At 33.6% G+C, this 121,896-nt stretch overlaps 3 protein-coding genes across 3 annotated transcripts in view; all 3 read left to right on the top strand.

Annotated features, from left to right (window-relative positions):
• Window positions 1-702: 702 nt before the first annotated feature.
• Window positions 703-102,950, top strand: LOC147079908 (transmembrane channel-like protein). The gene is made up of 17 exons (XM_085945884.1): window positions 703-732; window positions 5,176-5,283; window positions 6,242-6,367; window positions 45,512-45,623; window positions 53,145-53,337; window positions 57,080-57,221; window positions 62,044-62,148; window positions 69,604-69,792; window positions 70,743-70,984; window positions 71,405-71,596; window positions 72,123-72,371; window positions 74,968-75,112; window positions 76,058-76,162; window positions 79,167-79,763; window positions 84,327-84,543; window positions 85,443-86,399; window positions 101,992-102,950. The coding sequence occupies exons 1-17, from the start codon at window positions 703-705 to the stop codon at window positions 102,948-102,950; spliced, it is 4,668 nt and encodes a 1,555-aa protein (XP_085802010.1).
• Window positions 102,951-108,031: 5,081 nt separating this feature from the next.
• LOC147079907 (uncharacterized) lies at window positions 108,032-113,858 on the top strand. The gene is made up of 3 exons (XM_085949248.1): window positions 108,032-108,299; window positions 109,845-109,997; window positions 112,253-113,858. The coding sequence occupies exons 1-3, from the start codon at window positions 108,237-108,239 to the stop codon at window positions 112,793-112,795; spliced, it is 759 nt and encodes a 252-aa protein (XP_085805374.1). The 5' UTR covers window positions 108,032-108,236; the 3' UTR covers window positions 112,796-113,858.
• A 3,943-nt stretch (window positions 113,859-117,801) lies between these two features.
• LOC147079906 (uncharacterized) overlaps window positions 117,802-121,896 on the top strand; it is a 4,761-nt gene continuing 666 nt past the window's right edge. Inside the window, exons 1-2 of the mRNA XM_085949149.1 lie at window positions 117,802-118,052; window positions 119,590-119,742. Of these exons, the coding sequence (XP_085805275.1) occupies window positions 117,990-118,052; window positions 119,590-119,742 (216 nt within the window). The 5' untranslated portion in view covers window positions 117,802-117,989. The remainder of the gene's footprint in view (window positions 118,053-119,589; window positions 119,743-121,896) is intronic.

The raw sequence follows: 121,896 nt of genomic DNA, 5'->3' as shown, positions 1-121,896 counted from the left end.
AACTTTTCATACAAAACAGAATTAACTGAAAATGAATTCAATTCTACTTAAAGATGGCTAAAAGTATTAAAAGAATGCATTGGCATCTTGTTCTGATATATTTTTAAATTTTCAAATGTCTAGCTAGTCGAGAAGTTAGTTAAAAATAGATTGTAATATTTGTACTGGATAAACAACCACCAGACAAATAAGAATACGAGCTAATAAAAACGTTGTAATATGGACAACTAAGCTATGTCGATTTAACATAGGAAATTACAATATCGGTTTGTTTGGATTAAAAAATAAATCTATAAACGTTGGCCTTTCGGTTTGTCTTTTTTGTTCACTTGTGGTAGCGATACACGCTAGCGTTAATTGCCTGATATTCGGGGAATCTTGTTGTCATCATTAAATCGCCTGCCCCTTCTCCCCCCATGAGTCGTCTGCCAGCACCTGTAAAGGGTTGCTTGATACCTTGCTCACATTCACATTTAGCCGACGTTGATGTATTGCTCATTAGCTAGTCCACGACAGTCACTCCTACGTAACGGTTGCAATGGGAAATTATTGTGACTGAAGGCAATATTCAAATAATTCATTTTCAAATGTGACAGTTGACGATATAAGATAATGACTTTGATTTATGATTGATATTTTATGTTATTTTTATAGTGATAAGTTATATTTCATATTGTGGCATAAAATTAATCATTGATAGAAATGGATTTTCCATCCGGAAGTGGAAGAATGGTAAGCAATGTTTACTATCACTTACTTTTATTATTTTTTTATTTCTTACATACAAACATACGTAGGTATATACATAGACAATATACGACGACCAATAATTATTTTATATACATACATAATAATATATTGTTTATCTAAATATAATTTACTGTGTAAGATTTTGTTAAAATATTATATTTTTGATTAAGTATTAAATACAATCATCTCAGAACTAATCTGCATTATATTTTTCTAAATCGGTGATATTATCATTAATTAAAATAATTAAGCTATGTCTGGTATGTACTAATAAAGTGAAAACGAAAAGGTAAGATGTCCATTTTCTCATAATTTCCGTATTCTCTTTTTGGTAAATTGCACGTTGATCAAAATATGCTACATAATTGAGGGCACATTACACAATCATATCATTTAAAAAAATATATAATTAATTTCATTCATATATTATTAAAGTAGCTGTTTTCTATTAGTTGATTTTAATTTGACAACTTAATATTACTAGTGAAGTTGTTAAATTAATCTACTTACCTTTGGGATAAGCCTAGCCATTAGTCGCGAAGGGTGGAGGTAAGCTGTTAAAATCAACCATACATTGTGCACACTGATCTTTATCAGTCATACGTATTTGTTTTTATTGAAATAAGACTACAATTTACATACTGTGTTGGTTAGTTTTTAAAATATTAAATTAAACCCTGCGAAACCAAGCCATAATACATAATAGTCAAAAATACTCGTCTACCTATATAATATAATATGTAAAATTATGCAACTAAATCATACATAACTTTGGATATTTTATAGATATAATAATATTTGTTAGGTATCTATTATTGGTTTAGGCAGGGCTTAATGAATTTGAAAAAAGAACCAACAATATGTGTAATATGTATTTTTATCCAACGAAAACAAATAAGCATGAACTAAAAAGTGTACACAATTTTTTCGTATCGCCCAAATTATACTAAAACTAGCATAGTTTGGTATAGGCATGGTTTAATTGAGTTTTAAAAACTAACCAACACCATATGTAACTTGTAGTCATAGTTCAATAAAAACAATTACGTATGACTAACAAAGTTTAATGTGCACTATTTATGGTGGATCTTAACAGCCAACCTCCACCCACCGGTACTGCTAGCCATAGATTATAATAGATGGAACTTGAGTAAGTATTAGATAAGTAAAATTAACTTGAGAAGTATTTGTCATTGTAAATTTGTCATCATATATATATTATGTACAATTTTCTACTTGTTACACCTATTATGCCATATTATTATCACCAGTATTTTATATCTATTAAATAAATTTGATTTGAAATAGATTCCATAATATAATTAGTGTTTATGTTTTCATTATAAATTATACTATAATTCTGTTAATAACATACTGTCGAGTACCTTTATATGAACCCGTGGGTTTGAATCTTATGCCTGGCAAAATGACGTGTATTTAATCAAAATTAAGGATCACTTGGGTTGGCGAATGGCGAAATACCATTCATAGTAAACAAAGTCTGTTAATATAACCTCCGTCTGTGGACTCTGTTCATTATTTATAAGTGCTCTCATTATGAACCAGAAAAAATAGATCATTCATCAAGGCTTCGGCCACATTGGTATGTGCTTCGCTAGTGCTGAGCTAGGTGCTATGCTTGTCTACTAAAAACACTACTGCCACATTGCACGCTACGTGCTTTAGTACAAATTCATTTGACATTTGGGAGCGCTCAAGTCAACAACAATATATCAAAAGTAACCAAAAAGCTATTTCTCACAGAGAATTTAAGTTTAAAATTTTGAATGTCTCAAATTCGAACTTGCGTGCATAATGTCAATTCATCCCATGCGTCATTATTCATAACCTCAAAATATACGGTGTTTGACGTTTGTCATACTGAAGAAACATCCGCCATCTTGCAAAATCACTAGGTGATACAATAAAAATAACCAACACGTTTGTTCGCCGGGCGACTCATTAGGTGACTAATAATCACGTAGAGAGGCGCGAAGCGTGCAGTGTGGCCATTGCGAGTATAGTGTACGTCCGTTCGGTAGGATATGACGTCACCTAGCACGTAGCCACCAAGCAAGGCACCTGCGTATGTGGCCTTAGCCTAAGGCAAGTGACATGCTATAAAATTTTACTTCTTGTAAGTACATAACCAGCGGCCCAAACAAGTTCTGTTTTCCGCTCTTATCCACTATAGCTAGTTTTAATTATGTCGTATTCCCAGATACGTAATATATCATTTATAGTATGATAAATATGTTTACAAATATTCAGGCATCACCATCTTCGATCCTGAGTGGATCTTTTATTATGGGCTCCACAACGTGATGGTAGTATTAAGAGATTTTTGTAAGATATAGGTAAGTTAAGTAATTTAGGTAAGTACAAGATATCAATTTTTCGCCAGTCCCGGGACTTAAACCCGAGATACATGACATTACGTTATGCATTCAGCCATCGTGGGCGTGGGGGTTATGTATTATAATATTACATATACACATAGAGATGGAGTTGGGTTTTGGGAATTTCCCGACGGGAATTTTTGCAATTTTTCAACATCAGGGAATTTTGTGTCTCAAAATCGTACGCAATTGTCAGACGCAGCTATTGACAGTCTGTGTTTTTTGAAATTATATTTTAATAAGTAATGTTTTGAATTATTTTTGTTTTCCTGCTTCTATTTTTTTTGGCATTTGGAATTAGTCTGTTTTTAGACTGATTTTAAGATTTTTAAAGGTTTTTTTTTAAATTCTCTCGATATCTCGAGAATTCTCGAGAATTTTTTCTGGAAATCCCGAATCTCGAGAATTCAAAGAATCATCATCCCGAAATCCCGAATCTCGAGATTGAGACTTTCTCGGGAAATACCCAACTCTACATATAGACATAATAATATACTTAATATATCAGTGGCCAAGAGTGCATGTTGAAGGTAGATAGGCTATGGTAGATCACTGAAAAAGTCATTGAACTGCCACAGTAAGTATATAGCACTTGAATTTGAATTTTGTTCATAATATTTAGTATTTTACTGAACAAAAAGTAATTTACCTTTTCATAATAGATATTTCACGAAAAAAGACAAGTACTAAGATAGATATTGAAAATGTAGCTAAAACTCTATTCGGGATTCGAACTAGAAAATTGTACTGTCATAATGGGTGAGCGTTTTTGGCATCGAGTTCAGCGCCTAAATGCACTAAATGATTTTTTTTATAAAAAATACAGCGCTGTAAACACCGAAGGCCCCGTTTTGCTTAAATACCTACAGACTTGGGTCACGTGATAGCAGAAAATTGGTTTTAACATTGTTTGTGTATTTTACAATAGATGTGTAATCTTATATATGTGTTTTATGCGTAAAATTACTTGGATTTGTATTAAATAATATAAAATATCTAATGATATTAACTTTTGACGATAAGTTGCCACCAACCTTTTCACTGGAAAACCTTCTAGTACGACTATTTTTAGTAAACTAAATATTGGTGAGTATTAATTTGAAAGACGAATTATGGATTGTTCCTGAGCAAGCTGAATTATGATCGACTGCTCCATTTAGGCAGTAGAGAAAACGTTAATTTGGGTGTCATGTTGTACTATCATTAAGTTTAATAAAAATTAATAGATTAAACATAAGTCCAGAGATGACCTTATCAATGTATATGTTAACCAGTTAACCTATTCAATGGTCCGCATTTAAATCCTAGAAATATATTATATACATAGGTATATATTATGCGAAATATATGCAGTTATTTGTGTATGGAAATGTCTCAGATGCTACTACCCAACCCAAGTATTAAGTTGAAGTTACTGAAGTGTGTTTAATGAATTTATTTTTGATTGTATTAATTAAACTAGAGTTTGTATTTAAATATTTTTATTTGTATTTATATATATAATAAATAATAATAATAAAAATAAATATTTAAATATGAACTACAGTTCAATTAATACAATATAAAAATAAATACATTTAAACACACTTCAGTGACGTCAACATAATACTTGAGTCTTATTATAGTTGCATGTGAGACATTTCCATACACAAATAACCGCATATTATATTTCGCATCATCTCTTGTGTCTTGAAATATTATTTATTGTGTACCGGTTTAAGACCAGTGGGCATAATATTTTAATCTACAATGTACATATTTAATCCAGTTTTGATGAAAATATATTTTTCGTTTCATGTAAATACCTAAGTATATGAGTTTGTTGTTGTCAGATTTTAAAGCGATATTTAATAAAAATGAAGTTGGTGAATTAACAAAATAATTCAATGAATTAATTTATTTTTAACCGGCGCATACACGTTAAAAAAGAATATGTACATATTTATATACGTACTTATATATTTCTAGTCCATACCTAAATATGTAAATTAATTATACTTACATTATTTGTTAAATCTTTCCATAGTTCGCAGAAGCAAAGCCAGGCGGTATACTTAGAGTGGACATCAACAAGCCCAGAAGGAGTTCAGGAAGCTCTGTAGAATTCCGCCATCAACCAGAACGACTCGGTCAGGTAAACTTTACAATTTTCTGGTATTAACACTTAGTTAAGGTGAGTACTTCATCGGTAACCGTTACGCGAATATTTTCAAGCCGCCGAACAACTTAGTTATTTCTAAAGTAATCAAAAAACGGGTAATTTTCCACGGATTACCGGCCGAATTCCAATTAGGTATTTGCACGAACAAAAAAAATGTTAAAAGACACATTTAGATAATATTATAAGGCGGCATGACAGCACCTAAAATAGTAGTACTAAATTGTTTATTATCCTGCAATAATCAGTTAACCCTTATTGTTATTACTCGGGAGCTGGTCAACTATAGTCTATGAGTAAAACTTTCGTAAATACAAATGGACCCAACTACTTAGCTAAGTTTGCATCCCACGTACAGCTGCTTACTTTTTATTTTAACTAAGATCTATAATATTATTATTGATCGAAATAAAATTTAAAGTATAATAAGTATAGGTACGTTATAACATAACGTGGCAAGGAAAGGTGCATGTTGGGCGTAACGCGTAAAGATCACGGATCTTGGATTTCAATGGATAAGGAAGCATACGAGAGTACGTGATGTGATGTGGACGCTAAGCAGATGAAATAGCAATGGGCCGGACATGTCGCTCGTTGAGTGGATAGCGAGTGATACAGCGGTAGTCAAGGGGCACTAAACGCCCACAGGTGCGCTCTAAAACCCGTTGGATAGACGAGTGCATGAAGTTTGGTGGATGTAGGTGGCAGCATAATAATTAGGGTCCGAGACGAGTGGAGAGAGCTAGGGGAGGCCTTCATCCAGCAGTGGATCAACCCCGGCTGATGATGTTGAATATAAGGTATTATAATATGCGTAGTATGATTTATCTTTCATAAGTTGTTTAGAAGGTATTCAAACTTCAGTCAATCATATTTTTGTAAACTGAGAATTCAGAGAGAATACAGTCTTACGATCGTGCTGATAATTTCGCAGATGGCATCCAATCCCAGTTATGAGGCTGCAACCGCAGTTCAACGCGTAACAGCTCAATTCGACCGGGGTGGAAAAAAACTCAGATTCAAGATGGAGGTGAAGAGTGGGATGGACAACGACTTTCTGGTATGGCACCATGACTCTTCGTGTATACTATAATCTCAACAAGATGAATCACAACAGAAAATTCGTCTCCTTTATTATGTATACGGATTCGATCACATCACCCGGTCTAGAAGCGCTTATTTTAAAACAGCCATTTTATTCCACCATTGTGACCTATTAGTATTAATTAGCATTTCCCGTTTACCCAACGCAAACATCCGATTGGCATCCGCGGTATTAGTACGCGGTTACACCAACATTTGATTGAGTTTTCCAGCCAGTATTTTCGTATTATTGTTTTTTAAGTATACGACTTTTAACCCTTAACTGCTTGAAAAACGCACTTATCCTCATTATTGTGTATTGTGCTAGTTTTTCAATGCGTAGGTATACAAAATTTTTTTTTCATCATCTAACTTTCAGTTTTAACATTAAACCACTTAAAAGTCTACTCTGCAAGGTTACATTTTTGTTTAAAAAAAACGATTTAATTAATACGCTGCGATACAATTTATCTATGGTAAATATTCGTTTGCTATGATTAACTAATGGGTAATTGCGAAGCATAAGAATCGTGGGCTAATAATTCAAAATATGTTCTGCAATTTGATATGGCAGTAAAAATACTATCATATATCACATTAGAAAGCTTTTTAGATTATCATATCACAAATCATTTCAAAATTTTTCATTACAACGTTTTTATTAGCTCGTATTCTTATTTGTCCGGTGGTTCATTGTCCGGTACAAATCTTGCAATCGATTTTTAACTAACTTCCAGACTAGCTATACATTTTAAACTTTTAGAATATATCAGAACACGATGCCAAAATTTTAGCCATCTTTAAGTAGAATTGAATTCATTTTCAGTTAAATCTGTTTTGCATGAAATAAGTTATTTCGACACCATTATTGGTTGGCAGGGGTCTGGGGTACTAAAACAAAATTATTAATATACCTATACGTGCGTTACTATGGAAATCAATATGACATGTCAAGTACAAATTTTTTTGATCGTTTAAGCTAGTCAAGTCAAGTTTATATGGTTCGACAGAAAATTTAAAAACGTTCTATATAAAAAGTTCTTTTTATCTTGTAATTATTTTTATTTACCTACACTTTTATAAAATATATTCAATTTTATTTAATAATTAATTACCCGTTAGTACCTACACTTACACTACTACAAATTACAAATTAAACCTAGAACATTTAAGCTTTGAAGTCACCATATATTTTGGTTTGTACATTATTATCAAGATGGCCCATACGAAATTATAAATCTTTTGAAAAATACTGTTCGACGGAGTAAAATCTGGCTAAGACGAGAATGCATAGAATTTAAAATTACGTTAAATTGAAATAACGTTAACGTTAACATTACATGCAGAAATGAAAATACGAGTGGAAGGACAATGCTCAAACTACTAGTTGGTGACGTCACGTCGCGTGACTCCCTTATGTTTAAATAAAAAATAAATAAAAAACCTAAATGTTCGTAGTGAAGTCATTCATCCATTTGGATGCATTGTTAAATGCTTAGCTTTATGGCACAAATAATACAGTGAATACAATTATAAGTATATACATTATTAGTATATAAAATATATTATTTAGAGAAAATTACTGATATATTATTGAATAATATGATGCTAAAACACTGAAAGAAACTAGTGAATGATAATAATGTATATACTTATAATTTTATTCACTGTATTATTTGTGCCATAAAGCTAAGCATTTAACAATGCATCCTGGTAACCGGACAAAACAGAACATGAATAAACAGAACACAAGTGACAAAACATACCAACCACGGGAAAAATAAAACATTCATTTTTGTCGTATCTATTTATCAGTGGCGAAGGGTGACTTTTTGAAAGATGTATGCTGTGGGGATCTAAGAAATAAGAAGACAATACGATATCACGGTACTGTACTGTACCTATTGTACACACTAATGACAACGACGCACTAATTTAATAAAAATTCAAAAACTCACTGACGACATTAAATTAAGCGATCAGTTTAAATTACGTATTTTTTCAAAACATTTATACACATCAAAAATGATTAGAATAGATAAGATAGAAGTTCTTTTTATTTTTACAAAACAGTCTATATTTATTATTATTCGATTAAACACCATAGATTTTTTTTATATTATCTAATTATTAATTATTTAGTTTTAGGCTCTGCGATCGGAGCTTACCTTAGTTCATACAATTTGATAGACTAAATGCTATCGTGAGAGTTATATGCGATAAATACAGTAACCACGGAATTCATTACCTTTGAGCAAACGTCTGTAATTGGCCTGTCCCTGCCGTCAAGAAGACATCTTAGATGAAAATTTATTATTCAAGTCTGTGAAACCCATCTGACGCATCCAGCGTTGTAGCCAAAGTTGATATAGTGGAAAGTGGCCACACCGTCTGCTTGCCGAAATGATTTAGAACTATATAATGGTACTAGGTAATGGTCAAAAATAGTTTTTAGCTGGTTCAATTGACATAAATAACCATACAAAAAATGCCTAGAAAAATAACAGTAGGTAGGTACTCACTGTCCTCGCGTGATTATTTAAAATTCTCAGATTTACGTTCACGTTGCGAAGAGCTCTCTCGTAAAAACAATTCGCCATAATATATTATTATAACTAATGTGGAAAGTTCCATACCAGCCGAACTTATGAAAATCTGGAACTACTTAAAAACTTTGAGTTCAGCAGTTTCAAGCACAGTTTGTCTGGATGGGAACACCACGTCATATCTCGTACTTTGGCTGACTCATTCTCCATATTTTTTCTAAAGTCTATAATAAATTATTTACTCAAATATGACAAAAATGTAGACCTCTCTCGTATATTATGTATCACCTTGGCTGATATAAAATCCAAGTTGTCATTCGATACAAGAAAAGGCCCGGAACCTGAAAATATTCCTCCATCGTTATAAAAATAGTGCTGGGAGCCTATTCAATACACCCTTATTATAATTTTTAACTTTTCACTTCAGGTGCATTCCCTTTTCTTTGGAAACTGTGCCATACACTTAACGCCTGTTTTCAACACAATGTTAAAAACTACAGATCGATATGACATTATTTCTATGAACGTTGCTCGAACTATTTGAGAGCATTGTATTAGATAAATATCTGCCCACATATAATTGGACCGAAAAATGTAATTTACCCTTCTTAATCGTACCCTCATGGCTGAGGATCGTGACGACTTTTTAATTTTTCAATCCTTTGAGCGACCGAGACTTTCCATCCTTCTCGATCTTCCGCTTCTCTCAGGGCAGATTGAATGCTGCCCCTCCAGTGAGCTTCTAATTAATTTATCTTGGCACTAAATATAATTATATACCTAAGTTATTTTAAAATCATGAATCATTATGAATGTCAAGATATAATATTATAGTCTCACTAAATATGTAAATAATTGACCTTTTCCTACTGTATCATTGGTAAATTAAAATTTTATTATCTGACAAACATGCATTAATTTTATACAGATGTAGATAATACTAATAAACTGACAAAATACCTTCGTAATAATATTTAGGTTATTACAAAATTCTATAACTTTAATAGTATTAATTAAAATAAATAATGGAAAATAGTGTGTACTCGTATATCTATATATATAAAAATTAATGTTTGTTTATCTGTCTGTCTGTCCCGTATACAATCCTATACCATTCATCCGATTGAGATGAAACTTTGGTGAGTTGTTGTGTGCACACCCGCAAAGGTTTCTGAATTAAAAATATCATCTTTTCTTATTCTTATTCATTCAATTTTCTTTTATTCGTATGCGTTCCTATGCCATTTATCTTATTGCAATGAAACTTTGGTGAGTTGTGCGCATGCCTGAGGTTTTTGAATTAGTACAACCATTTTACAATAGATGGCTTGCGAATAGTTTCAACTGTATTTCATATAGCTTAGCGGCAGTTCTTTTGTTTTCGGTGTCAGTGGCATTTCAGTTTGAATGTGACATAACAGTCGACATTAGATAATAAATATCACACGCATTTTCTTTTCTTCTTCCAAGTGAATTTGTAATAGTGTCAAAAAGCATTTTTTACCCTGTTAAATCAATTATGCCACCTAAACGACAAGCGGTTGGTCGATCTACACCTCAAGCACGAAAGAAAAGGGTGATACGAGCTTCAGAAATAAACGAGCAACGGGAAATAAAACTGGAAACCGATCGAGTAAGCACTGCTCAAGCCCGTTCATCTGAAACAGTGTCTGGACTACATTTGGAAAATCCTGATTTATTCGTGTACGCACCAGAGGGTAAAACAAAAAATATTGTGCTTTTGCACTTCAATAAATAGACAAACACTTTCTTTCTTTGAGTGGCATTGCAACGCATGCCGGGTCTCGCTAGTAGTGTATGAAAATAGTGCCACACCAGTTTGCTATAAGGTACCTACATCTAGCTAGATCCCGATAGCTCTAATAGGTGTTCGATATTAATTTGAAAATATTTGAATGTAGCAAACTATTGTTATAGCGTATCATTAAAAGAAAAAATAACAAACATTATTATCACATCCACATTTATTAACACACAACTTCATTATTGCCATGTTTTAAAATTTAAATATTTTTCTAGAATAGGTAACAATTTTTATTGTGATACATCGAGTATATTATAGCAAGTATTTAACGACATTACAGACGATTTGGGATAGGATATATAGAATATATAGATGGACGACAAAATATGAAAAGGTGCTGTGTTGGATAGAACACACCGCTTTGAAAATGAAAAATCTCAGAAAATGTTATGTTGAAATAGGAATTATTGGTGCGTTATCGAAGAGATTTTACAGTAATTATTATTATACGGGTTTACAATATTATTATACAATATTTACTCTTATATATTATTTAACTTTTGCGTCCACTTTTTGAATACAATTTTATACAATTTGGTCTCTCTATTATAAAGTTCTTGTAAAGTTTCAAAAACCGTTAAAAGATGTCAACGTAAATTTCTATCCTTTATTAACTTTAAGCTCGGTATTCCAACTGAAACTATTATCTATAGTAATAATTTGTTACGCGTACTAATCTTCCACATTATAATAATTATGTCTGACCTTTCGGTTATGTTTAAAATCGTAAATTCAATTTTCGACTGCCTTGAACTTTACTGTTGTCGATGAGCCAGTTTTGCATCCCTACTGGGCAGATAAAAAATTGCGACACTTTCTGTGTTTATTCTTCAATACCAAGGATTCATTCTCTTTCTAATAATAATAATTGTTCTTCTGTCAACATGTTCAACTAGGCAATTTCTAATAATAAGTAGGCAAATAAGCATTGCAATATTTTCTTTCTTGTGTCTATCTACTCAACTACTTTTCATAATTTGATATTATGCTTTTTATGTTATTGTATTTTTTATTCTATTTTATGTCAAATTAAACGATAAACTGTATTTTGTCGGTAGGTAAATAACTAATATTTTTTTATTATTCCGTGTTATATGTTTATAGATAAGACATATTTATTCTGAAAAAACAGAATATCGTTGCCACTTTGACACTATAATACCAATGATAGCAATCCGCCATTTTCTTTATAGTTTTTTCACCATTATGGCTTAAAAGGAGCTTACTTATAACGATTTGTGATGTCTCGAATCGGGCTCCTTCTAAATCCTTATAAACTATTTATCTACCGGTTGATTGGTTTAATACGGAAAGCCAGAAAACATTAATACATTATTGCCTACCCTGCGCGGAAAATAAGTGACCGAATGACAGCATTGTCGTCAAAAATGCAAAATAGTAGACATCATAAAAGTGACAGCCATAGGTTGGGATGTAGTGACCTTATTAAATTGTATATTTAATAACAAATTATTATGTACTAGCTCTAAGTGGTGAGCACACTGCAAGAAGCCGAGAGATAAAAGGCGAGAGGCATAGAAAGCACTTGCTTTGCGCACAGCGTAGAATTGTATAGCTACTCGCAGTGTACTTTACCCCACAAAACCTTGATCGTATATTACGAAAGGGGTACCTAAATTAAGGATTATGGAGGTTTCATACTTTATACATACATACATAATGCTCCAGAATTTTGACTGATATTTTAGAACGGTTCACTAGAGATTTCACAAAAAACGTAATATTTCGTATGGTACGATAAAGGTATAGGTACATATTGCCACAAAGTTAAAGCTTCTCTGAGATTGCCTCTATCACACAGCCATAGATCAAACCTTCCAGGAATGTCGCACCGATGTTGCATATGAAGACCGTGCACATAGTAGATATTATGTATGGGATGCAGCGACCGGCGAGCCGGTATAGGAATGACAAATTCTCAGGCAGCTTCGATTTGCAGCCCGAGACGCCTGCGATGTGTTGTTAGCAGCACTAGATATTTTTTTTAAACTAAAAAGTCGCATTCCACCAATGTGCGGAGCTCCATTAAATTTGGCAACGTGTGTTTTGTGAATAACGATGACATCACATCGACGTATTCGACACGTTGCAGACGAGACGAGCTTAGATGTGCGCGAGCCGGCTTACATCTACGGCCGTCATATCGAAAGAAAAGATAGGTATCGATATTGGTATTGTATTGGAAGACAATCATCGATACTTTTTAACGGCCAAATATTGTTCCGTTTGTATATCACCCATTTACATACAAAGCAAATATTTACTGGGAATACTTAATTCGTTATTCAAATGTATTCAATTAAAACACTGTCATAATTGTGGTAAATAAATAATTTAACGTTTATATTAATTAACTATTATTTGTAATTATTAATTTATATTTTACTGTTTGTACTTTTTCATTTTTTTTTAGTTAATTATAATGGAATCAAAATTTCAAAGTTGGTTATAATAATATTGACGTAATGCAATGTGACGTAGCAACTGTTTATTTTTGTTTATGCATGTACTATTGGCGTACCTAAAAAAAAATACTTAGTTGTCTTTCTTTCTAATTTAATGACATTCAAAGCGAGTATTCGTTTTTTAAACCTCCTAAATATATTTTAAATTTTCACGTATACATGCTCAAGTCATCCGTGCTGTATCAGGTCATCGGTCATTAAAGGGAGCGTCTGTGGAATTAGACACCTCACTCTAAAAAATATTCCCTGTCCCCTATCCCCAGTCTCCTGTCCCCTATCCCTTCTCAATTGTCCATTATTACTATAACTATAATATCCCGTTCAATAATATTTTTATCGTTTGATATTCTACTGATAGTTAGTGAAAATTATTTAAAAGTCAAATGTATTACCTAGGTACCTACCTATATTTACTCGAAATTCTATCATTATGAAATATGTGTATCTCGGGCCACTAGTTGAAATTTAAGTGTTGTTTTTTTTTAATTATATTTATATTCTATAGCAGGGGTGGCCACACTTTTTGTTTCTAGGACCGACTAGTTGAAAAAAAAATGATGGCGATCGACTGATATCACTTGTAATTATATCATGCGAGAACAATAAAAACCCATTTTTTTTATAATTCAAATATGTATTTTGAAAACAGATATTTTATAAGTATATATAAAAATAACGATACAAAAACATCGAATTAACGACAATAATATATTATTATGTCTTTCACTTCTAAAAAATTAAGTCGGTACACATTAACTATAATTTCGACATAGTTACACAATTTACCTGTATATCGAATATAGTAGCCAAAAAAGATGCAACCCTTCGGCAGGAAACATACTTAAAATAAATTCTATACATGAATTATCATTTAAATACATCAATAATCATACCACATCAAATAGCATCGCACATCCATTTATTTTAAGATGTAAATATTCCTAGAGGAAAATAGCGCCGAAGGCGACTTTTATTGCTATTCGACCAAATTTAAGGTTGTGTTTTTCTCGCTTAACTGGTTGACCCTCTACGCCGGGCTCCCCTCAGGCTAGAGCCTTGTCAGACCCCCCTTGTGGGAACCATGCCTGCTGGTGTATAATGCAATGATAATTGATAAAAGTAGGTACCTATTGCTTCCTCATTTTTACATAAAGTAATAAACCCAACATGATTTCCAACCCAGCACGAGCTCCATCAGTCGTTACCGATAATGGTTTATCAATAGGAAATCAAGTACGATTAATACACGACTTAAATGCATTAAATAGGTATATCTTTTCTTTTGGATCCTATTGCTTATATTATATTTTATTTGGATATTATTATGTCCGCGTATTTGGATATTATTATTATGTCCGCGATTGACCAAAAATACCTTCGCGATCGACGGACTGGCCATCCCTGTTCTATAGTCTATCTATACCAATATGTTGAGTAAATGGTTGACAACCATTTATTATAAAAACAACAGATAAGAATAATTAATATTCATGGATTATGATGTTGCCATCAGATTATAATATAGTCGATGAAAGGAAATCTATATTTGGTAAATATTACTCCTGATTTATTTTTTTCAAATTTTTTTATGTAATCCTCAAAAGATATTTTTTTCAATTTCCCAGCAATCAATGTTTTGCACTTAAAATATTTTAACAGTAATAAGTACATCGATTTGCAGGTATATTTTTATGGATTATTTAAAAAAAAATATCTTCCTATTCTAATAGTTAAAATATCAACGTTGTTAAAAGATATAATAACAAGATAGAAAGAACTTTTTATATACAACGTTTTTAAATTTTCTGTTGAATCATATAAACTTGACTTGACTAACTTAAACGGTCAAAAATTTTTTTACTAGATAGAAATAATACTGAAATGTCATTTTGATTTCCCTAGTAACGCACGTATATATTAATAATTTAGTTGTTAGGAATCCAGACCGCTAGCAACCAATAATGGTGTCGAACTAACTTTTCATATAAAACAGAAATAACTGAAAATGAATTTAGTTCTATTTAAAGATGGCTAAAAGTAATAAAAAAATGCATTGGCATCGTGTTCTGATATATTCTAAAAGTTTCAAATATCTAGCTAGTCGGGAAGTTAGTTAAAAATCGATTACAAGATTTGTACCGGACAAAGAACCACAGGATTAATAAGAATAGGAGCTAAGAAAAACTTTGTAAAATAGGAGCAAAGATATGCGAGATTCCCTTGTAGTTTAAAAATAAATCTATTGAATCATGCAACAAATCTAAAAACCAAGATTAAGTCCTTAAACATATTATTGTCACTCCGAGTAAGGGGTTTCTCAGATTTTCTCTAGCTGCATGATCTCGAGACATTATATATGTTTGGATCGAGTGAGTTGATCGATTGGCTCAAAACCAATCCTCTCTAAAAAAAAACCTATTGGAGAAACCAACACACTATGTATATGTCCGGCCATGAGTAAAGAGGTGATTTATATTTATTATTTGTATGGAAACACTGATAAAAATATAGTTACCTAGATCATTAATGTGAATGTACCGTGGTACCTCGTGACCTCTGGAACAATGACTCTAGAAAGAGCCAATGGCGAAGAAAAGTATATTTTGAAAACAGCTTTTAAAACATACCCACACTTTCTCAGAATGGCCACTATTCGTTTAAAACTGAATATTTAATTAAACTAATTGTAAATTATGTTCTGGACTATTGCATGTTAGGAATGAATTAGTGACTAACGAGTAAAAATGGATTTTTTTACCATTTTTAAAATGTTCAATCATAGTCGTTATTTAACAGGGACGGTGAGTGATTTACCATGCCATAGCATATTAATAAATTATTGTCATACTATGTTGATAATCTTCTATGTTAATGAGTAACTTTGAATAACATTGATTTGTGTTATAGTTTATATTATGTACCTATCTCTGTTTTGTCAGATACTACAATAATTATAGATATATACTACGATAAGTCGTTATGACTTATAAGAGTGTTATTTTTCCTTGACTCTACGACTACCTACTCAATGAATATGCAGTTTATTAACAGATATAGAATCGTATTTTTTTTCTTCTTTTCGTTACCAAAATTTTAGTAGATATGCAGGGCTCAAAATGGACCGGAACGCACTGGAGCGCCGTTCCGGTTCATAAAATCCACAAAATTATCGCTCCGTCTCGTGGAAATATTAATTTGACCATCTGAGCTAGATATTTCATATAATAAAAAAAATAACACACTTATTTTTATAAATCACATTTACAATTAATGTAGTATAGTATAATATAGTTGATATTTTCGTAAAATTATCGAGCGCTCCCGTTCGTAAAATTTTCTATTTCGAGCGCTGTAAGATATGGCAACACTGCTTGGCTGTTACTTTTCTAATATAGATTCAGTTGAAAACACACATCATTTTAAAACTTCTTTCATTCTTTTTTTCTATAACGTGCAACTAGATATTACTTAAACCATCGTAGATCTTACTTGATTACTTAACTTAATCTCCTCGCTAGTCTTACGTCTTCTCAGGTCACGCCAACACATGGGCTGGCTTCTTATCCACTCGTTACTTTTAAATTCACACCACCGCAAGCCCAGTAACTACCTATCCGACGTAAGCATTTGTTCTAAATTTAAGTAAGAATTATATATTATTCTTTATAACACTATATGAGGCCTAATGACATTAGTATAGTGAGATAGTAGTGTATTTAGTAATATACGTGAAACGATGACAAATACCAAATCTTTGAGAAAAATCACATACATAGGTATATTGTGTTGTGACCTCACCGGGATCTAACGCGTTCTACACTCAATATTATACGACTGCTATCAGCTGAGTCTTCGTAAGGTCAAAATCAACACTCATATTATTATAATATGCTACGGCCGCCATATTAGAACCTAGCGGACAATTAGCGGAGTCTTATTTAGGTTTACATTTACATATTATATATTATCATACACTGATATTATTACAATATTATTACAATGTTTTTATTAGAGTTGATCATGTAGTATTACAATTTAAATTTACAGAAGAAAAAGAAAAAAATACAATTTAACGTCGTACTCCCTCAGAAATACTTGGACACACTGGAACGCCTTGATATTTGGCCGAGCCAAAAACATCGCAATATCCAGTGACAATTATTGGTACTTTTTTCACTTAGATCCTCAATATACCTCTGTCTCTGTTTATCATACAGGGAACATTATCACACAACTATTATAACACTGGTAAATGGGAATTTTAATATACTGTATGTAACATTGTTCAAATAGCCGCCCCAGCCCCTCTGGCAGATGACCATACATAATATCGTCGATGAAGCACCGGATATTGTGTTTTAGACCAGGAATCATTTCCAACTTACCAGCGGAGACTAATTAAAAAGAAACGCTAAAGTAATAAGTCCAGTGTTTTGGAGGCCAGTTAAAGTCCCCACAACAGGAAATAACAAGACCAGGAAACATGATCTGCAATTTTGATACACTCTATATTATTATGAATGCTTTCATAGAAATTACATGTAACCCAGCGCTCGGAATAGAAAATTTTACGAATCGCTGTATATGTATGACGTATAACAATATCGCGAAATACATGAATGATCATCAGTGCTCTATATCAAGTAGACACGCTCATCGTTTTATAAACGAGCACCAGTGACGAGGGCTGGAGGTAGACTTTTAAGATTTGTCATACTTAGTGCGTACTAAACGTAGTTATAACTGGACAACATAACGTGACATTTTTGAAGTTCGGGTAGGTTCGCAAGTTGTCAGTCAGTTTCGATGACGGCAGCCCATATTACACGTATCAAATCGTCAAAATTACTTTCAATATGAATTATTAAATTAATTACAATATAAATCACGCATTACTATGACATCTCATCTGATTCATTATTCTGTTCTGAAAACAATAATCATCGCTGTCAACCGACCCGCACCAATATTTATTATCAAGTTTTTCATAATGTATGTATATTCCTAAATAATTTGCCCTACAAGAATCTTCGATTTTTGTATCGTGCTCACAGCATTTGTTTCTATTTATTCGGAGTTAAGGAATAACCGATCAAAAAAAATATGTCATGTCACATCCGCATTACTCTTTGAATGGTGCGCCAGTTGCTTCGTTTGCAGATTAAACAATATTATATTTCAAATTGTGCTGTTTTTTATCAATTTTAAATATTCGGTCACATTAAAAACAATTATTTCTCGTGCTTGTCTTAGAAAAGGTTTTTTGTAATACTGTAAATATATATTATTATTGTATCGTGTATAACAGACTTTGAACACACAGACGCATCGTTTACACATCTACTCTATTCGCACGAAGTAAGTAAGTGTGCTTCAGCTATAAGCATATTAAGTTTAGTGAAATTGCAGAAAGTTTTGGTTAATTTTTAAAATTCAATTAAACACTGCCTAAACCATCGCTCTACTAAATACGCCACTATAGGTTTTATTATTATCATAAACTGTTTGTAGGTACCTGTAAACTGTTCTCAATACTTTTTGGCACATTTCTTGGGAAAATATTGCATCATTCAATATTCTAGGAAGATTTTTTTATTTTTTAGACGTTTAACTGTTTACTAGCTAATCACATTATTTTCTTGATAACAAATCAATAAATATTTCTACATAATTATCACCTGCACCTTTATTCTTAGTCCACCGAACTTTATTTGTTCGCTTATCCGATGGGATTTATTGTGACCCTGTGGTCGTTGAAAACCCTTTGAATGCCACTGTATGACGGCATTTGTCTAGCAGTCATCCATTCACCGAGGAACATGTCCAACTAATTGTAATTTTATTTGCTTGGTGATTTCTATTACATTGCGTACTTTTGTCTGCCTTCTTATCCATATCTATTTATTTTGTTGTCTTATTATGCATAGCGACCACATTTCCATGTAACATTTTCTCATAAATTATTAGGACAGATTGGTCCACTTTACGCTTAAGACATAATGGGAGGTCACTTTTGAAGATTCCATTCAAGCACCTGAATTTTCTCTACGCCAGTGTAGATGTGTGAGTAAATTCTTTATACATACCGTCAGTTAAACGTAGTTATGCACAATGTAGCCAGTCGACAATAATGTCGACCTGCGATAATGGCACTTTAGCAACAACATGATATTAAAAATGTATGTAAAATTATAAATAGTATTTTATTTCAAGAATATTTTTTGCGGCTTGGCTATTTTCAGCATAACGTAGAGAAAACCTTCTCGCGTCTGATCTATATCATATCGCATTTTTTTATTTTTTGTGGACTGGCTACTTTATGGATAACTATTTGCAATTGATATTAGTTGTTGTCCAAGATAGACTTAGTTTTTGACCCGCTTGCTTTGACCTATAGGTTGACACGACGAGGATCGCTTCCGCATAGCAGTTTATTATTGCATATGTCTTCGATACATTTATTTTTAGCCCTACTTTGACGCTTTCATTAAATTTGTAAACTCCTGCATCCTGTTCTGAAGGTGTTTTAGATTGTTTGTAAAGACAGTAATTTTGCTTGCCAAGCACAAGTGATGGGTCTTTTATAAGTCATATCATAACAATATTGTTAAATGATCATGATTCATGACTTTAAAACTTGTGAGTATTCACTTCAAACAAACAAGTTTAGTAGATACCCACTTAAATCACTGTTTTCATTATCTGTAATATTTGTGAAATCAAAAACATAGATTTGTTAGAGAAATAGAAAAAATCTTTTAAATGCCAGTTAGTGTTCCACCAACAGGAACTACTTCTGTTTATTGAACTGCTTATACTTATTGAGAGACAGAATTAAGATAGTTCGGAGGTAGGAAAAAGTGGGAAATTAAACGACATCAGCCATGAATTATTTAGCTAAGTATATTTTGGAACGGTGTCACGTCATGGACCCTGAGGGCAAGGGAGCGAAAGGCAGTTGATTCCTTCGAAATGTGATATTGGGGCCGAATGTTTATTTCTTGGACAGAGTACAGGACGAACCAGTCAATCATCCAGAGACAGCAGATAAAAAAACGGCTCTTGACTATATGTCTGAGACGTAATCTGGACCGACGTGTACCGGATAACTTAGAAAGACTGGCTTCTTTAGGTAGCCTCCAGGGAAGGCGAAGCAAGGGAAGAGCACTGGCGCGCTGAAGCGATTATGTAAATAAGCTGTCTAAGGCAGCATTCACTCGGCCCAAGAGAAGCAGAGGATCAAGAGGGCTGGAAAGTCCTGGGCACTCAAAAGATGAAAAAATCTTTAGCCGTGAGGGAATAACTAAAAAAAGATCCGAATGAAAAATCTCCAAACTTACTTCACCTTATCATTTCAAAAATCGAAACATTTAGGCCAAGCGTAAGATCACACAATTTTCTTTAATCCGACGCCATGTCCAATGCCTCTACTCATGGCAAACCTGCTGCACTTAGATCACTTCTGTAGCAACTAGTACTGTGAAAACATCAGCCATGATGCGGGAATCTGTGGGACTATGTTTACGAGGACAGGAAGTCGCATTCTCCAGCGAAATCTGTAATAGGTACCTACACGTACTGAATACATAAATCGTCTTTTCCTGATCATATCGATTAATAAAATACTAAAAACTGGCATATGTGATTGTCGTATCAGTGTACCTAACTTTCTCTAAAATATGTCATAGATTCATTATTTTAATTTAGTACTCTGTCAAATAAAAATTTCAATACTTTGTAGGTACCTTGATTACTAACTTATACCAAATTTGAATATTCATCTTGTTTATATTGTATTATTTTTAAACTGACAATTCCAAGTTAAGTAAGTTTATTTCTTTTATTTTGTGCCGAGCAGAAGTAGTGATAAATAAAGTTGGGGTGGTAAAATTCCCACCCGACATAATTTGTCTTGTCTCTATCTTGACCGCTCCCTCAACGCGAGACAATACGTTTCTCTATACTCTAATCGTCTAATCTAATAAAAATGAATACAACTGCGCCCGTTTCATTACACGAACTCAGCGATGCTTCATAATACGTATCACAAGGTTTATTATATCAACATATTATTATCATTATCACCGTAATCATTTTTTTAATTCAGTGTGGGTCCCGGCTTCTGAAGAATTAGATTCCAAGGTCAATAGACCTCCACTGCAAAGCGCCGATCCTGAGTATCGACGCACTCACATTATATAAATTATTATTTTTAATACCATAATAAGCCATCCGGCTCAATGACAGTGCGTCGCTATAGATTGGTTTGCCGGATATCCGTTTTGTCGAAATCGACTTCTTAATGCAGAATGTTTTTTTGTATCTAATTGGACTTGAACCATCCCTTTCTTTAAATCACTTTGTAATGGCAATGAATACATCATTCATATGCTGTAGAAATAACAATTTAAATATCTCCTTGTATTTAAATATAGGATTATGAAATTTGTTTTTCGTCTCCTGAACATTTGGTCTATTCGGGAAACCAATCCTACAGCGACGAGTAGTGTAGTGAAACAGTAGTGTAATTAGTAATATAATACGAGAAACAATAAAAAACACCCAGATTTAAGAAAATCACATAAATATATTGTAACCTCACCGAATCGAACCCGGAACCCATGGGTAAAAGATCAACACCCATCGAATCAACTCGTATCCGCTCTTTCTTAGAGCTCTTGAAAAAACACTCACTTGCACGATTCGCTTTCATTCTTGTTCGATATATTATACTTAATAAGTACCCGAGAAGCATACGGATGCAAGTCCACAACATGAAATTTAATGTTCAGGATAGCCAAAAAACGATTTTATAATATGTTAAGCTCTTATAAAGTTTAGAGATATTTATACAGATTGATAAAAAAATAAGTTATGAAATTCAATTAATTTTGAATACGAATAATTGTGTTTTTTTTGTATATGTATAAGACACAGAAAAAACATATTAAAAAAGATAGTATGGACTTGAGTCCTTATGCTTCAAAATGAAATTGAAAATTTGACTGAATTGACTGGCAGCCCAGGACTGTTGTACCTAAGTAGTAGTTGTTTAACCATTTTATGATTTAATAAAAAGTTAGAAAGCAATCATTATAGGTTATTAAGAACTCCGATACACTTATAAAGTTTTTTTTAATAACATTAAAAAATCAAAAAAAAATACAGTGCTACATAAACAATTTAACTCTCAATGGCTTCATCATCCGATTGAGGATACTCCGGCATATTATTCTTGTGACATAAGTTTTTCTAAAAAAAAGTGCAGTGGTTCCGGGACCCACTGCAATATTTTTTTCAGATCTGCAAACTTAGCGGTACTTAAAGGTACTTAATGAATTGTTATTCACTTGGGGTATTACACTTAGAGTTGTCAAAACTCTCTTTTTTCTCCTTACGTCGAGTTGTTTGAAGCAATTTTGCTGAAAAGTGTTTTTATATAATAATACCCCCGGCATATTAGCATCAGCTCGCAGCCAGACCACCATAGGATAATAGGAAATCCTCACCATCAACATTCTTCTTTCATGCCACAAAAGGTGATTGGGAACCAGTGATCCCATATTCTTGAAATTTTCCAAGTTCATGGAATGAACAGAATATTGGTTATCCTTTTTACAGATCCTTATAAATTGTTCCCAGTCATGGGGTAGAAATATTTCGAACTGTTTTGATTTTTTTTTTCGCACTTTCAATCACTGAATGAACTGAATCTACCTCCAAATGAGTGTGGCCTCGCAGTAAAAACTTATGGTTAATTATTTTGAGTTTTTTTATCTTTTAAAGTGCCAACCACACATATGAAATGGCCACAATAATATTTCTGTTATGGCCTGCACAGTTATCAGACCAGATACTTATTTCTTCCACATCATCTCCCATGTCATCATATATCCATTTAATGATACAATACGCCACTTCATTTGCCCCCCTGGTACCAACTGTCTCATTCCACATACAGCAATATGCCTTTTTATTTGTACTGTCAAGAATGGTTTCGTTCAAAACCCACAATTTTCTTTAGTAAAATGATTGGACATTTGTCAAAAACAGACAGGAAAGACATTTTTGCATATCAACTTTAGAAGATGATGTCTTTACTCGAAACTTGTCCGATTTTTTCAAATCGTATCGTAATTTTGCTTCGTTGATATGTTTATTTTTTTCTTCCTCGAGCTTTTGTTTGTTCGTCTCATTTGCATTTTTTAATTTACGATAAAGTGGTCATAAACATCACAGGTATCGTTAGCTGGTGGATGAAAACTCAAGTTGAATTTTTCATTAAAAGTTCTGCGGTAGAGCCATTCTTTTGCATGATTTTCAGGATGCATTTCTGTGTACAGTTGGAACATCACGCTTACATTCGAATGAGTGCCCAGATATTTTCTGCTGCTTCTCTCACGAGAATAATGACACTCATAATTGGGAAATGATGCGATATGACTGACTATAGATTTGATGATATTATCTACCATCCTCCTACCATCTGGAGGCAGAATCGAGCACGTGAACTGTTTCTTTTTATTTATTGCGAGGGTGACTTATTTTTCACGTTGTATTAAAAGTGTTGTGACACATTATCTTGCATACTCTTATCTTATTTTGATTCATCCCTACAGCCAAAAAATAACACCTTGTGTATTTTCTGATAAACGGCTTTAAATTATTCTTTGGCCGTAATCGTTGAATGACTTCAATATCTATCAATGACACAATAAGTTGACGACGTAAATCCCAACTTTCCGTTTTCCGAAACCTCTCGTGTACTTCAATTCTTTGTTAGTTTGTTATCAAATTACAGTCTCTCTGACAACGCTGATTACATCTACTTTTCAATACTTTGTCCGATATCCACTTACTGCTAACAGCAGACTTGTATTGAACTCCTGTAAGGCGTTTGGTTTTTGCCTACTGTCTTTTCCATTCAGTCTGATTAATCACACGTTTTGTTCTAACTGATTTCTTTGAGCTGATGATTCTTCCAGAATAAGATTGTCAGTCTCTTCTAAATGGACCGGGGGAATAATAAAGTGTTCATTGTCTGACTAGGTAGAGCTATTGATGGTCCATTCAGGATCTTTGTCATAGTCGGAGTCGTATATTGTATCAACTAATGTAAGCTTTGCTGAATTTCGATCCGGGGATTTCTTCCACCTTGAAGGCAATTCAATTTCAGTCAAAATATTGCCATCGCATGCTGTTGAATATTCTGTAAATAAATAACAATATTTTTAGTATTATACGGATTGAAGATTGTACGTACTACGGATAAAACACTATAAAGATGTAAGTACATATGCCAATATCGTTTTTCAAAATTTATAAGTGAAAAATGTACTCACCCTAGGACATAATATTTTGTATTACGTTTCCTCTTTGAGAATCAATAATAATTATTGTATCTTCATCGGATAATAATATTGGCAGTGGTAATGAATTGTCAATTGTATTTCGAATTTCGTCATAATAAAAGGAATTATTGTATTCTGTAAGAAATAAAAAACATATTTATTCATTGCTATCCTTATTCGAAACAAGTAATACTATTATTGTGTTATTTTTTATCTATTTGAATAGCTTACGGGTAAGATATTCAATAATGATGTCATTTGTTGATAAAACGCCAATAATGTTTGCATCAATGTCATCAGGGCAATTGATTGTATCTTTTGAAAAGCATAACTCTACAATTAATTACTCATAAATAGCTTACGTGTTATTTAAATGCGGTAATTAAAAGGTCAGCAGTGATTATGTTTTCTTTCTATACAACGAAATTATTTATAAGTATGGATCTTACTTTAGTTGTAATAAATGAATTTTAAATGTATTTTATATTGTAACCGTTTATGTAACGCTTGTCTGAAAGACCAATGAATAAATAAGTTAGTTATTGTCGATGCAATGGATTATCACATTAAACAAATAGTCGACACGCCACTAACAACTGCTGTAATCGTAAAGTTCTCTCTACATCTTCAATTACTTTCCTTTTCACTATCTTGCAAAGAATTTATTTAAAACTTACACTGATAAATTTTAAATAAGTACGTAGTTCTTTTAAAAAATTTAATAAATAGATTTACTTTTATTATACATTTTATCGTACATAAAACTTGTAGAATCTCTGGTTTACTATATGGTCGATGCTGCTATTCAAAGAAGCTAACATCAACAACCTACACAAGTATTTTTCACTTTTCAGTGGCGCACGTACATATGTTTCAATGATACTAATAATTAATAATAGTCCAGGATTTCCCGAAATGTAAAAATTTCATTTCTCGGGATTCGGGATGGAAAATCTCGAAAATTTTTCCAGAATTCCCGAAACCCAACTCTACTAACGGGTAAGGCGATAACAGGTAACCGACTCGAGTAAGGAAGAATCCGGGTTAAACTTACACACGTGTCAAGAATACGTTGTACGTCGAATACTGAAAACTGCTTTCTGTTTATGCATTTACGCTCATTTAATGTTGGTGTATTACACACACTATTCCACGTGCATAATGCGTGCTTCATTTTCGTAGGACACTAAAACATTCAAAAACCCTGCATCAACATGCGGCGTATTGAATATTGCCTATCGGTATTCTATTTATTATCTGTTGTGTGGGCTTTAAGTTACCTATAGTGTTGGATATTTTGTGAGCTACCTACTGAAAACCTGTGGTAAGTACAGGACTGGTATGTACTGAAATGAATTTAATTTAGTTTTAATTTAATTTCAATTTCAATTTATATTTGAGAGGGCTAGGCGAGTGCTGTTTAGTATAAAGTTTCTGATAACGAGTTAGGGTTTTGCGAAATTATGCTGATGAAGCTCAATAATTTGTAGTACTGATTGCAATGGAATTATTTAAGTGGGATTTGAGCGAATTGGTAATAGAACAAATAGAGTAGAATTTAGCGTTTTCGTACGAATAATATTCTTACTGTGATAGCTATGTGAGGACGGTAGGTATGGTATTCTATCAAGGTAAATTATGGTATGGTATGCTATTGGTATTGAGTTGAATATGCTTTGATTTTAATTCATTTTTTGAAGTTAGGCCAATTAAGTGGTTTTACAGAGTAAGTTATTATAATTATTGTAATGAAATGATTTTAGTGAGATAAATAAAATTGAGACTGTAATTTATGAGCTTTAGGTATTAAATAGTGATTGATTTTGAGTGATAATGGTTCTGTGATGCAATTTACTGCTTGGTATATGACTCATGTCGATGAAGAGATGTCACGGAGACTTGAAGCTTTCGAGATGTGGCTGTATAGACGCATCCTCAAAATTCCTTGGACTGACCGGGTGACAAATGTTGAAGTTCTCAATCGAATGGGGAAGGACCGAGAAGTTCTACGTAGTATCAAAACCAAGAAACTACAGTACCTCGGCCACATTATGAGAGGACAAAAATACACCATTCTCCAACTTGTCATTCAAGGAAAGATCAATGGGAAGCGTAGCAGAGGACAGCGCCGCATTTAGTGGCTTAAGAATATCCGTGATTGGTACGAGTGCAGCTTTACTGAACTGTTCCGGGTAGCATACGACAAAGATAAGATCGCCTTGATGGTGGCCGACCTCCGCTAGGGGTCCACAATAAGAAGAAGAAGAAGATGACTTATATTTCGATCCCATGTATCCTGGGAGGCGATCTCTGGAAACTCTGCGAGAGCTGGGGCACTTTGCACGGGCAAGCCGGAAATTATAGAATGCTCTCTCGTATATTATTTACACGATGAGCGCATCTCCTTGTTTCAGACTTATCCGGGAGCCGCTCCTGGGCTCGCAGTGATTTCGTGAGAACGTTCGTCAGGATGCATGGTATTCGCGGCGATTTGACGTTGGATAAATGAAGCGAAAGCCGAACACAATAGTCGAATATTTTAAAACAAACTTTTCAACTCTGAGCGAAGCGGCTGGATTCAATAGGTTACCGGCTAGAGAGCGATCGGAGCGGTTTCTGGCACAATTTTATAGATGGGAATAAATTCACTATTATCTCTTCAACCTGCTATCCTCTAAACAGGAATAATAAATATTTCGATAGACATTTTGATGCCACCTTGACCGTCACTCATGGAGAGAATACTTCTCATCTACCCATTATATGACATTGTGTAAGTCAAACAACATTAAAAAAATACATTCAACATCTACTTATATAAAATGTTGTAAAAATAGTGCTAAATTACACGTTATAATATATTCAACAATTAAAATTATGTTGTAAAACGAAATAAAATGATTAAGTAAATGAAAAAAAAATATTTATAAACAATAATAATATGTTCATTGTTGATGATACAAGTAATTGTTTTCAAGAGAATAAAAATTGAAAAAAATATTGGTCCGTAATTAATTAATAAGTCATAATATGACTAAGACTATATTATATAATAATGTACAGTCCTATAAAATTATCTAAAGAACGGTCAAAAATGGAACTACGAACTACCCATATGGACGCCATTTTGAAAACGTCGTTCGAATGTCAGATTCTGTCCAGTTGCGAGTCTTGATTGGGTAGTTTTCGACTGTGGCTCCCCCATCCATTATTAAGATAAATGTGTGTAGATATTATGGAATTTGGCCCTTGCTTAAGGGGGAGACGCATGCTTGCAGAGAACCTAGCGGAAATATACGAAGCTTGCAATTTGAGATTTTTTTTTGATAATTTACAATTTCAACTGTATTATTTAATAAATATGTATCCGAAAACATTAAAAAGATTTTTTATTTTTTTTTAAACTTAAAGATAAACTTACAATTGTAAAAAAATGTAATAAAATGTGAATTCGTTGCAGGGTCAAATCTTATTATTGCATTATATTTTATGGTCATAATTATCATTAAAATTTAGTTTATTAAGTTTTAGATTTTATGTGGTGTAGATTTTTGACTAATTCATCGTTTTATTATTTTTTATATATATTTTAAAAAACATCGATTTTTATAAAAATATAAATGTGTATAACTTGAAATCCTTTTTATTTATATCAACTCGAGCTTCAATATTGTGACCATGCCTAAAATAAAATTTGGTATTAATTTTTAAACGCATTTATAAAACCATTAGTATAATTTATGATGAGATAATTTTAGTAAAATATTTACGATAAAAAATTATATTGATAATCTCTGTGATCCCAAATTTGACAAGAATTAGGGATTTTATTATTCAAAAAATGGGCAAGATTAACACATTTGAAGATAATTCTAAAGATACTAAGTATAAGCTATGTCTTTGACCATTCAAGTGTGATAAACATCCCATGAATAATGATTGCTTTATAATAATTATTGACCTAAGAATAAGGTAGTGTTTTTTTGAAATACGCCATTTCTTTTGTCATCCCCCAGTGGTTAAGCTACAACATACGGCCGTAGCCATAAATTGACAAACTAAAATCTACAACGTTTAATGTATGTCCAGGATCATGCTTTGAAAATAGAAAAAAGCTCCATTTTGACCCACGCTGAGCACGTCCGCCCTTAAGGGGGATGCTTATACTATCAGAGGCGAAAAGAGGCACCTAACGGAAAAATACGAAGCTTGCAATTTGAGATTTTTTTTGATAATTTACAATTTCAACTGTATTACTTAATAAATATATATTTGAAAACACTAAAAAGAACACCACTGCACAGTTATGTACCGAAATATGACTATATTCTAAAACATTAGAGCGATAGGTTTAAAAGAATACTATTTTATGTAATAAAAATACTTTATGCAGTCATCAAATGTTAAAAATAAATATAAAGGATAATAAGGCTTCAAAATTATATAAATAGATTATCTACAACGTTCAAGGTATGTCCAGGATCATGCTTTGAAAATAGAACAAAAGCTCCATTTTGACCTACGCTGAGCATGTCCCCCCTTAAATGTTGTCTATTATAATAATTAATTTAATGTTGTGACGTCCAAAAGGACAGCATCTTGATATCGAAGAAAATGATAGATTTAACACTGGTAGATGCATATTTTTAAGCTAGATTATTTTTTTCTTTATTACTCAATAATTATAGAACTGGCAAGAAAAAAGCTAAATCAAACGGAGTTCATAGGTTTTAGTAACTAATGTTATTACAGTTATAATTAATTTATTACGTCCACATAACTTTGTTTATATTTCGATGAAACATCCCAGAATCTGGGATTGTATCATAGAAGAAAAAAATCATGGCCAGCCGATATAGAGAACATGCACATAAAGCACATCAAAATTAGCATTATGTCTCATTTTATATGGCATGTCAAGCATTCAAATTGCAATAGCAGTACTCTCTCAGTAATCCGCCACCCCAAAAACCAGACAAGTGTCCAATTAGTGAAAAAGGCGGATTATTGCATACATACAAAATATGGTAAAAATTAAAACAGGTATTTCGTAAAAATTGTTAATTTTCTAGCAAATTACGGTTTTAATTATAATCTAAATCAAGTATTTACTAAATTATACATATTTATAAAATAGTTTATAAACTAAATATTAAACAGTAATCACTTGACACAACCAGTTCTTCAGTGAGGCAGATATTCTTGAATGGTTTCGGATTCCTGGCTTTCTCTATGACCAAAAGCTTCAGTTTGTGTGTCCCGGTTGCATTGGAGTACAGCATAATTGTGATGCGGTCCTTGGACACTTTCCTCCCTGGTATAATACATTACTTTCTTCGCGATGAACGTACGTTTTACGAAGGAGAAGTTTCCAAAATAAGCCCGTCTCATCTGCGTTTATACTTGTACGCGGCGGACAATCGAATACCGGCGAATTATAGAGCTTAATTTTGTGCTTTCAACTAGTAAAAATAACGGCGGATTATAGTAGTTTTCGGATAATCGAGTGGCGGATTACTGAGAGTGTAGGTACAGTGCTCCATAACATGATTTCGAGACTTACCAACTTTTGGCAGTAACCCCATAATGTATACCCATTGGCTGTGTGCCATCGATAAGTTGAACTGAGCATCAGGAGTTGCCCTGAATGCTGAATAATTTATATTAAAAAATGACACCCTTTTGTCATAGGTACTAACTAATTCTTCCACTATCGACGACATTTGATTTATTGAATCACTGTTAGGAACAAACATATTAAATTATGTGCTGATTGAATGGAAATGAATCGATTTAGGCGCGCCTTTGCACGAAAGTCCAAAGTGTCGGAGAACAAAGAGCAAATGTGTAGAAATGGGGTGGGATACACCTACTGATCAATAAGACGAATATTCTTTTGACACGGAAAGAAGTCATTATGCTTGTGGTCGCCTTATCATTCGCCAACGGCATTCACAGACCATCCGCGTTGTACTTATTAGTTCACCGATGTCTACAGGTGTTTCCAGTCGTATTCCAAACTCACAATATTCGATACATTAAAATACAGTGAAAGTCGACCGATGTGAATTAATACATATGCATAGGTTCATAAATTAAGTGATTTCAAAGCTATCAACGCTCGATAATACTAAAGAGTTTTCAAAATTTAAAACTGTCATTAAGAAATATTAAAAAATAACATTAGGTATATTATAAAAAGTCCTGACGCTATTTTTATTAAATACCTGGACAACTTTTGGAATTGAATATTCAAAAAAAAATTATATCAATTTTTAATAAATCCCTTGTATAAGGTAATTAAAACACCCTATGAAAAAGATTATTTAATATTCATAATGTATGTGATGAAGGTAACGTGACGGCTACACCTCTAAAATATGTTTTAACCAAATTAATAGCTGTGCTAATAAATGGTTTCCCATTTACAAAATTCCTTAAACTAAATAAAACTGTTCTTACTAACAACGTTTACATGTATAACAAACTTTAGTAATAATTACAAAGTAATGTTATATCGGCTACGATACAGAAAGCTCCTAATTAGCTTTACGCTTTAAATGGAAATAGTTAAATACTGTGATAATAGCGCAAATATCTAATCTATATAACATTGAAGGTATTATTTTTTTTATATTAAATTCAATATCTTCGATTTGGGTCTTTCATGACAATCATGACTAATATGGTCAGTATGAGTAAAAAAAAGTTTAAAATAAGTTTAGTTGGAAGAAAATATTATTACATTAACACCGCGTAGTTAAAATCTAATCTTTTATTCATATTAATATTATAATATTTTGTAGTTATTTTGTACCATTTTATAATATTTAACATTATAGGTAGCTACTGCGTTAGCACCCACGTTGTCCTATAATGTTGGCCGATTCATAAATACGAAGCCGCGACTGGTCAATAAAACTCATGTTGTTTTGTTCAATGTAGATTCTTTGAAGTTGCAAGTTTGCAAGTTTCTAGTAGTTTCTAGGGTTGAGCGAATAGATAATAACTAATTCTTGTATAAAATAGTCTGTTAATATAAATTCCATTGCACCCATATCCTTCAATTAGGAACCAACATGGAAAAAGTTAAATCGTTAAATGGAATATTTTATTCATTTTCTTTGTCGTTATTACAGTGTGGAGTACCAACAGACTAGAATTAAATTTGCACGTTATGTGACCGCATCGAATATTTTTATTAAATCCTTTTTTATTATGCTGTGTGACATCAAATTTTTCTTGATTTCATTATTTCACTTGCAATAAGGTTATAATATTAATACTATCGACTGAAGGTACTTGATGGAAATTGAATTTAAATTCTAATAGATTCAAAGCTATGTACTATTTCATTTAGTCAGTGTGTGTTTACCTTTGGTGAGTAAACACGGCGCCTGAAGATGCCTAAACGCGAAAACCGGGTCGCAAAAAACGACTTAAATGGAACAGTACAGAGCTTGAATCTATCAGAATAAGGTTATCTTTCAAAATAGAGCCTGTGATGATTTAAAATCAACGTGCTATAGCAGGTGATTGGTATATACTGTGATCGAATCTACATGAAAATAATATTATATGCGTCACGGAAGATACCCTAAAATGAGAAACTACACAGATTTAAACTACAATTTTATAACAAATTACATTTTCAAAAAGGTATATCGTAATACTGACAAGATTTATAATTAATTATTAACACTAAATGTCATAAAATGCGCAAATAGCGCAATTTAAATCGGTCAAGTGTAATTTCATTGTTCTTTAATGTATAATGAAAATAATATGTTTTTAGCAATCTCCATTCATTATAATCATGAAAAATATGCGATGGTAAAATGAATATTGAACTGTTGGCTGTATTTTGTCATCGAAAGTGACTAGAAAGGTGACAAAATATTTAATGTTTGTTTGAATATGAGTGATATTCCATCTGGTTAATAAGGTAAGATAATAATCCATTATTTTTATAACGTTTTTATTAGGTCGTATTCTTATTTGTCCGGTGGTTGTTTATCCAGTACAAATATTGCATTCGATTTTTAACTAAATTTTCGACTAGCTAGACATTTGAAACTTTTAGAATATATCAGAACACGATGCCAATGCATTCTTTTAATTTTTTTAGCCATCTTTATGTAGAATTGAATAGGTACATTTTCAGTTAATTCTGTTTTGTGTGAAAAGTTATTTCGGAAGAAATCCTTAATCCAATCCACTAGTATTGGTTGCTAGGGGTCTGGGGTCCTAGTAACTAAATTATTAATATATACGTGCGTTACTATGGAAATCAATGTGAAATGTCAAAATGAGACATTTCAGTATTATTTCTATCGCGTACAAATTTTTTTGATCGTTAAAGCTAGTCAAGTCAAGTTTATATGATTCAACAGAAAATTTAAAAACGTTATATATAAAAAGTTCTTTTTATCTTGTAATTATTTGATGTATTTCTAATATAAATAATGAGTTAAATTAGACGATTAAAATTAAATAAAATTCATTTTACTACTTACTATACTAATACATCTTTAATCAGGACAGGTAGATATCGTTCGTTTATTGAACAATAATTAATAAAAACTAAAGTGTGTACCTACTAAAACGTTTGGTTGTCATGTCTTTTTTTAAATTTTTAGTATAAAGTCTATCATAAACTATTTTTTTGTTCAACAAATAATTAAAAATATTTATATATTGAATGTACATTATTTTAAAATACATCAGATATAATTCACCTACTAAAAAAAATATTTTTGAAAAAAATCCTTGGTCAAAATCGTCGCCCCAAAGCAAAAGGGCACCTGTGACATTTTTATGATTTTTAGTTATGAAGTTTTGTTCGTAATTTGTTCACTACATAATAGGCAAAATGACATTTGTGGAAATAAATAAACATTTGGCGGGCCCCCCAACTTATCGCTAAGGTTAAGGGCAGTGTAATGTTCTATAGTAGTGTTTCTCAAATGATATTTCGTGGAACTCCAGAGTTCCGCGTAAAATAAAGGGTATTTTTTTGCGATTTTTCGAATTTTTAAATAAATCAGCTTGAATTGTCAGCACTCAGCATCATATTATGAAGCACTGAGAACGACCCTCTTGTGTGATAGCCAAGTTACATCTGACCCTTCGCCATGTTGGATAAATAGTCATTTTCATAAGTCAGGAGACACTAAAAATAATTATAAAATAAAATTCTACTCGTCCAATAGCGCATTTTTTACTATTAGAGCTTATAAATTTACGGTGTGTTTATCTCATTTAACTAGTTGATTTATCACGTCGTGCCCCTCCTGAGCCCGGGCCCCCAGGCTAGAGCCCTGTCAGTCCACCCTTTGTGGGGGCCATGTGTAGTGGTTACAAAAACAATTTAAGAAAAGGGTACATGTGTAATTATTTTTAAATGTGTATAAAAAAAAGATTTTGTTGCAGAAAAGGGTGTGAGGAGAATCTTCAGAAGATATGAAAAATAAAAATAATTATAAACTGCATTTAAATCTTTCAGTAATAATAAGTCACGTCGTGTTCTTTGAATTTCATTTCAAACCATTAAGAAATAACCTCTACCGGATTTTTTTACACTCAAAAGTGCTCTTTTGCTTTTGATGCGACGAAATAATGTATGCTCAATATACGAAGGTTACATTCTCAAATCTTCAGACTTCTTTCAAATCAATTGTTGAATAAAATCAATATTTATTAAATTATTAACAAGTGCATGTACATTATAACTAAAATTTAGAGAGATTCTAATAACAGATAATAAATAAGACATTACTTAAACCACAAAAGCTGACTGCCGCCAAAAATTAACGCAATTTATAAAAGGCTTCAAGATGTAGAAACGAATAGTTAATTTTGTCGTAATTTGATGGCTCAATAATTGGTAAACCACATTTACACGTATCCAGTGGATTTTTTAATAAAGATAATTTCTAGTAGGTATATTATAATATCTGACGTGTTTTCAAATTATGTATGTATGTATTTCCATCGAAAATTTACAGTAAATTTTGTAGTGAACAAAGGTTATATGCAATTAATGCATTATTAGATTACATTATTGATAAACAATAAAGACCCCGTAGAATTTAAAAGTAAATCCGGTATTTATAGATTACAGTTGCAACAATTCTCCACCATTTTACGTGGGGAAACTACAAGGAAATCAAAAAATATAATTTCAGACAACTTATATAGGATACATAAACATTTGTGAATCATTTATTAAATGAAAATCATACAATTGACATTGAAAAAGTTGCAAAATTACTTCATAGTAATATGGGTGATTATAAATTATTCTATCAAGAAATATTAGAGATAAATAGAGCACTGTTACAGAGCTTACCAGCTATCCTTAATGATCAGCTGACCTTTCCTAATAGCCCGTTGCTCTATCCAATTTGAATGTTTACATGCGTGACTGTAATTTTGTGTATATTATGGTATTGATAGAAAACATCTAAATGTATGTATGTGGATAGTTATGTTTGTATATTATGTGAATACGTGTATGTGTATTTAAATAATATAAAAATAGATAAAAAATAATAATAATTAATATTAAAAAAAACTTAGCTTGTAAGTATAAAAGTATAGGTTTAATAACTAGTGAAAGAAATTTTAAAAAATCCGGTAATAAGCCATTGTAATAAGAGTAGCCGATTGAAGATATTTCTTTTTCAGGTATCGGTATAATAATATTATAATATAATATAAGAATATATCTGTTACATATGCACCAATGTTCAGTAAGTTATATTAGAGTAGTTACCTACGTAGTTTGTTTTTGACCGGTAAATAACTAAGATGTATATTTTAGTGGGCTTTTTAATTTTGAAAATGAGGCAATAAAGAATTTGCGTAACATTTAAAAAAGACCACATTTTCAATGGAAACGTTCTGAAGAGCCAAGACCAAAAAAGCACGCTTGTTCATTTAACTGTGTTTTCTTTAGTGTTTTTTGTATACAAATTTTCATTATACGGTCGTACGGGCTATAAAAGGTAATACCTATTAGCTTTTTTTTCCATTTGTGCGAAGTAATCTGGGAAAAAAACAGCTTGCATGGATTCTTAAAGATGAAAAGCTAATGTTTTGCGATCATAGATTTCAGACGTGTTTTGAGGATTAGAAAAAATCCGGAATACGTGTTATATCTGATAGGAACGAGACTAGTTTGTATGAGTCTATACCAATATTGCTGAAACATAAATATTTTTTGAAATAAATAAAAATTACGGGAACTTTTTGATCGAATTGCGTATTATTATATTGAAATAGTTAGATAATTCGATCGACCTGTTGCTGAAGTAACATAATTTACATGATAAAGTTCCATTAGTTCATGTAAATTATGAGAAAGTTCCCTGGTAGTTGCTTGAGCGAAAGTCTTTAAAAATAAGAGGCCAAGACACACTGCCGAATGCACCCGCAATGTCCAGGAAAGCTTCAATAACGTATTTACTATTGGAATTTTCAGGGATGGCAATCACTTTCTTTATGGCGTCATCCGTTGGTTTGCATCTTCTGAAACCGAATTGATTGAATGTTGTGAGCGGGTTGGTGGGTGTATACAATGGCACCTGCCAATATTCGTGCTTTATCTCAAGGGTCAACGAAAGAGTCGTCGTTTCGTCCGTAATGACCATGTTAGATGCCTGACCTCCAAAGGGTCTTCATGACCATGGTCAATGAGATACAGGCAGCTTCGGGGATCGATTGATTCAATTTGACAAGGGAACTGGAAGATATACCTACAGTGTAAAAATAACATATAATAATCAATATTGTGTAAAATAGATTTTAATGCTTATTTCGAAAGCGTTTATAAGCATTTGAATGATATTATAATTATTCTACCTCTTTAGTTTCGAATAGCATAATTTTGTGTTACCTCACTTTGGCGGTTTACCCATGTGTTAGTTTGTAGACTTGTCCAAATTTGTGATTACGTGCGACATACGCGTCGGCTTATTATGTCGTGGATCCCAGGTTCGAATCCTGGGTTTGGCAAATAAACATATTGTTTTTCGATTTGTGTTTGGAGTCAGAATGTGGACCTAATAGGTTGGGTAAGTGGCTAACATCCATTTTTCGTAAGAAAAAAACTGTTAATACAAACCACCACTCTTTGGAGGCCCATATTATGATCAATCGTATTAGGATCGGACATCGCCAAAAGAAGAAGAAAACTTTTGAACATTAGAATGACCCGAAAAGGCTTTCATTTAAAACTTATACAAAGTCTTTTTAATAATAGTAAAAATACTGTTTGAGTTTATTATATCGATTAGCTAATTGCAGATAGATTTCATGGATAAATAATTTATGTAGATGAAATTGATTTTTAACAAATTTTGCTAATACCCACTTACCATTGTTTATTCATATAAACGCTGATTGCTCATAGCATTGTAATACATTGTCATTACCATGTCTGCTACAAAGTGGAGTATATGGGAGTCCAAGGAGTGAAGGTTATATTATGAGATAACCATTATTCTAACCCATTATTTTTTTGCATCTCACTAAACGGAGATTGAAAAAACAACTTACTTACATTCATGTTTCCACGAATTTGATCCCGTGGCCAATCGCTTCACAGGCTGCCGATCTATTAATTCGTCTACCATGGACGCAACATGGGCTTGACGAGTGGCTTATAACCATTCTTTAAAAAAATCCTGTCAATTTGACCTTCACCTTAATTATATTAACTATAATACCCACGTTTTGTTATCTACTACATACTTCTGATAATAGAATTACGTTTTAAAATAAATTGTAGAGTTAACTATTTTGAATAAGACCACCATCGAATGTTGATTAATGATTTTTTTTCATATTATTTATTTTGATATCGTAATTAAGTATTACAAATATATCAATAAACAGTTGTTTAGCCCCTGTATATGACTTGCGACTCGTATATTTCGATTTTGATTTAAAAAAATGGCTCAGTTGCAAATTAATAAATCGGACGCTAAAGACGCGCCTACCGCGTAACGATGAGGTAGACATTCGATATAATTAGCATGCTATTTAAATGTGGTAATTAAAAAGTAATTATCTAGTCAGCAGTCGATGTGTCAAATTAATATACTTCGTTAATCGTCTATTTCGGAAAAACATACAGTTTAAACTGACGTCATCTCACTTCAAATCGAGTGACACGTGTGACGTGACTAAATAACACAGTGAAAATAATATTGGTAACCGGATGAAACAGAACAGCCAGGGGAAAATCAAACATTCATTTTTACAGGATCTTAATATTTAATAATTAAATAATTATAAAACTAAAGTACTTATAAATATTTAATATCGACAAAAATTATTAAATGTTAGATATTAAATAAAAACAAATAATTACAAGATTAGGTATGCAACGTTTTTAAATTTTCTGTTGAATCATATAAACTTGACTTGACTAGCTTAAACGATCAAAAAAAAAATTGTACTTGATAGAAATACTGAATAAATATAGAATACCAAAATGTCATTTTGACATTTCAAATTGATTTCCATAGTAACGCACGTATATATTAATAATAGTGTTTTACTTTTAACGGATTTCTTGCGAAATAACTTTTCATACAAAACAGAATTAACTTAAAATGAATTCAATTGTACATAAAGATGGCTAAAATTATTAAAAAAATGCATTGGCATCGTGTTCTGATATATTCTAAAAGTTTCAAATGTCTAGCTAGTCGGGAAGTTAGTTAAAAATCGATTGCAAGATTTGTACTGGATAAACAACCACCGGACAAATAAGAATACGACCAAATAAAAACGTAGTAAAATAATTTAAGTGAGACATTTTTAATATAACTGTATTTTTGTTTTTACTTAATTTGATTAGCTGATTTTATTTAACATTTTAACACGCCCCTGTCAAAAATATTGAATGTCCGATACGAGGTGTCAATGTTAGAACATCGATATATATAATTACTGCATGTTGGCCATTCGGCGTAAAAACCTCAATTTATCAGCTTGATTTTGATAATCATGCACAACTATTGCCACTCGATTACTAAGGGTCTCAAACCTTTTTTTTTAACTTCAAGTTGACCTATGTAGGCATTGGCTAATAATAATCGCTGGGAAGCTATATCTCGTCTTAATCCATCTGATAGGTTCCAATAATGCTTGGTGACTACAATGAAACAATGCGTTTGCGTTGTGAAAACTTTCACAACAATTTATTTGTAGTCTTAGGACATCTTTCAGCAGCAGCCTCAAATGATTCCATGGTTTAATTTGAAAAAAAGGTGATCTTCCTTTTTTATATCTACAGAATTATAAAACTGATTATTTCGTTGTACCTAGTCAACGGCATTTTGAACATATTAGATTGATTAAGACGAAATATACCTGGCTTGCCGGCAACATCGAGTTGAGTTCGGTTTAAGTGAGGCTTTCCAGCGATTAGTAATGCAGAAATTATACAGGTAATTTGATTTTTTTCACGGCGTATTGAAAACCTATGATATTATAAATCTATGCAACATATTATAGAGATACGAAAATTTCAATATTAAATGTTATATTTTTCTTGAGAGGTCATAGTTATATTATTATTATCGCTGTTCTGTTTTGTCACGTTCTGTTTCTTCGTGTTTTGTTTATTCATTTTCTGTTTTTATCATATTTTGTTTATTCATGGAACCATAATATTGTATTTCAGTGGCGAGGGGTGGAGGTAGGCTGTTAAAATCCGACATAAACAGTGCACGGTAAACTTTGTCAGTCATACTTAGGTACTTGTTTTCATTTAATTAAAAATACTAATTTATTTATTTAAAAAATACACGTTGAGTACATAATAAATTATTAATTCAGGACGTTCACAACATGATATTTAGAATAAAAAGTACAAGTAATCAGTTAAAAAAAAACAAGGTAGAAAAAAAAAAAGAAAAAAATAGTTATATACCTACAATAGAAATAAAAAAAAAATCAAATTGTCTAGAATATCGGGATTGGAAACTATACCACGTGAGAGCAGGGAAAATGCTTTAAGAGCAGAAGTGACCTACGAGCTTCAAGAGAATGAAAGGCGAGTATACCTTGAAGAAAGTTAGTCGGAAAATACTCGTTCGAGAAGCTGTCAAAAGGAAAATAATTATAAACTTTAAAATAAAGATGACGAGGAATTTTTTTCTGAACACGCTCTAAAACAAGCTTATAGGAAACCTCATAAGGACTCCCGATAATGGACTCATACTCAAGAATACTCCGTACAAACGACACTTAGAGTGTACGTAAAACAGTTGGATTCTAGAATGGCTTGGCTTGTCTCATGACGAACCCTAGAAGCTTGCTCGCACGCAATGCCGTAGAAGTGATGTGTGAGCGAAATGATAAACGTGAGTCAAACAATATGCCAAGATCTTTAATTTCTGATTGACGCTTCAGTAATAATCTATTTGACGTATTATAGTTGAATATAATTGGACACACATTTGTCAGTATTAAATTCGAGTTTTTTTCGACCAAATTTCAATTGAATTGCGATTATTTTGTAATATGTGACAATTTAATTCACTGCGAATTGACGCATATAATTTTAAATCGTCTGCTAATAGTAAAAACTTTATTCCATTTATAACATTGACATTATAGAATATAAGGAACATAATTGGGCCATGATTTGATCCTCGGGGAACACTTGAATAAGTTTGAAAGACGTCAGATCTACACCCCGCACACTATACAATATATTGACAGTGATGCGAAAAGTAAGATTTGAAAAAGTTGATATAATTAATAGATCCACCTACTGCACTTAATTATTTAATGAGAGTATCATGATCTACCCGATCAAAAGCCTTTGACATATCTGTATAAATTGCGTCCACTTGACAATTTACGTTCACCGAATGAGATATGTACTCAGTATACGTCATAAGGTTTGTAACTGTTGACCGAGCTAATCGAAATCCATGCTGAGCGTCAGTCAGTTGACTGTCTACATGTTTATAAATATACCAATTCAAAATAGACTCAAATAATTTAGCTGGTGCAGATAGAACAGCAACCGGGCGAAAATGTATTATTTCAGAGCGCGAGCCTTTTTTGTGCACTGGACGAATATGGGTTAGGCTCCAACAATCTGGAAAGACAGAAGTACTTAGGCTGAGATTATATAAATATAGTAGGGGGTCAGTTAACAACTTATGACAGCTCTTTAAAATCCAAGGGGGAATACCATCAGGTGGTGGTGGTTAGTTTTTAAAATTAAATTATACTAAACACCGCCTAAACAAAACCATAATAGTTTATGTATATGGGCGATTCGACAAAAATTGTGCACAATTTTTCGGAAAATACTTATTTGTTTGCGTTGAATTAAGAATACATAGATGGTGTTGGTTATTTTTTTTTAATTCATTAATCCCTGCCTAAACAACAACAAAACAATATTTTATAGATAAACGAATATTTTTTACTATTATCTACCTACAATCGGTTTGATTAGACAGGGTTTAATTGAATTTTAAAAACTGACAAACACTGTCTGCAATCTAATCTGATGGACAAGGCTTAGTATGCACTGTTTATATCGAAACTTATAAGCCTACCTCTACCCGTCGCCACTGTTTTATGCCTCTGTTTGAGATTCTCAAGTTTGTTTGTTATCGTTATCGTATTATTTTGGGTTATCACCGCGTGTTGTTCGCCTTCTTTCTTCAAAGTTTGGGATCGTTGCAGCGGCCATAAAAAATCTCTTCTACAACCAGTCCGTAACATCGTGGAAAAAAGGAAAAAAAACGAGCGGCTACAATCCAAATATCTATTACAATATTATGGTGATAGCATCATCAGCCGGGTCGATCTACTGCTAGATGGAGGCCTCCCCTAGTTCCCTACAATCTTCTCTTCCCTAGTTTTTTGCTGTCACGTACATCCATCGAAGTTTTTGAATCTGTCTATTCAGCGGATTTTAGGGCATCCCTGTGAATGTTTAGCGTCCCTTAGATTCCACTGCATGACGGCATTTGTCCAGCGGTTATCCATTCGCTAAGTGACATGTCCAGCTCATTGCTATTTTTATCTTCTTAGCAACCTGTATCACAGCACGTACTCTTGTTTGCTTCCTTTTTCGTTGGTTTTGTGATCTTTACGTGTAATGCCCAACATGCACCTTTCCATGCTAAGTTGCGCTATACATAATTATTGGTTTTCTCTTACAATAAATGTCCACGTTTCACATTCATACATGAGCTTTGTTAGCAAACATTTCACTTTACGCTTAACTCATTTAGTGCTAACAGCGCGACTGGCGCGTTTGGAGCAGTTGGCCATTCGATATAATTAACGTGTTATTTAAATGTGGTAAACTTCAGCAGTGATTGTGTTAAGACACAAAGGGAGGTCACTTTAAAGATACTATTCTGGCACTCAAATGTACTCCGTGTCAGTTTGGTTCAGCGAGCAATCTCCTTATAAGGTAACCGGATAAAACAGAACCACGAAGAAACAGAACATGAAAAAACAGAACAGCCAAAGGAAAAATAAAACATTCATTTTTGCAATATCGAAATATTTCACAATTAAATACATATAAAACTTAAGTATAAATATTTAATATTGATGTTCTAATATTGATAACAAAAATACGCTTAATGTATTATATTTTTATTTTTATTTAATATCATTTAATAGTTTTTGTATAACATTTTAACTACCCCCTATCAAAAATATTGAATTTCAGATAGGTACGATGTGTCAATGTTAGACTATCGATATTAAATATTTACTAGCAGAGCCAGGTGGCGGTCGCCAGTCTGTCTCGCTAGGTTTTGCAGACAGTTTGGCGTTCTAATGACATGGTGTTGGATTTTAATATAATTGTGAAGTATGCATATATGGCGCTATAGTTTTCCCTTCGGGATGGATTTTCATTCACCTCAGACAGTTTGACATTTTGCTGATTTATCAGTATTACGATTTGCATGTCGTCACTTCCAATATAAATTTTGGGTCATATGCGTAGTCTATTCCTTCAGAATATCGTCTGACACGTGTGGAATCAGCTTAAAGAGACCTTCATCCAGCAGCGGATTGATATAGGTTGATGACGATAATGACGATATAAATGGGTAGGTATATAAAATTTTTGAAAAATATAGTAATTTATATTACCAAGAACAGTAGAATTTGGTTGGGATAACCTTCATCCAGCAGTAGATTGATCCTGGTTGATGATGACGATATGAATGAGCAAATATAATATCAGCTGTTTTGATAAATATAACAATTCATATGACGGACCGAAATACAAACAACTTAGAGATGCCTTCATCCAACAGATAGATAGATAGATAAATAATATCAACGATTTTTGATAATTATAGCAAATTCATATGACAGAAAGGAGTGGAATTAGGTTAGGGAGGCCTTTATCCAGCAGTGGATTGATCCAGGTCGATGATGATAAGAACGATACAAATAGGTATAATATCATAAATTCGTATAACCGATAGTAGCAGAGTCAGATTGCGAAGCCCTTCATCCCTTAGTGGATTGATATAAATAATAATATGTAGATATTACAACATTATAATATGACCCGTTGTTATAATATTATGATGTCTTTCACTATTGTCAAATTGTTTAAAATAAAGATCTAAATTTGTTTCATTCTTTGCAATGGCAATTTTGTCTTCAGTAAATTCAAATTTAACATAAATAAGCACTATTGTAATCTATGGAAAGTGATAGCCTCAAATATATTTAGGTAATTATTCTATATATGGTTGATGATGACGATATGAATGAGCAAATATAATATCAGCTGTTTTGATAAATATAACAGTTCATATGACGGACCGAAATACACACAACTTAGAGATGCCTTCATCCAACAGATAGATAGATAGATAAATAATATCAACGATTTTTGATAATTATAGCAAATTCATATGACAGAAAGGAGTGGAATTAGGTTAGGGAGGCCTTTATCCAGCAGTGGATTGATCCAGGTCGATGATGATAAGGACGATACAAATAGGTATAATATCATAAATTCGTATAACCGATAGTAGCAGAGTCAGATTGCGAAGCCCTTCATCCCTTAGTGGATTGATATAAATAATAATATGTAGATATTACAACATTATAATATGACCCGTTGTTATAATATTATGATGTCTTTCACTATTGTCAAATTGTTTAAAATAAAGATCTAAATTTGTTTCATTCTTTGCAATGGCAATTTTGTCTTCAGTAAATTCAAATTTAACATAAATAAGCACTATTGTAATCTATGAAAGTGATAGCCTCAAATATATTTAGGTAATTATTCTATAAAATATAGTGTGTTAATAGCCATAAAGAAGGATTTAAAAAAAATCAAATGTGGAATATCTATTTATCTATAGAATAATTTCAGTGGGGCGCTGTCAGATAATGTGAGGATTGTGAATCGATCCAAAAAAGTTTTTTCACCGGGAAAAAATTATGTTCGTCAATGCGTATATAGTGGTATTTGAATTAAAATAATCGGTTCCATTCGTCAATAAAGGATAAGAAGGTATTAAGCGACGAAAACGTCATTATGTTGGACGTGAATAGTAATGTGGCGAATTGTATACGGTATGTATGTAAGAAAATGTGGATTTTAAACGTCACGTTTCTGTTAAATCATCGGAAATTTTTCAAACGTATTCAATTCAATAGGTAGACGTTTCGATGTATTTATTTATGAAATATTTAGATACAACAAAAATGAATGTTTTATTTTGCTCCTGGCTGTCCTGCCACCTTTCTGTTTCTTCATGTTTTGTTTGTTTATGCTCTGTTATGTCATGATCTGTTTATTCATGGAACCTCGTCATACATACCAACCACATAATATGTCAATATACATTGTTTGTTGTCGAAGATGTAGTTGTTGACCCGCTCGATTTGATTGCCATTTATGAGGATTCATTTTGATTCAGCAAAGCAATTTATAATTACTTTTGTCTTTGAGATATTTGTCTTTAAACCTGCTTAGCGGCTTTCATTTGAAAGATCCTGGATTCTGTCCTGAAGGTCTTCAGGGTCGATTGCAAATACAACAATGTCGTCGGAAGGTGTCTAAGATATTCAACGTTAATGGTGATTCCACTGTTCTCCCAGTCAAGTCGCCCGAATAGATCTTCCAGAGTAGCGGTAAATAATTTGGGTGAGATCGTGTCGCCTTATCGGACACCCATGTTATTGGATTTATATTTGTTAATAAATAAAAAAATCATATCTCCTTTTTTGAATATAGTATATTTTATACTAATTAAGATGTTTTTTTAAATTTTGTAAAATGTGTTATTGATTCATTTTTAAATCCTATATTCTCTGTAAACTCAATATTTGCTTTTGAAATCATTAGGAAAAATGTACGTATTTCCAACATTGGATTTCCCATAATGAACAATGAAGAATATATAATTAAAAATGGTGAGAAAAAAAATAGTTCAATGCACTTAATTTTATAAACTACGACTTCGAATAGAAAAATATTAAAAAAATAAACTTTATTTCGACTTCCAGAACTTTGGCTATAGGTGTGTGTTGCTGTATTAGTAAAATTGTCAGATTGAGTTAGTTTGAACAACGATTTGAGGAAACCTGGGGTCCGTTTTTGCATATATTGTATAATAATATATATTGTTTACGCTCCATTAGATTAGAATAAGGGTTTCATCAACATTGTATAACACTTGCTTATTAAATGAATATTTTATTTTTATGTTCAATATACCTACTTTCTATTTTTTTATATGATTTTTGCATAAGTTTATTTACCAAAGTGTGATTGTAGTTCTAAAACTTTTTAAACTAGTTAGCGTTGACTTATATTTGCGCTGATATTTTAATGGCTTATAATCTAATTTCTCGTGTCATTATTTCTACCAGGATTTATACGAAGGCATAGGCCCAGCGTCTCCTCAGCCATCCGTGGACCGTCTGTCAGTCACGTGGGCAGACGTTGAAGATACTTCCACAAAGTTGAACCTCTTTACTCCCGGTACTCCACCAGCTACTAGCATGGAAGTCCGATTTCCAGGTAATAAGTTAAAACTAATATAAGTCGAATTGTTCACGTACCTGTTTTGTGAGCATTTAATTTGTATATAATAACCAGGGATTTATTATAACCATGAATACTTAACACAGCTCCGCGTTAATAATGGAACGCCAGATGAAATAGAATTCGGCAAAATATGTTTAACATATCAATAAAAAAGTAGTTATTTCAATAGAAACATTGAAATGTCCCTTCCATTTTCACAAAGGTACCCATTATAATATATTCTGTTCCTGCTGTTAGTAACGGATTGCCTCGCTATTTAATATTTTATTGGATTGATGTTGTAGGTTACTAGTTAAGTATTAAAATAATATACGCACAGGTAATGTACTCGTACTTCGAAATTAAATGGCATTTGTAGGTAGCTACTGACGTTGGATAAATGCTTGTCTTCTCATGAGTGGTAAACGAGATGTAGTATCAGTGAATCAAACGTGGAAAAAAGTTTTCTTTTTATATATTTGAGCTATGGGTACCTTCCATTAGGCCTTCTCTTGGTGTAATAAAAAATAACAATATGTTTTTATAATTAAAATACAATAATATATTAAGCCACGATAGTTATGTAAAAACCACAATAGTCGCATATGTCAAATAAAAAGTTAATAAGGTTAAGAATAAAATGTAGTTAGGACACACAATTAATTAAGTTGGATTAGAACGACGGTAATTGTTCGACACACATAAACACCATTAGGCAACCACTGCTTCTATTCGATATACTGAAGTCAACTTTAACAGTTTACTTTGTCAAAATGGCAGTTATACAGCAACAATGATGATTCAAAATGATCGGCAAAAACTATTACTGCAAGTATTTATTTAAAGCAAAATAAGGAAAATTGAATAAAGACAATCTAAATGCAATTCCTGGACCGTTCCATTATTGAAAATTTGTGAGGTTTTATAATCCCGCAGAAAGCTAAATTTGTTCAATACATCCTGTGACATGATTTGATAAAAAAAAATCTCACAGGTTACACACAAGAAATGATAGAAAAAATATATATTCGTTTGGAATAATTTTCGATGTGAAAAAAATTGCAGAGATTTGCAGTAACGCGCGTTTATCCGTATTTTGCATTCCACGGGCTGTTCTATTGCAAGACTCCTACCATGAAATTCTCAATCGATTTCGGCCAATGTGCTTTATAAATTTAATCACTTGCATGCATCATACCTAATAATCACGACTTACCTGTGATTCCGCTGTATTATTTATTAAATTTCATTAATATCGGCGGCATTTTTTTGTGATTTTGAATCCAGGAACCTACTTATTCACAAAATTTATTTTACCTTAATTCCTAAATTGCATCAGAATCTATCCACATTTTTAGTTTTAACTTGCGTACTAACAATTTTAAAGCAATATTTTAGCTAATTTTTCATAATCGTAATACAATACCTATAATTTTATTATACTGCTTTTATTAATTAGACTTTTTTAAACCTACAGTCCAACAACAAGATCTTGTCGATAACCGAAAGTCACTGAAGTCGCATAATATGGACAACTTCTTAGTGACGTATCTGTCATGGCGGCAACTCGTGTCTAATTAATATATCGACTCTCTTTTTAGATGCGGCTCATTTTCTTCTTCGTAATAAACCAAAAGTTAACTAATAATAATTTTAATATCACCCCTTTTCGTTTTATATATATCTGTATTGTACAAAGCATCAAATTACGTAAATTGATAGATCTGTACACCACGAAAGAGTAAAATGACATGATAAATTTAGTGGCGTTCCTCATTTAACGCTTAACTGCATAGGAGAGGCTTGTTAGCTTACAGTTTTAACACGTAGACAAGAAGTTCTTGTTCGACAATAGCTATTTACTGCAGAAATGTGTGGTATTTCGATTATCGTACCTAACTTCAGTGGTGTTACAAGGGAAGGGATGTGTAAACAGGGTAGACGTCTCGTGCGCAGCTCGGATAGGGGCGCAGAATTGGTTTCGGCGCAAATTTTTTTGCGTTTTGACTGTTGTTGTGTTAACTGTTGATACTTAGTGGAAATGTATTGTTTTGAATTAAAATGAAATAGCCTGAAAACCAATTAATAATATCCTTTTAAAGCTGACAAAACCACTCCTGACTAATATTAAAATAATTGGAACTAGTACTACCTACATAATAGTATTGTGTTTTGTTTTAATTATTTAAAACAAGGTGTTTATGTGATAATAAATATTACGTTTATAGTCAATTAGTGTTTATCGATTGTATAGTCTTTCATCTGGTTAATTACCTATATTATGAAATGATGAAAATTCACTGTCTTTTCTTTATAAGTAAGACGTATATGAAGAGTTCTCTAATTGTTATATTAACAGAAAAAAAATTAAAAAAATTAGTGGCCCGTGTCATACAATTTTCATTATACTTTTATTATTACTTCGTGATTGAGGTAATCACGAAGAGATGCTTTACGTGGCTGGGACATGTGTTCTGGTTGCCGCCAGAGTGTGTGAGTGCGACACTTCACACCCTTGTGGCACAACCTCAAGGGTTCCGTCGCCGTGGCCAGCCCTCCCTCACCCTGCAGAGGTGCTATAAAAGTGCACTACGCGCTGCGGTTCTGGCATGGCGGGAGGCGCGAGAATTGGCGATGGACCGAAGGAAGTGGCGTGAACTTGTGCTTGCCTTATGCCCGAATGCTAGGCCTGACAGGGTGAAAGAAAAATAAGAATTATCTATTTCTGTGTATGGTAACCGGACACAATGGAACTATTTACATAGGTATTATTCATAGGTTGGTAGTAGGGATTGCAATACCGAATGAAAATATCAATACCGGTTTTTCAGTATTTCTTATTGAATACCGGTATTCGTTAAAACGTAAGTACCTACTTATCAATAAATATAGCTATTACAATCTCTTTTACAACATTATGATATAGAAAAACCTACCTACATTTATTATGGTGAAATTTAAAAATATGTATTCATCACAATACTGTAGAGTAGATGATTTCTACAAATAATTTAAATAGATTGATAATTTCAACTAAATCCCTCAAAAAAATAAGCACAGCTGCAGGAAAAGCTTCTTCAATTCAACACTTGTGATATAATAATAAGAATAATTGAACACTTTTGTTACAGATGTTTTTTATTTCGAAATAATATCAGTACTTATGTCAATTTATCGAGACAATTTTATAAATTGGTATATTTTTTATTTAATTGTGTTTTATTGTTATTTCACTATATTGGATTCAAGTCAATATTTTACATTTTATCAGCACATCACTTATACACTCAATTGATTAGGAAATATAGTACAAACCATAGACTATAGATACAGTACAAACTATGAGAAATAACATTAAATTCATCGTCAAAAACTTAAATGAGTAAGATTTCATAATACCGAAAATTTCGGTATTTTGGATTTTTAAAACCTGTATTTCGGTATTAATAATTACTGGAGTACCGGTTTAGAAATGCCGGTGTTGGTAGTAAGCAACGTTTCCTCTAAATTTTCTATTGTGTGTGCGGATCATCAACGCATCTGACAAAGTTTAAAATTTAAGTCAAAGTTCGACGAATTCGAACGCATAATATTCGGGAATATCTGTGTATTTAGACACGATTATGAATATCTTGTACAGAAAGCGTAGAAGCTTTTATTTTTATAGCCAATAGTACATTATCGATTAAAAATTTGACTAAAACACATCAGATTTTTTGCGCTCAGCGATCTCAATTCTATTCTTTCGTTCTTCGGGTGTTTCCGTCATTATTTTCAAAAGTCCATCTCTTTTCATATTTTTCAATTTCGTAATAGCTCCCGGTGTAGTTTTTGACTTAAATGGATTTAAGTTTAATACACAACCTCCATTCAATTCACGTATGGAAAGAAGCCTCCTTGCATATTTGCTGCGGAACATATGATGTGTTTGATACAATCATCTGTTTCTGAATAAACAAAAAATATATCACCAATTTTTACCTTTGCGAATGCATTGAAGATGGCATTTCTGTTTCGACGATTTCAGGGAGCCATTCCAATTTAAAATTATCGCAGGATTTCTTCTTAATGATCGCATTTGAAGTAATATCACATCCACTCCTTTTTGACATTTTTAGGGGATAAGTTTTATATAATTAATAAGTATAATAAATTATACTATATATTATGTAACTGTGCAAGCAATCGTATTGTTCACTTGAATTGTTTGTTACGTACAATAAACACACCTGCAGATCTTTATTACAAAAATTGATTATTAGTTTTGTATTATAAAAATTTTAAGTAAAAAACACTGTTTTTGGCACGAACACCTTTACTGATTAAAAAATAGTATAAGAACTGTGATGTTTTTACAATAAGGACTACTATGGGACTGTACTGGCAATGTTTCTTGCAAGTAACTCATTTAGTGCTCAGCCATGACTGGCGCGTTTGGAGTACTTGACCATTAGATATAATTAACGTGGTAAATGTGGTAATTAAAAGTTCAGCAATGATTGTGTTTTTAAGATGTCAAAGAATAAGAAATGAAGAGGGTCCGGCACATAGGTGGTCATTGCTAAACACTAAAATACGCAAGCATCTTTTTTTCGTATACTTTGGCATGCGATAGAACGGGACGGATATGATGATCTCTTCTTGAAACTTTCTTTTACAATATTTGAGCCGTTGCCCGGAATAATGTTGTATCCAACAAAACTGTCAATGTTGAGTTATTGATGGAATAATGTTGGGTATGTTATTATGCATCTTTTAAGGTAAGTATTATGGTCGGGAAACAATATTTAAGCTTGTGGCAGCATTTTAAAGTTATTGGTTTATGGAAGAACGTTGTCTATGCAGTTGTCAAAATGGCGTCGCCGTCCGTCAATATCACGGAGCGTGGCTTAATTCATATAAATAAAGGAAGAAAACGGACATCCAATGTTTTAAACTGGAGAGATAATAAAGCCAAGAAGTTGAAGGATGCAGGAAAAGAATATTTATCCAGAAAAAATATTATTAAACCTGCAATTGAGCCACCGAAACAGGTTTGTGGAATAATGTTGTATACGATTTGACAGTTCTATTGATGTCACGAATAAAATTACTATGTTCGACATATTATTCCTCGTCGAACGTTAATCGATTGTATTCAAATGATTTATCCATATTGTTATTTGATAATAATGCTTGCATTATATTACTCTTTATATTGTTACTTAATATAATACCTTTTCAAATTTTTTAATCGTTTCTTTCTATTTTTCGCAGGGTCGCGTTTGTGCCGAAAAATGTTTGAATCGCGGATGTGTTCTCGATTTTAACATTAAGACAGAAATACAATCAGCATTCAGGTTGCTAAATCATAATGGACAGAGTCATTATCTCGTCTCATGTATCGAGAAATTGAATGTCGGACGCCGTATTCAGAGAGCAGACGAAGATAGTGCTAATTATGATAATCACTCACCGATTGACTTATGCTTTGTGACCGTGAATTTGCTTTAATAGAGCAAAGGAAACGGGTTTCGAAGGTAATGGTGCCGGATCAGTGGAATCAGGTTATTAAAGAAAGCCGTCCAAACAACCCATTTCATATACAGAATATGGATCGCATTGACTTTAAAAATTTCACAGATGTTGAAAATGCAATGCAGAGACCAACAAAAATGAAGATCACTGGTGCCATTTGGCTTCAGCTCTCTGCTGATGATCCCACGACAATCAGAGCTCGAACCTCCCACAATGAACTGGAATCATGGACATCATACAGTCTTCTACCACCTCTTCGTGGAGGACGGGGAAGATTGGCTAACGTACGGAGAAATTTCATGCAGTTAGGGAGCTTGGAACTCACTCCAATGTACTCCAATCCGCTGCCAATCAAGGCTGCTAAGCTCAAAGACCTCAATGATATGTGTGAATTCATGCTAGATGAGCACGCTGCTTTCTATAAGGCACTATTGAGTGAAGTAGAATAAATAAAAAGCATTTTGTGGAATAATGTTGTATGTGAAATTTTCATATACAACATTATTCCATTAATTCACTATATTTTTTTGTAATAAATTCAAATTTAATTGTCTTTCTTCACACTTTATATTTTAAAACTCTTAATAATTGTTTGTTTATTGTATTTCAAATATAAAATGTAAAAAAACATAACTGATTTAGTTTTTTCCATTTTTCTCAAAACAAGAATATTGTTGGATACAACGTTATTCCGGGCAACGGCTCATTTTTGTGTGAGGACCGTGCGGGTTGTGAAAACATGTGTGCGACATATTCTGGTAGGTGTGCGCGCGCAAACGCGCACAGCTTAGAGCAATGATACTCAACCTTTTTTTCTTCGGGCCAAATACATATATTTGTAAAGTAACGCGGGCCGCATCACTACTGGTGTGACGAAAAAAATCATGAAACCTCCCCTTTTTTACAAAACATTTTTGAGATTTTAAAAATTATGCGTGTTTTTTAAATTAATCGTGTGCAATAGAAACACTCTTATACCAGATCTGATGTGGACCATAATGACAATCCTCTTCGGGTGTCACTATCTGTGCGTCAAAGTCGAAACGAATATCAAGACATACGAAATTCCTGATAATAAATGTGTTTCGGGCCGCACATAAAAGCTCAAAGGGCCGCATGTGGCTCGCGGGCCGCAGGTTGAGTATTGCTGGCTTAGAGGGAACATTAAAATTTATTAGTAGTAAGGTGTACGTAAGAGGCGCATTTATTTTATCGCTACTACCTCAGAAGCTAAAATACCTTGTAACGCCTACTTGGCTGTATAATGTTTCATTTGTAAAAATATTGAAACGATAAAATTACTTATAATTATTAGTTATTCACTTATAATTAAGTAAGTATAGAAATTAAAAAATATATAATAAATTTTTATAGAATAAGTATAGGATATATGAGTCGCTTAGAATCATAACTCACATATTCCAAAAATCAAGTTTTGAGATAATCGCTAAAAACCAACAGAGCACTATTTTTTGTAATTAGAAGAACAGTATTGAACTCCCTAGAATATTAATGAGTGAGAGAGTCGAATAACTTTTTTTTTTTAAATATATATACCTAATACTCCTAACGTTGCAGACATACAGCATACTATGAGAAATAGAGCTCCCCGATTGGTTAGGAAGGCGTTGGTGACAAAACTCTATTCTTTGAAATATACGACATATTACACCAACAATGAAGTTTGTCAACGATTTTCACATGGTTTAAATTAACTTTTAATACTCAACTATTTTTCGGTATATAGATTAATTCATTTAGAATCACTTGGCATATTTAACTAAAAAACGACAAAATTGCAATATGTGAGTTATGATTCTAAGCGACTCATATATTGAATAATCAGTTATTAAGACTATCAAGTTTAACAGTAAATAATACATATTTACATTCCTTTATTGAATATTCATGTTTGTGATCAGTACATTTTCAATATTTATCTAGATTCCCAACATCCAGAAGCAGAGGCTTCGGAAGACGAAGACTATTCAGCGTCAGTTTCGGCCATCATGCAGCGGAGAGCCAGCTCTCGCAGATCTCGTCGCGGCGCTGGCAGAAGCAGGAGGGCATCGTCTCCTTTTGGCGCCGCTGACGGGCCATCATCGACCGGTGCCAGGCGCCGATCGTCTGCATTCACCGTCAGCTCCGGAGAGTGAGTTATACTGTCAAATTTAAGTAATATTGTTTTCCCATTCTAGGTACGAATTATATCGAACCAGTCACACATGGTAATCACTCTCTTTTGAATTTACTTTGACTTTAACAAAATTTGTATTATTTATTACGTATTTTGTAGCTTAAAATATCATTCTGATACGAAACTTGACAAAGTGTAGATACCTACTCAAAATAAAATCCGAAAGAACATTCCGTATACCAACCTACATCAGAAAGACGTGCTGAAAAACGAACTATTTCCAACTTGTGGATTCGGCATTGGGTCACGTCAGCGGGCAGATATCATAATTATTACTATTTTTTGATTTTTGCTTTATTGCGTCCCACACCCTTACACAGAAATCGGCGACATTGTCATTTTAATATGTTTTTTAATCAACTTTATTGCGTACCTGCCTCTTATCTAGCATCGCGAACATCGCTAATCTATTCATTTGCGTATGGCGTGGAATTTTTTGACATTCCCACACATAGAACACCCCTTCATCCCTTGCCCGACCATCACCACTATCTACAAACCCATCCACCATTTTATATCAAACCCATTAGGCTAATGAAATCTTATCGAATAATCTTCGGTCATTTTCCTATGACCTGAATTAGTTTCGTGCTGTAGCGTAATTAATATAAAAGTGTTCGACTTTAAGAGAAAAAAGGTTTCTCTTGGCTTCACCGAACCCGCATATTTTTACACACATATGTATTTTTTGAAATATATGTATTGTTTTCGTATTATTATTTATTGTAATTATAAGAAACTATTCACGGAAATTTCTAAATCATAATCATTCTGCATTGCACATTATTAATGCTTATACACCATTTTTCATGTACATTTTGTTTTATTTCTTGGAATTATAATGGGAAGTAATAGTATGTACTTGCCATTATTAAAAATGTTGTATTTTCTATAAACTTAATACTAAGCATGTAGACAGTATTAGAGGTGACATTTTAAATAAATATAACAGTCTATCAATAATAAGTGTAATGACTAGGGAATCCAATCCCGAGCCAAAATTCTGATCCCGGGATTTCGGGATTACAATTTGACAATCCCGGGATCCCGGGACTGGTCCCGGGATTGGCATTTTTTCCACTGTTTATATAAAAATTTTATATTTACAAATAACATTGATAAAATCGGTCAAAAATAAATCTATAATTTATACTATTTAAGACATTTAATGTTAATAATGTATACGTTCAATCTTGGAAATACACAAGTTTAACGGAGTAAATAATATTGTAATATAAAATAATAATGTGAATGTAATAGGAGATTGCTGTTTCTGATAGTAAAAACCTAATGAATGGATTAGCGAGATTTAAAATAGAATAGCAAATAATCATGGCGTACTTATGGCCTTTCCGCTTCATAAATCTAATTAGTCAGCCAAATCTGAAACTCCGTAAAACGTATGGATATCATGGTGGAATAACTTTGTTAATAGTGCGAAGCATTGTTTTTTTTCCAATCTTTAAATTTTTAATAATTTATGTGAAAAAATAAAATGAATCGGCAACCTACACATGGGTATAAATCAAACTTCATTCAAACTAAGTTTATTTCTACTATAGCTATTTTTTATTGAAAGTATTTTTTCTGTTATATTTTCGCTTTTATTTTATTTTCCATAAAAATTGATAAAAAAAATCAATCCCGAAATCCCGGGATCATGTTTATCAATCCCGGGATTCATAGGTATTGAAAATAGCTCGGGATCCCGGGATTGGAATCGCTAGTAATGACAACACTATTCTTAACCTCTTTGAATGAGAACGCATTATATGTATCATATAAAATATTTTACAATCCGCAAACACATTAAAACGTTATTTTGTTTAAAAATACAATTCACAAAGAATTAGGTATAAAAAAATGATATATTAGTTTATGGACCAAACATAATATATCGTGCAAAAGCATCAATTTTATCTTGTACCCAAATCAACGAAATAACACTACTTACATTCATAGTTTTTTACTAACACTAAATTATTAAGGGTTTCAGACCTGTCGATCTGAATTATTATCCTGAATTTTGAAAATAATGATCATTTCAATATTTTAAATTTGCAGCCATTGATGAAAAAAATAATATCGCGGTCGAAAATTCAATATATTTATGGAAGTTGAGATATATTACAAAGATTTTCTGATTCACAATGAAGTAAGGTGGATCATCAAAGGATATTATGTTCTTGTTAAGTTTCAAGAGTGTATTACGTGGAATAAGAACATTTTAATCAACGGCTTTTAAAACTAGCATTTTTGAACGATCTAACGTCAATATTGAATGAGATAAATTTTGAAATCAAGAACCATTACCGATAATATGATTTTTTCAGTCAATTCTTTCAAACAGAAATTATTAGTAGGTATGCATATAAAAAAACTACGATAGACGGAATATACTCATTTTTTTTTAATTCGAAAGATTAGTATAAACGAAAATTATTTCACTATATTAGAATAAATTGGATTAATTTAACAAGAGGTTTACTTATTTTAATGAGATTCATAAAATTTTCAGTTTCTTATCATCGCCTTTAAATAAATATAAAACCATTGCAATGATTTTACTAATGGACGTGGGTAATTTCGAATTACAGTTGATTGATTTGAAAAATGACTCATATTATGTAAAATAAGTTTATCTTCGAATTTTAGTATCTTTTGGAAGTACATAATATTTATGTGAATCTTCTTTTTCTCATATGAAATTATTAAATTAAATCCAAATATCGAACACGTTTGACCGCTGATCACCGATGACTGTTTGCGAATTATGCTGATGCCGAATTATTTGACAATTGCCAATGATCGCTAATTATACAAATTATTTATAAAATGTAATTAAATTAATGAAAAATTGTACGAATATTTTTTTTTATTCTTCCTCGCTTCCCAATATCTATAAAAAATACAAAAACATTAACAATTATTTTGTTTTGGCAAATATTTCAAGATAAGTGCCTTTTGAAATGAATATTTGAAACTTTGAAGAACTAAAAAAAAAACAACAAAAATTCCTATAAGATTATTATTGGATAAATTATTAAAATAGGGTCTACCTAGCTCATTCGGTATACTTCCATGTAGGTATCTATTTTTTTTATATACTTAGGTATATATACTCTCTATACTGTTTTTCTGCAACTATTTTATTTTATTTTTATAATATAAGTACTGTTTTAATATAATTTTTGTTTTTAAATGTCATATTGTGAACGTCTTAAATTTATAATTTATTTTGTAATGTTTGCTATAATATGTAAAATAAATTTTTAGTTGAATTACTACTTCGGAATGTAAGATTAAGGCGAATTTGGATATTTTCGTATGATCTCGATAATATTCGTGTGAATCGTGCTTAAAAATAGGAATTATTCCTATTCGGTCACGAATCCAGGGAGCGACTCAAAACAGATTTTTCAAGATTGGAATGAACGTGGTAAACGATCGGACCAGTCGATCGGCCTGTTACTGTCAATGTAATTTGTGCTTCACAATTATGCAATATCGATGGTTGAATTTTCAAATTGAATTAAGGTTTTTACTATTCCATTCGACATTTTATTGATTAATGTTTAACTTTTTTGCAATCTTCAATATAATGACTACCTACCTCTTTGTCGCTCTATACGTCTTTTCATTTTCCAAATGATGGTCCCTCTAAATTTACTGCCGTACATTTATTTGTAAATTAAAGGACTGCCATTTCCATGGAAGACACTCCTCAGGAAGTGACGCAGGAGCAAATTTACGAAAACATCAGGCTGCACAAAGAAGTTCTGGGGTCGGTGAAGCAGCAACCATGGGGAATGAGGAGGAAACTTAGATTGGTCAATCAGGTATGTACCTATACATTCAGTTACCATTCATTATGTTACCTAGTTTTATAACATTTTAGAAGTAACCATTGTTACCAGTGACATGTATATATATAAAGTTATTTAATAGTGAAATAACTACGCAGATAATATTAAAAAATTGTATAATATAATAATGAAACTGTCTCTAAGCAGCGCATCACCTGCTTAGTCTAATGGGATGTCACTGGTTTGAACATAAATTTTGGGAACTCTATATTCATATTATTAAATAAGCTACTCGAAGGTTTAGAGTTATCTTATTCAAAATAAATGATTTTTATGTATGTACTTAATTGTACCCATTTTTAATTTTTATCAGATCTCTTCTAAACACTACTTTTTTATAGGTTCCAGTTAAACAATGCTTTGGGTTCGGTTCCAATCCCATAAAACAATAGATTATGTAGTTTTATTAGAAATCAAAAAAAAAATCAATAGTTATGAGTAGTTACTTAGACATCATATAAATAATAATATACAAATTATCCGAAATTTGAAGGTCTTTAAGGATATTGTTAAAGAAAATGTCTGTATCTTGATTTATTGCTCGAAATGCTGAAACTTTTTTTATTATTAAAATATTTTTGTTAACATTACAATTTTTGTAAAGTACTTTAATAATTTATTGTATGTTTGAGACACCCTTTTAAATCTTGAGACGACTGAATTGAGCATTGATATACTACTGGATGAATCATATTATGCTTCTTAAAATGACGCCCGATTTTCAGCGACTCTGCTAGTGTTAAAACTTACTGTTTTAATATCAGCGGACTTAACTCGATATAAGCTCACTAAATATTTTTCTCAAAAACGACCTGGCAATAATTATGAGTAAGCCCGATCTAGCTTGCATCTTACTCTAACTAATAGTCAGCGCATGACGACTTGCTCTGTCCGCTCAGACATGAATTTTTGGTAGCTTGCAAGCTTTGGGTTGCAGACACCCTTAGGATCACTATTCCAAGAACGCAAATATAGTTTTACAGCCAGGGCAATACGGGTGAAATTCGGGAATCCATGTTAATGGTCTTAACGCATTATACCTACAAGGAAATATTATAAGACGATATTAATTATATTATCTTCTTTTGTGGTACATTTTTAAAATGATACTTGGTATGGGAACTCCTCATCTAGTAGTATATCAATGGAATTGAGTCATGTTGCGTTAGTCGGCTTGCACATCGGAACTCGTCTCGCCTTAAAACGTGACGAATACGTCGATGTGATTAACGAAACAACATAACACGACTTGCCAAATGGAGCTTCGCAGATTGATCGAATACAACTTTTGTTTTGTTGAAAAAAACATTTGGCTGTTGCATCCTTCTCGGGCTCCGAGTCGGAGGGTCGAAGTCACAAAGAAACACCTACAAATTTGTCATTCCTATACCGGCTCGCCGATCGCCGCGTTGAAATAGCAATACGTTTCGAAGGCTACGCGCGACTGTCGCTAGATAGTGTCATGCAACACTGGCCGCCCGTTCTCGGAAGTTTTGATTTATGGCGGTCAGGCACACGAGGCGAGTTGTGATGTGCGAGCCGGCTTACAGAAACGCGCCACCTTGACATTTTGACACAACAGACTTGACATTTTCTGCAAGCGTAATAATTTATAAGAAATGGGAAAATGGGGAATAACTATATTATCTACATTTTGATCGCTTCATCTTCCACTTCACTTCAACTTTTAAATTCTGGTTTGAACACCGAGTAGTTTTGTGCATGCATCAAGCAGATTTTGTTGGACGCATTCGCCTCGCTGTCTATAGGTACCTGTGCAACAAAGTTTTTACTTACGGCACGTCATATATAGATAGTACACGTAAACGGATTCGCAAGAACTAACAAATGCATAGGTGATGGATCTACGTGCGCTAGCATTTTCAACACAACACACTTTTGAAACCGGTTTGAGAGTCAGGAAATATGCAGACTACGCATGCACCGCGATCCATTCATCTAGCGAACGAAAAAAGTCAGAATGTGGACAGGGATAATGATGAACAACAGTCGGGAAAACAGAAAACTAGTACATTACCTACCCCAAAAATTTGTGGTCACAATGAAGAGTGGCTTCTGCCACATGGCTTCTGAAAACATTTCCAACAATATCTCGTCATTACCCGCGATTCTAATAATAAATGAACGACCGTTAAAAACACAAACTTAAACCGACAACTTAAACACTACACTTTGCTCATTCGATGCAAATGAATGTTAATTGTTAAGGGGGTACATGCTCAGCGTAGGTCAAAATGGAGCTTTTATTGCATTTTCAAAGCATGATCCTGGCCATTCCGTAAACGTTGTGGATAATCTATTTATATAATTTTGAAGCCTTATTATCCATTATATTTATTTTAAACATTTTATGACTACATAAAGTATTTTTATTACACAAAATAGTATTCTTTTAAACCTCTCGCTGTAATGTTTTAGAAAATAGTCATATTTCAGTACATGCATGTGCAGTGGTGTTAAGATTTCTTACATTTATTAATTTTTAAACGCATTTATAAAACTATCAGTATAATTTATGTCGACATTATTATAGTGAAATATTTACGTTAAAAAATAATATTGATAATATCTGTGATACCAAATTTGACAAGAATTAGGCATTTTATTATTCAAAAAATAGGCAAGATTTACACATTTGAAGACATTTCTAAAGATACTAATTATAAGCTATGTCTTTGACCATTCAAGTGTGATAAACATCCTACGAATAATGATTGCTTTATAATAATTATTGACCTAAGAATAAGGTAGTGTTTTTTTGAAATACGCCATTTCTATTGGCATTCCCCAGTGGTTAAGCTACAACATACGGCCGTACCCATAATTGACATACTAAAACTGAAGTAGGGAGTAAGATCATGTTAACGCGCGTGTTTGAACATAAACAGTCTGCGCCGACTTAAAACACACATTTCGGTGTTTCCAATTAATTATCAATGTTATAACTACAATAACGTGACCAAAAAGCTTACCTCCATTCCTAAAGGAAGAACCTAACCTCTAATGACATCTTCCCATACAACGCCGTGTGCTCATAAGCTGTTTTTGTCACTTTATATAAGCTGCTAAAATGTATGTCACAAATGAGAATTTATAATAATAAGTAATAAATAATAATCATAGTTGGTTTGACAATTATTTAAAATTGTCGTCAAATTAAAATGCAGATCAAAATATTATGTAAGCATATACAATAGTTTACTCAATAATATGGTAGATTTATATAATATGATGCATTTCCATCACCACCCTCATCTATGCACAGTCGTGGACATGCACGGCTGCCTTCCATGACGCTATATATGCGTCTGAAAGAAGTTATTATAAGTGCTCATTCCGTCCCGAGATGGAGCCGCACGGGACTGATGCTGCAACCAATGTTGCCATTACCACACAGTGCGCTTCTGGTGAAGCTAGCGCTCACCGATAGTCCTGTTAGTAATGACACGACCTGAAGTTAGTTGGAAAAAATGACCGCCACCCATCATAACATACCAAAATGTTACATAGATACACCTTTTGAAAAGGTTTCAGCGTAAAAATATATTTGTAAATGTACCTAATAGTATCATAGTCTTCGGCCTGTTTCAATCCACCATTGTCTGCTGGATGAAGACGTTCTTAAGCTCTTTTCACTATTATCGGTTTCTTATTCTTTGCTGCTACAACAGTCTTTCAGTTTTGGGTATCGGCTATGCTAGGCAACATATTCTTTGTCGCCTGTTTCCAGACAGCATATTAAAAAAAATCCGTTGATCTACTTTGATAATGAAAGGCAAACATTTCACTAATTTGCTAATAAAATGGGCATTGAAGTAAGCGTTGCCTTTTTGGTGTGCGTTGAGCGATGCCAATAAACGCCTTCGTAGATTCCATATCATGCCACACCGCCTCCTCTTGGCATACTGCCTTATTACCTGATAATTAACTAGTGACTTTTTTTTATTATGCCATCTGAATCATTCCTAGTGACCTGGGTTTTGCCTTTCACCATCTTTAAACACTATATTGTATACCTTCTCCTTCACTTGGTCGCTCTAGCGCGCCGATGCCATTCCCTTGTTTTGATTTCCCTGGAGGCTACCCAAAAACACTATTCCAGGTCATCTAGGCGTGCCGAACAATAATATGTCAAAATAATTGCAGAATGCATCTCAAACAATATATTGTCGAGAGCTGTTCCTTCCGGCTCTCACATCAAAACTCGTTTCGCCTTAAAACGTGTCAAATACGTCGATGTAACGCCATCGTTATTCAACACAAATAACAAAACACACGTTGCCAAATGGAGCTCCGCAGATTGGTCGAACGCGACTGTTTCGTTTGAAAAAAACATCTGGCTGTTGCAATCGACAAGTTGCATCCTTCTCGGGCTCCGAGTCGAAGGATCGAAGTCACATGCTAATACCTAGGAATTGTTCATTCCTATACCGGCTCGCCGATTACCACATTCAAATATAATATATACGCTTAGAGCGAAGCCTCGCGGGCAAAGAGTACGCAATAGCGGTGCGTCCTCACTTCCGCTCGCAGTCGGAATACAGCGGTCTCGCGACGCAGCGCATCGACATTTCGCTATGTAGATGTGCGCGGTATCCACAAGCAACACTGGATCCCAGTTCTCGTAAGGTTTGATCGGCACACGGAGTTTTGATGTGAGAGCCGGTTTATACAACAGACTGTAGGTAAGTAAAAGAATGTCTACTTACTCTAGTTAATAGTATTATTTATATTGTGTAATGATTATAAGGCGCCAATTTTTACTATTTGGTAGGCCAAGGCTTACATAAAACGTCACGAAGGAGCCTTGCAGGAGAGACTTGCGCAGTCCAAATGTACCCGCGATATTGTCGCCAGATTCAATATCCTACTTGCAACGGTGAGTAAACCGATTTTATAATATGTTATGCAATATTTTATTAATATAATTTATAATATTATAGTAAGCCGTCATAAACAAAATCTAGACAAATAAATTACTTGGTATTCTAATCGCAGTTAGGTATATACTTTTACTACCCGTTAGTATATATAATAATAAAGTCTTCAAATAACAGATATTTTATTTACTCAACTTGGCTTTCTATAAGTTTAGTTAATTGTATCACGAGCTGTATGGCATGTTGCACCATGGACATATTATCATCCAGATCAAAATCATCCTAATTCCGTGCCAGAAAAATTCAGTAACTAATCATGTTTCTGTTGCGTTCTCCATTGACAGTAACTGCATTGACATTTTCGTTTTAAAAAAAATACGATCCAATTATACCTCCAGACCATAAACCATCCCAAACTGTTAATTTTTGTAGATGTAAAGGTGTTTCGTGTGGGGTTTCATCAGGGCTCGAAATGGACCGGAACGCACCGGAGCGCCGTTCCGGTTCACACAATCCCCAAAATTATCGCTCCGTCTCGTGTAAATATTAATTTGACCGTCTGAGCGAGATATGTCATATAATAAAAAAAATCTAACACAATCGTTTTTTTTTAACATATATGTATAGAATTAGATAAGTAACAGTGTTATTATTTTCGTAAAATTATCAAGCGCTCCGGTTCGTAAAATTTTCCATTTCGAGCGCTGGGTTTCATTACTCCAAATGCGACAATTGTGCTTATTTACGAAGCCGTTTAACCATACATGAGCTTAATGTGTCTGTTTCAAATTACTCTAAAGCATAATCAGCAAAAATTTCACGCATCAAATGGTAATTATGTTTAAATTCTTGTGTTAACTATATTTTATACGACTTTAAATGCAAAACTATATGAAGATTATCCCATGTGGTGCCATAAGAACGTTCAAGTGTTTGAGAACGACGTGTAATTGTTACGTAACGTATCGTGTAACGTGTAACGTAGGTACGTTTACGTTTACGACGGGTGGGATTTTTAAACGAAACGTAGTTCGAATAGATTCATTATTGCTGTTATCAATTTTAACAATTTGATACCCTGTATATCTTTCCATGATGATTTGCCAAATAATACTGAGTACAAATCTAAATTTTGAGAATCAGAAAAAAATTACTGCTATAACGTTTTAAAAATCTATAGTATTAATCTGATAACCCTTTACATTCAAAACTACAAATTATTTTAAAAAACCTCAGAAACATACATATTAGAAATAGTTCTAGAAAAAAGGTAGACTGAGGGGATCTCGAACTCACGTTTTTCACTTTCCGGGTGTGCTTTGGTATATAAGCTATCGATCGGTACATCAGGTAATTATTTCTTATATTTACGTTTAAGCTTTAAACTGAGGTAAATAAGTACTTCAAATTCCGCCAATCAGGAGGCAAACACTTCTGAGAAAACATAATATTATTATAACCAATAGAAAAAATCTGTTTGAAAAAAGTAAGACAATCGAACCCTGCATCTCCTAGGTTTACGGTCCGTGCATTATCCTCTATGCTACAAGGTGACATACTACTTGCGACAGATATATTATTTGTTGTGAATTATATGTTGAATAAAAAAATAGTTGATACCTATAAAGGATTCTTAATATTGCCAATTATAATCAATAAGGCTTGAAAGTTTAATTTCAGAATGTATTTTGGATTTATTTCGCCTGCCCTAAATATCAGCGTAAATGACGTGAAAATTTCAAACACTTCAAGTTTGGCTATATAAGATACATACTTATAGAGATATAGAGAATAATAATAAACTATAGTGGGTATATTGTAATAAGTTAAAATTTGTGATCTTCTGTCAGTTTTTGTTTATTTATATATAAGTTTATATTTTTCATAAAACAACTTTGAACCTTTAAATTTTTTTTATCGAATCGAGAAAATAAGCTACAATGGTGATTTTTATAAAACTGGTTTTATTAATACTTTTCTTGGTCGTGTCCTCATGGCTGAAGATTGTGACTATCTTTGAATTTTGTCATCCTTTGAGCGACCAAGACATTCCATTCCTCTCGATCTTCCGCTTAACTCTGGGCAGAAGGAATAGTGCCGCAGTCAGCTCCTTCACATGGTCGCTCCAGCGCGCCGACGCTTTTCCTCTGCTTCGCCTTCCCTGGAGGCCATCCATAACCACCAGTCTCTCCAGGTTGTCCGGTCTGCGCCAGACAATATGTCCAAAAAAACTTTAGAATTCGACTCAGACCTGTCATATAGTCGAGAGCCGTTTCTTTATCTGCAGTCTCTGGATGATTGAATGGTTCGTCATGTGCTCTGTACAAGATATACGAAGCATTCGGCTTGTTTCTAAGTTTTGAAGTATACCTGCTGTTGGTAGAAGGTTACCCCGATCGACAACCATTAACTTTGGCTAATTACTATTAATAAGGAGGCCGTATTTGGGACTCTCTTCCTCTACCCGGTGTAGCAGCTCTGTGACAGACCGCTCAAACAGACCTGCTACAACTATTTACTATTATTACATATTTCAATAATTTGGATTCACCAATAGGAACTATTTGTATTTTTTTAGATTATGAAATTACAGGCCAGACAATGAAGTTTTACAATGATATTTTTAGAAGCAAGACTATTTAAAATAAGTAATCTACATACTATCTAAAAATATTTGTATCCACAATCTGTAAAAAATACATTTGAATTGGTACCGTAATAAAATGTTGTCATATGAACATGGAACTAAATGATTGATTTGACTTTAACCAAATCAAACTTAGGTTGCAGTAGCGAAGACTTCGTACTCAACGATTATTATAAATTATGTTTGCCGTGCTTTGTAAAAAATATGATAAATTGTTTAATATAAAATGATAATGTGATTGCCACATAATTGTGCAAATTGATATATAAATTCATTCTAACATCTCTATAAATATGGCTAATGCCATCCCTAAGAGATTTTATATGTTGAGAATGGCCTCTGCAACGTGCCCAAAACGTCAAAGAAAGAATAAAGGAGAGCATGTGGTGGACAGTGACAACCCAAAAATCTATTACGTTAACGTTGAAAGTTTCAAAAGTATTAATTGATTTCTTTATAAGTCAAGTTAATAATTGAAATATAATGTTTAATATTTTAGGTACTCGTAGGATCTAATTGATTGCTTATTAAGTAGCATTCGCTATGTACTGTAACATCTACAAAGAGGGTAGAAGATTGAAGGTATCAACTTCGATATGCTTTATTCGTTCATATATAATATATCCGAGGTGGTTTTTACAGGAAACTATCGGGGACATTAGAGTCAAACATTACTATCATAAAGCCTGGAAGACTAATAGTATGGTCAGCAAGACAATGAAATGTTTAGTCTTTATCGCGTGAGAGTGAGGCAAGCTATTCGACTGGCCTATATTATGTTCTGGAGCATATATACACGGTAGAAGATTGCATTCTCGAAAATTCTAAATAGTTTTGGGACTATGTTAAATATTTAAGAAGGGGAGGTGGTTTTGTCAATTCAATGAGTTGGAAGAGTGAAGAAGTGACCGGACTTGTGGGAGTGTGTGTGACCGGGTGTAGTAGAAGCATTTTCCGGTCACTTTTGATCTCTCTACGCAAGTCCAGACTCTTATATATTTAATCTTATAATATAGACGGGTATCTTTCTGGAAATGTGGACGATCTCCAAGTGCATAACATGATTTCTCCAAAAATAGGGTTATTTATAATGAATGAACAGCACAGATTCAGAGTAGACCGATCAATGAAAACTAATGGTAACTATATGGTATTTGTATATTAATTATCGTCAGTACTATATAGAGGCCATCAAGTTAAATGTTCTTACAATGACTTCTCAAAAGCATTTAACAGAGTCGACAATAACATCCTATTGGACAAACTTTGATCTTTGAAGTTATTTGGGAATCATTTTAGGAATCGTCAACAACACGTATCGTACGGTGTCTATCAGAAATTCAATACATTTTCTGGTGTCCTTCAGGGCTCAAACTTGGAGCCACTTCCGCTTGTTGTCACCTTGGACGATTGTCGTCAACTCGAACTTGATATAGATACACAGAGCAAGCGTAACCAAATGGACTTTAACATTGATACTTAAGCTGTATGATAAATCAGGTAAAATTCTAAGTAAAGAAGTCACCATCGCAAATTTCACATAACATCATAGGTATATCAAGTATCATCTGTTACTAAGCTACATTAACGATTCCAGGAAGATTTGTCATCTTGTTTATTTTTAACAGCTACTGAAAGCAGACAACCTCTAATACTTTTGGAAACTGGAAAAAAAATGAATTTGGGGTGTTGATAAAACATTATTTTTGCGTGGAAAAACCATTAAAAACCAAAATAAAGCTTGAAAAATCATCGCTGTAGGATTGGTTTCCCGAATAGACCAAATGTTCAGGAGACGAAAAACAAATTTCATAATCCTATATTTAAATACATGGAGATATTTAAATTGTTATTTTTACAGCGTATGAATGATGTATTCTTTACCATTACAAAGTAATTTAAAGAAATGGATGGTTCTAGTCCAATTAAATATAAAAAAATATTCTGCATTAAGAGGTCGATTTCGACAAAAACGGATATTCGGCAAACCAATCTTATAGCGACGAAATATTACGGCGACTCTTCGCCGACGATTAAAATGATTCGAAGAAAAAATGAAGTGGTTGAACGATTTTATTTATAGGCATTCGAGCTCAAGTAGTGATGCCGAGCGTTCAGTGCACCAAATTGAGGTCACTACACCAGAAGTTATTGAAAAAATCCATGATATTGTGATAGACGACCGATTAGTGAAAACGGTTGAGATTGTTGAGTCTATAGCACACAAAAAAAGAGTTCCCTGGTCTATACCCATCCTAATCAAATGGGTTCAAACCATTTTTCATAATAATTTCAATGTGAAAAAGCTCTCCACAAGATGCTTGCCGCGATTGCTCACAATTAGAGTTGGGTATTTCCCGAGAAAATCTCAATCTCAAGATTCGGATTTCCATAAAAGAATTTTCGAGATATCGGGGAATTTAAAAAAACCAAAAAAAATTCTAAAATCAGTGTAAAACTGGCAAATCCAAAAAAAACATGATTTTTTATTAATGTAAGAAAACAAACAAAATTGAAGTAGGAAAACAAAAATAATTCAAAACATTACTTATTAAAATGGATTTTCAAAAAACACAGACTTAATCGCTGTCTCTGACAATTGCGTATGCTTTTGAGACACAAAATTCCCTGATGTTGCAAAAATTGCGCACATTTTGAGTCGACGTTGGCTTAATTGTGTTAAATGCCCCGATCCTTCTTTGAACTTTTTGTGTTTTCTATCCACTTTCCGAAATGTTAAAAATTTCAATTCTCGAGATTCAGGATTGAAAATCTCGAAAATTTCTCGAGAATTCCCGAAACCCAACTCTACTCACAATCGAATATATACGCACAAGTGTGATAAATTCAAATGCATATTTGAAGATGTTTAAGCATAATCCAAATAAATTTCTGCATTAATTTATAACTGTAGACAAAACATGGATCCATCACTATACATCAAAGATCAAGGTACAGTGGAAACAGTGGATTTCTCCTATGAATTTTTGGTAGGTATGCACGTGGCATTATCTACATCGACTACGTTATAGGGGAAAATCGATTACTGAGCAATATTACTGCAATTTATTAGACCGTTTCACCGACACTGGAAAATAATTCCATTTTGCGAGGAAAAATGTACTTTTCCACCAAGACAATGAACGGATATACACGTGTGTCGTTTCCATGGCAAACTTGCATGAATTTTGGTATACATTGTTTCCTATTTTAAAATTCAAAGAAATGGCTCAGCTTAAAAATATTTGACGCTAACGACGAGGTTATCAATGAAAAAACGCCTATTTTGAACGGTTGTAGAAATCGTATTATTTGGAAGGGATCACAAAATTAGAAAAATGCTGGACGAAGTGTATAGAGCTAAAAGGGAATAATGTTGAAAAATAAAACAATTTTTTGCTGAATAAAATGTTCCTTGTTTCATTTTTACCAGACTTATCATACTACCCTCGTATATCCAATATTTTATCGTTTAGTAGAGACTCGCAAGTGTCCAATAATATTCGATGCATGAGTTCTTTCAAAAAATACCATCCGTAAGGGATCTTGGGATTAACTTTTACAAGAAACTGCCATTTAGTGGCCATTTTAGCTATCATTTATAAAAAGGCGCTACAGTGAGGGAATTTCTCTTATGTACGTTCATTTTGGATGTTATTGTATTAAACATCTGCTATAATTCCTTGGATAGAAGCCGACTTGAGAGTCGGTTAATTTTTGGCCCCGCATCAGTTGAAATAGGTAAGTCAGAAATAATGGGAACTGAAATACACGACGGGTAAGGCGATAGCAGGTAACGACTCGAGTAAGGAAGAATCCGGGTTAAACTTACACACGTGTTAAGAATACGTTTTACATCGAATACTAAAAACTGCTCTCGGTTTATGCATTTACGCTCATTTAATGTTGGTGTATTACACACACTATTACACGTGCATAATGCGTGCTTCATTTTCGTAGGACACTCACACATTCAAAAGCCTGCTTCGCCATGCGGCGTATTGAATATTGCCTATCGGTATTCTATTTATTATCTGTTCTGTGCTTAAGCCACTTGAACCAAACTTTTCGGATGTGACAGTATTAAAAATCCTTTATAATTCCTTAGTTAGAAGCCGGCCTGAGAGTGGGTCGATTGTTTTTGCCCTGCATCAGTTGAAATATGATCTTATGGTGGGACGAGTTCAGAATAAATTTTTGAGACTCCTTAACTTGAGGCTGTATGGATACTATCCGTGGCCTTATCCAACTGACTTTCTCTTAAATATGCTTACATACTGCAGTTTAAACATTACAGGTTACACATTTTTCCGACTTATACGCAGTTTATATGAAAAGTAGTATTGACCTGTGAGTCCCTTATTACTATCTTAGAAATCGAGATCATCAGTTGTTTGTTCTCCCAACGTGTAGAACTAACCTTCTATCGGTGATTCCAATTATAAATTTATTCAACCAAATCGCATCAGATGTTGATATATTATCCTACATAATATGTGTATAGGTGGTCATTGTTTTATAAATTGTGTCTACTTTGCTCCATATTTGGTGTACTTCCATGACATATCTATTTTTTATATGAAATTTACTCTTTATACCTACTATTCTTAAATGTCATGTTGTGAACGTCTTAAATTTATAATATGTAAGTTATGTACTTAAATAAATAAATTTTAATTTGAATACATATACAATACACATGAATCGTCATATTTATAGTGATTAATTAATACCTACATCATTTTTATAATATTGTGATTTGCAGCACCTACCTACTTAATATTTAATATGCATACAAATTTTGTAGAAACTACAACGATTAAAACGTGAAGTGGCGAACATATCAAACTGGGTGATACCATGGGAGCTGAGAATCAAAGAGATAGAATCTCATTTTGGATCAGTTGTCGCGAGTTATTTCACTTTTCTTAGATGGCTGTTTTGGGTCAACCTGGTTATATCGGTCGTACTGCTTGTATTCGTGGTGGTTCCAGAGGTAAGTCTAACATTTCCGTACCTATATGTTTGTATTAACTACATATCCAATATGAATAGGTATATTTCTATCAATTTCAATCTGAGGGATACACCCTGGATGTCCATTATTAATGGTTACATATAAGTTATACGTATGCAGTTAATCGTGGGACAGTTATTCGTGCGCCACAATACGTGAAACTTGAGGTTCGTATAACATTTTATCAACTCACGAGTTCTTCGTTGAACATTTCACCGTGGAATACATTTGTACGTATCTTACAAAATGCGGCGATAGTTTGCAAATAGTACTGTTCCAATTAGATTAACCCTAATCTAACCTAACCTAACTTAGTAAAGACATCTCCACATGTTGTAGCATACGCATAAATATACTCCACGGTGAAATGTTCAACGAAGAACTCGTCATTTGATTAAATGTTACACGAACTCATGTTTCACGTACTGCGGCGCACGAATAAGTGTCCTGCGGTGAACTGTTTACGTACAAATTTTCGAATACGATTATTAATATCCACAATCACGTTTTTATACTAAAAAACCGTAAAATATTATATTACTTATGTAAGTACTAACATATTAATCAATGAATCGAAATTCTTTGAAATTTTAAATGTATTTTGTCCCCAGTAAGTAGGGGTCAAGCCAAATGATCTTAAATTATTTTAGTTATTTAGAATATATAGATCCAATATTGTTAATGGAACGTACATACTTATCTAATAAATTAATAATATTTAAGTATGTAGTTACGTCGGTACTACAAACTTGTGTGCTTCGACTTTGCGACAATCATTTCCAATAAAAACAGTTACAATTTTATAATGCCCGATGTCGCACAAAGAACCAAAGTGAGTTTCTTATGAAGAACTATTATATTGAAACCGTTTTGTTGTTGAACTAATTTTAATGTGAAATTTGTTATGTTGGTATTATTTTGTTTTATAGATCCTGACAGCTGACTTACATGCCGCAGGGGAGAGAAAGGAGATGCTACCAGAGGAGAGAAACAAATCGACCAATCTGCTAACTTTGTGGGAATTTGAAGGCATTCTGAAATACTCTCCTATATTTTATGGCTACTACACGAATCGGGACCCAGGCGAGAAAGGGGGCTACAGACTACCCTTAGCTTATTTCATGACAGGGCTGGCAGTATATGTCTATAGCTTCGTAGCTACACTTAGAAAGTAAATAATTAGCTCCACATTATCGCTATTTTTAAGTAATATTAAGTATTTTATAAGATTATATCACGATGCTCATAATATAGTTTCTAAAGATGTTACCTAACTCACAGTTTCATAGTTAAGAGTAAAGATGCTGAATTTACTTGTCGCTATTATGTAATCAATATACAAAATGTATCTAATCGAAAGGTATTTCATGAAACAAGTTCACACTTACCAATTGAAAGGCAAATACACACTGATGGTGTGATACTATCGATGCCGAGATGTGAAAGTACTCGTAATACAAACAGTTTGTCGTCATATTGAATATCTAATATTAAATGTACAATTTCTCGAAATTACCTTTTCATTATGAACATGCTTATAATAGAACAGTATTTCTATATATAAAAAAAACGAAATCATTTATTTTTCAAGGATGGCAGAAAACTCGAGAATGTCAAAGTTATCAGAAAAAGAAGACGAGTGCATATTTTCTTGGAAACTATTCACCGGGTGGGACTACATGATTGGGAATGCAGAGACTTCTCACAACAGAACTGCGTCAATCATTTTGGGCTTCAAAGAAGCTTTACTCGAAGAGGCTGAAAAAAAAAAAGTATTAAGAAAGTAAGAATTACATACAAAATAAATTCAAATAATATATATGCCAATACCAATCTATCCGTTTACTGTTTATTCGGTTATACCCCCAATCTACACAAATATTTATGAAACTTGTACAGTTTATAGAGTATATTGTTGGTAAAAATTTAAGGAGGTTAATTTTCTTCGCTTGCTTCAAACATGGCTCTCCATACAATCTTATCCCAAAACTAACAGTTTTGGTATAGAAAATAGATGATGATGATACATAACACCTAATCTCTAATTGCCACTGTCGGTTTCCAAATACAATTGAACAAAATAATATAGGCTTCGAATATCTATTTATTTGGCAAAAATGTATCTAATCTTAGTTAATTAAAATAATAAATTGAGCCATATAGTACCTATATATTTTCATTACAACTTAATATTGATATAGTTAATAGTTAATAAACTAGAAAAACATTTAATCAGTTGTATCCATACAATATAATAGGTATGTAAATGTATACTTAGTATTATTACTGAAAGACACATTTTTTTATAGCTGGAAAATTATAATTCAGCGTGGCATAGTCAACATATGTGTACTCTTCCTTCTTGGAGTATCAGCATACGCAGTTGTGGAGGTAGTCAGACGATCCAATGAACCTGAGGCCGAGGCATCATGGTGGAGACAAAACGAGATAACAATAGTCATGTCTCTCATCTCCTACATTTTCCCAAACTTCTTCGATATTCTTGGATTGATGGAAAGCTACCATCCGAGGAGGCAGCTCAGAATACAGCTGGCAAGGTAAGAGGCCGGACATATCCTAATAACATCATGTTGTAAACACTATTAAATATTAATATACTTATTCATCCGTATCATTAAGAATCCAAAGAGGTACCTTATCCAGGTAATCATTGGTGGAAGTATTTCACCTGTTGAGGGATTCCTGCTGAAAAATATCGTCATCGACTTTAGATCGACGAGGAGATTATACGGCAGAGTTTTAGTTCACTAACATTTTTTATCATAAAATTTAGATAGAACTTATCATTAGAGGCGATATTTTTTTTTTAATATGAACAGCATTACAGCAAGGCGTTTAAAAACAACGATCACACTTAGCAAAGGAAATGTCAATATATTATATTAACAAATTAATAATATAGTTTAAGATGATCTGGAAAATCGGTGATTGATTTAAGGATTGTAAAGTCAATTTTGATCCCCCTTCACAAAAAAGGTTCCTCGTGTTGTTATGCTTCATTGACTATCATAAGGCATTCGACTGTGGAAGTATATGTGAAAGAGATTTTTGGAAATGGGAGTTCCATTTTCGAGTGGTTTCCGAACGAGAAGATAGTCTGTCAACGATGTGATTTATGCCCTCAGTTATTCAATATATTATATGGAGAGCATATTATGATGCAGAGAGCCCTAGAACGTTGTAAAGGCGTAATAACAATTATCGGAGGCCAGAAAATAAACAACTTAAGATTTGTAGATACGCTACGCTAATTGTTGCTGATGACTCACAGAGCTGCTACACCGGGTAGAGGATGAGAGTAGCAATTACGGCCTCCTTATTAATCGTAATAAGACACATGATAATGGTGGTCGATCGGGCTAACCATCTACCAGAAGCAAGTATACTCCATAACCTAGAAATAATGGACGAGTTTGTATATTTGCGATCGAATATTAGTGGAAAAGGTGGATGTGAAGTAGAGATAAGAAGATGCACACAGATTGCAAAAAATTCGATGACACGTCTTACTTTTAAAATAATACTTTTGAAAATATTAATGATCTGCATATTTTTGTACGGTAAAGGGCAAGAAAGCGGACAGCAATTGGTGTTGGCGCCGAATGCTTCGTATTTATTGGACATAACATTGGAAGAACCAGTCAATCACTAGACATTCTGCAATTTTTTGGATGTATTCTTCAGCGCAGACCGTATAACTTGGAAAGACTGGTGGTTTTGAATTGCTTTCGGGGAAGGCAAAGCGGAGGAAGAGCGTCAGCGCGCTGGAGTGACTAAGTGAAGAAGCTGACTGGGGGCAGCTTTCACTCTGTCATGAGAAAAACAGAGGATCAATAGGGGTGGAAAGTCTTATGCTGCGAGCACACAGCAAAGAAAAGTTTCGGAAACATCCGCCGACCGTCGTTTGCGTCAATGGAGCGGGTCGAATGCGTTTCGTTTCCGTCCGAGAAAACACAGTTTTCAAGGGGATTCATAAACACGTTTTTTTAGAACTGCACTCCCTCTGCGAGCGTAATGTTTTTATACTTCATCCTTTACTTAGTAGGTATCTAGGTAATAAGGTTTTCACCCTTTCTTCATGTATTAAGTTATAATCTTTTTTTATTGTACCTATTAATAAGCTAGAATTCGATGTCAATGTGTATTTGCCATTGGCGAGTGCGCTCAGCGCCTGAAGATGCTGAAAGGCAAAACCTTCTAAAAAAAAAACTCGGTCGATAGTATTGATCAGACAAAGTTTATGATGATACATAATAGGCTCAATAATAGGTAATTTTCAAAATGCTTTCAATATAAAATAGTCCAGTTCCATAGAAATATTTATGCAGGTACAGATATTTTTATATTTATTTTTTTACCCCTGTACGCCAATGTACTGAGAGATAAATACGCTCGCAGCGGGAGTGCACTTCTAAAAAAAGTGTTTATGAATCCCCTTAAAAACTGTGTTTTCTCTGACGCAAACGAAACGCAATCGACCCGCTCCATAGACGCAAACAACGTTTGGCGGATGTTTCCAAAACTTCACTTTGCCGTGTGCTCGTAGCCTTAGTTTCTCAAAAAATAACGTAATTTCGAGGAGGTCACGGTTCTCAACCATGAGTCTTTTAGGAAAATATAGTTTATACACAATAGGTTTTAATTTATTTTACTAATTTAAGAAATGCCGTATTTTTCATAGATTTTTTCTCTGTAACACCTGGGTGGAGAATATAAGAAAATATGTCTCAAATTGACAAGAAGGCCAAAAAGTTTGATAAACACTGAATTTCTGAATATTAATATACCTAAATACTGGGATCAAAAAATCCATCGGAATTGACATCGCTAATTACCAGTAGGTATATAACATCACCATATTCGATCCTAAGAGGATAATAATATTATGGGTTCCCGCAGAGTGGAGGTTGTAATAACACAACGATAAATGGATGTTAGCCATTATTAGGTCTATGTTTTGGGTCCAAAAATAATTTTAAAAACAAAATGTAAATTTGTCTGACTCTGATTCGAACCCATAACCCATGACATTATTGGCTGACACGTTACCGCTCGGCCATCGTAGGCTAATATACTTATTTGATACGCGGCAGTTGCACAATATATAAATTTGAATACTCTTGTTGATTTCAGGATTATGCTGTTGAATCTTCTCAACTTATATTCCATGATAATTGCACTTTTTGCAAAGATAACTGACATGACAAAAGAATTGGAGCGCCTCAAGCCGAGTGACTTGACAACGACCATAGTGCCTCTTCTTTCAACAACCACCACCGTAGCTCAACACTCGACATTCACCGCAGAACCACTTACCACCTATGAGCCACCCATTTCCACATTTGCATACGAAATAACAGAAACTTTCACCCCCGAGAACTTCACAAACTGCTACAATGTTCAAGTTAATTGTTCAACTTCAAATAATAACAAAAATCTAACTGCCACTTTGATGACAATGCTGATAGCAAATATGACATCCTTTTCTTCAACAACTTCTTACGACCTGGCCACTAATAATAATTACATTTCGCCTGATACTAGCATGGCAACAGATTATTACGATTTGACTTCGATCGAATATAATGATTCGTCTACAATCCATCAAGATTTGAACTCATCTTATGATGAAATTAACTCATTCTTTTCGACAGTTCAAACAGAGTTTACATCACCTGGCAATGTTAGCTCTATGGACCTCGATAATTATAGCTCGGGTTCTAATGAAACATATTATGACAGGGAGTACTACGATGTGAGTAATTCGAATTCCATTGGCAACGAAGAATATTACGCCGATGAACCGATGAGAGAAAAAGCAATTTACAATGATACTACCACTCATCAAAACTTTATGCAAACTTCTACAATCGATTTAACGGAGTTTTTTACAATACCGAATGAAGAATCTGTCTTAAATATCACAGAAAATTCTACTGGAAATATTACAAAAGATAACTATAGTAATTTAGATGAAGGATATACGAGTGATGACAGTGCCACAAATCGAATAGAAGTAACTGGCGTTCCTAATTTAATAAGGATAGAAAAGTCTACTGAAATTCCTAGTGAAGAAATGTGTTTTATTACTCGGTGTGTTGATATGTCTTCCCAAGAATATAAAGATAATATTAAAAGCACTGTAATCTACGACGGAGTAGGGTCTGACAATAATGGACCTTCTTATTTGGCTCTGATACAAAGTGATTATCATTTTGAAAAGGCTTCCTCTGTGCATCTGGATATTGAAACGAGAAAAAAACTGAGGAAGCTCTGCTGGGAAACTATGTTTGGTCAAGAGTTAGTCAAATTGACAATGATGGATTTGGTAAGTAAAGTATCTATTATGTATAGTATTATTAATTTTATTTAACTGCCAATACAGTTTTCTAAAATATATTTTCCATTCTCCAATTAAAATTTTTAGATGAAGGTATTTTTTGTTTTGAACATCTTCAAAAAAATCCCAATCAAATCGGGTCAAAGTGGAGCTTTTTTTTCTATTTTCAAAGCACGATCCTGGACATACCTTAAACTTTGTAGATAATCTATCTATATAATTTTGAAGCCTTATTATCCTTTATATTTATTTTAAGCATTTGATGACTGCATAAAATATTTTTATTACATAAAATAGTATTCTTGTAAACCTTTCGCTCTAATGTTTTAGAATATAGTCATATTTCAGTACATAACTGTGCAGTGGTGTTAAGATTTTTTACATTTATTAATTTTTAAACGCATTTATAAAACCATTAGTATAATTTATGATAAGATAATTTTAGTAAAATAATTACGATAAAAAAATTATATTGATAATCTCTGTGATCCCAAATTTGACAAGAATTAGGCATTTTATTATTCAAAAAATGTGCAACACCACTGCACAGTTATGTACTGAAATATGACTATATTCTAAAACATTAGAGCGAGAGGTTTACAAGAATACTATTTTATGTAATAAAAATACTTTATGCAGTCATCAAAAGTGTGTGGCTTCAAAATTATATAAATAGATTATCTACAACGTTTAAGGTATGTCCAGGATCATGCTGAGCATGTTCCCCCTTAAGACAGTTTTCAACATCAACTATTCAAAATAATTGTTGAATTAACAAAATCTTCCAAAAATTATATTCTATATTTGTTTATGACAAATACAAGTATCATTATAATAACTCACATTAATGCAGCGATTTCCAAACTGGGGGGCGCGCCTTCCTGGGGAGGCGCGATCTGTTGTAAATGGAGGCGCGAAAAGTTTAACACAAAAATATAGCCACAGGTTTGCAGTTTGCAAGTGCATAGTTTATAAAACAGCAGCTAGTTATTAATTACATAAAAAAACAGTCCTATAAAAGTTAGGTTGTTTGCAAACTTGTATGAAGATAATATTATAGAGACTAATTTTATTATACCTCATTTCTATACTATTGCGCATGCCCCCCACAAGAGGGGGGCTGGCAGGGCTCCAGCCTGGGAGCCAGGTGTTCCAGATCGACCAGTTAAGTGAGATAAACACACACCACAAATTCGTTCTATTAGTAAAAAGTCGCCTGCGGCGCTGTTTCGGGTGATTACACAATATTAACATTTTATAATATAATATATGTGTGTGATATAATTTGATGTGATTGTGTGGTGTTTGTGTGATTGATGATAATTCACATATAGAATTTTATTTTATAATTATTTGTAGTGTATTTCCTCACTAATAAAAATGGTTAATAAGGAAACAAAAACTTTTGTTCAATTTTGGTTGAATCGAAATGAAGAATAATATAATACTCTGTCAAGAAAAGCAATGCAAGTAGGTACTGCTACCATTCGTAACATCATATTTATGCGAAACGGAATTTTCTGCATTAGATGCAATGAAATCTATATATCGAGCCCGTTTAGTAGAAAAAAAGCACTTTGTATAAAAATGTATTTAATGAAATAAAGGCGGGAGGCGCCAAGATTAGATTGTTTTAAAAGGGAGGCGTAGTAACTTAAAGTTCGGAAAGCACTGCATTAATGTATGTACCAACGTAATGATTAAATAAAATTGGTGGTTATGGATCAATATTAATAAATTATCAATGACAATTTTTTCTATTGGTTACTTTTATCATTGTCAGAATTATTTTAAAATTATGTATGTTCAATAACTGTTATATTAATTTAAAAAGTGATTGAATTTTTACTAAGGAAAGTTGAGGCAATCGAGAAAATACTTAAAATAAATACTAAGTCAAATAATACTGTTTCCTAATAATTACCATTGTTTATCAGTAGGTCATCCTATAGTATTATATTATTATTATATTTTACTTGGATAGATCATAAATAAATAATATTATTTTATTATCCGATTTGACAATATTATCTGTAAATTTAATATTATGTATATATATTGACATTTTTCAATATAGAATATTGTCAATAATCTGTATATATTATTGTCAAATATAACAAAGACGAAAGTCATGTTCAACTGCTTTGCGGGCCAAACAGAGATCCTCATCAGGGACAACAATTATTTTCTATAGATGGACGTATATTTTATGAAATTGTTCGCAGAGTAAAGCTAGGCTAGAATGCTTTTGGCCGTCTGAATAATGTCTTCAAAAGTGACCTTCCACTGTGCCTAAAGCGCAAAGTGTTCAACCAGTGTGTGCTTCCCGTAATGCGTGTGGAACATGGACTCTAAGTAAAAGAGAGATTCAGAAACTTAGGGTAGCAAAACGTGGTATGGAGAGGTGATTGCTGGGCATAACGCGAAAGGACAAAAAGAGGTATGAGTGGATAAGTAAGCAGAGAAGGGTTTGCGATGTGATAGAGTTCATTAAAAGTCTCAAATGGAGATGGGCTGGACAGATTGCTAGAAGAAAAGATAATCGTTGGACGAATTTAGTCATCCAGTTGTATCCAAGATGTACAAAACGTCCGCAAGGTAGACCTAGAGGCCGCTGGATCGATGAAATGATAAAGTTCTGCGGAAGTACGTGGCAACGCAACGGACAGGATCGAGATAAGTGAAAGCAGCTTAAAGAGGCCTTCATCCAGCAGTGGATAGATTCAGGCTGATGATGATGTAATATCGTCAAAGTCGGATTCATTTAATTGTATTATCGAGAGGTTATAATTACTTTTGATGGTATTTTTTATCTCACGCTATGGCGTTGCCGATGCAGCGCGGTTCCCAGTGGAATTTAATTAAATTCTTTGGTATCATTACCAGAAAGGCGTCGCTAATTTGCATTGCTATTTTGAGGATCACGCAGCGGAGAAACCTTATTCCGACAATTTGGATATATTATCTTATAATTTTTTTATTCTTTTTCCAGGTCCTGACCATCATGGCCACCTTATTCACGGACTTTTTCCGTGCTGTGTTCGTCAGATTTATGAATCGCTGCTGGTGCTGGGATTTGGAGAAGAAATTCCCTCAATACGGAGACTTTAAAATTGCTGAAAACATCCTTCACCTTGTTAATAATCAAGGCATGGTATGGATGGGAATGTTTTTCTCTCCTGGCCTCGTTGTCCTGAACCTTATCAAACTCGTAATCATAATGTATTTAAGATCATGGGCTGTAATGACGTGTAACGTCCCGCACGAAGTTGTCTTCAGAGCGTCGAGAAGTAACAACTTTTATTTGGCACTTCTTCTGACAATGTTGTTTCTTTGCGTTCTCCCTGTGGGATATGCCATCGTGTGGGTTGAGCCTTCATGGCACTGTGGTCCTTTCTCTAATTACCGAAGAATCTACCACCTTTTCACTCAAAGTTTGCTCAAATTCTTGCCAAAATCATTTCACAAAGCGTTGGATTATATCGCTTCTCCCGGTATAATTATTCCGCTACTAGTTTTGCTCATTTTAATTATCTACTATCTTCTATCGCTGACAGGTGCATTGAGAGAGGCGAACAACGATTTAAAGGTATGGATATAAAGCATTGTTATTTTGAGTTTTTTTACATAATATTATCATGTCCAATATTCTGATCTAGGTATAAGCTATGTGACAACTGGTCGCACCAGAGTTTTTTTTGTTTATTTAAAAGAAATGTTGTGAAAACAATATTTGGTGCAAAAAATAAGGATTGTAGCACATACAAAGCAATTACGAAATCTTCAACGGGTTTTGTGAATACCATATTATTCCAAATCAGCAATATCTCGACGAGTATTAAGTTGTTCGAGTCTTATAAATTTATGTGGTTCGACCAGCCCAGAATATTTGTGACACTGTCAGCATTCAAGATCGAACAGCGGAGTATAAACCAAAATGGAGACAACAACCAGAGATTTTAATTTGGATTGTTAAATGATGATGATTTTGTATTTGCGTTGTGGGAAGTGTAAATAACACATCACTTTGCATCTCATCCGTTGGTCACAGGTTCGAATACCTCTTCTTTACCAATGTCACATTTTGAAAATCTATAATGTGTTTTTAGATCCAGTATAATATATACCCAGTGGGTTAATGAACGAGTCATAGTACAACATAGTATGTTAATAGTATGGTTGTCGATATGCTCAGTGTCGAAGCAAAAAAAAATGGTATAGACCAGGTGGACGGAGGATTAAAGTACACCTATATAATATGAAGGAAATAGTTCTCTTCTGATTCATCTACCAGTGATGATAGTGTACATGAAAAGTCATTATGTCAGCCCGGAAAGTGGTCGTGGTTCCCACTCCTCACTTCCGCAACTTGGTACTTCAAAGACACCGCGCGCACGCCTCTGCGTTACCCATTTAAACGAAATCCACTGATTAGTACACTACACATACCTACGCTTGGAGCGTAGGCTGCGATCCTCATAAAAATGGCGTCATAGGCAATTTTAATCGCCCATATTCTTAAATATCCGTCGTCAGTCGTACGACTAACTCTCTGGAAGGCAATCCCGGCCTTGTGTACTGCAGTTTTGACATGGTTGTCGAATTGTAACATATTATTTAGTTCAACGCCAAGATAAGTAACTTTATTGGATACCTTAATGCTAGTATCTCCCATGCAAACAGTGGGAACCACACCGGGCTATAAAGTTGGGGTTGATACCCAACAGCATACTGTGCGGTATCGAGAAACCGGATGGTGGACACACCACTACCGATTCTGAAATGGCTATGATCCTACTCGAGGAGCAAATCCCCCTGGATGATGAATCTGGGGGTGATGGAGCCATGAGGATGGCCCGCTTTGAGGCTGTTCTACCGATTGATATGGACCATTTATCGTTACCGTCGGAGCAGGAGATCAACTATATCATCCGTGCATTAAAAACTGGCAAGGCAACGGGCCCGGACTTATTGACAACATCCTTGTCAAATGCACATGGGTCCTCGCTGCGCCAGAGATTACTACTCAAGTCAGTGATTGCATCAAGAGGGTAGGTAAGATTGTAATGATAAGACTCAGCTAGGATAGCATGTGATTGAGAGAATACCCTTATTTATTCCCGATAAAATAATAAAAACGGCGATAGTGAATAAAATTACAAAACAGATAATTATTACTATCGCTTTAGTAGGGTAACTGCAAACACGTATGGCGTCTTCAGTTGACTTGCCTCTTCTGAATCCGAATTGATTGTCTGAATGTGGTGCAGTTTCTGCCAGGTGGGTCTCAATATTAGTGTACAGAAGCTTCTCCAATATATTGCCGAGGGCCGGCAACAGCGTTAGGGGCCGATAGGATTTGGGATCCGATAGAGTATGACTGCAGGCTTTGAGGAATACTTTAAGTGAGCCCTGCTTCCTGCAATCGGGGAACGTGCCAGGTTCATAACCTATGGCGCAGCAGGGCCCCATGTACGCTTCAATTGCAGTTTGCAGTTCGGACCTGGCGCCTTGCCAGTGTTTAATAGACGGATATTTCATTGATCTCTTGCTCAGATGGTAGCGATGAATATTACGTGTCGATAGGAAGAGCAGCGTAACAATGAACCAGTCTTGTGGCGTCGTCATCCAAGGATTCATCATCCTGATAGATAAGTTTCTTACGAAGGCCCACAGCCGTTTCAGATTCTATACTAGTGTGTCTGCCATCTGGCCGTTTGATGCTACACATAATGCTACTCGGTCTGAGTCCTAGCCTTTATTGTGCGGTATTGTGGACCCAGATGTCCGAGTGCCCCTCAATACTGATGAAGTTCCGCCACTAATTCTTCTTGGCTTGGAGAATTGCCTTCTGGTAAGTGCATAATGCGGAAGCATGCATAGCGGCGAGGAGTTTGATAGAGGGTGAAGCAGACCGTTTCTTGGAGTGGTGTATCATGTGAACTGCCTTGCGAGCTTTTTCGAAGAGGGTTAGAAACGTGCTGTATCCACAATACCGACTGGCCTGGAAGCTTAAGTCTGCAGCGGCCGAATGAATAATCACCAGCGCCGGTTATTCATGCAGTCAATCAAGCGGAGACTGAGTGCAAACTCGGTATACGGGTTTTGGAAAATAACTGCTGATACTTGACAACCAAACGTAGGGGTTCGTGATACGCTCGATTAAGACCCAGTGTGGTGCAGGGCTGATTGATTTATAGGGTCCATCTTTGTGTAATTCTATCGAAATTTTTGGAAACCGCAACTTCAAACTTTTCCCAATTTCCGTCACGCGTTCTAAAACACGCAAGAGGGAGAGGAGATACGTTGGGTTTACCATCGTTTGAGGAGCCAGTATTTAGCTGAAAGGTGACCAGCAGGTAATCACTCATAGACTATCATCATAGACATACCTGCTGATCCATTTTTCTTCCGACTTCGTGGCCTCAGTGACTTCGATGTGACTGCTTCTCTGGGAGTCTGACACGATTGTCAGCATGCTACTGAGATGGTTAAGGGCCACCAGTCTGTGCTGGTGCACCGGGCCCTTAATGGAATCCGTGTTCCCCAAAATTTGATTAACTGGTGCATGAAGTGGTGACTGCGAGTTGATATTCAAGCAGATGATGATATTTCTTGCATTCAGCTAATATGCTATGCATGTGCTAATATTGGACGGGATGATAATATTATGTGTTTATTGAAATTGATGTCGTTTCTTCTTTATGCCGTTTCCAACGCTATATCGAAAAGCAATACTGCCAGTGGATCTCTTCGCCTGAGATTTGATAGTGCTTAAAATATCGTCGATTTCACAATCTAAGCATATACTGCCTTCATACTAGGGCGGGTTTAAACCATCTTACAAACTTTGAAGGGAATCCAAATTCTTCCATTACATTCAAGAGTATTCGCCTCTTTACGCTGCCATACGCTCCCCTGAAGTATATGCATATGTGGTGGGTATCAATGTCAAATGACATTATTATAGGATCTGTCGTATGCCAAACAATTTGTCAGTTGTCGATTGTGATTTTCATGACTTTTGAAGCCCACACTATTCGCCAGGATTAGCAAACACTTCATAATATTATGTTATATTTTCCAGAGTAAATTGATTTCTTTATATACCCACCAAAAATATAAATACCTATATACATATTCAACGCGACAAATAAACTTTCTGCCAACATGCATATTTCTGAAACCAATCAAATAATGGTCGTCTGCTTAATTTGCCTGCATTGATTTTCGGTCAGATATCACGCAGGAAGGATAACGACCTAGAAAACTCGTGATGTTTGATCGGGTTGAAGTGAAGCCATATGGCTGGATCTAATTAAGAGTATTGTGCGGATTTCCCACTGATATAGGCTCTAAAAAGATTAAGTATATACCTAATTAATACAGTGCAACAGAAGTCAATGTGCGTTCGTCGTAGATTTCAAATGTCAAGTTAGGAGAGTGAGAAGTGGGATCCATGAACCGTTTGGTTCAGTTTCCGTTACTATGACTCGTCATGTATACTGTCTTCTCAGGTAGACGAATTATAAAATAAAAAACGCTTTTCATATTATCCATACGAAACCGAGGCATGCGCGCGATGCCCTTGAAGTACCACGACCCCTTCCGGGGCTGGCAACATGACTTTTCGTATATATACTATCGTCGCAGGTAGACTCGACTAGTACCGATAGTATCAGAAGAGAAACTGCGACCCTCGTATATGCTCATATACTCAGAACCACCATAAAGTACCCTGTACGAAGAGTATACATTTTTTTACGTATCATCTAGATTGGTATTCATGACTCAAACAACGGATGTGAAAGGTCTGAAGACATCAAAAAGAGACGCCAGTATCTCAAATACGATGATATAATATTATATTATGAAAGTTTTTTTTAATATTTTAGATTATACCTACCAACTTAATATAACAAATTTCTAACAGACGTTGTCGGTTAAGATTTTTAATATAAGTAAAAACAAAATTATCATAAGTACCCATTACTATGATATTTTAATATAATATTATTATACATATACTCATATACCTATAATAACAGTGGGTACTAAAAAAGTCTGTTAAAATCTTTCAATTGTAATCAAATTAACTACTTTATATTATATCTTGTATAGTATAAAATAAAAAAACGATTCGTTGTTCCAGATACAACTACGCCGAGAACGTACAGAGGAGCGACGAAAAATGTTCCAGATGGCTGACAAGAGAGGCCGAGAGGGTTCTGGTGACTTAGAAAATACTCCCTTCGCAAAGTGGAAAAAAATTCTTCCAATTATGCCAACGAACAAATTGGCTGGAGAAAAGGGGGAGAATGCTCTCGATACTACTGCTGTAGGAGAAAAAACATTTCCTGAGAAAAGGGGTAAATTCATCACCTTGTCATAAATATCCTAACCAAATCTAAGGAAATAGATTTGGCAGCAATGTGACCCTCAATCTTACTCTACCCTAATTCTTTCAGATCTTGAAATGAATCTCTCTATTATAACTTCCTGAGAATATTTTTAAAACTAGTTGCAAATTTGAAATAGGTGATGTCCAAAAAGGAAACATTAGAAGTTTACAACTGGTACATAATGGTTGTCGTTGCGATCTCGCGTTTAAATATCTATTGTAGATTGTCTGGAAATCCTTTTTTTCTACAACAACAGCGCATAGTTCTAATACCACTGAGTTAATGACCTTTTAATTAATTGAACAACTTAATTGTAATTATTTGATTTGGTAAGTTTGTTTTGGTTATTTTTTATGAATATATTATTTGCAATGTCAGAATACATGAAAAATTGTATTAACCAACAAAACTGATTATACATAATATTGGATGTACTTACATAAACATATCGTTTACCAATTTATTGGAAATATCCATTTGGATAAAACCGAACTCGTGTTAAATTAAAAATTGTGCAAACTTACGAATACGTGTTATTACTTTTATTATTATTATTATTATTAGCATTAACGTTAACATAATAACATGTCTTTCCATTAACAGTGAACAAAAAATAAAAGTTTATTTAAAACTAGTAAGTTAGTTAGTTGGTTTCGGTCTTAATTTTTTTTTCGTAATGAAATTAACCTAATTATGAATATATTTTGTTGCCTAGTTGACCCTTTGAAGCGGACGAACCCGGTCCAGTATAGTAATAAAAAAGTGGAATTAGTTACTAAACGTGTAAACATCGCGTTTTATTTAATTATTAATGGTTTTAAAGAATTAAGTTTAATTAATTAATTTTTAATGATTACTATTTTCAGACCGTCTTGAAAAGCTTGTGAAAACAGCCTTTCGAAAATCTTCAGGAACTTCAGAAGATGAAAGCTGCCTTGCTGTTCCGCCTGTGGATGATGAGACAGATACTGATTTCCATGAATCTCTTCCGGAAGATGTCCTCACAGCTAAAGATATCACATTCACTCCAAAGCCTAAAATAAAACACATCTTTGATATTGCAAAAACTAAAACTCATATCGAAAATGAATACATCAAAAAATCTATAAGAATTAAGAAAGTTTGCCTAAACGAACGTCATCTGGATGACGACATCGTTAAAGAGCATGATACGGTAAAAGACAAGGAATCCCTAAATTTTGATTTAAACAATGACGAAAGGGAAGACGATAAAAAACCTCAAATTGAAATTGTCAAACCCAAGCATCCACAATTTCCTCAACAGTATAAGCCAGAAATTATTGCTGAACATCGAAAGTCGCACAGAGAATTCAAAAGAAGTATTTCTGATGACGGAAAACCATACCAATTTATCATATCCGATGTACCTGAAATAGAACATGGGAAAAATTCAACTAGACGAGACTTTGAAATGAGATCTGCTAACCATTATCGTACGAAGAGTCACCAAGGACCGCTGTCAACGTCTATAGAAGATAGGCAAAATTCAATTACTTCCATCATTCCAGTTATAACAATTAGCAAAACAGAAAGTGATGACGACGTATTAGATGATAATGGACATAATAATCGAAGAGTTAAAAAGAAATATTATAAAATTCCAGTAGATACTGGAAAGGCTTCAAGCAAAGCAACGACTAAGAAATATGCACGGCCTGATATTATCACTGCTAGTAGTTCAAGCGTCGGTTCTCATAAAACGTTAAAAAGACAACCAATTGCAGAAATCGATAAAGCGCCGAATGATCCACACGATGCATTATCATCCAGTGTAGCTCACAGCAAATCTAGCTCTGATGATCGTGAGAGAAAAAATAGACAGACAAATCTAAAAGATGAGTTGTTTCGGTCATTACTAAAGACAGCGAAAGAGTAGAGAGATGGAAGGCATCCATCCTCCTGACGAAAGATGAAAAATATAATCAAAATGAGAATTTATTTCTTAATTATATATTAATCACTTTATAACTATTATCTAAACATTTAATGTCATCCAAAAAACAGCCAAACACTCTTGTCCACCTACAATTTGGTCGGTTCTCGATATTCATCCTACCTTCAGACTTACCTACCGTACTTCCTATACATAATACGTACGTAGGCTTACATAAAGCTATAGGATGTCAGAAAGAGAAAACCTAATCGCGAGTAATAGCGAATCGATCAGTAAACCCAGTGCGTATGTCACCATAGTGTGTCGACTCTGTTTAACTTACTTATACAATTAATTAAAAAAATGATTTTCTTCATTAATCAGTGTCTACATAATAAAAAACAATGTGATTCCAATCAGTTTAAGTAAAAACTAATCTGCATCTACATACTAAACTTATTCACATACACTAATTTATTATTCATCCTCATCATCACCCACTGGATGAAGATTTTTCTAGCTTTTTGAACTGCCTACCGTCATTAAGGGGGGACATGCTCGGCGAAGGTCAAAATTGAGTTTTTATTGTATTTTCAAACCATGATCCTGGACACTCCTTAAACGTTGTAGATAATCTATTTATATAATTTTGAAGCCTTATTATCCTTTATAGTTATTTTAAACATTTTATGACTGCCTAAAGTATTTTTGTTACATAAAATAGTATTCTTTTAAACCTCTCGCTCTAATGTTTTAGAAAATGGTCATATTTCGGTACATAACTGTGCAGTGGTGTTAAGATTTTTTACATTTATTAATTTTTAAACGCATTTATAAAACCATACGTATAATTTATTACGAGATAATTTTTGTAAAATATTCACGATAAAAAATTATATTGATAATCTCTGTGATCCCAAATTTGACAAGAATTAGGCATTTTATTATTCAAAAAATCGGCAAGATTAACACATTTGAAGATGATTCTAAAGATATTTATTATAAGCTATGTCTTTGACCATTTAAGTGTGATAAACATTCTACGAATAATGATTGCTTTATAATAATTATTGACCTAAGAATAAGGTAGTGTTTTTTTGAAATACGCCATTTCTTTTGTCAATCCCCAGTGGTTAAGCTACAACATACGGCCGTAGCCATAAATTGACAAACTATAATTGAAGTAGGGAGTAAAATGATATTGACGCGCGTGTTTGAACATGTACCTAACCAAATTTTTTTTATTTTTTTTTAAACGGTACATGTTCAAACACGCGCGTCAATATCATTTTACTCCCTATTTCAATTATAGTTTGTCAATTTATGGCTACGGCCGTATGTTGTAGCTTAACCACTGGGGAATGACAAAAGAAATGGCGTATTTCAAAAAAACACTACCTTATTCTTAGGTCAATAATTATTATAAAGCAATCATTATTCATAAGATGTTTATCACACTTGAATGGTCAAAGACATAGCTTATAATAAATATCTTTAGAATCATCTTCAAATGTGTTAATCTTGCCGATTTTTTGAATAATAAAATGCCTAATTCTTGTCAAATTTGGGATCACAGAGATTATCAATATAATTTTTTATCGTGAATATTTTACAAAAATTATCTCGTAATAAATTATACTAATGGTTTTATAAATGCGTTTAAAAATTAATAAATGTAAAAAATCTTAACACCACTGCACAGTTATGTACCGAAATATGACTATATACTAAAACATTAGAGCGAGAGGTTTAAAAGAATACTATTTTATGTAACAAAAATACTTTATGCAGTCATCAAATGTTTAAAATAACTATAAAGGATAATAAGGCTTCATAATTATATAAATAGATTATCTACAACGTTTAAGGAGTGTCCAGGATCATGGTTTGAAAATACAATAAAAACTCAATTTTGACCTACGACGAGCACGTGGGCCGTTAAGGAATTCGCTAAACCAACCTAATCTAACCTGTTCTTTTTAATTCTTGTGGAAATGATATTATATCATGGGAAGGATGCCTTATATTATATTATTATATAATAATATGCCTTACAATTTATTAATATAATATAGAACATAGTGATTTTTAAAAATATGTTTATTACAAAATACTTATGTAGTAACTATGAAAGTAACTTTATACATATTTAGTTTTTGAAAACAAATAATATTATAGTGTAACTATGGATGTGTCCAAGTTAATTTTGTGAATAATCTTTAATTTGAGAGAAGCCAAAGGACAGAGGAAGAGTTGAAATATCACATACAGGATTATTAGTACCTACGAATTGAAGAACGGATGAGGTAAGCTTTGGACATACCTCGATGCAGCCTAACTCTAAAATCCACTAGATTTAGGTAGTCCCAAGAATCGAAGAAAAATTATAAGATATTTTTTTAACGATGACGTCATGTTAATTGCAGACACAGTAATATTATTTATTAAATGCTAAAACATACTCGTACATATCTTTCAATTGTATATTGTAGATTGTTATTTTAAAAATAAGTTTTGATTATGGGGTCAATTTTTATATATTTTTAATTAATTTTATCTGTTACATAATAAATTAGCTATCCTAATAATTTGTTTCTCTCTTCTTTCGTTCACTCTGTCACATCTCAGCATTGGGACATAGGGCAAACACAAGTTTGTGACACTTCCCTTGGTCCATCGCCAGCTTACGCGTCTTTCGCCATTCCAGACCTGTAGCACGTAGATCACTTTTGTAGCACTGATTCAGGGTGAGGGAGATCCGACCACGGCGATGAAATCCCTGAGGTTGTGTGACCAGGGTACGCAGTGTCGCACTCTCTTTCGGCATCCGGAACACATGTCCCTGCCACGTCAAGTGTCTCTTCGTTGATCATTTCAATCTCCAAGATCTGCCGTGTTCGCTCACGGACTCAAGTTTTTGTGATGCGGTCGTACCAATGTACCCCCAAGATTCGGCGGAGATATTAATTTTGAAAGCTCAAAAGCCGAGACCTTTGAAGCGAATTTGACCTAATTATTATAATATTATATTAATGTTTCAAGTGGTTAGATTACTTTTTCTTCACGCTGTATTTTGAACGAAGATCGCGAAGCAATTTTTGGTTTGCAGTATTCGTTTTTAAAACCTTTACAATTAAAACGACGATATTGAAAATCCAAGACTTACATATTTTTTATTTCACCGATGTAAACGCTAAAAAAATCAGAAAAGACGTTTGAAAATGTGTTAGCCGGAAAAATATCAATACCTACCTCTATTATTTAAATATGTTGTGATTATAACTATTCTTGTTTTAGATCCACATACGTATGTGTATCAGCTTTTTATTATAAGTAATGGAGACATTTCATCGTTCCTTACTTACTGATTTCCATTCTGAAGATTCATAGGATTATTCTAGTTGGCATATTATACATATACCTCAATATGAGATATTATTAGCAGATATGAAGACATAATTATACCTACCTACTTCTCGTTAATACATTTTTGATAATATTTATCCTTTTTATACTAGTACTTATAACATGCCTATAAGTAGGCTTTATGTCATTACTTAATACCTATTAATAATCTCATATTAGTTATCTATTTTTAAATGTGTGTTAATGTGCTGCATTTTGAGAACTTGAGTAAATCGCGACTAATATATTACTAAACAAGTCAATTCGAACATCAAACAAAAGGGTCACCCCTGATCTATATAATATGACTTCTTAAAAAATATTAAATAAAAAACATATTATATTGTTCAATTAATCATTTATAATTAAATTTGTCGTACCTATCCACTGTTTTCATAGTATGCTTCAGTCCATGTCGTATTTTCACATTTTTTAAGTTAAAAAAAACCATTTGATATAATAAATAATACGTTAACTTTGTACTGTCGTGGGTTCCAGATTCGATTTTTGGGTCTGGCAAATACACATAATATAATAAATATTGTTTTTCAATTTGTGTTTACAGTCGGAGGATGGATCTAATACATAAGTTGAGCAGGTGGCTCGCAATATATCTCATAAAAAAAATAAAAATCTGCAACTACAAACCTCCACTCTGTGGAGGCCCATAATATTATGATCTTATTTGGATCGGACATTATTCAATAATTTCCAAGAATAATCAGCAATATTTACGTATTAATTACGTAATTAAATACGTAATAATCCTGTTGTGCCACCCATGCATAATATGCTTCGCACTAATATGTAAACCAACCAACACAGATGCATCCGTAGGCTGTTGTAATCTAACACTCGATTTTTTATCAAATTGTATGCGATATGGGGTAGTAGGTATCTATGGGGAAAATTTCAAAGCTGATTCGAAGGTTATGTGAAACATAAGTTGAATGGCAGGCTTTCATATTCGAAGCCTTTAATGAGATCTTTTTTTCTCTGTCATTAAATCATATTATAGGTATAATTGAAGTTTTTTATTTCAATTTTTATTTTATGCAGGTTTTCGTTGAATTTAAAACAAACTAACAAATACTATGTTCAATGTGTGTGTATTCAGTTCACTGAAAACAAGTGTGCATATTTTTTTTTGTATAGCCGACGTCCTTCCAAAAGTTACTATTTATCAGTGAATTACATAATATTATGTATCTACTACAAGCAAATTATAATTTATTATTCATTAAAAATATTTAATGGACAATGATTTTTTAGTTGGATAAAATAATCAATTGTTGTTGTATAGCTTTCGCGATTCTTTTTGTGATTTGGTGGTATTGTGGAAGATGAGAAATAACTAAATATATTAAGTACCTATGTACCTATCCACCTAATGTGTTTTAATTTAACTACGCAAAATCTGCATTTTTCATAATATTGTATTAGGAAAATTATATTATTTAATAAATATTTTATTATTAAAAACAATCATGAATATTTTTGTGCCACATATTCCAAAATAAATCCGAATAAATGATTTCATTTCATAGGTCTATATTATTTTACTTTGTAGTTAAATTTTTGAAAACAATCTTTTCAGTCGTAGGATAATAGACTAAACATTTTAATGCAATTGTGTAGAACATAATTACATAACTTGAAAATACCTCAGATATATAGGTACTATTCTGGCATCCGCAGCACGTGGCCGATCCAGGACCAACGTCGCCTCTTCACTCTCAGTGTGAAGTCAGTGTCAAAGCCTTCTCATAATCCACAAAGCAGCAAGTCATCGGACTGTTCAGCTCATGGCTCTGCTGGACAAGACATCGCAGGTTGTAGATTTGGTCTGCACTTGCTCGACCACGTAGAGACCCGGCCTGGTTTTTCCTGAGGACGTGCATTATTGGGTCCCTTATTCTCATCAAGAGGATGTTTGCCGAAATCTTCCCGGAACACTGAGTAGTGTAATGCCTCGGTAATTATCGTAGCTAAGAGGATCACCCTTTTTGTGAATTGTGATGATTTCACCGTTCACGCAGTCCCTCGGACAGCGCTCTTTTTCCCACACCTTTGTCATCAGATGAAACATAGGGTGCAAGATTGCGCTCAAGGTGTACTTGAGGAATTCAGGATGATTCAGCCGATTTTATCTCGGTGTACATCGGCGGGCAATCGGAAATGTCGGTCGCTCGGGGAATGTCCAAAATTAAAGCTTTCGAAGATACGTCGAAACGATCTTAAGCTCTCCGCAGAAATGAATCTTCCAAATATTTTTGACGCATTCTGCGTCAGACTCTATTGCTCCACTGGGGCCATGAATGGCTCCGGGAGTCGGTGGTAGCCTGCCGCAGACTTTACAGGTGATTCAGAAGAGTTTTCTGGTGTCATTTTTGCTTGATGTTTAAACCAATTTACCAGTTCATAAAATTGCACTTGTCCAATCGCACAGATCGTTTGACTACCCTGTCTTAGGTCTGGTAGTCAGTCCGGCGGTTCTCGGTTCGATCGGGGTTTGTCTCCTAGTCTCTCAGGGCTTTCAGCTTGGCTCGCTTTCCAATTTCAATCCACGTTTCGTCAGACATCCGCTTTGGCTGCTCACTCCTTCTGGTACCTAGGACGATACGGTCCGATGACACAATCGCACTTTTTATGAGGCTCCAGTCCGCCTCAATGAGGTCGGATTCAAATGTGTGCCGCTCGTAAACTAGCTCGTATAGCAGTTTCAAGGTCGATTCGAATTCTGCGGCGTCGGAGCTTTTCAACGTTAATTCTTCAAGCCGACCGGATTGGAATCCTGGAAGGCCGCTAAATACTATCTATAGAGTGTATACAGTGGAGCTACGGTATGCTGGATTGACATGGAACCAAACAAAATGCGAGGGACAGGGATTCTTGGAGGCGCCGCGTGGTGTCCATATTCTCCAATTATTAAGGGGCAGATATAGCCGAAGAAGATATAGGTACATACTACAAAAAAATCACATTTTGAAAAAATACGACGCCTGACGGGCTTGAACTCTTACATCCACTGTACTGGCAACTTAACTGGAATGACGAAGGAATCCCCATAAATGGAAAATACCTGAGTCATCTGCGCTTTGCCGATGATAAAGTATTTTTTTCACAAGACCTCCAAAGCAGAATGTAGGAACTCGCTGAAGTAAGCAACAAATTAGGCTTGAAAATAAATTTAACAAAGACAAAAGTCATGGTCAACTGTTTTGCGGGCCAAAAAGAGACCCTCATCAATGGCACTCTGCTTAAACAGGTGAAAAACTACATTTATTTGGGACAACAAGTGTCTATAGATGGATGGATGATGGATGGATCAACTATAGTCGATGAAATTGTTTGCAGAGTAAAGCTAAGTTAGAGTGCTTTTGGTCGCCTGAATAATGTCTTCAAAAGTGTCCTTCCACTGTGCCTAAAGCGCAAAGTGTTCAACCAGTGTGTGATTCCCATAATCACATATTATGCGTGTTAAACATGGACCCTAAGTAAAAGAGAGATCCAGAAACTTAGAGTAGCACAACGCGGTATGGAGAGGTGCATGCTGGGCATAACGCGAAAAGACCAAAACCTCCCCCAAAATTTCTCCTAAACGTTCTTCTTCGAAGTATTGCTGTACCCAGCCTACTGCTTTATTTTTTTATTAGTTGTTTGATGAAATGCTGTCAGTCTCCACATTTAAGCAAAACGTTCATTATTTCCCCAATCGCGTTAACCTCTGTCTTCCCTTTTTCTTTATCTTTTTTTTGAGGATTTACGGTACTATCTGTAGCTGTTATTGTTTTGGCTGAGACTTCTCCCACCACTTCTTCTTTCCATTTGTTTTCTTTTATTTTTGGAATTGTTTCGCATTAATCTCTTCCCACTTTTTTTTTTGCTTGACTATTTCATTAATTCTGCTTTTAATTTCCTTTCTTCTTGCCATATTGGACATTCTTGGCTGTTTGCAGGGTGGTTTCCTTTGCAATTAATGCACGTAATTTTTACGATCTCTTCACAGGTTTTGTGGCTTTCTCCACATGTAGGGAACCTTTCTTCTTTACCAACGGCTGCAGTTGATTGCAATATGAACGTATCGCCAACATTTGTAACACTGTATTATTCTAAATACATACGTAGGTTGATTGCGGCAATATTTTCTCCCCAAATTTAATATTCGCCAGCTTTCCTGTCTCGCTTCTTCTTGTTAATCTCTTAAGATTGATCACTTTCGATCTCCATCTGACGTTCTTAGAAATCCATGTCCATATCGATTTTTCATATCACTTCATATTTGTGTAGGAGTCATTCTATTGAACTATCTTTCTATAAGAGATCTGTGAGCTCTTCAGCTTATTTCACTTTATCCACTTCTTTTTCGTCTTTGACTTGAATGCAAGTTTTTAAGTTTTTGCTGATAACTTTCAGTACTTCCTCTCCTGTCTTATGGGGCATCTGGGCAACTTTCAATTTTCATGTAATGCTACTTACCGTCGATATTTTGACCATACCGCTACCATGACGATATTTTTGTGTATATTTGGAGTGTCAACATAAGCTGTGTAACATGAACTGTCGCCATAGACTATAATGATAAAGTTATAAGGATGGTCGGCGACGAGAATCAACACCAAATCGTCTATTCAATTGTAAACTATTCTAAGCGCCATTTTTTATAAATGCGTTTTTTACATCAATCGATTCTCTATGAAATTTCTGACATTTCTGTATAATCCTAAATGCATAGGATTATATTGAATTTAAGAAACAATTATTTTCATGCCACTTCTTAAGTACCTATCCTAAATTTGAAATTGGAAAAAAAATCCCAAAATTATTTGTAATTTGAAACACAAAAAATGTTTTTTTAATATTTCGATATTACAGAATTAAAATCGAATTAAGTGGAGTTTCTTAATTTCTAAATTTCGCTTTCCTGCACATTTTATGATTTGACGTTTATGGTAGCTTAGAATTGGATAGACAATATTTCGTTTATCGAATTGAATAGAGTATAAACGATATTGCTTTTAAAATAAGTAAGTTTTCAATAATTCAAATAAAATAAAATTAATGGTATTGGAATATATTTTATTGGATAATAGATATTTTTTGTGTTCACAGTGCATGGTTACTCAAACAAAATAGTGGAAGTAAGGAATTTTTGTAGGTAGACTTTCGTAAAGAAAATATAGAGTTAAACCTAAATAAATATAAGGATACATCAATTGGAAGATATTAAAAATCCATCTACATCATCATTTTATAGATATAACAACAAATAAAAAGAACAATAGACAAAAACGCCGTTGTGGTGGATTTTTTGGAAAATTCAATATTAGTTTGTGCGTAAGTATTGTGTTTAAAAAATATCATACTTTATAATAATTTTATCAAAAATCAAGAAACACGCAAAACAAAAAAAAATATATACTTAACATTAGTGTCACACATGTCCATATGGACACAGTGCTGTTTTCTCAGAACTGGAAAATATTATATCAATTTAATTTTTAAATATTAATTTTGTTATATTACTTATACATAAAAAATGTAAATAAATATTTTTTAAAAAAAATAAAAGTACATCTCACACCAACAAAAAAAAATATTAGTCCATATAGATACCTGTGCCACTAATGAGTTGAAAAAACAAATATTTCAAGGTGTTTTTACACAAACGGCTTCGATTCAAATATGCGAAAGCTATAAATAAATTGTAAATAATTATTTAAGTTAATTTATTAAATTATTTTTTTTTATTAAAAGTACAAGTTCATACAATAATAGTATTTAAAAATATATAAAAAAATCTAACATAGAAGAAACAGACAATAAATAACTATTGTGAGTACCAATCACAATTTAAGATGCTAATCTGCTATGGCAGTGCTTCGCAACCTTTTCTCACCCACGGCACACCAAAGCTCTTCTCAGAATTCCACGGCACACCACAAGTAAAACAATTTATACACCAAAACATGGACCCCACATCCTGAAGGGGGACCCCAAGCCAGAATTTTTGGCGGGCTAATGTTAAAGACAGTGTGATACTATAAAATAGCGTTTTCCAAATGATGTTTGAGGTAAATTAATGGTATTGATTGTATGTTTAGTGATTTTTTGTACTTATTAATACATCCACTTGAATTATGGTTAGTTGTCGGGTTAACACTCCCGTTGCCACGATGGTCTCGCAGTTTAGAAATGACCTTAAATCATAGATACCCCACTTATTATTATGTATATAAACGTCTACTTTTAGCTATTTGTAGATAAAATATTTAGGCATAAAAAGAAAAATATATAGGTGGTTGAATTGAATGTTTTATATGTAAAATTAATCATTTTTCGAAAGTCTAATCAATATTTTGATAAGACAGTGATAGGGCTATCTAGAAAGATATACGTTAGAGAAACGCGCATAATAGTAATGTAAACATGAGACACTATTTTAAAATGTCATTTGTTAGTCAGAGATAGAAATGTATGTCTTTGTTCAACATAATTCTGTGAATAATGCAATCAGTTATATCCTCCCATAATATATCGAACCTTGAAGTATACATTGTTCAAATACATCTGACGATAAACGCCAAAGCAACCCTTAACGCAATGTTATTAGTGTTCATTTTACCGTGTTAACTTCGCTACATGTGGCGTTTATTCATAAACAATTAACGAAAAGGATCCAATGCTATTGACCATTGTCTAGTCAAGTCATAAAACCTTTTTTCCCGGATTTAGAATACAGACCCTTGCTACAAGGTTTGTAAAGATTACATCAGTTTGTGGGACATAGGCAATTGAAAAAAATTCTCGAGCGGGCTAAATAAAAACAGCACAGCATGTGGCGTGGCGTATTCACATGTTCTACATGTTTATACTATTATCATATTAGGCAATGCAATATGTTAAATATTGGCAAGGGTAATATTATTTCATTCTGTTTTAGAATTTTAGGAAAATAATACAATGCGATAAATTTCATAATATTGATGTACCTACCCATTCAAATGTTGTATTCAAACCCAAATATTAAACCCGTTTAAATAAATACCCTGCATTGAAATCAGACAGCTACAGAAAATGTAGGTATGTTCTAATGACTAGCACCAATAATAATATATTTGTATCTATAGTTAACTGTAGCTTTGTAAATTGCGGTGCGGTGCGGTTAATACGATATTCTAAAATATCCTTTTTTTGACGATATTACTAATACCTACCTATATTAGTTTTTTTTAATTATAAAAGATTATAAATGAGACATTATTTTGTTGGTCCATAGTTGAACCGTAATAAATTGTATTGTCGTCGTAAATCACTAATAATAGCTTTCATCCGAAAATAATAATGAGTCAGCAAATGCAATTTAAGTGCAACTAGGTAGTACACGTGGAGTTTCTTTTGTTTATGAAGTAGACACACAGTTGCAAAAAATATTTTATAGTGTTTGCAGCATTTTTATTTTTTAATTTTACAAGTACCAATAATAAAATTATAAAGTAGGTACCTACTTACATACCTAATATGTAAATAAATAATCATAGTGAACCTGTTGTGTTTACATGATATTGTGTTATAATATTATATATTATTATTAACTATATATAATAATATGTCCATAATATCGGTGGATTGTATGTAGGTACAAGAAATTCATATTAAGATTACTGAATCATTCTAATTTCATAAGTACTTACCAAATAATATTATTATATAAATAAATATTATCATACTCAATCTGATGTAGGTATATACATAATAATATACTATTATATTATTTCTCAGTGGTGAAGTGTGGAGGTAGACTGTTAAGATCCGACATAAATAGTGCATTGTGAGTCATACGTACCTATTTGTTTTTATTGAACTAATACTACAATAATTTACATAATATGGTGTTATATAGTTTTTAAAAATCAGATAAACCCAGGCCGAAATAAAACCATAATAGTTTCGGTACGCTTTGGGCAATCCTACAATTTTGTGCACACTTTTTCATTCATACTTCTCTTTTCGTTAAATATAAAATACATATTATTATTACACGTCATGTTGTTGGTATTTTTTAACTCTTCAAGTGAAGCGCCTAGTTTCAGAAGCCCTAAAAAGGTTTTCATAAAATTTTGAGTTTGATATATATTTAGATATATGTTTTTGTCCACTATATATTGGACAAAATGTAAGCAATAAAACTTAATGTGTTCATTAAAATATATCGAAGCCAATATTATTTCATAATATGCTAGGTATCTATTATTTTATGTGGCGAACGTAATAACGAACGCCTGCACACGTGTTATTCTACCTTACAACACCCTCGTCCGCTTCGGATGAATTAGCCATCCCCACTCTCCGTGAAATGACAGCGTGTGTTCGTTGTTCCATTTAAAACAGATCGAGACACACCGTGGTTTGGTTATGACGTACATTTATCGATGTCCGATTATTATACACGATTATAAGATAATTGCATGTGATATACACAGAATAACATGTTAAACGATGACTAAATAGTATTTAAAAACATACTTTACCTTTTGAAGCAATCAATTAGCTTTTAAAATGCCAAATTTCTAGCGGGACACTGAGTGGACGGCATGGGAACGGGCGTAATTTTTTTACCATGGTAAGGGAAAGGTTAAGAATAATTATTTGTCGATTTTGACAAAATAATAATAAATTATATCCTACAATCGCATGTTTTAAAATATTTATACCAGCGTAGTAAAATAGCGCCTCAGGAGATTTTTTTTACTATTAATATCTGTAATTTGTGTTTAACTCACTTATTTGGTTGACCGGCCACGCCGGCCGCCATGAGCCTGGGCCCACAGGCTAGAGCCTTATCAGTTCCCCCTTTATGTGGACCATGCACCAATATTACATTAATTGATGTTTTTTTATTTGATAAACAATTAAATATACAAACAACATAACACACGACGAAAAACTAAAAATGTACATATTTCCATATATCTATTTGTATTATCAACATGATAACTAATTAATGTGATAACTGAGCTTGTTGCAATGAACGTAAAAATTTTATATATTTTGACTTGATATTTGAAAGAGCAACCGAAGTTCTCGCTCAAGACCCTTCAAGCAAGACTGCTAATTATTTTTAATTATAACTTGAGTTGAAAAACTTTGCTCACCTAGATATTTCGTAGGAAATGGGAGCTGAACTGCGATAGCCTTATCGGAAATCCGAGGATATTCTTTATTAACCGAAATCCAGAAAATAGCCAATGGAACATCGGCGAAGGTCAGTTTTAGCGTCTCCTTGTTTCACAATCCAACCAATTCCTCTTGAATTTATAAGTAAGTAAAGCGCTTCTATAGAATTTTCAGCATAGGTTGCAAAAGGGATTCGAATCCAGTCATATTGCTTGTATGAAAGTAATGATGAAATCTCTTTTGCAGGAAAATTAATTATTTGTTTTCAATGGTGGTCTGGTAGGTCCTTTGGTACATTTGTAGAGATCCTTGTCTTAACTCCTACTTTATCAGAGCACGTCAATATTTTCATTCTTACCTTGCATTGTTTTATTAAGTTAATACAGGTGCTTAAATATATTACCAGCCATGTACAAAAATTTGGCTATTAAGTAAGTATTGTATAATATACAAAATTATTTGTATTTTTTTTTTAGCAATGCGCCGCGGCACACCTAGCATCGTCTCACAGCACACCGGTTGCGGAGCGCTATGTTATGGGATGAATGATTCAATACTGTGTGATAATTACTAAGAATATTAAAACATGACTCAAAATTTAGAAAACTATGTAAAACTCAATGAATCTTCTTCTGCCATATAATAAAAAAACTATACATTAATTCATCATAATAATTCACGCAGTAAGCATATTATTAAATCTGGAGATTTTTATTCAATAATAATAAATTATAATAGATAGGTAAGTACCCATACATTCTATTATCAACAATAAATTTCAATCTATTAATAACAGCTATATTGTGCATATACTAATCAAATTACTAAAATAATATACCTATTTTTATGTTTAAATATTTAATGTAGTTAACTTTAAAAGTATAAATCAGTCTTCTAAACGATCTCAATTATTCTGAAGAAATTATATCGATAATACCAGTTTCGTTAATATTTATTTCATCAATGTATTTTTGAGATCATTTTAACTATATTTTTTTTATCAAAAGTACAAGTACATACAAAAATAGTATAAAAAAATCTATAGACAGATAATAAATAATTGTGAATACCAAACACACTTTAAGATGCTAATCTACTGAGGGATAAATGATTCAATGATACGTGATAGTTACTAAAGATAGTAAAATGTGACACAAAATTTATAAAACGATCTAAAGCCCAATGAGTCTACCCCTTCTATATATATAATATATATATATATTTCAAATATATTCAATAATTTCATCTTCTACGTAAGTAAGCATCTTAATTAGTGTGGACACGATAACGTAGTTCTGTTAGGTAAACAATACTAGGTAAGTATACATTTCATAACGAGCAATAACTACCGATCACAAAAAGATATATTTTTGTTTTTTATATTTTGTTACTTTAACTACTAATATAATTCATAATTTATTACGTATGTACCTATTTAGGGATGATGATGTACAAATTCATTCTACTCCATGCCCTTACCTCTTCAAAAGAAATATTCAATTATGTTCCCAGTGTAATGTTGATTTATTGAGTCAATGACTTTATAGTCTCGTGCAGTATTTTTTTTTACAAAAAAAGCTAAAACGTAATATTGTTTATTTTAAAAACGTTTGGTTAATTATAAATCCACTGTCTATAGGTACAACATTAAATGACAACAACCAACTTAATGCACATTTATATCAGTATATTTTATTACAAAAAAATACGGTAAGTAATACCAAAGCGTTTGGTTAATCATAAATAAAATTTCTGTATAATAATTGCAAAAAGGGTACCTATCACATCTTTTTGCATAATATTTTTACTGATCAAAAGCAATACCGAATATATTCTTATTATATTATATTTTTCAGTCAACTCACAGCGAAACAAAATGTTTGATATCTCGCCTATCGAAGTTTGTGTTAAAATTTGCAAAACGACAAAAATGCATGCCTAAAGACATGCGTTTACGTCGTTTTTTGATGTTTTTTATTACTGTCAAAAAACTTGAAAAAAACGACGTAAACGATGATGTTTTTTGATTGGTAGTGAGTTCACCGAAAAAAATGTCAACTTTCTAAATACACCTCACATTATAAATACATATAAGTAATATAAATATACGTATAATCGGCATTTTTTTTGATCGGCAAAATATTAAGTACTTATACCCAGGGCTCGAAATAGACCGGAACGCACCGGAGCGCTGTTCCGGTTCGTGAAATATTTAAAGTTATCACTCCGTCTCACGGACAAAATAATTAGACCGTCTGAGCTAGATATTTCATAGATATAACAAAAAATCTAGCACACTTATAACCTTGTTAATATCCTCAGAAAATTTTAGAGCGCTCCGGTTCGTAAACTTTTCCATTTCGAGCGCTGCTTATACCTACAAAAAGATGTTGACGCTTATTTTGCAATTGTTGCACAGAGAGTTTATTAATGTATAAATAACCAAACGCGTTGATATTACTTATACCTAGGTTATTTTTATGCAAGTTATTACATATAAGTAATATAAATATACGTGGGGTATCTAACGGGGTAGTGCATGCGTACCGCACGACACTGTATCCTGATAGTGTCGCATAGCCTCTCCTACTGAATTCCTATCTCCACCTCCACGTGGTGAACCCTGGAAGCCTGAGCGACTATACCTAAGATCAGGTAGTCAACCCTGGTGGAAGGTGTGGTCAGGACTAACGGAGAAGGAAGAAATGGCCCTCCGAAAAGGGGGTTGAGCGTGGGGTTAACAACCTCACCTTGTAAAAACCCAACTGTTACGAATCCTCAACCAAAGCCTCGGAAACCGGCAACATCCCCACGACGGCCTTGCAGACGAAACATGGACTTGATTTTTGGTACATGGAACACACGAACACTGTATAAAAGGGGAGCCCTCAAGTAACTGATCTCCGAAATAGACAAATATAAAATTAATGTTCTGGCAGTCCAAGAAACTAGATGGATGGGCAGCGGGACGTTCGACCTAAAATCTCACACGGTATTACATAGTAGTAAGGAGAAGGGTCGCCATGAATTTGGAGTTGCCTTTATCGTTGACAAAAAGATAAAAGGCAATATTCTAGATTTTACCCCAATTAATGAAAGAATATGTGTACTCAGACTAAAAACTAAATTTTTCAACCTATCGATCATCAATGTACACGCAGAAACAGAAGATAAAGATGACCTAATAAAAGATACGTTCTACAATAAATTAGAAGATGTCTATGATAAAGCCCCCTCAAATGATATAAAAATTATAATCGGGGACCTAAATGCAAAAATCGGCAAAGAACAAATATATCAGGGAACAATAGGCAAAAACAGTTTACACAATGAGAGCAATAATAACAGAATTCGGATCATAGACTTTGCTATATCCAAAAACATGGTTATAAGCTCAACCCGGTTCCCTAGAAAAGACATACACAAGTGGACATGGACCTCTCCTGATGGCAAACACCATAATCAAATCGATCATGTACTGATCGACAAAAGGAGTGCCTCTAGTGTAACAAAGGTACGAAGCTATAGAGGCGCCACTTGCGAGTCTGACCATTATCTACTCTGCATGTCTTATAGATGCCGTATAACATGTAGAAAAACAGACAAGCACCAACGAGCGCCACAAATAAATATCGACAGCCTTGAAGACCCAGAAGTTATATGCCAATATCAGGACTCTCTAACCGACAATCTTCCTGAATCTGATGCAGCAATCTCCACTGAAGATGCCTGGAACAACATCAAAAATGCTATCGCACTCTCAGCTGAAAAGTGTATAGGCAGTAGCCCTAGAAGAACCAGAAGTAACTGGTTTGATGAAGACTGCTCAGCAGCCATACAGAAAAGAAATGAAGATAGACGAATATATTTAGAGACCAACGAGAGAGAAAAGAGCTAAGTACGAGCAGTCGCGAAGAGAGGCCAACAAGACCATAACAACAAAGAAGCGAGCATACCTAAACGCAACAGTGCTTAAAATGGAAAACGACTTTAGGAATAACATTTCGAGAGACGCATACAAAGGGGTCAACTTTTTCAAAAAAGGATTTATACCCACCACCAGCCTATGCCGGACGAAAACGAGAGAGATTATAGGTGATGAAGAAGGAATTAAACGAAGATGGATGGAATTCTTCAAGGAACTCCTGAACCCTAACTTACAGGATGAAAATACTCCATCGGATCCGCGACTACAGCACCAGTGCAACGAACCATGCATCTCTCCACCCACGCTTAGTGAAACCGAAAGAGCTATTATGACACTAAAGAATCATAAAGCACCAGGAGCCGATAACATCCCTGCAGAACTTCTAAAGTATGGTGGACACCGATTAATTGCAGCAGTGCATAAGTTAATGCTTAAAATCTGGGAGTCCGAAAGCATTCCAGCGGATTGGCAGATCAGCGTTATCTGTCCAATATATAAAAAAGGAGACATACTGCGATGTGAAAATTTTAGAGGGATATCACTCCTGAGCACGTTATAAGGTATTCACAATGATCCTGAAGACAAAACTGGAAGGTTACGCGGAAAACATAGTAAGTGAATATCAAGCTGGCTTCAGGGCAGGAAGGTCTACAACGGATCAGCTCTTCACAGTTCGCCAAATACTGAAAAAATGCTGGGAATTTGATGTGGACATTTATCAGCTCTTTATTGATTTTAAGCAGGCATATTATGACAGCATCGACCGGGAAAAACTATTCACTGTCCTTTTGGACTTTGAAATCCCACCAAAACTAGTCAGGCTTGTTAGAATCACACTGCAGAATACACTCTCCCAGGTGAAGGTGAATGGCCAACGGACGGAGGGCTTTGAAGTATCTCGAGGTCTTAAGCAAGGAGACGGATTGGCTCCCATGCTGTTCAACTTAGCCCTCGAATCCGCTATCAGAAAGTCTCAAGTGAACAGGAGCGGCACTATATTAAGCAGACCGAGCCAATTGGTTGGCTACGCAGACGACCTCAACATGATGGGTAGATCCATACAGATTGTGAAGAAAGAATTTGACCACCTCCAAAGGGCCGCACTAGAGATTGGCTTTAGAGTAAATGGAAACAAAACTAAAGTCATGGTACAAAGCCGACAAAATCAGAGTAGGCTGGGCCAAAGTTCCAGTTTTGGAAACCATCAATTTGAGGTTGTCAACCGGTTCACATACCTGGGTTCCAATATTACAAAAGAGAACGAGGAACTGGAAGAAATAAAAGCCCGAATAACCGCTGCAAATAAATCGTACTTCTCATTACTGCCCATATTCAAATCCAGAAATGTCCACAGAAAAACTAAGACGCGGCTCTATAAAACCGTCATACGCACAGTCGTTGCATACGGGTGCGAGTCATGGACGCTAAATGTGAAAGCAGCTGAAATGGTGGATTGCTTTGAGAGAAAGATCCTTAGGCGGATATACGGACCCATGAATGATGGTGGGGAGTGGAGAATTAGGTACAACACGGAACTATACCGCTTATACCAAGATTCAAAACTCTCCAACTTCATAACACTCCAGAGGCTAAACTGGGCAGGCCGTGTCCAGCGCATGCCTGAGTCACGGATACCGAAGAAGATCCTCGAAGGAAACCCAGGAGGGAAAAGGCCAGTGGGAAAGCCACGCACACGATGGGGTGATAATGTTACAAAAGATGCCAACCAGATACTAAAAATCAGGAACTGGAAAAGACGCGCGGAGGACCGTTCCGGCTGGAGGACAGCGGTGGAGGAGGCCAGGGCTCGACTTGAGCTGTAGCGCCATCGAAGAAGAAGAAGAATATAAATATACGTATAATCGGCATTTTTTTTGATCGGCAAAATATTAAGTACTTATACCTACAAAAATATGTTGACGCTTGTTTTGCAATTGTTGCACAGAGAGTTTATTAATGTATAAATAACCAAACGCGTCGATATTACTTATACCTAGGTTATTTTTATGCAAGTTTTTTCAAGTTTTTTGACAGTAGGTACATAGGAAACAAAAAACTTCAAAAAAACGACTAAAACGCATTTCTTAAGGTAGGTACTATGCATTTTTGTCGTTTTTTTATTTTGTTACCTACTGTCAAAAACTTTGAAAAAACGAATAAAACGCATGTCTCAAGGCGTGAATTTTTGTCGTTTTTTGATGTAAGTACCTACTTATTTTGTTACTGTCAAAAAACTAGAATAAACGACGTAAACGCATGTCTTAAGGGGACGTTCTACAGAATTGGCCTTGAGAATTGAAAATATGATTTTTTAACGTGTGGTCCATAATATCTGGTCTACTAGTTAATATAAAAAGGTCGCGTCCAAGTTGTTTGTGTCATCAAACTTGCTCGACGACTCGATCGACTCATATTTCATATTTATTTCATCAGGGCTGTCTGTCATAATTTAAAATTTTTATTTATATTATATATTATTTAAGTTTTGTGCATCTAATGCCGGGTCCACACTGGCAACATGTTGCTGGCAACCTTGTTAGATTTTACGATAATCTTTCATTATTATTATCCTAAGAGATTTTGGAAAACGCACTAACGGCTCACTTAAGCGACATTTTATTGTTATTTTTACATCTTCACTTCAAAATGTGCGCTACCGATTCATCTACCGTTTGAATTGACCACATTTCACAAATTTTCAATGATTTTACAGGTACTTGACGTTTATATCCGATATTTTCTTACACACCGTATACGATCGCCATATTTACTGTCCACGCCTGTCAGAATGACGTCTTCGTCGCTTAAGACCTTCTAATCCTTTATTTGACAAACGAATTCGATTATTTTTATTCAAATATCGTAATGTAGGCATTGGCGCACTTTTTTCCGGTGAAAAAACCATAATCCTGGTACAATTTACTACGTATAATATCTTTTGACAGCGGGGTACGCCACTGGCGGCCATTTCATAGATAACGTGATATTCCTAATTTGATTTTTTTTAAATACTTTGTGGCTGTTCACTCAATCCTTTTTTATTAAATAATTACCTAGGCTACTGATTTCCATAGATCATATTAAACTAACAAAGTTGCCATTGCAAACAATAAAGGAAATTAATACGAATTGTCATAGTCATCAAAATGTGTGATATTGTATAATATCTACCTATTTTTATCGTCCCTATCATCATCAATCTTGACCTATCTATTGCTGGATGAAGGCCTCCTCAGCCTTATTCTACTCCTTACTTACACATGAATTGTTATTTTTATCAAAATCAGTGATATAATATTATTATCTACTTATCTATATAATATGTATCATAACATTTGAAATATTTTATCATAGGAAGTAAAAATCGAAATAACGAATACAACCTGACACTCCACCTACTGTTTATTGATTTTAAGGTGTGAGACAAGGGCATGCACTATCCACTATGGTATTTAACCTTGTGGTGGAATCCATAGCTCGTGAAACCAACATAAGATGTTTGGTAGATAATAGTACAACGCGCTTATGCTGACGACAAAGTAATTACAAGCAAATCCAAACAGAAGATGATCGACTATGGTGGCGCCATGAAAATAATAGCAAAAAACGCCGGGCTGCAAATAAACCAGTCAAAAACTAAGTATATGGTCAGCACACGCGATCAGGTACCGCTGCAGAATATAGAAACAGCCTAAACACCCAAAATAAGACAGGAGAGGTCATAAAAATCCACCTTATCTCCGGGAATAAATGCTGGCATGCCATGCAAGCAATTGGTGGGGTCGAAAATTCTAGGCCGAAGAAGTAAACTTCTTTTATATAAAACAATTATAAGGACGGTGGTCACGTATGTCTGTGAAACTTGGTGCTTAACTCAAAACGAGGAAAGTAAATTAGCTGTCTTCGAGCGCAAAATACTCCGCAAAATCCTTGGACCCACGTTAGAAAATGGGAACTACAGAATAAAAATGAACCATGGGTTGTTGGAAGAGCTGATTGGACAGCAAACAATCATACGATACTGTAAGTCCCAAAGGCTACGACGGGCGGGACATGTTGAGAGAATACCTGAAGTTAGAAATATTTAAAATTGAATAAATTGATTTCTAATTGTAGCGTAAATTGAAACTATTCTAGGTCGCTTAATATTGTAAAATATAGGGGGAAAGCAAAAACTGTGAAATAAAAACAAAACTCTACTTCGTACTGCTGCATGAAATATTCGTCTTCTTCCTTCACATACCGGTTGAGAATGGGAATTTCGACATTTCTGTCGTACTCCGAAGTATTGTGGATATTTTGTTTCGTCTCGCAATCGTAATTGTCCAATGGTTCCTGTTTTATGTACATAATTTTGATGTTGTTCAGCGCCTACGAACATTTTGACATTGTTATTTTTTCCGTGGTCGGAAGTTGCCATTGCCACAAACACAATAGTTTTATTAATTAAAAAAACGTTGATTTTGATTTTGGTATTGTTTTTATAATAAATTTCAAATAATATACGTCTTGTAAAACCAAATTGTTTTAATGAGTTTTTTTATTCATCGATATTTTTATTATTACCTCATGACTACATTGTCTCTGCTAACAAATATCTACAATAGAAAAGTTTAATAAAGCTATAAAAACAGTCCGTTTTAATGTTTGTTTTTCTTGTTTTTAACGCCTGTCGTACTAAAAAATCTATATAATTTTATATATTTAACTATATTCATTTACTTTTTTATTCAAATATATACAGATAAGGTGTTTATCACTAACAAAAGTATGTTTTATCTGTATTCATATACCGCTTTTGGCAAAGCTTTTTACAAACCTTATGGTATGTAATATTTTGTTTTAATACTATTGAAAAATTAATAATATCAATTAAAAATTATTTCACTGTCCTTTGGGTATTCTGTACATAAATATTTAATTAATAAGCATGTCGTCTTCATATAATAAATACGAATATACCTAATTTAAATAAAATATACATTTATAAAATATTATTGTTTATGAAATAATATTATGATCTTGTTCTATTTATATGCTCTATGATTGAAAATGGCAGAGCCTCGTATTTGTCTTGCAGCTATTGGTCAGCTGTTACGCAGACATGAAGTAAATATAACAGTAATATATCGTTATAAAACGTTAATATGGACATAAAAGAAGAAGAAAAAGACGAGGAATGTCTTGTAGGAGTCCAGCGATCTGGTCCAACTTGGTTTGATGTGCCGATAAAGCGTTCGGACTCTCCCGTTGGACATGTTTATTTACTCGTACCTAAATCAAGAGAACGTTGACGGCATTCACACAGCTACGTTTGAGGTAAGTTATTGAAAACAAATTTAGAAACCTCGTAATTGATATTTTTAAACGTTGAAATTGCAATGAACGCATACCACACCAGTTTACGCAATACAAAATAATACATTTGCTCAAGCTATCCTTGACATCCAAATAAGACGATGGCGGTTGCCGGAATTTATCTATTGAGGTCTTCTAATTGAGATGATAATTGAGATAAAACATAACAAAATTTATTGTAACCCAGAAATAAACAAAAACCCATTTGTTTCTGGGCTTCTCAGTAGGAAAACGTCGATGAAATTGAGATACTTTACAAGCTGCTTGTGGCGAATTTAAAAGCGGGCGAGTCAGCTAGTGCGATTGTGATATTGATACACAAAACTTTCCACTCGCTCAGAAGCCAACAGGCTAGCGAGTTGAAACCGTCATTTTTGGTACTATTTTGACAGGACGTATTGAGTAGTTCGCTTTTTTACCGAGAGGTCGCCACTATCGCTCTACTGCGCAGACGCATATCAGCCCACACGCCAGCGTGTAGCGTGTAAAGTAGTCCGGCTTTCGTCTTTTCTCGGTAGATTGTTTACAATCTGCTTGTTAGCTTGTTCGATGATGACACTGGGCGAGTTTACAAGCAGATTGTAAATTCGTTGGCTTGTAGCTTGTAAAGTAGCTTAATGTCGAGCCAAGTTAAGGACACAGATACAAGATTGTTTATAGAAAAAAACACGCAATACCGTCTGCTAACTATTTCGATTACTTCTGTCATCATGTTTAGTTTTCATGAAAACATATTGACCATGTCCGATCCTAAGAAGATCATAATATGGGCCTCCATAGAGTGGAGGTTTCTATTAACAGATTTTTGTTTTTACGAGAAATGGATCTTAACCACTTGTTAAACCTGTTAGATTCATACTCTGATTCAAAAACAAATTGAAAAATAATATGTATGGGGACCCACGACGTTAAGTCAACGCGTAAGCCGCTAGAACATCGTGGGCGTTATATAATTATGATTTTTAATTGTTTTGCATAGTATTTTACATTAAAAAGTGTGAATTACGGGTCGTTTTTGAAATTGTTTTTGACGAATGGAGTAGGTACCTGCTGTATTTATACAAAAATTTAGTTGTGTTTGGAAATTTGTATGTTCCGTATAACACAGTTTTCTGTTGTAACAGAAACTGATGGCCTCATAACATTGAGATCAAATTTATTGAATGAGTGTCAGTGCATAAAACGATAGCAGTAAAGTTGTCAGAACGAAGGACAGCTTAGAATGACGCATTCTTGACACGTGTTTAAGTTTATCCCATATTATTCCACATTCGAGATGTTTTGCTTGTATTTACACACACTTTAGGCATTTCCTTTATTTCTGAGTTACCTGGCTCCTAAGTATCAAGTCGTACCTATCAAATATCTGATAATATGGACAGCATTATTATTTATATACATATATACAATGTGGTTGTATTTTTAATTTATTTACCTACCTATTTTTTCTGTTTTTCTGTTGTATACTGTTTGTTTTTATTTCGTACTCATTGTTTATTTTTTTAGAATACTACAGCAGGCCCCAACATCAAATCTGTAGATTTGCAATGGCAACATTGGAAAGAGGAAATGACAAAAGATGCATGTCTGATAAAAGATGAAAAATCGTTTGATAACATCGAAGAATACTCATCATCTAAGCCTATGCTAACAGATCAGGTATTATAAGTATTTTATAGGTACCTACCAGTGGTGAAGGGTGGAGGTAGTCTGTTAAGATTCGACATAAATAGTGCACACTAAACTTACTCAGACATAATACCCCATTTACACGTGCATGGATTTACTTTGCACAGTAAGACAATGTATGGGGAAAAATGTATTATTCTGCAGTTAGCAAGATTGCGTGCATGAATCAAACAAGTTTAGAAGCTTCTGAATTATGCTGATTTTTTATGCGCAAGTAAGATCTACGTCTGCGCAGTAGAACGATAATGGCACGAAGTACTCATTTTGACGTTAACCGATTTTCAACACGTCCTGTCAAATAGTAGTATAAAATGACAACATCGCGTCTCGCTTACTTTTGAAGAATGAGATTGGTGAGACAGTCAGCACTTTTACGTGTAAAAACAGTTATTGTCACGATAATTTAAAATAAGCACTATTGCCGACAGTAATACCATGCACGTGTACAGGTGCTATACGTATTTGTTTTCATTGAACTAATAATACAATTTGAATATAGTGTTGGTTAGTTTTTAAAATTCATATAAACATTGCGTAATCCATGAAAAATCAAGATTAAGAAATCACACAATATTGTATGTTCTTACAGCTCGTGCTTTTGGATTCCCGGGTCATTTCGTGACTGAGTTAATAGGATCATGCTTTTTTTTGTAATTAAACTATACTTAAGGGGACGTTCTACAGAATTGGCCTTGAAAATTGAAAATATGATTTTTTAACATGTGGTCCATAATATCTGGTCTACTAGTTAATATAAAAAGGTCGTGTCAAAGTTGTTTGTGTCAATAAATTTGCTCTATGACTCGATCCGACTCATATTTCATCAGGGCTGTCGAAGACATAAATCATAAATATTTATAATTTTAAATTTTTATTTATAATATAATGCCGGGTCCACACTGGCAACAAGTTAAGTTGCTGGCAACCTCGTTAGATTTTACGATAATTATGATGATTATCGTAAAATTTCTTAAGCAATTATGGTAAGTATCGTAAAATTTAATGAAGTTGCCAGTGTGGAAATGGCTGAATATCCACAGTGGTTCACGCGGTGGCATGGACCTGGGGTTAACTAATTCAGTAATGCAACACCCATGATAGAATTTTTTCCAGTTTTGGTTGCATTATATTCCAAAACTCTTCTGTAAAAATCGTTTCCGATTTTATAAATAGAAATTTCTCAGTGTACATAGTGTAAACAAACCTACGAATAAAGAAAGACAAGAAGGAACATCTTGATTCATCGCAGTAAAATCTGGCAATCAAATTCGCCATTTTGAAAAGCGACGATTTTGCGTAAACAAATATCACGTGGTCTGTACGTGTGCGGCAAACTTCGAATGTGTTTGTAATTTTGTGTATCACGCATTGTCGGCCATATTTGCCGGCCTTTCTGATTGCCGTGATCTGTACACATTTTCCTTCCTGTCTTTTTTTATTCGTAGAAATAAACAGTATTTTTTATTAGTTATATGAAGTTGGCCTTGAATCTGTAATAAAATAATACACAATTAAAAGATTTTGAAATAGAAAAAAACACATTTCCAAGCTTTCAGCCGTGCGCACTCATGAATGTCATTTGTCATTTAGATAAGTATATAGACATTTTGATGTTATCTTGCAAAGTGCGAATGTAATGTTTTCAAATACTTAATTGATATGGATTAATTATACCATCGTATTATTTTCTCGAAATCATAAACATACTATAATAGTATTTGAGTATCAACCTATGTTCAATTTGAATTGGGTTATAATAATAATTTACCCGTATATATATCAATAGTATGTTTGCTACAAAATCCACCCAAGTTATCAGTAGGTACTTGCATAGGTTTGATTAAAAACTATGATGAAATTAACATTTAAAAAATATTAATTCATAATATTATTTTGACAGCCCTGTTTTCTGATCGGCGTACATCTTGCAGGTGTTTATAAAATAATAATAATGTTCAGCGGCAGACAATATCAATAACAATAATAATGTTTCTTGAAATAAAATCTCCGATGATTAGTGATTTTCGCGAAAAGATCGATTTAAATTAACGTACTTATGACACCGAGGTCCTTCTTATTCTAAATTATATTGAAATGTCGAGCTCTTCAGCCCCCCTTAAGTGTGTTACAAACAGTTGATTTTGTTCCACTTCATAACTTGTATGATAGTTGTGTTTGTGGAGTTATTCCAAATGATGTTTAATTAAATGTATATTTTGTTTTAGAGAACATTTATTAAAACAGAAGTCAGCAGTTCTTCATTGAATGCTCTCGAAACAAAAGAAATATTGCCAAACCATGAGATTTTATTCGAAGACAAAGTGATAAAAAATGAAATAACTGAATATGACAGTCAATACGCAGTACCTGGCTGTAGTGGAAATCCACTGAAAGCAAGTGAAGCAAGAGAACAAATTGCAACCTCAGAAATATCGGCTGATGATAATGAGTTGAGTGCCCATAGTAAGATATCTAAAAAAGTAACGCCTGAAGTCGAAATTATTATTACTAAAGACACAAATGACTGTACAGAACAGCCGGGCGCGATGGAGACACATAAAGACATTGAAAAACCTTTAAAGTGTGATGCATGTGACTACAAATGCAAAAATTTGGTTTATTTGAAAAGTCACAAAGTAATCCACAGCGAAGAGAAGCCTCTAAAGTGTAACTTATGTGAATATAGATGTAGAAAACCGTTTAACTTGAAAACGCACGTATTGGCGCATTCAAAGGAGAAACCTTACGAATGCGATGTGTGCGAATAGAGGTGCACGAAAGCGACGAATTTGAAACAGCACAAGATGACCCATGGCTCGGATATGCCGTTTAAGTGCGCGTTGTGTGAGTACGCTTCAACAAGTCTGTCTAATTATAACAGACACACTATGAAACACTCCGGCAAAAAACCGTTCAAATGCGACGTATGCGATTTTAAAACGACGAATATTACCTCGTTACGCCAACACATGATGGTTCATTCGGGTGAAAAACCTATTAAATGTGGTGAATGTGATTTCAGATGTATTAATAATAGTAGTCTTAAAAAACACAAAATGTCACATACCGGCGAAAAGGCGTTTCAGTGCGATGAATGCGAATATGCGTGTAGCAAGCCACTTTATCTTCAACGCCACAAGTTGAGCCACGTCGAAGTAAAATCTTATAGATGTCAAACTTGTGATTTTAATTGTGCGAATTTCGCTGCGTTAAAACTCCACAAAATTACGCATACTAGTGACAAACCCTATAGTTGCAGTGAATGTCAATTTTCTTGCAAATTACCGGCCAGTTTGAAGTTGCACAAAATGACGCATATCGGATCTAAGCCGCCGTATAAGTGCGTTTTATGCGATTTTAAATCGAAGAGTTTAAGCAATTTAAATTCTCATATAATGATACACACCGGTGAAAAACCTTATGAGTGTACTTTGTGTAGTTTTAAATGTACTACATCTACAAGTCTGAAAAGGCACAAAATGACGCACGGCAGTCAGTTCATGTTGAAATGTACGTATTGTGATTTTAAGTGCAGGGAAGCTAGTGTGCTGGAGGTTCATCAGGTTTCACACGGAAAAGAGATGCATTTTAAATGTGATGACTGCGAATTTTAATGCTTTAAATCTACAGAGTTCAAGTCGCACAGATTGACCCACAATGACGAAGAACCGTTTAAATGTGACCAGTGTGATTACAGATGTTCAAACATGTATTCGTTGAACCTGCACAAAATAACTCATTCGGGTCAAAAGCCATATAAATGCAACGAATGCGATTTTAAATGTGCCATATATGCATTATTAAAGGTACACAGACTGACGCATGGTAATGAAAAAGTAAACCCTACAAGTGTCCAGCACGTGATTTAAAAAGTACTACTAGCAATTTAAACGCTCACAAATTAATTCACTTTGCTGAAAAACGATGTAATTGCCGTGAATTGAGCTGTAAGTGTTTCCAGCGAACGAATCTAATAAAGCACAAAGCGACGCATTGCGGTGAAAAAAGTTTTGAAATGTAAAAAAAGCGAATTTACTTGTGTAAGATTGAACGTGTTGAAGATACACTAGCTATTCATGGAGGAGATATTATGCCCTTTCAATGTGACAATTTTGATTACATGTCTACTAAAGAAATTGATTTAAAACAACAGAAATTGAAGCACTTAGATAGAAAACCGTATAATTGTGATGACTGTCGTTACAAGTGTAATAGTTTTCCTTCGTTAAAAACACGTAAAAAGACTCATAGCGGTGAAAAACCATATACGTGTCTCATATGTGATTTTCGATGCGCCTCTTCCGCAGGTTTAAGAGTGCATAGGATGACTCGTCGTAAGATGACAGTCGTGAAAAACCCTTTAAATGTAGATGATGTGATTTTTTTTACGTAGAACAGCCTGTAATTTAAAAACTAAAAACTTTATAAGTGTGGACATTTCGAGTTCAAATGTTCGCAACATATGAATTTGAAGAGGTATAATTTGAGTCATATTGACAAAACGAAATGCATTAATGTAGGCATGCCCCACACATCCTGAAGCGGGCCTCCAGGCTAGGATCTTTGACGTGCCCCCTACCTATCGCTAAAGATAAAGGCAGTGTGACGCTCTACAGTAGCGTTTTTCAAATAGTGTACGCCAGGGGTTCCCAACCTTTGTGTACTCTAGAGCACATTCTAAAATATCGGTAGGGTGGCGGGCACCACCTATTTTTAATTGACAAACTCCTTCCATAACTACTCATTTTCCCATAATTTATTTTCTTATATTCATAATTTATTAATAAATAATAAACAAAAATGTTTCAAAATAATAAAACTATTATTCAAATTGCATACACACAGAGAAATTTATTTACAAAACGTAAACAAAAAACACAAATACAAAGAAAACATTTTATAAAAAAATAGAATATCAATATGTCAATGTGATCTTTGGCATTGCATATCATTGGCCAGTAACTCATAATTAGGAGAGTATGACGATAATCCTGTTAGCTAACAATCATAAAGATGCTCATCAGTGAGTGGAGATCTATATATTGATTTTAATAATTTCATGTTTGAAAACAATGATTCGCATAAATATGTCGAACCGAAAAATGATTCAATTTTATATGCCGCTTTTTTCAAAAATGGGAACTTTTCTCTGTCCACTGTATTCCAAAAGTCCTCTGATATTAAGGATTTAATAAAGTAAGGAAGTAAATACCTAAGTAATTACATACATCGCATTTAAATGGCCTTTCTCCAGAATGAGTCATTTTATGTACTTTCATGTCACTTGACCTTGCAGTTGAGTAATTACATTCATCACATTTAAATTGGTTGTCTCCCGAATGAATTATTTTATGTTTCTTCATGCCACTGTACACATGAGTAATTGCAGACATCGCATTTAAACTTTTTTTCACCTGAATGACTTATTTTCGTCGATGTATTTCCATGTAATAATTTGTGAAACTTCAGTAGGTCGAACGATCCGAAATAATCAAAACAAATAATACACACAAAATTATTTTATAAAACGATTTATTTTCTAATTTCATAACAGCCTCTAATAGTTCAGGGTTTCCCACATTCGATTGAGAAATATTACGATTAGCAGCCGACAGGCGTTTATATCGCTAAACCTTTCTATGTATTCTCGGACATCTTTCTTAATATCCTGTTCGTCAATCTGTATGTCCTCCCAAGTATCTTGTACATCAGTATTCTCCGTCAATGATTTGCGTCTCGCAATGCTGGCAGTTACTGAGCTTCCAGCGGCAAACTAAAAAGAAAAATATTGAAAGTATCAGTTGGTGAGATGACATATTATTTAATTATAAATTATTACCAAACGGAGACTCGAGAGCCAGCCCTGCACTAGTCAAATTTGTCAATGGAATGTCAGCAAAGCGAAATGGTGAAAGTTGCGAGTAAGTATACACACCCACAGCGTGCCAAGGGAAATAAATAAAATAGCGTTGATTACCTTTCTTTATCTCCAATGCTCAGTCTAGACACATGACAATATCTTCATTTATGTATCATAACATTTGAAATATTTTATCATAGGAAGTAAAAATCGAAATAACGAATACAACCTGACACTCCACCTACTGTTTATTGATTTTAAGGTGTGAGACAAGGGCATGCACTATCCACTATGGTATTTAACCTTGTGGTGGAATCCATAGCTCGTGAAACCAACATAAGATGTTTGGTAGATAATAGTACAACGCGCTTATGCTGACGACAAAGTAATTACAAGCAAATCCAAACAGAAGATGATCGACTATGGTGGCGCCATGAAAATAATAGCAAAAAACGCCGGGCTGCAAATAAACCAGCCAAAAACTAAGTATATGGTCAGCACACGCGATCAGGTACCGCTGCAGAATATAGAAACAGCCTAAACACCCAAAATAAGACAGGAGAGGTCATAAAAATCCACCTTATCTCCGGGAATAAATGCTGGCATGCCATGCAAGCAATTGGTGGGGTCGAAAATTCTAGGCCGAAGAAGTAAACTTCTTTTATATAAAACAATTATAAGGACGGTGGTCACGTATGTCTGTGAAACTTGGTGCTTAACTCAAAACGAGGAAAGTAAATTAGCTGTCTTCGAGCGCAAAATACTCCGCAAAATCCTTGGACCCACGTTAGAAAATGGGAACTACAGAATAAAAATGAACCATGGGTTGTTGGAAGAGCTGATTGGACAGCAAACAATCATACGATACTGTAAGTCCCAAAGGCTACGACGGGCGGGACATGTTGAGAGAATACCTGAAGTTAGAAATATTTAAAATTGAATAAATTGATTTCTAATTGTAGCGTAAATTGAAACTATTCTAGGTCGCTTAATATTGTAAAATATAGGGGGAAAGCAAAAACTGTGAAATAAAAACAAAACTCTACTTCGTACTGCTGCATGAAATATTCGTCTTCTTCCTTCACATACCGGTTGAGAATGGGAATTTCGACATTTCTGTCGTACTCCGAAGTATTGTGGATATTTTGTTTCGTCTCGCAATCGTAATTGTCCAATGGTTCCTGTTTTATGTACATAATTTTGATGTTGTTCAGCGCCTACGAACATTTTGACATTGTTATTTTTTCCGTGGTCGGAAGTTGCCATTGCCACAAACACAATAGTTTTATTAATTAAAAAAACGTTGATTTTGATTTTGGTATTGTTTTTATAATAAATTTCAAATAATATACGTCTTGTAAAATCAAATTGTTTTAATGAGTTTTTTTATTCATCGATATTTTTATTATTACCTCATGACTACATTGTCTCTGCTAACAAATATCTACAATAGAAAAGTTTAATAAAGCTATAAAAACAGTCCGTTTTAATGTTTGTTTTTCTTGTTTTTAACGCCTGTCGTACTAAAAAATCTATATAATTTTATATATTTAACTATATTCATTTACTTTTTTATTCAAATATATACATATAAGGTGTTTATCACTAACAAAAGTATGTTTTATCTGTATTCATATACCGCTTTTGGCAAAGCTTTTTACCAACCTTATGGTATGTAATATTTTGTTTTAATACTATTGAAAAATTAATAATATCAATTAAAAATTATTTAACTGTCCTTTGGGTATTCTGTACATAAATATATAATTAATAAGCATGTCGTCTTCATATAATAAATACGAATATACCTAATTTAAATAAAATATACATTTATAAAATATTATTGTTTATGAAATAATATTATGATCTTGTTCTATTTATATGCTCTATGATTGAAAATGGCAGAGCCTCGTATTTGTCTTGCAGCTATTGGTCAGCTGTTACGCAGACATGAAGTAAATATAACAGTAATATATCGTTATAAAACGTTAATATGGACATAAAAGAAGAAGAAAAAGACGAGGAATGTCTTGTAGGAGTCCAGCGATCTGGTCCAACTTGGTTTGATGTGCCGATAAAGCGTTCGGACTCTCCCGTTGGACATGTTTATTTACTCGTACCTAAATCAAGAGAACGTTGACGGCATTCACACAGCTACGTTTGAGGTAAGTTATTGAAAACAAATTTAGAAACCTCGTAATTGATATTTTTAAACGTTGAAATTGCAATGAACGCATACCACACCAGTTTACGCAATACAAAATAATACATTTGCTCAAGCTATCCTTGACATCCAAATAAGACGATGGCGGTTGCCGGAATTTATCTATTGAGGTCTTCTAATTGAGATGATAATTGAGATAAAACATAACAAAATTTATTGTAACCCAGAAATAAACAAAAACCCATTTGTTTCTGGGCTTCTCAGTAGGAAAACATCGATGAAATTGAGATACTTTACAAGCTGCTTGTGGCGAATTTAAAAGCGGGCGAGTCAGCTAGTGCGATTGTGATATTGATACACAAAACTTTCCACTCGCTCAGAAGCCAACAGGCTAGCGAGTTGAAACCGTCATTTTTGGTACTATTTTGACAGGACGTATTGAGTAGTTCGCTTTTTTACCGAGAGGTCGCCACTATCGCTCTACTGCGCAGACGCATATCAGCCCACACGCCAGCGTGTAGCGTGTAAAGTAGTCCGGCTTTCGTCTTTTCTCGGTAGATTGTTTACAATCTGCTTGTTAGCTTGTTCGATGATGACACTGGGCGAGTTTACAAGCAGATTGTAAATTCGTTGGCTTGTAGCTTGTAAAGTAGCTTAATGTCGAGCCAAGTTAAGGACACAGATACAAGATTGTTTATAGAAAAAAACACGCAATACCGTCTGCTAACTATTTCGATTACTTCTGTCATCATGTTTAGTTTTCATGAAAACATATTGACCATGTCCGATCCTAAGAAGATCATAATATGGGCCTCCATAGAGTGGAGGTTTATATTAACAGATTTTTGTTTTTACGAGAAATGGATCTTAACCACTTGTTAAACCTGTTAGATTCATACTCTGATTCAAAAACAAATTGAAAAATAATATGTATGGGGACCCACGACGTTAAGTCAACGCGTAAGCCGCTAGAACATCGTGGGCGTTATATATATATGATTTTTAATTGTTTTGCATAGTATTTTACATTAAAATGTGTGAATTACGGGTCGTTTTTGAAATTATTTTTGACGAATGGAGTAGGTACCTGCTGTATTTATACAAAAATTTAGTTGTGTTTGGAAATTTGTATGTTCCGTATAACACAGTTTTCTGTTGTAACAGAAACTGATGGCCTCATAACATTGAGATCAAATTTATTGAATGAGTGTCAGTGCATAAAACGATAGCAGTAAAGTTGTCAGAACGAAGGACAGCTTAGAATGACGCATTCTTGACACGTGTTTAAGTTTATCCCATATTATTCCACATTCGAGATGTTTTGCTTGTAATTACACACACTTTAGGCATTTCCTTTATTTCTGAGTTACCTGGCTCCTAAGTATCAAGTCGTACCTATCAAATATTTGATAATATGGACAGCATTATTATTTATATACATATATACAATGTGGTTGTATTTTTAATTTATTTACCTACCTATTTTTTCTGTTGTATACTGTTTGTTTTTATTTCGTACTCATTGTTTATTTTTTTAGAATACTACAGCAGGCCCCAACATCAAATCTGCAGATTTGCAATGGCAACATTGGAAAGAGGAAATGACAAAAGATGCATGTCTGATAAAACATGAAAAATCGTTTGATAACATCGAAGAATACTCATCATCTAAGCCTATGCTAACAGATCAGGTATTATAAGTATTTTATAGGTACCTACCAGTGGTGAAGGGTGGAGGTAGTCTGTTAAGATTCGACATAAATAGTGCACACTAAACTTACTCAGACATAATACCCCATTTACACGTGCATGGATTTACTTTGCACAGTAAGACAATGTATGGGGAAAAATGTATTATTCTGCAGTTAGCAAGATTGCGTGCATGAATCAAACAAGTTTAGAAGCTTCTGAATTATGCTGATTTTTTATGCGCAAGTAAGATCTACGTCTGCGCAGTAGAACGATAATGGCACGAAGTACTCATTTTGACGTTAACCGATTTTCAACACGTCCTGTCAAATAGTAGTATAAAATGACAACATCGCGTCTCGCTTACTTTTGAAGAATGAGATTGGTGAGACAGTCAGCACTTTTACGTGTAAAAACAGTTATTGTCACGATAATTTAAAATAAGCACTATTGCCGACAGTAATACCATGCACGTGTACAGGTGCTATACGTATTTGTTTTCATTGAACTAATAATACAATTTGAATATAGTGTTGGTTAGTTTTTAAAATTCATATAAACATTGCGTAATCCATGAAAAATCAAGATTAAGAAATCACACAATATTGTATGTTCTTACAGCTCGTGCTTTTGGATTCCCGGGTCATTTCGTGACTGAGTTAATAGGATCATGCTTTTTTTTGTAATTAAACTATACTTAAGGGGACGTTCTACAGAATTGGCCTTGAAAATTGAAAATATGATTTTTTAACATGTGGTCCATAATATCTGGTCTACTAGTTAATATAAAAAGGTCGTGTCAAAGTTGTTTGTGTCAATAAATTTGCTCTATGACTCGATCCGACTCATATTTCATCAGGGCTGTCGAAGACATAAATCATAAATATTTATAATTTTAAATTTTTATTTATAATATAATGCCGGGTCCACACTGGCAACAAGTTAAGTTGCTGGCAACCTCGTTAGATTTTACGATAATTATGATGATTATCGTAAAATTTCTTAAGCAATTATGGTAAGTATCGTAAAATTTAATGAAGTTGCCAGTGTGGAAATGGCTGAATATCCACAGTGGTTCACGCGGTGGCATGGACCTGGGGTTAACTAATTCAGTAATGCAACACCCATGATAGAATTTTTTCCAGTTTTGGTTGCATTATATTCCAAAACTCTTCTGTAAAAATCGTTTCCGATTTTATAAATAGAAATTTCTCAGTGTACATAGTGTAAACAAACCTACGAATAAAGAAAGACAAGAAGGAACATCTTGATTCATCGCAGTAAAATCTGGCAATCAAATTCGCCATTTTGAAAAGCGACGATTTTGCGTAAACAAATATCACGTGGTCTGTACGTGTGCGGCAAACTTCGAATGTGTTTGTAATTTTGTGTATCACGCATTGTCGGCCATATTTGCCGGCCTTTCTGATTGCCGTGATCTGTACACATTTTCCTTCCTGTCTTTTTTTATTCGTAGAAATAAACAGTATTTTTTATTAGTTATATGAAGTTGGCCTTGAATCTGTAATAAAATAATACACAATTAAAAGATTTTGAAATAGAAAAAAACACATTTCCAAGCTTTCAGCCGTGCGCACTCATGAATGTCATTTGTCATTTAGATAAGTATATAGACATTTTGATGTTATCTTGCAAAGTGCGAATGTAATGTTTTCAAATACTTAATTGATATGGATTAATTATACCATCGTATTATTTTCTCGAAATCATAAACATACTATAATAGTATTTGAGTATCAACCTATGTTCAATTTGAATTGGGTTATAATAATAATTTACCCGTATATATATCAATAGTATGTTTGCTACAAAATCCACCCAAGTTATCAGTAGGTACTTGCATAGGTTTGATTAAAAACTATGATGAAATTAACATTTAAAAAATATTAATTCATAATATTATTTTGACAGCCCTGTTTTCTGATCGGCGTACATCTTGCAGGTGTTTATAAAATAATAATAATGTTCAGCGGCAGACAATATCAATAACAATAATAATGTTTCTTGAAATAAAATCTCCGATGATTAGTGATTTTCGCGAAAAGATCGATTTAAATTAACGTACTTATGACACCGAGGTCCTTCTTATTCTAAATTATATTGAAATGTCGAGCTCTTCAGCCCCCCTTAAGTGT

Source organism: Rhyacophila brunnea, unplaced genomic scaffold (assembly GCF_057557595.1).
Source record: "Rhyacophila brunnea isolate RB1 unplaced genomic scaffold, BYU_Rbru_1.0 scaffold_1, whole genome shotgun sequence".
Classification (NCBI taxonomy): domain Eukaryota; kingdom Metazoa; phylum Arthropoda; class Insecta; order Trichoptera; family Rhyacophilidae; genus Rhyacophila; species Rhyacophila brunnea.
The sequence above is the reverse complement of the archived record's forward strand: the minus strand, read 5'-3'. Positions and strand labels throughout refer to the sequence as shown.

What these genes read in the sequence shown, in the direction of transcription:
- LOC147079908 (XM_085945884.1), top strand. Translation starts at nt 703, where the DNA reads ATGGATTTTCCATCCGGAAGTGGAAGAATG. An exon ending in AAAAAAAAAGTATTAAGAAA is followed by an intron (nt 71,597 to 72,122) that starts GTAAGAATTACA and finishes ATTTTTTTATAG; the next exon opens with CTGGAAAATTATAATTCAGC. An exon ending in CTCAGAATACAGCTGGCAAG is followed by an intron (nt 72,372 to 74,967) that starts GTAAGAGGCCGG and finishes TGTTGATTTCAG; the next exon opens with GATTATGCTGTTGAATCTTC.
- LOC147079907 (XM_085949248.1), top strand. Translation starts at nt 108,237, where the DNA reads ATGTTTATTTACTCGTACCTAAATCAAGAGAACGTTGACGGCATTCAC. An exon ending in TTCACACAGCTACGTTTGAG is followed by an intron (nt 108,300 to 109,844) that starts GTAAGTTATTGA and finishes TTATTTTTTTAG; the next exon opens with AATACTACAGCAGGCCCCAA. An exon ending in AGCCTATGCTAACAGATCAG is followed by an intron (nt 109,998 to 112,252) that starts GTATTATAAGTA and finishes ATTTTGTTTTAG; the next exon opens with AGAACATTTATTAAAACAGA.